The 144,179-nt window shown below is 37.1% G+C and overlaps 3 protein-coding genes across 4 annotated transcripts; 2 read left to right on the forward strand and 1 right to left on the reverse strand.

The window, feature by feature from the left end:
* Window positions 1-2,338: 2,338 nt before the first annotated feature.
* LOC132272482 (uncharacterized) lies at window positions 2,339-5,242 on the forward strand. Its single transcript, XM_059773625.1, has 3 exons — window positions 2,339-2,641; window positions 2,810-4,075; window positions 4,295-5,242. Exons 1-3 carry the CDS (start codon window positions 2,339-2,341, stop codon window positions 5,240-5,242), a joined length of 2,517 nt encoding a protein of 838 aa, XP_059629608.1.
* Window positions 5,243-39,741: 34,499 nt separating this feature from the next.
* Window positions 39,742-41,683, forward strand: LOC132273245 (cytochrome P450 71AU50-like). Its single transcript, XM_059774242.1, has 2 exons — window positions 39,742-40,617; window positions 41,069-41,683. The coding sequence occupies exons 1-2, from the start codon at window positions 39,742-39,744 to the stop codon at window positions 41,681-41,683; spliced, it is 1,491 nt and encodes a 496-aa protein (XP_059630225.1).
* A 7,778-nt stretch (window positions 41,684-49,461) lies between these two features.
* Window positions 49,462-106,605, reverse strand: LOC132273673 (T-complex protein 1 subunit gamma-like). Of its 2 annotated transcripts, none has more exons than XM_059774672.1 (14): window positions 106,504-106,605; window positions 72,084-72,142; window positions 70,471-70,532; window positions 65,949-66,021; window positions 63,517-63,584; window positions 62,961-63,030; window positions 52,594-52,662; window positions 52,432-52,503; window positions 51,941-52,014; window positions 50,841-51,503; window positions 50,642-50,767; window positions 50,334-50,438; window positions 50,039-50,113; window positions 49,462-49,927 (listed from the first exon to the last, which is right to left on the reverse strand). In XM_059774672.1, the coding sequence occupies exons 2-14, from the start codon at window positions 72,112-72,114 to the stop codon at window positions 49,736-49,738; spliced, it is 1,680 nt and encodes a 559-aa protein (XP_059630655.1). In that variant the 5' UTR covers window positions 72,115-72,142; window positions 106,504-106,605; the 3' UTR covers window positions 49,462-49,735. The 2 variants fall into 2 exon arrangements, with proteins under 2 accessions (XP_059630655.1, XP_059630654.1); XM_059774671.1 differs by lacking the exon at window positions 106,504-106,605 and adding an exon at window positions 72,874-73,017.
* Between the last annotated feature and the right edge of the window lie 37,574 nt (window positions 106,606-144,179).

Raw genomic sequence — 144,179 nt, forward strand, 5'->3', positions numbered from 1 at the left:
CTAACTTACTTATTAAAGTTTTAATATTAAATTTTGAATTCTGTGTTCTATAGTATATAGATCATCTTGTTAATATTAGGTACTTGTTGAAGATAGTTGTACATTATTTGTTTATATATAATGATATTATATTTACATACACACTTACAGTTGTTAATTGAGCAATTCAAAGGATCTGTGTTAAATAGTATCATTTGGGTAAGAATTGTATGCTATCCTGATGTAAGTCTTTATTTTGTAAATTGTGTGAATAGTCATTAATGAGTAGATATATATATATATATATATATATATATATATATCTTAATACATATATATAATACACTGTTATATATATATATTTTTTTAGAAACTTAACTGGCATATAAATTTAGTTACATATATATTGATGTATGAATTCCTAATGTAGACTCGTTCATTATTTAGTCTTTTGTATAAATTTCTAATGTGGAATTATGAATTTCTGATGTTGAGTATCAATTAAGTATAGACTAAATGTGTAATTGAATTATCTATATAAATGCAATAAATTAGATATTTACTTACATGATATTACTTATTAAGTCTGTTTATAAGCATAGAAATTATAGTGTTGGGTCTCTGGGCATTCTGTATACGGGTGTATATCTGTAAGTATATATAGTTGATTATCAGTGTTGGACTTTAAGACATCTAAAGTATATAAAGTTGGTTTCATGGTTATCAGTTAAACAATATATCTATATTAAGGAAAAGACACTGGGCTGGGCTTTGATTACATGTGACTATAAAAATTATATTTGATTATTTAACTTTCTCTAGCATTGAAATGACACTACTGTTGGCTGGAAAACGTGACTAAGGTGATGTGGGTTAGTGACCATTAAACCACATGAATAATGTTTTGTATATACATATATAAATACTATTTGACTAGTATCAATAGGTTGTATAAGACATATGAACTGTGGTTGAAGATAATTTTAAGTTACCCGATCACATGATAGTTCAGTGGGAAATTTCCTAAAAGTTTAATTGTTATTCTCATAATTGGGTAATCAAAGGTGCATTTTTATGCATTAATTATTATTAATTAATAATATTTTTTTTTATAATTCACCATAATTAATAATTAATGGATGAGTTGGTTAGTTGGAGGGGTAGTCAAGGACTAACCCTATGGTCAGGGACTTACCTATTTGGGAGTGCACTACCCTTTATTATGGCCATGGGTCTAATAAGCCCTTATTGTGTGGACGTGATCAGGGATCATCTGGGGAGTAGACGTATAATCCAGCCACACGTGTGTTTTCGGTAGTCAGGGGCTATACGATTCACACCACTCTATTGGATAAGAGCCCGGGGCTCTTATAAGTTATGTAGATTTAATAAAAGTAAATAATGTTGTTGAGTTTATAATTAATTGGAGATTATAAAATTCTTTAGTAATACACTTAATTGAGTTGATTTTATATATGGGAATATAAGGTATGGTTAACTTGCTGAACGATGATTGTGTTTAGCATTTCTTGCTGAGCTTGTGAGCTCACCCCATTATCACATTTCAGGTGCTCGTAGAGTAAGAACGTGATGGTGACACACGACGGGGACAGATTATAGCTCGTTGCGCATTGATTTACTTTAGCTTGGTTTTTCTTTATTATGATTATTGTAATAAAGTTAATGTTTTATGAAACTTTATCGAGTTGATTCAGTTGTCATAGATGTTCTGTTATATTAGAGGGAATTTCACCTCTATTTATGGATTTGTATAAGATTTGTCAGACTCTTATGGTTATTAAATTGAATGATGGGATTCATCGTAGTTCTTTTATGAAGGACAAGTAGTTCTTGTGTTAAAATTTGGGGTGTGACAGTTTGGTATCAGAGCCTAGGTTAAGAATTACCTGGCTAAGAGAAGTGATAGTAAGAATAAGAGCATATACTTATACGAATTATTGCTCTCTTACCATACTCCAGTTAAAGTATAAATTACATGTGAGACTTATCATTGACATTCTTTACTGAAAATAGGATGTCAGGAGCTGGAAGAGGCAGAGGATGACCTGCTAGAGGCAGAGGTCAGGGAGGTGCTGGTCGTGGTGGTGTTAACCATGACGATGTTCAGTTGGAGGATGCACTTCATGCTCCGAATCCTATGATTGGATTTATCAGAGATATCCACAAATTGGGGGCTGTTGATTTCGTCAGATCTACCGATCCACTTGATGCCGAGAAGTGGATTGAAGATTTGGAAAGATATTTTGAGATGATGGACTGCACTGAGGTGCAGAAAAGGAAGATTGGTGCATTTTTTTTATCTGGTGAGGGGCGCCAGTGGTGGTAATCAGAGACTAAGATGGTTGTGGACATTACAACTATGACCTGGGATGATTTTAAAACTCGGTTCAATGACAAATACTTTCCAGAATTAGTGGATGAGAAGAAGGCAACTGAGTTCATGCAGCTGGAACAGAATAATGATATGTCAGTCAGTGAGTACGAGAGGAAGTTTACAGAGCTATCCCGATTCGCTCCTCACATTGTTGCGAACGAGTTACACAAAGTCAAAAAGTTTGAGCGGGGGTTGATCTCTCATGTGAAGAAGTTTATGGTGGGTCATCGTTTTGACACTTATGCTAAAGTGGTGGAATGTGCCATGGTAGTAAAGGAGAACAATAACATTGCCTTTCAGAAACAGAAGGAGCGTAGGGCAGAATAGAAAAGTAAGGGGGCTAGCAGCTTTTAACAGAACCAGAGCAACTCTCAACAGAATCAGAGGGGTCAGCAGCAACAGACTCAGAGAAACTGGCAGGGTCAATCTTGGTAGAGGGGTAGACAAGATTGGCAAGCAGAGAAATGGCAGAGAGTGGGTGAAGGTGAACAATCCACAGCTATAGTACCAGCCATACCTAATGATGCACAGCCATATCAGTTTAATGGGCATTGCTATAATTGTCGTGAGCAAGGACACTTGGCTCGTAATTGTCCCAAGCCTCACAAGAATAACCAGCAGAAAGGTCATGCACCACAGCAGCAAGGAGGTGCAAGGGTTTATGCAGTTGTTCCAGATGGGAGACAGGACCGTGCACCACCAGCAGTGGAAGGTACATTTACTATTTATAGCAGTATAGCTAGAATACTATTTGATTCAGGTTCTTCATATTCTTTTATTGCACTATCATTTGTGGACACACTGGGATTAGAACCTGGACATATGAGTAATGCCCTATCTATTACAACTCCACTCGGGAGCACGACGACACTTGATAGAATATGTTGTGCTTGTCCTGTTACAATTGGGGAGTTGGAGTATCCTATTGATTTGATAGTATTACGTATGAGAGACTTTGATGCTATATTGAGTATGGATTGGTTGGCTAGATATCATGCTCAGTTGGACTGTCATGAGAGGATTATTGTATTCTCAGTTCCGGGACAGTTTCCTTCTCGATATAAGTGTGGGGAGTTCGAGGGCACCATGACTATGGGATTTCTTGCACACATTGAGGTGGTTGAGCAATGCGTGACTATAGAGCAGTTACCTATAGTGTCAGAGTATGTAGATGTGTTTCAAGATATTCCGGGTTTGCCTCCTAGGAGGGCAGTGGATTTCTGCATCGACCTCACTCCTGGTATTTCACCTATCTCTATGGCACCTTACAGAATGGCGCCAGTTGAATTGAGTGAGTTGAAGAAGCAAACTCAAGAGTTGCAAGATCGGGGGTTTATTCGACCAAGCACATCACCTTGGGGAGCACCTGTTCTATTTGTTAAGAAGAAGGATAGGTCACTCCGCTTATGTGTTGACTACTGTGCGCTGAATAAGGTTACTATTAAGAACAAGTACCCATTGCCATGCATTGATGATCTGTTTGATCAACTCAGAGGGGCGCAGTTGTTCTCTAAGATTGACTTGAGGACTGGTTACCATCAGTTGAGGATTAGGGAGGAGGATATTCCTAAAACTGCCTTCAGGACTCGTTATGGCCTCTATGAGTTTTTAGTCATGCCTTTTGGGTTAATTAACGCTCCGGCAGCTTTTATGGATTTGATGAACCGAGTGTTTCGACCCTACTTAGATAAGTTTGTTGTGGTATTTGTTGATGACATTCTGATATATTCCAAGACTAAGGAGGAGCATGAGAGACACTTGAGCATTACACTTTAAACTTTGCGTGAGCATTAGCTCTATGCTAAGTTTGAGAAGTGTGACTTTTGGCAGGAGCAGATTCAGTTTTTGGGGCATGTGATCTCTAAGGATGGAGTTTCAGTAGATTCTGCCAAGGTGGAGGCTGTAATGAGTTGGAAATAGCCTACTACTGTCACTGAGATTCGTAGTTTCTTGGGATTGGCAAGATACTACAGGCGCTTCATTGAGGGTTTCTCCAAGATTGCTGCACCTTTGACCCGTTTGACTCGAAAGGATGTGAAGTTTGTTTGGAACCACCGCTGTGAGCAGGCATTTGAGGAGCTGAAGACGAGATTGACTTCGGCACCAATTCTTACCATTCCTATTAGTGGTGAGAGATTTGTGATCTACATAGATGCATCACATCAGGGTCTTGGCTGTGTTTTGATGCAAGATGATAAGGTGGTAGCGTATGCCTCTAGGCAGCTTAAGCCACATGAGCAGAATTACCCTACACATGACTTGGAGTTGGCAGTAGTGGTTCTTGTAGTGAAGGTGTGGAGGCATTATTTGTATGGCAAGGAATTTGAGTTATTCTCTGATCACAAGAGCCTCAAATACCTCTACACTCAGAAAGAGTTGAATATGAGGCAACAGAGGTGGATGGAGAAGATGAAGGATTTTGATATGACCCTTCAGTATCATCCTGGAAAGGCGAATGTGGTAGCAGATGCCTTGAGTTGGAAACCGAGAGGATTAGTTACCTTTATGATGATTCAAGAGTGGATGATGTTAGAGGCATTGGCAGAGTTTTCTATCATGCCGAGTTCTCAGAGTAAAGGGGCTCTTCTTTGTAGTTTGATTATACAACTGACTTTAATCAACCGGATCATTTATGCTCAGAACCAAGATGACAGGTTACAGGCTAAAGCAGTTAAGGCTACCAATGATGAGGGTGATGTGGACTGGACGTGTGGAGTTGATGGTAGTATGAGATTTCGAGGTAGGCTATGTGTTCCAGACTTAGCAGACCTCAAGAAAGAGATTCTAGAGGAGGCACACCACTCTAGGTACACAGTGCACCCAGGTGGCACTAAGATGTATCATGATCTTAAGAGGCAGTTCTGGTAGGAATGCATGAAACGTGATGTGGCAGAGTTTGTATCTAGATGTCTCACTTGTCAGCGAGTGAAGGCTGAGCACCAGAGACCAGCAGGACTATTACAGCCTTTGCCTGTGCCTGAGTGGAAATGGGAGCATGTGACGATGGATTTTGTTGTGGGGTTACCGAGGTCGACACATAACCATGATACAGTATGGGTGATAGTGGACCGATTAACTAAGTCAGCTCATTTTCTACCCATCCGAGCTATTGATACTGTAAAGGAATTGTGTAAGATTTACATCAGAGACATAGTTAAGCTCCATGGAGTGCCAGTGTCTATTGTTTCAGATCATGATCCTCATTTTTCATCTCGGTTTTGAAGTAGTTTTCATGCAGCTTTTGGCACTCCTTTGAGTTTGAGCACTGCTTTTCATCCTCAAACTGATGGTCAGTCCGAGAGGGTCATTCAGGTGTTGGAGGATATGTTTCGTGCTTGTGCACTAGATTTTCGGGGCAGTTGGGAGGATCATATTCCACTGGTTGAGTTCGCTTATAATAATAGCTATCAGGTTAGTATCGGTATGGCACTGTATGAGGCATTTTATGGTAGACCTTGTCGTTCACCTGTATGTTGGGCTGAGGTTGGTGATGGTAGTTTTCTGGGGCCAGAGTTGGTACAATAGACTACGGAAAAGGTTGCCATCATTCGAGATCGACTTCGCATAGCTCAGAGTCGACAGAAGAGCTATGCAGATCGACGCCGTCGTGCTTTGGAGTTTAGTATAGGTGACTTGGTGTTTTTGAAAGTGTCACCAATGAAGGAGGCTGCGAGATTTGGTAGGAAGAAAGGGAAGCTAGCTCCTCGATTTATTGGACCTTTTGAGATTACATAAAGGATTGGGAAAGTGGCATATAGATTGGCCTTACCACCCAAACTATCTGCTGTTCATGATGTTTTCCATGTCTCTATGTTGAGGAGGTGCTTGAGGGATGAAACTCAGGCAGTTGACTGCACAGAAGTTCAGTTGCGTCCTAATGCAACCTATGTTGAGACTCCTGTTCGCATCATTGACAGTATGGTGAAACAGTTAAGGCGGGCAGAAATACCTCTAGTGAAGGTGCAGTGGAATCATCAGGACGAAAGAGAGGCTACCTGGGAGCTAAAGTCAGAAATGAAAGAAAAATAACCACATTTATTCGAATAAGGTACGCAAACTTTGAGGACGAAATTTCTTTCTAGGAGGATAGAATGTAATATCTTTAAAAATAATAATAATAAAATATATATATATATATATATATATATATATAATATATATAAGATATGTACGTATGTTTTTTTTTTTTGGGAACGGATTATGGTTGTGTTATCCTATTATTTTGAAATTTTAAAAAGAGTTTTATTTGACTTAAAACTCTAAAGATAATATCTATATTAGAGTTTGTATTGTTTTAGGTGAGGAAAAACAAAAAGAAAACACCGTCTTTCTCAAAACCTACCTTAAACTCTTATCACGTTAATTCCTAGGTACCGATAACTAAAGCATAGTCAACCTTCTGCAGTGGCTAGAAGGAGAGGTGATTAAAAGTCATATACGTGAAGAAGGAGTAGCGTTATCTTTTTTAGGCAAGTTAATCTTGCCTTATAATTTTATATATACAACTAACTTGCTTATTAAAGTTTTAATATTAAATTTTGAATTCTATGTCCTATAGTATATAGATCATCTTGTTAATATTAGGTACTTGTTGAAGATAGTTGTACATTATTTGTTTATATATAATGATATTATATTTACATACACACTTATAATTGTTAATTGAGCAATTCAAAGGATCTGTGTTAAATAGTATCATTTGGGTAAGAATTGTATGCTATCCTAATGTAAGTCTTTATTTTCTAAATTATGTGAATAGTCATTAATGAGTAGATCTATATATATATATATATATATATATATATATATATATATATATATATCTTCATACATATATATAATACACTGTTATATATATATATTTTTTTAGAAACTTAACTGGCATATAAATTTAGTTACATATATATTGATGTATGAATTCCTAATGTAGACTCGTTCATTATTTAGTCTTTTGTATAAATTTCTAATGTGGAATTATGAATTTCTGATGTTGAGTATCAATTAAGTATAGATTAAATGTGTAATTGAATTATCTATATAAATGCAATAAATTAGATATTTACTTACATGATATTACTTATTAAGTCTGTTTATAAGCATGGAAATTATAGTGTTAGGTCTCTAGGCATTCTGTATACGGGTGTATATCTGTAAGTATATATAGTTGATTATCAGTGTTGGACTTTAAGACATCTAAAGTATATAAAGTTGGTTTCATGGTTATCAGTTAAACAATATATCTATATTAAGGAAAAGACACTGGGCTGGGCTTTGATTACATGTGACTATAAAAATTATATTTAATTATTTAACTTTCTCTAGCATTGAAATGACACTACTGTTGGCTGGAAAACGTGACTAAGGTGATGTGGGTTAGTGACCATTAAACCACATGAATAATGTTTTGTATATACATATATAAATACTATTTGACTAGTATCAGTAGGTTGTATAGGACATATGAACTGTGGTTGAAGATAATTTTAAGTTACCCGATCACATGATAGTTTAGTGGGATTTTCCTAAAAGTTTAATTGTAATTCTCATAATTGGGTAATTAAAGGTGTATTTTTATGCATTAATTATTATTAATTAATAATTTTTTTTTTTTATAATTCACCATAATTAATAATTAATGGATGAGTTGGTTAGTTGGAGGGGTAGTCAAGGACTAACCCTATGATGACTTTTGGGTATGGTCAGGGACTTACCTATTTGGGAGTGCACTACCCTTTATTATGGCCATGGGTCTAATGAGCCCTTATTGTGTGGACGTGATCAGGGATCATCTGGGGAGTAGACGTATAATCCAGCCACACGTGTGTTTTCGGTAGCCAGGGACTATACGATTCACACCACTCTATTGGATGAGAGCCCGGGGCTCATATAAGTTATGTAGATTTAATAAAAGTAAATAATGTTGTTGAGTTTATAATTAATTGGAGATTATAAAATTCTTTAGTAATACACTTAATTGAGTTGATTTTATATCTGGGAATATAAGGTATGGTTAACTTGCTGAATGATGATTGTGTTTAGCATTTCTTTCTGAGCTTGTGAGCTCACCCTATTATCACATTTCAGGTGCTCGTAGAGTAAGAACGTGATGGTGACACGCGACGGGGACGGATTATAGCTCGTTGCGCATTGATTTATTTTAGCTTAGTTTTCCTTTATTATGATTATTGTAATAAAGTTAATGTTTTATGAAACTTTATCGAGTTGATTCAGTGGTCATAGATGTTCTGTTATATTAGAGGGAATTTCACCTCTATTTATGGATTTGTATAAGATTTGTCGGACTCTTATGGTTATTAAATTGAATGATGGGATTCATCGTAGTTCTTTCATGAAGGACAAGTAGTTCTTGTGTTAAAATTTTGGGTGTGACATTACTATTGTTTCCACCTTGGTGTCCGACAGTAATGGCCAATTCAGTATTAGAATAAAATATAAATAAATAATTTTGATATTTTTTTTCGATTTAGTAATCTGAGTGAATTAACTAATTTGTTTGTAAAAAGATTTTTTATTTAATTATTATTATCATTTTGTTAACATTTCAAATGACAAATGACCCACCTCTAATTTTATTCAGTTTTGGCTGGCATTTAAAGATCCAAATTAATGGATTCCATATTAAGCTTTTAATTTTCATTATATTTTATTTATATCACATACGTAGAGTCAACTAGAATTGAGCAATAGAGTCTATAAGTATTGCTAGGCATATTTTGATGTTAAAGAGGGAAAAGCTCAGAGGTACACTAACATTTGCCCATATATTTACGAAAACGGTTGCTCTCTCTCGTACTCAAATCCGCATTGTCATTGTTATCTTGAAATTTTAAAATCACTTGGAGCAATGATTCCTAATAGGAAAATGATTCTTAACAGATTACTTAAAGGTTTGACCTACAAGTTTTGATCGATCATGTATGCAAAATATAAAAAAGTGGGACCCTTCACTTTTTTATTTTTGGTAAAGATATCAAAACTTGTAGGTCAATTCACTTTGCTAGTTCAGCCCAAATATCACTACTCTTTCTAATATATAATTAAAATGTTGAATGGGAGGTTGCCACCTCACATTCTGGAGGTCTACCCCTGACATTGAATGGGAGAGAAATGGATGTGAAAGGCTAAAAGCAATGGTAAGGTTCTTTACTGGTAATTATTCAATGAATGTATGTACAGTGGCGGACACAGAGGGGGGCTTGAGCCCCCCCCCCCCCCCCCCAAAAAAAAAAAAAAAAACAAAAATTTTTAGTATAGTATGTTCATCCCAATTTTTTTTTTTTAAAAAAAAAATTAATAGTAGTATTAGCCCCCCTTTTTAACCCATTCAAAAAAATTTTGCTTATGAATACTAGCTCCCCCCATTGACAATTCCTGGATTCGCCCTTGTGTATGTATGTTCTTTATCAGTAATTATCCGATGAATGTAGGATGGAGGAAATGGAGTGTTCTAAGATGTCTAACATTATCGTCTCGAAAAAAAAAAAAAAAAAAGGACTTGCCATCACAAAACCAAACCACATACTTAATTTTACAATGTGGTGGTCCCAAGGGTACGTACCTAAACCAATTTTAGATGGTTGGGTTTAAGAAGCATTACCACAAAGCTGAGGACATGCAATGGCAATAAATGCAACATCTATACAATTCAAAAAGCATATGTTTCCCTTTTGTTTTTATATTCAACAGAACTTACCAATTAACCGGAAAGTTGAAACCAAACTAGGAGGAAAAGAATAACTAAAGCTAGTTTGTTAAGTGCCGAAAAAGAATGCAGCCGACTTAGTTTTGGTTGATCATCCACGCTAAGTCTAAATCTCTCCGACCCCACCCAACACATAAGTTCTTGCAGTGAGATGTTCCCATCTGAATTCAGAATAGCTGGAGGGAGGATAATAATATGGTAAGAACCCAAACCTTATTTTCAGACCCCACTCTTAACCCTAAATCTCATTTTCGAGAGAAAATCACTATTTGCATCCTCCTCACCCCTCAGACTTCGTTGAGGCTATGGAATCTGATTGCTTCGAGGATTACAATCCGGAGAAGTGCAACCGGTCACACTTTTCTTGGACCGGTCTGTTGAAATATATAAGTTGATGAGCACTGAAAAGTGCGCATTTAAACCCGTTAAGCTTAAGCATTCTAGTACCTTTATCTATCTTACTTTGCCGTTTTAGACTTATTACGTATTATTTATATTTTCAGGCACTAATTCCAAAATTAAGCTAACTCAGCCAAATAAGAGCTTAATTGAAGCAATCCTGAGATAAACCAAAGGAGGGAGCAAAGTGGAGAAAGAAAGGAGCAAAAAGGAATCAAGTTTTGCAGCTGAAAAGTTCGATAGATCCAACTTAGAGTTCGATCGATTGAACATCTATGATCGATCGCAGTACTTCTCGATAGATCCAACCTTAGCCTTTGCTGAAATTCCAAGTTCGATCGATCAAACATCACCTTCGATCGATCGAACCCTATTTTGTCCTATTCAAATGATTGATCTTATCCACAGCTGTACGCCTGCCAACCACTTTTGTCTTTTTACCCATAAATATCTTGAAAATATCCCAGCCTTGTCCTTATCCGGAGGAGTCAGACCACTTCGATCGATCTAAGATGCAGTTCGATCGATCGAACCCATTTTCGATAGATCCAAGTTAAGGTTCGATCGATCGAACTTCCTCCAGCGAGAAAAAGTTAAAGTCCAGCTCATTTATTCCGTCCTTCATCCAATCATTGGAGAATATGCCTTACACGACCACAGCTCATCATGGGGTGTATTTGACCTACCTATATAAGGAATATGATACACTTTTTGAGGGAGTCTCTTGTCACACATTGAAAATCATCTTGGAGGCTATTCTTGAAGAGGAAGAAGGGAGGAAGCTAGAGCAACCTTTGGAGGAGACCTTCATCATCAAGGAGCAGATTTTCACCATGGATTTAGCCCTTGAGGGTTGGAGCTTCATCATCATGAGTGGCTAGACATCCTTTTGGGGCTAGACTTAGCCCCAAGCATGTTTTCTATATTCTAATCTTGTGTAATTTTGAGGGATTTGTGTTGTAATGCATATTTTGACTCTTGAACTTATGAAGATCTTGATTATTCATTGAGTTCTATGGATTAATGCTTCTAATTGATCATTTTCTCTATCTATATGTCTATGTATGCTAGAGTAGATGCTCACCTCTAGATTTAATGTTATTGATGCATGTCTATGTGTATTAATGCCTTTAATCTTGAGATTGTCAAAATATAAAGTTATTAATGTAATGCTCTTGTTATGTCTCTAGATGGTTCATACTTATTCCTTGATGGATTGTGCTTCTCTTTTAAGTAGTGTAGTGTTAGTTGGGGAAACAATTCATGCTTGTTCTTTGATGTTCCATGCTTTTGAATGCAAGAAGCATATGCTCTAATATTGTGGTGTAATGGAATTTTGATCTTAATGAAGGATTAATGACTAGTTATGATATGTTGTATCTTTCACATGTGTCTAGACAATTTATTCCTCTCCCAATAGATATTTTGTACCTCTCACATGATGTTTAGATAATGCATGTTTAACTAAATCATCCTTATGGATTGCTTGGACTATGAGCTTAATGAAAGGTTCAATGACTTGAATTGTTATTTTGTTATCTTCACATGATGTTTAGACAATATATTCCTCTACCAATAGATGTATTGTGGCCTCACACATGTTGATTGAGACAATTTGCACTTGTTGAGTCACCCTTACCAATTGAATGTCTTTTACACACACAACATTGTTGCAACACATTCATTTCCCTTATTAGTCACTTGATTATGGTTTGGAATAGTATTGTTTGGTGGTGATCTCTACACCCTAAGACCTTTCCTTCTTACTTACTATTTATCTTATTGCATTGCTTTATTATAGTTTAGCTCATTTAGTATAATCAACCAACCAAACAATTATGTGATCACTCGACCTACTAACCCTAATTACCATAGTTTCACAATTCGATACACCATCAAATCCCTTGGGACGATCCCTACTCGCCCTATCTATATTTTATATAGAGAAAGGTAGTAGTGGCTTTCTATAAATGTAAAACTTGGCCACCTCCTAAATTCATAACTCTTCAAGCTTGACTTGGTATCGCGACCCTTGTAAAGGACCGGTCAGTTTTTGGCACCGTTGCCGGGGATTTTAAATTGGCAACGTCGAATTGTGAAATTCAATTAGGATTAGTACTCTTTTGATCGTGTCTTTACTTTCTTTTTATTTTCTGTTTTTGATTGCTTATTGAGTTTGTTCTTCATTAACAAGGTGCATTGAGCAAGGAGCTTGCAAGGAGCTTAAAAGCTAAATTTGGAGTTGAAGTGCTAAAGGACCATTGTGAGCAATTCTTGGCACTCTTGTATTTTAATTGTTTCACTTCTTTGTATGCTTGTGATAGCCCTTGTTGAGGCTCATTTTATTGCTAAATTTTTGTCCAAGCATAGGCCCTTGTTGAGGCCAATTTTTTTTATTGCATTTGGGTTTTAATTGTGAATGGAGGAATTGTTTGATCCAAGTTTGGGGGGGAATTACATCCCTTCACCTTATGCTCCTCCATCATGTTTTAATCCTTATGAGATTGAGTCCAATTCATTTCATGCATCATCTTATTATGGACTTGATCACTCATTTAATCCTTCTTGTGACTATTACCCTCCCCCACCATTTTATGATGAATCAATTCCACCACCTTCTAAGTACTCACCCGGATTTAAAAAAAAAGTGTTAGCTTTACTTGATGTGCATATTTCACACACTTCACTTATTAATTCTCATTCTCAAACTTTAGCCAACTTAGAAGCTCAAGTTGAGCAAATTACAAATACTCTTTCTCATCAAGAGGAGGGGGAAGAGGCAAATGAAAAAATGCCAAGAACTTCAATGTATATAGATGAGGATGATGAGAGTGGGGAGAATGAAACAAGTGAGCTAATGCCTAGCACTCTATCTTGTATAGAGGAGGAAGTGGCAAGTGAGTTAGTGGCTAATCCAATAGAACATAACATGATTAAGGAGGACTTTCCTTGTTTTGATTATGATTTTATCTCGGAGATGGTTACTCTAGAGAGTGAGGAGATGTTGACCACACTTGAGGTAGGAGAGAAGGAGGGGGAACTTGTTGAAGAGGGTCTTCCTTCTATTATCTCTAATGACCCTCTTGAGGAGTGTCTTTTGGAAATGTATAAAAATTGTGGTTTTGACTTTAAAAGCTCTAAAAATGAAATAAACTCTCTAATGGACTCCTTAGCTAACTTGGAAGGTGAAGAGATGGTGATTTTTGAGGAGGAGAAGAGGGGTGAAGAGAGGGTGTTTCTTATTAATCCAAATGAGTCTTTGAAAGACAATGCCTCACCAATTATCAATATGGATGATCATTTGAATGTGTTTCAAGAACACAACGAAAAGGCAAGCCTAACCATGATTGATTTTGTTTTCAAGACCGTGGATGAAAGGAACAATATCATCTCTTTTATTTCTTTTCAAGTCATTCTTTTGGAGGATGATTTCACTGTCATAAGTGGGACATTAAATGAGAAAAGTGAAAAGAGGGTCAATAAGGATGTTTCATATCCAGTTTTTGATTCATTTGATTAGTGAGTTGACCTAACGTCTTGCTAGAGACGTTAAACACTAGTATTCGTAGAGTTTCACAACTCTATTCCTCCCTCATTTCTTTTTATTTTTCATTCTTGTGTACATTCTTCCATCTATTTTTCAAATTTTCATTCTTGTTACCATCATTGGGGCTTAGCATAGGATTTTCTGCACTTTCAGTTCAAAATTAGGCATTTGGTGCCAGTTCGATCGATCACAAGAGCACCTTCGATCAATCGAATTGTTCTTCGATCGATCTAACCATGAATTCGATCGATCGAACTCCACTTGAGTCCCAACACTTAGAAAAAATTTTGAGCTTTCATCAATTTTGAAAGTGCATGCTCTCGGGATCTCCAGGATTTTCACTGTTCGATCGATCCAACTACAATTTCGATCGATCAAAGAACATTCGATCGATCCAACTTCACAGTTCGATCGATCTCGAGCTTCAACACTTAGAAAATTTTTGGACCTGTTTCAAATTCTAAAAATGCATCCTCTCGGGATCTCCAAAATTTTACATGTTCGATCGATCGAATTTCATCTCGGATCGATCACAACTATGTTCAATCGATCGAACTTCATCTTCAATCGATCACAGCTTTGCCCCTTTGACCCTTTGACTTTTTGACTTTTTCCTATTTCTATTTTTATTTTATTTTTTTATTTTCTTTTATTTTATTTAGTTACTTCTATCTTGGTACTAAAAATAAAAATATATATATATAAATAAAAATTAAAAAAATAATAATATTTCTTTTCTTTTATTTTATTTCCTTTTATCTTATTTCCAAAAATTCAAAAATATTTTGTTTAACTTTAATTTTTAATTTCGAAAAAAAAAAAAAAAAAAATTGCATTTTTTATTTCCTTACATTTTTACTTCTTGCATTTTTATTTTTATTTTTATTCACTTGTCTTTTTATTTTTGTTTGTGTACATATTTGTTTTGTCTAAAAAAATAATAATAAAAAAAGACGGTTTTTCAAAGAAGCATTCCGTCTTGCTAGAGACGTTAAACTTAGCACCCATTTTGCATATTTCTTACATTTTTCATTTTTCTTTGCATGTTTTCACATATATATATAAAAAATAAAAAAATAAAAATGAAAAACAAAAAGTAAGAAAATTTTGTATATACTTGCATTGTACATATTCCTTTTTCATTTCTTGCATTGTACATATTCTTTCATTGCATTTTGCCTTATTTATTTTTCTTTTTGTATTTTGTTCATGTATTTTATTCTTTGTTTTTCTTACATTTTGTATATACTTGCTTTCATTAAATGAAAAATATAAAAAGATCACCATTGTGCCCTTATGTGTAGTCATGCATACTTTATGATTTATTTTGGGTTTGATCTCATATCTCTTACATCTTGTGTTATATTGCTTTAGAATGCATGATTTGATTATTCCTAACCCATTTGATATTTGATGTGAGTTTGCTAGTGTGGTTATTCAAGGAGGTTGTTGATTCCAAGTTTGGGGGAGACGTCTTTCAAATTGGATCATGACCGGGTTTCATGTCTACACCACCACGGTATACTCTTTCCATCTTTTCCATTGTTCTCATTACACATTGAGGACAATGTGCAGTTTAAGTTTGGGGGTAAGGTGTCTTGTTGCATTCTACTTAAGATTTTAGCTTTAAATGCATGATTGAGATTTGAGATTGATGTTAGCTATGATTTTGATCTTTTGAGGACTATATTGCTTAAAATTTAAAAATTGCTTGATTTGAGAGTCTAATACTCCTTGTATGCCTTGTGAATGCCATTTAGGAGTAAATTTTTTGAAAGATTGATATCTTGCTTGCATTTGTGGTCCACATCATCCTGATTTTGTGATTGTTTTAAAATTCATTTTAGGATTCTACACTAGCACCGGCGCACACTAGTATTCAATTGTGGGGTACATGCTTTGTTGATTATTGAATTGGTTATATCCCAATTGGGCTAGTAGTGCATTGATAGCTTTCATTCCTGATAAAGGTGGATAACAACCCCTTTTCATTGAGTAGCCGGGATTCTTGCCTCATTAAGCAGTGAACTTCTCGCGCCGAAAGGTGGAGGGCCCAAACTCTAGGTTAATAATTGATTAAAAAAAAAAAATTGCAAAAAGCAATAAAAGTAAGGACTTCTCCCAAAAGGTGAGAAGTAGGAAATGATTAGATGGTTGTTGTCTTGATTTGTAGCCTAGTTGATTTGATTTTGTAAGTCCGTTGGGGTGTCTTAACACCTAATGCCCTAAAGCCATCTAGTTTGGGAGTCATTGACCTAAAGCTCGCTACATGAATCTTCTAGAAAGCTTAAGAGATCAACACATTGCACAATATTTCCATCTTTGATCCTCAATAAAAAATAAAAATAAAATAAAAATAAAAAAAAAAGGAAGAAAATGAGTGAAAAGAATAAGCGCACCTAGAACAATAAAGCTTTAATAAAAGGTCCACTCTCTTATCTTGATGATCGGTACTAGATTTGTGTGCTAGTTTGAGGGTAAGGATGTGATTACTTCTCTAGTTGGCTAAGATAGCAACACACTTGATGCCAGACCTCTCACATGGATTCTAGACTTGTTTCGATTTTCATGATCATTTTCTTGATATGTGGAGGACCATACTTGCTTGTTTGATATTGAAATTTTGGGAGATTGCTTAGAAACGGTTGAAAAATTGTATACTTGAGGTAGTTTTCTCCCAATGCTTGTTTGCAATATTAGTGTCTCTTTTGAAAGAATGAGCTTAATGTTTGTGGGTACCATTTCTGGAAACCCTCACGAGACTTTACTCGTCCACTAGGGGTAACCTAGGGGTTTAAAAGGCTTGTTACATATGCTAAATGCAATCGTGTTCCCTACGAAAATGGTGTTATCATTTTACTTACTTTCCAGTTTATACTTGTATAGTTGTTTATTTCATTCCTTTACTTCTTAGTTCATTGCTAGGGACTAGCAATATTTAACTTTGGGGGAGTGATGAGCACTGAAAAGTGCACATTTAAACCCGTTAAGCTTAAGCATTCTAATACCTTTATCTATCTTACTTTTCCGTTTTAGACTTATTACGTGTTATTTATATTTTCAGGCACTAATTCCAAAATTGAGCTAACTCAGCCAAATAAAAGCTTAATTGAAGCAATCCTGAGATAAACCAAAGGAGGGAGCAAAGTGGAGAAAGAAAGGAGCAAAAAGGAATCAAGTTTTACAGGTGAAAAGTTCGATCGATCCAACTTAGAGTTCGATCGATCGAACATCTATGATCGATCACAGTACTTCTCAATAGATCCAACCTTGGCCTTTGCTGAAATTCCAAGTTCGATCGATCGAACATCACCTTCGATCGATCGAACCCTATTTTGTCCTATTCAAATGATTGATCTTATCCACAGCTATATGCCTACCAACCACTTTTGTCTTTTTCCCCATAAATATCTTGAAAATATCCCAGCCTTGTCATTATCCGGAGGAGTCAGACCACTTCGATCGATCCAAGATGCAGTTCGATCGATCGAACCCATTTTCGATCGATCCAAGTTAAGGTTCGATCGATCGAACTTCCTCCAGTGAGAAAAAGTTAAAGTCCAGCTCATTTATTCCGTCCTTCATCCAATCATTGGAGAATATGCCTTGCACGACCACAGCTCATCATGGGGTGTATTTGACCTACCTATATAAGGAATATGATACACTTTTTGAGGGAGTCTCTTGTCACACATTGAAAATCATCTTGGAGGCTATTCTTGGAGAGGAAGAAGGGAGGAAGCTAGAGCAACCTTTGGAGGAGACCTTCATCATCAAGGAGCAGATTTTCACCATGGATTTAGCCCTTGAGGGTTGGAGCTTCATCATCATGAGTGGCTAAACATCCTTTCGAGGCTAGAGTTAGCCCCAAGCATGCTTTCTATACTCTAATCTTGTGTAATTTTGAGGGATTTGTGTTGTAATGCATATTTTGACTCTTGAACTTATGAAGATCTTGATTATTCATTGAGTTCTATGGATTAATGCTTCTAATTGATCATTTTCTCTATCTATATGTCTATGTATGCTAGAGTAGATGCTCACCTCTAGATTTAATGTTATTGATGCATGTCTATGTGTATTAATGCCTTTAATCTTAAGATTGTCAAAATATAAAGTTCTTAATGTAATGCTCTTGTTATGTCTCTAGATGGTTCATACTTATTCCTTGATGGATTGTGCTTCTCTTTTAAGTAGTGTAGTGTTAGTTGGGGAAACAATTCATGCTTGTTCTTTGATGTTCAATGCTTTTGAATGCAAGAAGCATATGCTCTAATATTGTGGTGTAATGGAATTTTGAGCTTAATGAAAGATTAATGACTAGTTATGATATGTTATATCTTTCACATGTGTTTAGACAATTTATTCCTCTCCCAATAGATATTTTGTACCTCTCACATGATGTTTAGATAATGCATGTTTAACTAAATCATCCTTATGGATTGCTTGGACTATGAGCTTAATGAAAGGTTCAATAACTTGAATTGTTAATTTGTTATCTTCACATGATGTTTAGACAATATATTCCTCTACCAATAGATGTATTGTGACCTCACACATGTTGATTGAGACAATTTGCACTTGTTGAGTCACCCTTACCAATTGAATGTCTTTTACACACACAATATTGTTGCAACACATTCATTTCCCTCATTAGTCACTTGATTATGGTTTGGAATAGTATTGTTTGGTGGTGATCTCTACACCCCAAGACCTTTCCTTCTTACTTACTATTTATCTTATTGCATTGCTTTATTATAGTTTAGCTCATTTAGTATAATCAACCAACCAATCAATTGTGTGATCACTCGACCTACTAACCCTAATTACCATAGTTTCACAATTCGATACACCATCAAATCCCTTGGGACGATCCCTACTCACCCTATCTATATTTTATATAGAGAAAGGTAGTAGTGGCTTTCTATAAATGTAAAACTTGGCCACCTCCTAAATTCACAACTCTTCAAGCTTGACTTGGTATCGCGACCCTTGTAAAGGACCGGTCATAAATATTTCTATATAATTGTAGAGCAAAATCCTCCACCAATCATGGTGATCCGGTCAATTTCTTTCCAATTATAAATATTTCTATATAAGATGGAGCAAAATCTTCCACCAATCATGGTGCCTCTTTTGATTATTGTACACCTTCTATATATTCTTATTTTTAGCATGCCTATGTATAGCTCCTTGTACTCAAGCAATATATAGGTCTAAGTAATAGAAATGTAACCATTAGTGGCTCTTTGTCCATGGATGTAGGCCTTAGTGCCGAACCATGTATATGCCTGTGTTTTTTCTCTTCCCTTTTCCTACTTGCATTTCTTATTTCCGCATCCAATTTTAACATGGTATCAAAGGCAAGTTGTTCTTGTAATTCGATCAATAATTTAAGGGGGAGTATTGGAATTATTATCATGGATCATAATCTCTATGTCTTCACATTCTTTTCTAGCATAGTTCCGGCCATTTTCGCGCGTTGTTCCAGCCATTTTCGGGCATTGTTACGGCTTTTTCCAGCATAGTTCCGACCTTTCCAGTCGTTGTTTCGGCCTTTCCCAGCGTTATTCCGGCTTTGTTCCAGACACCTTTTCATCATCTTTCAAGGTGTTTCTTTAGCAAGTTGGGCATTCATGATATTTATGCTCCAACTTAAGGGGGAGTGTTGAAATATATAAATATTTCTATATAATTATGGAGAAAAATCCTCCACCAATCATGGTGCCTCCTTTTATTATTGTACACCTTTTATATATTATTATCTTTACCAAGCCTATATATAGGCTCTTTATATCCAAGCAATATATAGAGCCGAACACTATGCATCCACACCATGCATCCTTATAGTCGCAAGTAATTAACGAAAACTAGAAAATGAACTCATATATATATAATACCATTTATATTTTGATGCTTCTTCTTATACCTATTAACTGATTATGTTTGCATCTTCTTCATATTTTATTTTTAAAAACAAAAAAAATACAAGACCTAGGCCAACTTAGACAGTATAATCCTTCTAATAAACTCAAACAAATAAATGATAGTGGAGACTTCTATATCGTTAATGGTATGCATATCTGGACCAAAATCCTCTCCATTGGAACAGTGCTCCTGTTCTAGCCGGTTTTCACTGTAGCGGCAGTAAAAAAGTAAAAATCTATATTTATGGAAATATAAATTATAAACAGAATATATATGAATTATACGCATAATATATATGTATATCAGAAGAGTGTTGTAGCCAATTTGAAAATTGAAATTTCAAAAGCCCGCCCTTTATTGTATCTTCTTCTCCCAAAGCCCAAAATAGAATCAGATTTTTATTTGTTACCAAAACAAGAGAGAGGTCTCATCTCTTTCCTAAAATTTGTTCTTCTTTCTTTTTTTACTTCCATAGAAAATTGTTTCCAAAGGAACAGAGCAACTGGTACATGCTGTGAATTCTCAGGTACATAAATGGCTGGAAAAGGAAAACTAAAAAAAGGAAGAGAGAGAAGAGAAAGACAGCGAAAGTGTCCGGCGTAAATTATTCGATTTTACAAAGATAAAGACTTACCTATTTTTAATATTGTAAGTTAAAGTCGTTTCCAATATATTAGGTTTTTTTTTTTTTTTTTTTTTAGTTTGCTGATGTATTTATAAGTTTATTCCTGATCTGAACCACCATTAAAGGTTATATATATTGTATGGTATCTGAACCCTAATTAATGTTGAAGACAAATATTGCATTTATTGTTCTTATGATTATTTAGATTCAGATTTTGTAAAAAAAAATATTGGTTCCTTTTTATTTAATTCTGAACCTTAATTAATGTTGGAAATAAATATTGCATTTATCATTGTACTGATTCTTTAGGATTGTATTTTGAAGAAAAATTTTCAGCCCTTTTTAATGTTAGAAACAAAAACCATAATTAATTTTGGAAACAAATATTGCATTTATTGTTCTTATTATTAATTGGGTTCATATTTTGAAGAATAATTCTTAATATATTTTTTTTATGACATGTGAGCCCTAATTAATGTTGGAGAGGAATTTATATTTTTAAGTATCATTATATAGTTGATAATTAATAAATGGATGAGAAATTGTTCAAATTTAATTGCTGATACATACTAGAAAAGAGTTGGGATGTACTTTGTTATATAGAATGGACCATATGTTTTTGTTTGATATTGTTTGTAATGGTAATTGAGAATTATGAGTGGTCGTAATAATTAGTAATAACTTAACATAGTTTTAATATTTAAGCAAATACTAGCTCCAAAAAATATTTAAAGTTTATGTCTTAGTTGGAAAAAGTAAAATAAAAAAAATTAAACTGCCACATTATTGTACAAAATTAAATATATTCATTGACTTTAATTTTTTTTATAGTCTTATCCTAACGTTATAGAAAATGGATTGGCTTTGGTTTGAATTTGGTTTGCAATTAAGAGCATTGGATTCTTGATACATTGTGTTTGTTTAATAATCTTAATAGGTCACAAAACTGTAGTCGTAAATTTACTGAGATGAATGCAATTTATAGTTGCGGTGAAGGCAAAATTGGGGAGCAACAAAAGCACTGACAAAATCCCCAATAGACTCAATTGTAAAGATACATGTAAATGAAAATGTAAGAGGTTGAAACCAACCATGGAGCTAAAGATTCACAATAAAATGAACTCAACGAAAGGAATAGTTTAGGTTGAGGTACTTTTCTCCCCTTACCGTTTTCCATGTAGTTTCATAAGTAATACCATTTGTCTATTAAATTATGCACACGTAATAAATCTCATTATTATGTTGCAGAATTTCACTGAAGCCCTCGTATCCAGAGAGGCAGGTGGTAGTCAAAGTTGAACAATCCCCTACCACCTGTTCGTTACTATCAATATTGTTGCAACTATAAGAATTTTCATATGTGACGCCACCACCACCTGCAATATTAATGGTGGTGAACTCAATACTCCATTAACTGACCAAGCAAATGTGCTATAAAGGTGGAACATGTTGGAAACGGCATTAGAAAACGCAAACTTTGGAAGGATTTTTAAAAAGATTCCGCTAAGAATTTTTTGCGAATCTATTGATGAGCGCGTTCCTCTCTGCGAGGAGATGAACATGGTATATTTATTTTCTCAAATCCGTTTCCGGGTGAATGAGAAATTGGCTCCAAAGTAAGTGATTTATAAAGCCTAAATGGGTGTGAATAAAGTGGGAAATGCTTGTCCCACATCGGAAAAGTAGCAAAGCAACCTTGAGTATATATATGTCTAGTATGGGATTTGGGTTTGGGCCCAAGGGCACCCAAGTTTTTAAGAGGGGGAGGACCTAGGCTAGCCTGGATCCGAACCAACTACCACACGCGCGCGCCGCCCGCCCGGTCCGGTCCGGGCTAGGGCGGGGCGGGGCTTGATTGTGAAATGGGTTTAACTTTTTACCCAAAGTTAGGATGGGCCTGTGTGGTAATTTTATTTTGTTGCTGGACTTATCAAAATGGGCCTGTTTACTGGGCTGAATTAATGGCCGAGTTGGGTTATTTGCTTGCTGGACTGGACGAAATTAAAGGGCTGGGCTGGATCAGAATTAAAAGGATTAGTTTTAAATTTTGAAAACCAAAAGTTGCACCCTTTACAAATTAAAAACCACCAACAGATTTTTAATTCTGATTGGTCAACAATGGTTACACCCATTCGGACTATGGGTGCACCCATTCAGAATAGGCACCAACAAGCCTATAAATACCCATCATTGGGTTCATTTCAATTCACACCAAATTCAGAAATCTTCTTCTCTTCTTCTGAATTTCTTCTTCTAATTCTTCTTTGTTCGGTTCAGCCACTGGTTTGGGTTCAACCTAAACTGGTTTGGATTGGGTTCGAACCTTGGTTTCCAAGTTTAGGTTCAATCTTGGTCTCCGAGTTAGGATTCAATCCTGGTCTCCGAGTCTGAGTTCAACAGAGAGTACTACACCGAGCCGGTTCGCCTTTTCCATTGGTTTGAAGTGCTACTACCAAAGGAAGAAAAGTCGTTGTATCCTGGGAGATAGACGCCGAAGAGTCCGTTAGCACCGTAGCGGGGCGTATCTGTCTTAAGGCTATAGAATTAAATTCTAGCCTCGACTTTATCAGGTTCTTTTATAGTTTTATTTTCTTGATATTATATAGATTATTATAATAAATATTATATTTACAAATAATATTTAAATAAATTATACTATAGTATATGATACATTATTTATTATTTTTGTTTAACAATCTTAAGACAGATACCTTTATACTATAGTAATAATTATTTAATTATTATTCTTCTTATAATTAATTATAATTTGACTCGTGGTCTGTATATCAATATATAACAGACAAATGGCAAGTACGAGTATTACCGTGCCTAATGTTCCCGTCAGTCATGGGGAGAAGCCCGAAAAATTCAACGGGACAGAGTTTAAAAGGTGGCAACAGAAAATGATGTTCTACCTTACAACTCTGAATCTAAGCAAGTATCTGACTGAGACTGCTCCAGTGTTAGATGAGGGTGATACAGACATTACCAAGCTTGGAGCTGTTGATACATGGAAGCATGGAGACTTCCTATGCAAGAACTACATCCTCAATGGATTGGACAACACCTTATATAATGTGTACAGTCCAATAAATACTGCTAAAGAGCTTTGGGAGTCGTTAGACAAAAAGTATAAAACAGAGGATGCTGGATTGAAGAAATTCGTGGTTGGACGATTTCTGGACTTCAAAATGATAGACTCCAAGACAGTCGTGAGCCAAGTGCAGGAGCTCCAGCTAATCCTACATGAGATACATGCTGAGAAGATGACATTGAGTGAATCCTTTCAAGTAGCTTCAATCATTGAAAAGCTGCCACCTACTTGGAAAGATTTCAAAAATTACTTGAAGCATAAGCGCAAGGAAATGGGGCTCGAAGACTTAATTGTCAGGCTGAGAATTGAAGAAGATAACCGTACATCTGAAAAGAGAGTCGGAAATTCTTCAATAGTGTCAAAGGCAAATGTAGTGGAAGCAGGACAGAAAAATAAGAAGAGGAAGCACTCTGGAGAAGGTCCTAGCCAAGGAAACTACAAGAAGTTCACCGGGAAGTGTTTCATATGCGGCAAGCTAGGACACCGAGCTAAAGATTGTCGTAGCCGCAAAACACATCATAACCCCAAGAAGAAGACCACTGAGGTGCACATAGCTGAAGAAGATAAGTTGACAGCTGATGTATCAGAGTTAAATCTTTCAGCTGTGGTTTCTGAAATCAACCTGGTAAGCAACAACAGAGAATGGTGGGTGGACACAGGAGCTACTCGTCATGTTTGCTCTGAAAAGAGGATGTTCACTACCTATGAAACTATAAATAATGAAGAACAACTCTACATGGGGAATTCTTCTACTGCAAAGGTTGAAGGACAAGGAAAGATCAAGCTACTAATGACCTCAGGAAAAGAGCTCACTCTTAATAATGTGCTGCATGTACCAGACATCAGGAAGAACTTGGTCTCTGGGTCACTACTAAGCAAGAATGGGTTCAAGCTGGTCTTTGTATCTGATAAGTTTGTGCTGACTAAGAATGGGGTGTATGTGGGCAAAGGGTATCTAAGTAATGGACTATTTAAGTTCAATGTAATGACTGTTGTACCCAAAGCTATTAATGATAATAATAAAGCTAGTGCTTCTTCTGCTTATATTATTGACTCATCTGATGTATGGCATGGTAGGTTAGGACATGTTAATTATGATACTATTCGTAGATTGATTAACATGGAATCTATACCTAAATTTAATATTGATTTAAATCAAAAATGCCAAACATGTGTAGAAGCAAAATTGACTAGAACCTCATTTCACTCCATAGAACGAAGTACTGAACCTCTAGCATTAATTCACAGTGATATCTGTGACTTTAAATCTGTGCCAACTAGAGGTGGGAAAAAGTATTTCGTTACTTTTATTGATGACTGCACAAGATATTGTTATGTATACTTGTTAAGAAGTAAAGATGAAGCCTTGGAAATGTTTAAACATTACAAGAATGAGGTTGAGAATCAACTTGGAAAAAAGATAAAGATGTTTAGAAGTGATAGAGGTGGTGAATACGAAATACCATTCGCTGACATTTGTTCAGAACATGGTATTATTCACCAAACTACCGCTCCTTATTCACCTCAACAGAACGGTGTTGTTGAACGCAAAAATCGTACCTTAAAAGAAATGATGAATGCTATGTTGATAAGTTCTGGTTTAACCCAGAATTTGTGGGGGGAAGCTTTGCTCTCTGCTAATTATGTTCTCAACAAGGTACCTCAAAAGAAATCAAAGGTGACACCTTATGAATTATGGAAAGGTCAAAAACCTTCTTATAAATTCTTAAAAGTATGGGGGTGTTTAGCTAAGGTTGCGGTTCCTACTCCTAAGAAAGTTAAGATAGGACCAAAAACCTTTGATGGTATTTTCATAGGCTATGCACAGAATAGTAGTGCATATCGTTTTCTTGTGTATAAATCAGACATTCCTGATATTCATGTCAATACAATTATTGAGTCAAAGAATGCTTATTTCTTTGAGGATATATTTCCTTGCAAAAATCCTCTTAAAAGAAATTATGATACTGCTAATAGCAATATACAAGAGAATATAGACCAAGAGTCTATAGATGATGAAAATGAGGAAGAACCTAGACGTAGCAAAAGAGCTAGAACGTCTAAGTCATTCGGTCCTGACTTTCTGACATATATATTGGAGAATGAGCCACAAAGCTACAAGGAAGCTATGTCTTCTCCTGAAGCTAATTTATGGAAAGAAGCCATAAATAGTGAAATTGAATCCATCATGCAAAATCATACTTGGGAGTTGGTGGATCTTCCTCCTGGTACTAAACCTTTAGGGTATAAGTGGATTTTCAAGAGGAAGATGAAGCCTGATGGTTCAATTGAAAAATATAAAGCCCGACTTGTTGCTAAGGGATATAGGCAAAAAGAAGGCCTGGATTATTTTGATACATATTCACCAGTCACAAGAATAACATCCATTAGATTGTTACTAGCTATTGCAGCACTGCAAAACTTAGAAATACATCAAATGGATGTTAAGACTGCCTTTTTAAATGGTGAATTAGAGGAGGAAATCTATATGGAACAACCTGAAGGGTTTATAGTTCCAGGGAAAGAAAAGAAGGTGTGCAAACTTGTAAAATCCTTATATGGATTAAAACAAGCACCTAAACAATGGCATGAAAAATTTGACAAAGTGATGTTGTCAAATGGTTTTAAAATTAATGAGTGTGATAAATGTGTGTATGTGAAAAACACTCAAAATGGATATGTCATTGTGTGCCTATATGTGGATGATATGCTTATAATGGGTAGTAATGATGTTATAATCAAAACTACTAAAAAGATGTTGACCAAAAATTTTGATATGAAAGATTTAGGCATAGCAGATGTCATACTAGGAATTAAGATTTCTAGAACATCAGATGGTCTAGTATTATCTCAATCTCACTATATTGAGAAAATATTAGAAAAGTTTAATAAAGGGGATAGTAGTCTTGTAAAGACTCCTGTTGATGTAAATCTTCATTTATCGAAAAATACTGGTCCTAGCATATCACAACTTGAGTATTCTCGCATTATAGGAAGCTTAATGTATTTGACGAATTGCACACGCCCAGACATAGCATACTCAGTTAATAAATTGAGTAGATATACTAGTAATCCAGGAAAGAACCATTGGACTGCAATAATTAGGGTTCTAAGGTATTTAAAATATACTATAAGTTATGGATTACATTATTCTAGATATCCAGCAGTACTTGAAGGATACAGTGATGCTAATTGGATATCAGATACTAAGGATTCTAAATCCACAAGTGGCTATGTCTTTACTATTGGAGGAGGTGCCATATCTTGGAAATCTTCAAAACAAACTTGTATTGCCAGATCCACTATGGAATCTGAATTTATTGCTTTGGATAAAGCAGGTGAAGAAGCTGAGTGGCTTCGTAATTTCTTAGAAGATATTCCAAATTGGCCTAAACCGGTGCCCGCTATATGTATACATTGTGATAGTCAATCAGCAATTGGAAGGGCACAAAGTAATATGTACAACGGTAAGTCTCGACATATACGTCGACGACATAATACCGTTAGACAATTGCTCTCAAGTGGGATAATCTCAATAGATTATATCAGGTCAAAAGATAATTTAGCGGATCCGTTTACAAAAGGTTTGACAAGAGAGCAAGTATATAGTTCATCGAGGGGAATGGGATTAAAGCCGAAAGCTAACGAGTCATCTTAATGGAAACCCAACCTAATTGACTGGAGATCCCAAGATTTAGGTTCAAAGGGACAACAGAAATTCTGAATGGCTCACCAGAAGCACTGGGAAGATTCAATCTTCTACCCATTTCTATGATGAGACAGTGTTACCTACAGCGATGAATAGGATAAGCTATGCTTTTAATGACTCTTATACCTTGAAAATTCAAGTGGGGTATTGTAAGATACTCTTAATAAGAAGTCACCTATATGAGTGTGAAGTGGGGCCGCTTCTATGAGAACTTCTAAGGCTAAGTTTTCTAGAGCGCTCATGAAATACCAGGCGTTGTTTAGGGCCATATGAACACAACCGTGAGAACCGACTTTGTGTGGGAAGGAATTGTGTGTTTGCTATTGTCTTGGTTTACATCAACGGCTGAACAGTTCAAGACATAATGTTCACTGGTTAGCTAGTAAATCCGATAGTAATACACTAGGGAAGGTTCAAGGCCAAAAGCTACCTATCCCGATGCAGTAACTTTCCAATAGTACTCTCTATAGTGTCTGTATCTTCTCCTTTGTAATCTGCGAAAATTTTCATTCATGTGGGGGATTGTTGGAAACGGCATTAGAAAACGCAAACTTTGGAAGGATTTTTAAAAAGATTCCGCTAAGAATTTTTTGCGAATCTATTGATGAGCGCGTTCCTCTCTGCGAGGAGATGAACATGGTATATTTATTTTCTCAAATCCGTTTCCGGGTGAATGAGAAATTGGCTCCAAAGTAAGTGATTTATAAAGCCTAAATGGGTGTGAATAAAGTGGGAAATGCTTGTCCCACATCGGAAAAGTAGCAAAGCAACCTTGAGTATATATATGTCTAGTATGGGATTTGGGTTTGGGCCCAAGGGCACCCAAGTTTTTAAGAGGGGGAGGACCTAGGCTAGCCTGGATCCGAACCAACTACCACACGCGCGCGCCGCCCGCCCGGTCCGGTCCGGGCTAGGGCGGGGCGGGGCTTGATTGTGAAATGGGTTTAACTTTTTACCCAAAGTTAGGATGGGCCTGTGTGGTAATTTTATTTTGTTGCTGGACTTATCAAAATGGGCCTGTTTACTGGGCTGAATTAATGGCCGAGTTGGGTTATTTGCTTGCTGGACTGGACGAAATTAAAGGGCTGGGCTGGATCAGAATTAAAAGGATTAGTTTTAAATTTTGAAAACCAAAAGTTGCACCCTTTACAAATTAAAAACCACCAACAGATTTTTAATTCTGATTGGTCAACAATGGTTGCACCCATTCGGACTATGGGTGCACCCATTCAGAATAGGCACCAACAAGCCTATAAATACCCATCATTGGGTTCATTTCAATTCACACCAAATTCAGAAATCTTCTTCTCTTCTTCTGAATTTCTTCTTCTAATTCTTCTTTGTTCGGTTCAGCCACTGGTTTGGGTTCAACCTAAACTGGTTTGGATTGGGTTCGAACCTTGGTTTCCAAGTTTAGGTTCAATCTTGGTCTCCGAGTTAGGATTCAATCCTGGTCTCCGAGTCTGAGTTCATCAGAGAGTACTACACCGAGCCGGTTCGCCTTTTCCATTGGTTTGAAGTGCTACTACCAAAGGAAGAAAAGTCGTTGTATCCTGGGAGATAGACGCCGAAGAGTCCGTTAGCACCGTAGCGGGGCGTATCTGTCTTAAGGCTATAGAATTAAATTCTAGCATCGACTTTATCAGGTTCTTTTATAGTTTTATTTTCTTGATATTATATAGATTATTATAATAAATATTATATTTACAAATAATATTTAAATAAATTATACTATAGTATATGATACATTATTTATTATTTTTGTTTAACAGAACATGCATTTAAGAATGAAATGTAAATTGCAAATGTGCTATGAAGGTGGAACATGCATTTAAGAATAACAACAGATGTAAACTGGATTTTATTTTGTCCCATCATCATATTCAAAGATACCAGATGTAAACAATTGCCAATCGACTGGCACGCCAATGTCCCACTTGCCAATTTCGGAGATAGGCTGACCAATTCAACAATAACTCTTTGATTCTTGACGGTCATTCCAATATGTATTTTACTTTAATTTTATGATGTTGTTTATTTATGTCAGCGTACTTATAGCTTTTTGGAATTTGCGCAAGTTATTTTATATGGTATGTACATTTTGGTATATTTGAAAATGTAGTGGTTGACCGACTTTTGATAATTTTGTGTATTATGTATGTATTGAAATTAGATATTTTCTTTCGATGATCAAATGCAAGTGACTAACCTATTTAAAATGAGGCAATGCATTGACGTATTAACACAATACATTTGGCATATAATACTATTTATTGCTCCTAATTTTAATGATTCTTTTTAAGTCAACTCACCAATTCAAGTAAAATTATTTTACAACATAACTTTTTTAACTTATATAGGCTAATACAAATATATTTGTACAAATCATCCAAACCTATAATTTAATAATTGCATGCCTAAGTTATATATAACATCTCAACAAATTCGTACCGAATAGAGTAGTTGCATCCACAATACAAAAATAATTCAAGTGTTTTTCTAAACGTTGTTCCAATTTTTTTGGGACTTATATCCTTTTATAAATATATTTGTACAAATTATCCCAACCTTTACTTAAATAGTTTCATTCATACGTTATAAAGAACATTCCAATATATTCGCACGGAACATAGCAGCTAAATATACTACTTCAAAAATAATTCAAATACATTTGTAAAAGTCATCCTAACATTTATTTAAATAATTTCATTCATAAATTATAAATAACATCCCAATATATTTGTACCAAACATAGCAGTTGCATACACTACTTTAAAATTAATTCAAATAAATTTTTACAAATCATCACAACTTTTATTTAAATAGTTTCATTCATAAGTTATAAATAACATCCCAATATATTTGTACCAAACATAGTAGTTGCATACACTACTTCAAAAATAATTCAAATATATTTATACAAATCATCTCAACCTTTATTTATAGAGTTTCATTCATAAGTTATAAATAATATCCCAATATATTTGTACCAAATATAACAATTGCATATACTACTTCAAAAATAATTCAAATATATTTGTACAAATCATCGTAACCTTTATCTAGATAATTTCATTCATAAGTTATAAAAAATATCCCAATATATTTGTACCAAACATAATAGTTGCATACACTACTTCAAAACTAATTCAAATAACATCCCAATAAATTTGTAAGACAATTTGCAAGGCCAAAGGAATACAATCCAAATACAATTTTCAACTGGTCCATTTATGCAAATACATATGTTCTATATATCCTTATATTTTTATAACTAATGTCGTAAATAATTTATAACAAACATCCCAATAAATTTGTAAGACAATTTCCAAGGGCCAAATGAAAATAATCGAAATACAACTCTCAAGTGATCCATTTATGCAAATAGATATGTTCTGTTTATCCTTATATTTTTATAGTTAATGTCATTAATAGTTTATAGTAAACATCCCAATAAATTTGTAAGATAATTTTTAAGGCCCAAAGGAAAATAATCCAAATATAATTCTCAAGTGATCCATTTATGCAAATACATATGTTTTATTTATCCTTCTGTTTTTATAGCTAATGTCATTAATAGTTTATAGAAAATATCCAAATAAATTTGTAAGACAATTTCCAAGGCCCAAATGAAAAAAATCGAAATACAACTCTCAAGTGATCCATTTATGCAAATAGATATGTTTTATTTATCATTATATTTTTATAACTAATGTCGTTAAAAGTTTATAGAAAACATCCCAATAAATTTGTAAGACAATTTTCAAGGCCCAAAGGAAAATAATCGAAATACAACTCTTAAGTGATCCATTTATACAAATACATATGTTCTATTTATCCTTATATTTTTATAGCTAATGTCGTTAATAGTTTATAGAAAACATCCTAATAAATTTGTAAGATAATTTTCAAAGCCCAAATAAAAATAATCAAAATACAACTCTCAAGTGATTTATTTATGCAAATACATATGTTCTATTTATCCTTATATTTCTATAGCTAATGTCGTTAATAGTTTATAGAAAATATCTTAATAAATTTGTAAGAAAATTTTCAAGGCCCAAAGGAAAATAATCGAAATACAACTCTCAAGTAATACATTTATACAAATACATATGATCTATTTATCCTTATATTTTTATAGCTAATGTCGGTAATAATTTATAGAAAACATCCCAATAAATTTATAAAACAATTTCCAAGGTCCAAAGGAAAATAATCGAAATACAACTCTCAAGTGATCTATTTATGCAAATACATATGTGGTTTAAAGTTTGGTCGTATCATCCCAATAAATTCGTAATCATCCTAATACATTTGTACAAAGTTTCATTCTAAGTTATAGAGAACATCCCAATAAATTCGTAAGTACCAGAGTAATTGCATCCACGCTACTTTATACATAATTCACGTGTTGTCTAAAGTATTTCCAATTTTTACATGACCAAAGTAATACAATCCAAATACACCTTTTAAGTTATACGATTATACAAATACATATATATGTACAAATCATCCCAATATCTACGTATCGTTTCATTCTAAAGTTATAGAGAACATCCCAATAAATTCGTTTATACCTATTGTGGATTGCTTTCAATGTATTTCAATCATAGGATGTTACCTTAGCTCACCCTTGAAATGTAGACGTTAGGAAGCATGATCCATTGAGTACAGTTTATATTATTCATGCAAAGGCATTAAGACTATAGTGTATACGCATATTCATTTTCCACGAGTAACTTGTGTACTCCTCCTAGTTGTTTGAGATATTTTTCAGGTAAGGAGACCTTATTTTGGGATGCATAACATCCCTAGGTTGGCCTAGTTGTATTGACGTCTTTTTATGTAATCGGCGATCGATCGCTAAATTCGAGACTCCGAATCTTCTTATGCAAATACATTTGTACATCCCAAACAATCTCGTATATTTGTTTAGGTTAGCTTGGTTGTATGGACATCCCTGTTCTCACAGTTTTGTTAAGTTTTTTGTAAAATTTCGAGGTTTCATATCTTCTTCATCTAAACTTCGAATCAAGTGATTCTTGAGTCTAACTTTGTTAATTTTTCGGTTTCTTTCCAATGATGTGCACTAAATTCCATGAATAATTGTAACTGAATCACCATTTACTTCTCCTTCAAAAAATCATCTTTGATTTTTTATTTTGAATACATTTAATTATTCATCATGGAAAATATGTATCCATAATATATATATATATATATATATATATATATATATATATATATATATATATATATATAATATGTGTCAAATTATAGTTAATATAATCCCAACGATAACCTAAAATGAATCATCTTTTATTTCACGTCAACACAAGAACATCATAGAGATATATACATCTCAAAATTAAATGTAATATGTGACAATCAAATATCATACAATAAATCCCAACAAAATTGTAGAAAGAATCACCCCTTATTTCACTTGAACACGGTTTACAGTCTTCATCGATAAAACACGTCTCAAATAAAAATCACATTTGATTACATTTTAAGAAAACAAACTAAATCAATCTTAATAGAAAACATACATCCCAAATTAAAACTGAAGTGTGTGAAATTGTAATTATTCATTAAATTCCCGACTTAAACCAAGAATGAATGCTCTTCACTAGAACACATTAATATGGATAGAATACATCCCAAGTTAAATGTAACGTGTTTCAAAATTATTTGTTCTCTATATAGTAACATAATTGTATAATAAAAATTTCAATTATACGTAAAAAATAATAATAATAATAATAATAATAATAATAATAATTAAATATACATGGCATTTATGCCAACTTATAAATGAATAATTTCCTATTGTAGCTCAACTCCATTTGTACACATGAATGCCAACCATCTAGTGTCATAGACAATCCAATCTACCTGCAATTACAACAATTTAATTTGCAGTTTAAATTTAAAAATTATAAATTTTTAGAACTCTTAATATAAGCTTAGAATCTTAACTATCTTAAAAATATATATATTAAATAAGGGAACTTGTTTACCTGTGTGGATAACATATATATACTCTCCAATTCTATATACATGAAGCCACTAATATAACATTTACCGAATAAATTATAATAATGCAAGTAATAGTGATAATAATAATAATAATGCCACCATCAATCTTATTATAAATAAAATAATAAAACCTTAAGCAAAGAAAGTGACAAATTTGTTATCCAGAGTAAAGTAAAAAAATTTGGTGCATAAATTAGTCTTGCTCTAAACGCTTAAAAAAGAAATGATTGAAGAATTGAAACAATATATATACATTCGATACTAGCAGTGTCGGTAGGATATAGGCCGCAAAATTAAATTTTATGTGAATTAGCTCTCAAACTTAAAATCAACTCATTGAACAAAACTAATGCAATGCAACCAATATACAAAAAAAATAAATAATAAAAAATAGAAGGAAGTTGGTAATATAAATACAATCTTAATTGGTTTACAACATATAGTCAAACAAGTCATTCAGTACATATTTTTCTAAAGAAATTAATTCCATGAGTAATTGAATGATAACAATTTTATCCTTCCTTGATGGTTGAGAAAGCTTACCCAAAGAAATGAAATAACAGTACTAACTTGCTGATTTATTTTTCCTTTCACTGAAAAACCAAAGAATTAGGAATTGAAAGAAATTTAGATTTCCTTTTTGTAATCTTTCTACTGGTTTCTCAATAACCAAATGAAGTTGCTAACAAAATATAAGATTGAAAAAGAAAGATAAAAATATAATGTGAAGAAACAAGAAAAGTTTAGCCTTTAAATTGCCTTTAAAGGGCTGGGTTGCAGTCGTCATATCTTACTGCAAACCACTGAACCAAATGATCAAATGATGATATGATTGCAAATGTTGAATGTTACAATATTGAATTTTTAATTATTAAATTAAGGAACAAGACCTAGAGAGCAACTACAACCGGAAGAGGGCTAAACATGGATAAATTTAACCCCATAATCAAAATTGAGGTTCTCTTCAAAAAAGGCTATATATGCCTACCATGTGCCATGATTTTCATGCACCTAAAAATATCTTCGAGCATTCATCGTTGCCATAAGTAAAAATCATGAGTCTCTAATCGACTAGCTAAATTTATTATTGGAATAGTATTCTTAAGGCACTTTCTACCATTATGAAAATTAAACCAGTTTCTTCATTTAAGCAACATAAACAATAAACTAGCACTACTAACCTATGATTTAAATTTATGTGATAGAACTAAAGAATGTTGAAGAGTGATCATTTTTCTACCTTGGAGCTAGATTTAGATTTATTTCCATTGTGACTTGAAACTGATGCCTTTGCTTGTTTCTTCATTGCCCCTGTCATAACTTCAAAAATTGTTGGAAGATCGTTTTATGATACTGAAGAGGCTTTTCCTGCATCAATAACAGCAAAATGTCAATGGAGGGATGAAACCATAAAATACCGCAACCCATGGGAAAAAAGCAGGAAACAATTTGGCCATAGTTGGCAAAACTTCATAAACCCAAGTGCAAGGCTTTTGTGCTTATTTTTTTGACGCCTCAATTTTAGTCATTTAAAACCCTAAAACACCACAACAAACTTCTGCGATATACACCAAATTTAACCAAAAAAGTGGAGTCAAGGTAACCAAACAGGCAAGGCTTTCAATAGAGGAAGAAGATTGTTGTGTATTTAAACACAAAATTCGAGTGCTTTAATATGTACCAACCACCTCTACAGCAATAAACCAAGAATAATTCATATGAACAACCAAAATGATCACCAAATTATCTGGAAATAAACTACAAGAATTGAAAGCAAAGAACATAAAATTAAAAATTGAAACAATTTATGCGACCAGACCTCTAATATGCACCAACAACCTCTGCATTAATTATGAACACAATTTTAAGTATAAACAACAAAAAACGAACAAAAAATTAACTGGAAATAAACTACAACAAGCGAAATAATATCAGATAAGAAGAAGAAGGAGACCAATTTTATCTAATTTTGGGGAGTGACGATCCGACCAGATGAACACCCAAATAAAGACCAAGTTGATTTGATCAACTTAAAATTTCCAGTATAAACACCCAATCAAACGAATGAAGACTAAGTTCACAAGTAACTACCAAAGATTCAGTTCTTTTCTCTTCTGATTCTCCTACCTTCCCCACTTCCGTGTCCAGATTTTTTACCTGCCTTCCTCACTTCCACTTCCACTTTCACGACTTAAAAAATTTGGGAAGGAAAATGATAAGGGCATTTTAGACTTTTTGAAATATAAAATAAGGATATTTTGGTAAAATTCTTTATTCGGATAATTATGAAGAATTTCAGAAAATACATGAAATATATATATACACTATTCTCTCATACGCGGTTAAACTTTTGTTACTATGTTTTTTTTAATTGACGTGGCCCAATCTGAGCCACACATCGAAGCCAGGGGAAACATGCACCGGAGATGATTTCTTCCCATGCATATCTCACTATGTCTATAAAATATTTCATTTTTATTGGATGCCAAAGTCAGCAATGATTATGTATAACGGGAAAGAAAAAAAAAAGTCAGAAATGATGTAGAGCAACAGAGATCATTTAGTACCCTCTTGTTTCTTTCAAGACTTCCTGATCTCTACCTTTACTTTTGGTTTATGGAGAACTCATTGTGATTGTCATGGCAAAAGTTCACCTTTTCATATTTCATAATCTTAGCCCTGCCTGAAAAATGGTACTCCAATGAGTTTCCACTGTTTCAGAAAAGTATACATAATAATTTATTTTAAAATTACAACATGCAATCACTGACAAACACTCGGAGAACAAAAAACTAAATAGAACTTTTTAGCTATTTTACTACAACAAATCATAAGACATTTGAAAAAGTACTAAATGCAATTGTTTAACCGATGAATAACGAAAGAAACTGGACTCATAAGACCCTGTTGTATGTAGAAACGGAGTCAGGATTTTAATTCAGGGTGTTATAGTGGGATTTTTTTATTTTTTAAAAAATAAGAAGAAAAAGAGAAAGGAATATGAATTTTGAAAAAAATAAATTAGAGCATGATTAAAAAAGGGGAATTTAACCTTTTTAAAAAGGTAATTAAAGAAATTTAAAGAGTAAAAGATAAAAAATAGAAAAAGTTTAAAAAAATTTTGAAAACTAATAATTTTAGGAGCGGCATAATATACAAATTTATATAAAATGAAAAATAAAAATAAAAAACATATATATACGTGGGGTGGGGTGGGGGCGGAGCCAGGCTGGCTCCGCCCCTGGCTGTATGCGCAGTTCCACTACTTTGACAGCAACTGGATATGGTAAAGCATCCTTGCCTGCCTGAGATGCCAAAATGAAATAGCTCCAAATTATATAATAACCTCAAAACAAGCTATTTCGATATGGTTGAGAATTTCTATACAGCTACAACTAAAGTATCATATTTCTGATCCAAATAAAAAAATAAAAATAAAAACCAAATTATTATTTTTTTGATTTAGATATCCAAAATAAATATAATTCGTCACAATTAACTCTGATTCCGTAAAATGCATGAGATGTCAAACATGAAGCTGCAACGAAAAAGTGATAATCAAAGACATGAAAAAATAACTCAGCAGAACTTCTATATTGTGCATCAGTAAAGGAAATTTTGCATATACATGAAAACAGTTTTGGATTTTCCATATAAGTCTGAAATGAATAGGGTAAAAAAAAATTAAATTAAAAAGAGAATGGTAGGTAGAGGACCAGTCAATTAGTGTAGCACTAAAGCTTGAACCTGACTTTTTTTTGAAAAGTAGGGACTGATACCACTAGGCCACTAATTATTGGTTGCATAAACTTCCATGTAAGGGACATTTTTTATTTTGTAGTGATCTGCCCTCCATCTACCACTGAAAGTCTTTCAACAAATGGTCTTCGCATCCCACTGCAACAAATAGTCTTGGTATCCCACTGATCCAAAATTCCGGAGGCTGTACCGTTTTGGGATTTGGATCAAGTATCCTGGAGATTATAGCTTCTTCTAACTTTCTGTAAACCACACTGAAATTCAGTATTCTGCATTGGATATCTTTGCAATTGCGCACACACAGTTATCAGATATCTTCAACGTCATTAGTGATGTCTTCAATCTCTAGAACAAAATTCTGCTCAGCAAGTCCTTCTCTATGCTTTGCTTCGACATCCTTTAAAAACCACTTCATTCTCCTCAATTCTCCCTGAATGGATTCAACCTCGGAGTGTACTCTAGTTAAGAGTTTCGTTTCTTCAATTAACCAACTACCAATTTTTCCACAACCAAAGAGGCAGCTGGGATTTCACATCAAAAACAGCAGTGGATATTGAGTGTTTGGAATGAACAAATACTCTAGTAGTATGGCAAATAAGTGTAGAAATTATCAAAATAACTCTCAAAAATTCTGGTATAGGGCAATCCCCCGAACCCCCACATTCTGGCGGAGGGACTTTGCCCTCCAGCAACCCTCGCCAACTTGCCGCGAAGTTGGGCTACCCATCACATTGAGATATAAAATTTATTCTACATTAACAACGGTTTTAATAAAACAGATTTTAGAAAACTATCGGTCAATTGAATCTTGGTATCATTTTATTGAGAAAAATAAAAAGGTTGGAAAGAAAGAAAGAAATTAGTGTTTCGTAATCTCACGATTTTTTTCTTCTTGTTTCTTTCCTTCTAACTTTTTCTTTTTTTCACAAAACACACTAATTTCTTATAAGCCAATCAAAAATCAGTATTAAATCTCAAAACTGTTCTTAAAGAAAATTCAATCAAGCAGATTTTTGTATAGTATTAAAAATCAAAAAATTATTTTCAGGAATTTTCATAATGTAAAAAATCATATATAACATATAGCCTGTTTTCTAATTTCGACTAGGGTAGCTCGGTAGAAAACAAGTTGGGAGTAGTTATGGGATTTAAAAAAAAAAAAAAAGGCACTATTAACCTTAACGTTATTTATTGGACTGTTTGTTGACTAAAAAAATTGTTTAAAAGTATGATCAATTCTTAATATTTTTTATAAAATAGACCAATGTCAAAACCTATACAGAATGGTGAGACTCAAGAATAAAAGACCTACTAAGAATGGTTAGAGTCAAGTAAAAACAAAACCCTTTAAAATTTTCACTCATTGCTATATTGTTTTGGTCAAAATTTCACAAATGAATTTCTTATCAAATTTATGGAAAATTTTAAGCGAAATTAATATATATATATATATGCATATATATATTCATATTTAGAATCCCAATTTTTAGTAGGGAATAAATCAAAATATTTAAAGGTTTGGCGTCAATACACATGATGGTGGTGCATTTGTAGAATAGAAGATGATTGATGTTAGTTATACAGATTTTTGGGCTGAGCCCGTGTAGAAACACAAATTTCTAGCACAGTCCTTCCCTTCCAAAAATGATTGTCATGCCAATGAGCCGAACCCAAGTGGTGGGCCGAATACACAAAGTCCATTCATCGGTCCCACTTCAGGCCTCAATTGCCATTATTTATTCGGCCTAATACTGTAGGTTATTAGTTCTAACACAGTCCTCTCTTTGTTAAGTAAGACCATGTAAATAAAAACACGTTTTTGGAAAGAAAAATAAATAAATAAATCTTTTCAAATTTTATTTTCCCTCCATTTGACCGTTCCGGACTTATAAGTGCCATGTTATAAATAAAAACTGTATTTGAGTTTTGCACCCTCTTTTCACATTTAACCACTAACATAATTGTCTTCAAAAAAAACATATGGTTTGGTACTTCGGTCTTCTTGGCGCATGCATGTCAAGCTTTTACTACACTCCTATTGGTCTGTCTTAGGGGCATTTAAAAGGGGTGCAACATGAGGACTTCCAAAGTTCCCGCATTCTAATACTTCTTGCCCAAGTAGACTTAATAGCACAATTCTGTTGGAATACCGTGCATTAGTGCTGGTATAATCTTACCCGTGCCGATGAGTTATATTTTCATTAGCAGGAGCAGCACTTTTTTGTTTTTCTCTTTAGTTTCTTCCTGAATGGAGATGCCAAAAAGGGGAAGGCATGAAGACAAAAAGGATATATTGTTCTCCTTGTGATATCAGTTGCATGGAGATTCTCATCTTCTCTGAATGGAACTATCGAAACAATTAAAATACCCTAAGCACTCTCATTTTTTTGTCCGAAATTCTTATAATATAAATTGTGATTGTGACCTTGCTCATATTATAAGTAAAGAGTTAGATCACTCTGAGCCTTTTAGACTACATCCACCATATTTGAGCACCAGAGAGGCCTAGTTTGAGATACCATACCAAACATGTCTGCCATGGTTTCGACTTGGACAACAATTGCAGTACTGGTTGCACTTGCTTATGTTGTGCAAGCATGGTTAAGGAGTAGCAATAATAAGACAATACCTCCTGGTCCAAAAGCACTCCCAATTTTGGGACACATTCATTTGTTAGGAAAGCTTCCGCACCGTGATCTGCAACACCTAGCCAAAGAATATGGTCCTATCATGTACATGCGCTTTGGCTTCGTCCCCAACATCATCGTCTCATCATCAGAAGCAGCTGAGCAGTTTCTTAAGACACATGACCTTGCTTTTGCTACTAGGCCACCTCTAGAGTCTGCCAAGTATATGTCTTATGAGCAGAGGAACTTGTCCATGGCCGAATATGGGCCATATTGGCGCAATATACGCAAGTTGTGCACTGTAGAATTGCTTAGCAGCAATAAAATAAATTCTTTCAAGTGTATGAGATCCGAAGAGCTTGGCCTTTTGGTCGAATTCATTAAACAAGCAGCCCATGATCGTGTTGCCGTTGATCTTAGTGCCAAAGTCTTGTCCATGAATGCAGATATGACTTGTCGGATGGTGTTTGGGAAGAAGTACACGGACAAGGAATTCGATGAGAGGGGTTTCCAAGCTGTGTTTCATGATGGCAAGAACTTGGCGGCCACTCCAAACATTGGCGACTACTTTCCCTTTGTCCGGGCACTTGACCTTCAAGGACTGACTCGGCGCATGAAGGCTGTTAGCAAGGTGTTTGATGAGTTCCTTGAGAAGGTAATTGATGACCATGTTCAAGCTAGGGACAAAGGCCAAACCAAGGATTTTATTGATATCATGCTGGCCTTCATGGAATCTGAAGAAGTTGAGTTCCGTATTGATCGTTCTCATATCAAAGCCAATTTGCTGGTAATTTTATTGAATCTACATCAGTAATTAATTTTACTAGGATATATCGATGCCTATACTAATATGTCATTAGTTTTGAAGTGAAAAAACTATTAGTTTATTGGGTATCCACGACTTTGTCTCCACTAATCTCCTGCATACCGTGCAAGGTGCCCTCTCCACACAGGTCGGGTAAAGATTAGGGTTTTATCTGCAGGGGTGACCCAAAGAAATTATTTGCATTCAAGGAGAATCCTTAAACCGGATGCATGCTTCATGTGGCATTAGGCCCAACTGACTTACCATTATAGCCAACCACTGGTTAACCATATTACACACTATAAATTCAACAAGTTTAGCATAGATGTTATATAGATATCATGGATGAATGACTCAGATTCTTTAAATTTTGTAGTCACTTGTAATCAAGTTTGCAAATCTATTTATTCATATCCACCAATCTCCTTTACAGGACATGCTTGCAGCTGCATCTGACACTTCATCAACAACAATTGAGTGGGTGCTCTCAGAACTCTTAATGCATCCACGAGTGATGAAAAAAGTCCAGAAAGAGTTGGAAGAAGTGGTGGGCATGGACAGGATTGTGGAAGAATCGGACCTGGAAGGATTGGATTACTTGTACATGGTTCTAAAGGAAACCTTCAGGCTCCATCCGGTTGCACCATTACTGGTCCCACACCAGGCCATCGAAGACTGCACCGTTAACGGTTTTCATATACCGAAAAAGTCTTTAGTAACCATAAACGTTTGGGCAATCGGGCGAGACCCAAAGGTGTGGACTGATCCTGAAAAGTTCATTCCAGAGAGATTTGTTGGGAGTACTATTGATGTTCGAGGACGCGACTTCCAACTCATCCCATTTGGCTCTGGCCGAAGAGGCTGCCCTGGGATGCAATTGGGTCTCACGGTGGTTCGATTAGCAGTGGCGCAATTGGTGCATTGCTTTGATTGGGAGCTTCCAAACGGCGTGTTGCCAACTGACCTCGACATGACTGAGGAGTTTGGTATTGTAATAAATAGAGCTAAGCATATAGTGGCCATTCCTACTTATCGCCTTCACAAATGAGGAATTGCTTACACAATGTTTGGGAGTTTCTTTTAAGATATATGGAATTTGAATAACAAAAGGACTAAATTTTTTGTTTATGTAGTTATGTCATGTTAAAGCTTTCTTTTTTCTAGTAGCAATTAGTTGAAAATGATTTTTATGCTAAGGTAGTGATTAGTACCATAATCTATAGAGCACATCAAGTACATGTTTTGGTGTAAATCGGGTATCCATAGAAAAATGAAAGTTGTCTCTATTGGAAATAGTGACGTAGATACAAAACACTATAATATTTGAAAGAAAATAAAATGAAGGAAAATACTTTTATTTCAATTGATTAAAAATGAGTAACATATATGAGATTCTATAGGCTTCAAAACATATATGTAACAATGAAAATTAACGCTCCACTAACGTAATATTTAGCAGGCATAAGTCCCACTAACATGACTATTATTAGTTGTAACTCTCATACCTCCCACTAACTCTAGTAAAAACTCCCATAAACATAAAATTAAACACCAAATAAAAAACACAATTGACCTTCAAAGACTTTAAAAATTATAATCAAGTTTAATTTCTAACACCCCCCTTAAACTTGATTTTTTTTCAACTACAAGCAAACTCCTTAACTTGTAAAATTCCGCAAGCTCGAGGGGCTTGGTGAAAATATCCGTAACTTGATCTTGTGACTTGATGAATTTGAGCTCCATCTCTTTCTTGGTAATGCATTCTCTAATGAAATGAAATCTTGTATCAACATGCTAGCTTCGTTCATGAAATACCGGATTCTTGGCCAAAGTAATTCCTAATTTGTTATCCACAAAAATCTCCGTTGACTCTTCTTGTAGCATGTGTAATTCCTTCAACAAATTCCTCAGGCAAACACATGAAGTGAACATATTCTGCTTCACAAGTTGAGAGGGTGACAATGGCTTGCTTCTTTGAACACCATATAAAAGCAATATTTCTCATGAAAAAACAATAGCCATAAGTACTTTTTCTATCATCCAAATCTCCGGCCAATCACTATCACAATAACCCACAAGTTTGAAATCATTAGAAAATGAATATAATAACCCAAAATCAAGTGTACCTTTAATGTAAAGAAGGATTAGCCGCCTTAAAATAAGTTATGTCCGGCCTTGTGCATATTAAGTATCTCAAGCTTCCAACAAGACTTTTGAAAAATGTTGGATCCACTATCTCTCCATCTTCATCTCTTGACAATTTAATTCCAACCTCAATAGGCGTGTTCACCAATTTACAATCTTCCATCTTAAATTTTTTAGAATTTCTTTAGCATAGCCTTCTTAATGAATGAAAATTCCATCCTTCATTTTCTTGACTTCAATGCCAAGATAATAAGCCATGATGCCAATCTCCATCATCTCGAACTCTCGAGCCATAACCATCTTGAAATCTTCAAACATTTTTGGATTGCTACCTGTGAAGATTAAATCATTCACATACAAGCAAACAAAAAATATATCTCCATTCTCACTTACTTTGGTGAAAAGAGCATGTTCATATGGGCACTTTGAAAAATTATTGTCTTGAAAATATTTGTCAATTCGCTTATTCCACGCCCTTGGTGCTTGTTTCAAGCTATATAAAGTCTTATTCAATTTCAAGGCATTATATTCTTGCCCCTTTACAATATAGCCCATGGGTTGTTGAACATACACCTCTTCTTCAAGAAACCCATTCAAGAAAGCCGATTTCACATCCATTTGGTGAATTCTCCAATTGTTTTGGGCTGCCAAAGAAATTAACAATATATTTGTTTCCAAATGAGCTACGGGTGCAAATACCTCATCATAATCAATTCCGGGCTTTTAGTTATTGTTACGCCCCGAACCCGGAGGTCCGATTCGTTAGCCGGGTCCTTACTCGAACCTGAGGTTATCTACGTTAAACACATTATTTCTAGCGTCAAAACGTCACCCTTAGGATCAACACTAGGCTTTCACAAAAGCTCAAACATGCCCCAAAGGTCGAGAGAAGGGTACATTGAAGAAGAGAAGAAAAATGAACAAGCAGGTGCACTTCGGTCTGCCGAAGCAAACCTTCCAGAACCGGTCGACTGAACCCTAGCTTCGGTCGACCGAAAGACAAAATCCTGAGGGCTTGAGGATGGTTCGGTCGACCGAACTCTATTTCGGTCAACCGAAATAGGAGATCCCAAGAGCTGCAAAGTGAATCGGTCGACCGATGCACCATTTCGGTTGACCGAAATGGCAATGCCGAGCCTGAGAACCTAATGCTGGGGAACTGCAGTTGTGGTGCTAAAGAAGAACTGGAATGAGGGCTTAGAAGTATTCCGAATCTGAACTAAACCGTTAAAAAGATGAGTTGTTCAACAATTCAAAGATGAAAACTCTAATACATGATCACGATAAAATAACATTGGATTCGATTTCATGAAGCTTTTACATAATCCTTATAAATGTTTTAATTTACAACAAAACGGTTAAAGCTTCTAATTACATCATCATTTACAAGCCAAATGAACTTAACTTATTTGGTGACATGTGCTTTACAAAAACGAGTTAAAGTTCTACGAAATATATCCAAAATGTCCTTCAAATACCCTCAAGCCTGTGGTGGATTATCATTCGCTAATTCTTTTCCGTGACCTGAATAATATTAAATAATTGGGGTGAACAATATGCTCAGTAGGTGACACCTGAGACACATTTCTTGTGTCCCCGTGAATCCAAATAAAGAATAGGACAATAGGAGCCGGGGTCATACTGTGACAGGAAAGCACAACATAATAACCAATCTCAATTTCGAATAATGGAATGCGATGCATGCTAATGTCGCTCCCCATTTTTATCACATTTAAAACTATCACTTTTGAAACTGTTAATGTAACCTCCTTTGGTACCCCCTCAGCGCCGAGAGAAGGATTGGTTGCTATCCCTTACCGTTGGTACCTTAGCAGCGTCATTATGAGGCCCAGATAACTCAACCACGCTAGGGCAATCTCCCTAATTCTCTCTAGGTTACATTAACCTACCGGCCCTTTGGTGACTCCGCGGCGACCGGGTTTTTCTAAAACAATCTCTTTAATCAAAACTTCTTCCCCAAAATTCCCCTTTTCATATCAAAACAATTTTCTTTCCCATTTTGATGCCCAATGACATGCATGATCATCACATACTTTCTCAATACCATGATCAATGAAAGATTCATACACTACGCAATTTAACATGCTCCTATCCAACAATTACTAATAAATTACTAACACCATAGGCATAAGGAATTTACACATAAACATGCTTCTCACATAACAAATTCTAACAAGTTAGCAAACACACAAGTATATAAAATCAACATTTAAGCATATTGGTCTTATAAATCCACATATACACATAAACATGAGTTTCATTTACAAAACCAAATCTTTTTAGAGGTAATTAACACAATTAAGCATGTTAAGCATCAATTAACAAAGATTGATTCACTAAGGAGCAAGAAATTCGTGGATTAGAAGCTCCTACCTCAAATTTTGAGCAAAACCCTCCAAAATGGGTCTAGATTTCGAAATTCCTAAGGAGCACCAAATCTGAAATTGTTGGTACTCACGTGTAGAGCTCGCCGTGCTCTCCGTTTTGCCACAAACGATACTCAAAATTTCCAAGTATTGAAGATAGGATCTAGAATTGAAGTTTGAAGTCTCAAAATAAAAAGAAAAACTCAAGAAAGAGAGGGAGGAAGAAGAACCAGCGGGAGAAAGAGGATAGAGGCCAAATGTGGTCTCAAAGTCTTTAAGTTAGTGGTGGTGGGTCCCACCAATTTTCTTTTCTTTTCTCTTTTTCTTTTTGGCTCCATTTTACACCACACACACATATAAATGTACATTTAATTTACAATTACCTAAAACACAATAAATAAAAATAAACATGATACAAATGGGCCCAATCAAAATACTCATATACAACAATTCCGGTAGCGGGTCCCACACGGGACCGTTAGGTCCGAAAAATTGAAAAATGCAAAAACAACCAACCTTGCATTTCAAAGAGTGCCGAGCTCAATAAAATGCTTTCAACGATTATTCGACACACCCGGCACACCCCACGGTATTCGGTACACAAAACGTGAAAAGATAAAAATGCCCATGCTGCGCCAAAATTTCCGAAAAATAAATAAATAAATAAATAATACAAATTATTTATCTATGCTTTGCTTAGACATCTTTTAAAAACCACTTCATTCTCCTCAATTCTCCCTGAATGGATTCAAACTTGGAGTGTACTCTAGTTAAGAGTTTCGCTTCTTCAATTAACCAATTAACAATTTTTCCACAACCAAAGAGGAGATTTCAGTATGATGATAAAAACACATAGATAGAATTTAGAATGAATGAATACCCTTGTATTAGGGTAAATAACCCGCCAACTGACCGCGAAGTTGAGTCTTGGTATACAATATTTATCAAGCTCCACTCTACCCATCACATTGAGATATAAAATTTATTCTACATCAACAACATTTTAATAAAACAGATTTTAGAAAACTACCAGCTAATTGAATCTTAGTATCATTTTTTTGAGAAAAATAAAAAAATTGAAAAGAAATAAAGAAATTAGTGTTTCGTAATCTGAGATTTTTTTTCTTGTTCTTTCTTTCCGTCTAACTTTTTCTTTTTTCACAGAACACACTAATTTCTTATAAGCCAAACAAAAATCAGTATTAAATCTCAAAACTGTTCTTAGAGAAAAAATCATATATAACATATGACCTGTTTTCTAATTTTGACTAGGGTAGCTCGGTAGAAAACAAGTTGGGAGTAGTTATGGATTTTAAAAAAGGCACTGTCAACCATAACGTTATTCGACTATTTGTTGACTAAAAAAATTGTTTAAAAGTATGATCAATTCCTAGTATTTTTTTAAAAATAGACCAATGTCAAAACCTATACAGAATGGTGGGACTCAAGTAGAAAAGACCTATACAGAATGAGTGGCCTCATACCCCTCACTTTTGCATGACAAGTGTACCCTCTAAAGTCTTCCAGGGTGGGGTGGACGATTCTAAGACTAAGAGTGCGTAGATAAGTAGAGAAGTAGATAGAATTGTAGATATTTTAGAAGTAAATTCTAGATAGTGAATTTTAGCCTTCAATTGAAATCCATTATAGTCCTCCATTAAAGATGTCTATAAATAGGGGAATTGGTGGTGTTTCATTTCTAACCTAGTGATATAGTGTGTATTGAGAGCTACCTTATAGGATGTGGGTGTACGAGTGTCTTAATAGTTATGGAGAGAAACTTCAAAATATTATATAAATGGGTAAAAAAGTTAAATAGGCGGAACATCTAGCTACAAAAATAAGAGAGGTCGAGCACAAAGTCAAATAAACCCAACATAAAGAATCTGATACAATTGGTGATACCATCAGTAACGGTTATTCATTAGTATCGAGTTTCTTACTGTGTGGTTCAATTTAATTGAGTTAATATAATATATTATAAACTCGTAATTATGTACTAAGCCTATGGTAACTTGTCTAAAGTTGGTAAGTAAATTTTAATTTTACATCCATTCTATTTCATTAAAACCACCGTTCTAGTCCATCCTTCATTTTAATTCAAGTGATGGATGAAATGAAAAATGCTAAAACTCAATTTAGTTGTACAAGTGAATAAATTAATTAGTTTATAAAAGATTTTTTTGTACATTACAAATGATAAATGGAACTGCACCTCTGATTTCATAATTCCATTCAGTTTTAGTTTAATGTGCGCAACTAAATCAGGTTTATATGTATATTATAGGTAGAGTGGCCAATTAATCAGGAAAAATAGATGATAGTTGTTATCAAGCTGATCAAATATGCAATCCTCTGTCAGGGTGTTCGAAACATAATCTGACCAAGTTCATGTCAAAATTACCTTTTAAGACCTTGAAGTGGGTCAATTAGAAAGTGTGATATAGTACACATTAATACTCCTTTTTATTAGAGAGAGTAAAAAATGGATTGAAAGGAGAGGAGAAGTGGTGAATGAAGCATCTCAGAGAAGAGTAAGTGTCTACCTCACTTTTGGTTTAATTTGATAGAATGGATAGCAGAAAAGATAAATGGGGTGACTTCTTTTTTTCTCTTCTCCTCAATTTTGGGCGGATAGAAAAATGTAAAGCAAAGAGGGATATTTCATCCTTCCTTGCTTCCTTCTTCTTTTTTCTTCCAAACATAAATAATATAAAATAAAAAATAAAAAATAAAAAAATAAAAGTATTTTTATCTCTTCACTCATCCATCCCTTTTAAATCCTTTCCCAAACATAGCATGAGGTTAATACGAAAAGAAGAGAAGACAAAAATTAACTTGAGTAGAGTTAATAAGAGATGATATATTGCCAGTATTAAGCAAGCACTCCAGGTAGTTGGGAAAAGATTTGTTGTCACCATTGTTTTTACTTATTATTTTTATCCATAAAATAAAAATGTTGCACGGTCCCATATTAGTTAAAAAAAAATCTCATATTGGCTTGTGCTCATCCAATGGGTCATCAGACCTGGCAACACCATCCAGTACCAAATTCAAACCACAATATCACATCACCAATTAACCAAAGAGTTGAAAACAAACTAGAAAGGAAAAGAATGACCGGAGCTGGTTTGTTAAGTGTGGAAAAAGAATGCAGGCGTCTTAGTTTTGGTTGATCAACCACGAGGTTTAAATCTCTCCGGCACCACCTTACACAGATGTTCCCAATTGAATTTAGAATAGCTGGAGGATAATAATATGGCAAGAACCCAAACCTTATTTGCACACCCCTATTAACCCTAATCTCATTTCCGAGTGAAAATTCTCTTGATCAATGAATTTATCAATCAGACTGGAAGCACATGAAAGAAGATCTACCTTTTCAATGCCTTCCATATATGAACTCTTTTGTTTCAACGTAGCGGACACAGTTAACTTTGTAGCACCACCACCGGGAAGAAGTTGTGGATTCTTAATCATGTTTCTAGATGAAAAAATTTGTTGGAATTTTTTCAAATGCCAAAAAACTTGCAATAAGACAAAGATAGTGCAGTCCAAGAAGCTCAACACTGCTGAAGCAAACTAGAGAGAGAGAGAGAGAGAGTTCTTTGTACTTTACAGCTCAACTTTCTCTTTCCTTTTCTTTCCTTTCCTTTCTTCTTTTCCATTGTTTACTTGTGACGAACAATACTGTCACTTATTCATATGTCTCGGAGTTTTTCTTATTTGGGAAGGTAGTTTGAATGAGCGTGTTTTCGTGCCTCGTCCATTCCCGACTACAAAAATTGATGGATCCTAGATCATTAATTTCGTGCAGGTTTATCATTGGAATATATAAGTAAAAAAATAAAAATAAAAATAAAATAAAATAATTCAACACGAGTAGAAAAACAAAAATTAAAATGAATTAAATCTAATGAGGAATGCAGGTCAAAATAAGGAGTGGTTGAGAAAATTGAAAATAACACTGAAAAGAGTTTTTTTTTTTACACGTCTCTTCGGAGACTTGAACCCTAACCTTTCTTTGGGACATAAGAGGCCGATACCACTAGGCTACTGACCCGTTGGTGAAAAGAGTTCAAAGTGAATTAATTTGAAATTAGAATTGTAAAAGGAATTACATTATAATTAAAATGGAATACTATTTAAATGTTCCTAACAAACTCGAATTTGTAAAACAGAATTTGAAAGGATATATATATATATATATAATAGTTCAAAAATTCGCTTATTTTATAGATAACTAAACTGATCCGATCCAATACAAACATAACAACATTATAACAGCATCATATTTCAAAAATCGTTCGCCCAAAAATATTAAATTATGCTAAACACAATATCATCAACAAATTCAGTACAAACATTAAACCTGATAGAAGAGTTGTAGCAATCAAATCACACAATAATGAGGTGCCACTAGGCATGAAAAGAAAACAAAAATCTCAAAGAAACTGCACCAAAACGTGAAACTCATTAAATCTTACAAGGTACCAGTTCTAGCAAATACTTTGGTCAGCTCTTTGAATACAGCTTAACATGCCTCCAGCTTAACGGTCGTGATATACTCAGTCGGGGAGTATTTGCTCATTGTCAGCATCCTCTCCTGTTTCGATTGTAGGCTTAGATGGAGCTTGGCTAGCTCCCGGAGCTTGTTTCTTCTTGATTCCGCTTACGATATCATCGATCCTAAGAAGCATGCAAGCAGCCTCAATGGCTGTCTTAAAGGTTTGTGCCTTCACATTATAAGCATCCCAGATCTAAAAAGATATGAATACATCCACACACTTAGTAGTATGCAACATACAGCTTCCATATATACATAAATAATACCAGCAAGTGAATAAGAAAATAAAAGCAAATGATAATACCTGTCGCTCTTGCATGTCCGTAATTGCACCGGTATTCCCATCTATTCCAACCCATGCATTTTCTCCATTTGCATGCTGCACAAGAATAAAAATATATAATCTTACATATATAAAAATGCTCTTAGAACATCCAATTTCGGGATGGAAGGCTCGGATGTCATTAAATTTTTTTTTTTTTTTTTTAATCATTTTTTTAACTAAAACTAATGGCATTCAAGAGCATACTTTTATCACCATGTTAAAGTAAAACATGCTAAAATATATAAGAAAATAATAATAATAATGGGTATCTTGCCTTCCCTTGCAGGGCAGTCATAGTCCTAATTACGTTGACCCCACAATTCTGTGCTAAAGTTCGCGGAATAGCCTCAAAGGCTACTGCAGCAGCTTCATAAGGCCACTGTTTCACAGCAAATAAAAGCTTACACAAAATAAACAAATAAACAAATAAATAAATAACAAATGAATGGTAAGGAAACCACACCCCGGTTACTAAATATCTACATATAATTTTTTTTTTTTTTCCGAGTTATCTACAGATAAATTTTATATCAATGAATTTATTAACCTCGATCAGACTTTTGCACATGAAACAAAATCTACCTTTTCAATGCCTTCAATAGATGAACTTTTTTGTTTCAGCGTAGCGGACACAGTTAGCTCTGTAGCACCACCACCAGGAACAAGTTTTGGATTCTTAATGATGTTTCTCGCCACAGACATAGCATCCTACAAAAAACAGAGAAGCTTAAGCAAATACAAATTCAGGAGGAATTTTCGAGTATCATATAAAATATCATACCTGCAAGTTTCTTTCCACTTCATTCAGAAGATCCTTACTAGCACCCCGTAACAGAACGGTGCATGCTTTTGGGTCTTTGCACTCAACAATGAATGCAAAGAATTCATCTCCAATTTTTTTAACCTCAAAAAGTCCAGCCCCAGTTCCTATGTCTGATTCTTGAAGTTCATCTGGTCTATTTACAATGACAGCACCACATGCTTTCGCGATTCTGTTGTTGTCTGTTTTCCTCAATCTCCTGATTGCACTTACTCCAGCTTTACTAAAGTAATGGCAAGCCAGATCGCTAAGCCCTTTTTCTGTTATGACCAAGTCAGGTTTGAATTTCAGTATTTGAGTGCAAAGATTCTCAATGTATTCCTCCTCCATTTTTAGAAGGACTCCCCAGTCTTCTTCTCTGATCAGCTCTGCATTTGTTTGATTCTCCCCTTTTTTATACTCAAGAGGGCAATCCAGTAACATTATACGGGGGTTGACAATTTTCCTTCTCATTTTTCCAGGTGCAACAACATCTTTGTTAAACATAACACCTTTAAGTACCTTAGAATCTTCCAACTGACCGCCAGGAATTTTCTCAACTTTTATGTACTTCTTAATGTCCACTTCTCGCAGTCCTTGACCAAAGTCCACACCAACTGTTGTTGTAGCATCAAGCGCTAAATCCTGAATTGACCAAAGTGACCCAATAAGAGATCAAAGGCACCTTATGATTAGAGATCAATTTAATATCTATATATACAGGGGCCATTGCTTCACACACTGCTAGAATACAAGGTTCAGTGTCTGGTCTTTCAATCCCCAGCACCCAGGAAGGCAGTACCAGCACTAAGTAATAGTTTCTTATAACAACAGAACGTAAGGTCCGAGAACAAGAAAACATATCACAAAATCAAACAATCTACGCACAAATTTGAACAGATTTCAACCACTTAAACACATTTACCAACACCACAAAGCGCCATTTAAGATACTTGTTAAATACAGAGACGTCAATAAAAATGGGCTTGCTGTTTAAATATTTGTAGTAAACAAAGGATGTTTAACCTTCATGAGAATAACATATAAGGACCTCAGAATCAACATTTAAAGAGAATACTTACAGCAATTAGATCCCCAAATTGACTAGTAAATTTTGTGCCAATACAACTCTTCACTAAACCCATCATTGTTACCCCTGTCAAAGGAAGCAGGACATTATTTCCACAACAATTTAAAAAATAAGGAGAAAAAAATACAAGAACAATTGAACTTTCATTTGATTACAGTGAGTTCTACATCTGTAGAATAGATTGATATTAACATTTCAATTTTCAGTATTTCTGATAGTTCCATTAATCAGATCATATCAAACATACCTTCCCATTATCATGCTTTACAATCCAATGACTTACAAGATCTATTATTGAGTGAAACATAGAATCATATTTTAGCATCAAAATTAATCATCTCTAACAACCTAAAGTACAGATCAGTGTGAATGCTACAAGGAACAACAATTCCTAAGAGATTAATCCATGGAAAAATATAACCAAGTCAGATGTATCAAGGAATCAAATATCAAACAACAAGGACTTAATACTGTGTAACTTACTGTCATTCACATCAATAGGCATGGCAATCTTGTCAAGAACTGCAATAGCATCCTCAAGAGCTTTATTGTAAGCTGCAGTCAAACAAATTAATATTATATTCATCGAAAAAAGAAAAAAAAAAAACACACCAAGAAGCACGTTCCAGAGAACTGAAGCATTACCTCGGCAAATGACTGTAGGATGATACTTCTTGTCAATGAAAGCTTCAGCAACGTGAAGCATCTCACCAGCTAGAACAAATTTTCAAGTTAACAATTAGTGAATAAGAATGATACATCTTTAAAACTTCAAACTTATGGTTCATGCCTTCCCCTTGTTTAAAAAGGATATGGTCAAAAGAGACTATTTTTTATGCAATGGTAAAAGCTTGGGCAGATAACAATGAAAAATGCTAGTTTGAGTGTTGTGTGTGGTGTTGGGGGGGGGGGGGGGGAGATGGGGGGGTGAAAAATGCTAGTTTGAGTGTTGTGTGTGGTGTTGGGGGGGGTGGGTGTGTGGTTGTGGGGTGTGAATATCAAGTAGGGTGAATATGAAGTAGGGAGAAAAATATGCTAGTTTGAGTACCATATCAGCCACTCTTTACAACTACTGTGAGACAAGATAAATCAGTAAATCACTCCAACAACACGAAAAGCCAAGACCCATATCAGGTCAAATACAGTAGAGAACGTGCAGAAAGGACCTTACAAAGTAGGCAGCAGCAAGTAAATTGTCTGTCATGAGCCAAACAGGATGCTCCATAAAATGGCATTTTATAAACAGAATCAAGAATATATATCTATGGTACATTCAACCATCAAATACATCTCAAAAGTAAAACATCAAATCAGTCTCAAGGTGCTCCTAACAATCTTAAAATAGCATCATCATCCTTGCCTTCTTCCCAAATGAATGGGGGGATTCTCTCTCCCCGTTTCATGTTCTAAAATCATTTTTAATTACTTCATTCCATGTTAATTTTGGCCGCCCTAGTTTTCTCTTACCGTCTATGCAAATCACTTTTCCCTTTTTAACGGGTGCATCAACAAAGCTACACTTTATGTGTCCATACCACCTAAGTCTACTCTCTCTTCTCTGTCACTAATAGATGCTATATTGCTATGCCTAGAGTCTCCCTCACATTTTGATTAGTAGCTCTATTTTTTCTAGTCATTCCTATCATCCACCTCAACATCCTCATTTCAATCATGTGAATGTGTTGTTCTTGTTTCTTTTTAAATGCCCAACACTCCGCCCCATATAATATAGCTGGCCTAATGACCGTCCTATAAAATTTTCCTTTTAACCTGTTTAGTATGTTTTTATCACATAAGATACCACTAGCTTGTCTCCACTTAGTCCACCCTATTCCAATCCTACTAGTAGTATCAACATTTATTTCCCCTTTTTGTTGTATTATTGATCCCAATTATCGGAAATGATGATCTTGGATTGCTAACATTATATCACGACTTTCTGATTCTTTATTAAATTTACATTCCATATATTCTGTTTTAGATTTACTAATTTTTAAACATTTTGTTTCTAGTGCATTTTGCCAAGCCTCTAATTGGATACTTGTCTTCGTAGACATATCCACCAACACTATGTCATCCGCAAACAAAATGCACCATGGGATGTCTTTTTGTACATCTTTCGTCATCCATCTAAGACTAGTGTAAAGAAATGTGGGCTAAGTACTGATCGTTGGTGTAAACCCACTTTTATAGAGAAATAGTTAGTTTCACCACAAACGGTTCAGACAACCCCTAGTCTTGGTATCATCATACATATCCTTAATAATGTTAATAAGATTTGGGGTGGAGAGGTATAGGTTGTGGAGGAGGGTGGTTGAGAGTAGACTTGGTGAGGGGAGGGGAGGGGAGGGGAGAGTTCTCTAGAGGTGTGTATTCCAGGGGGTGTTGGGGCTTGGAAGTTCATTCGGAAGGGGTGGATGAGTGTTCTAAACACATTAGATTTCGGCTCAGGGATGGTAGAAGGATCAGTTTTTGGGAGGACGTTTGGTGTGAGGATCGCTCTCTTGGTCTCTTTTTCCCCCGGCTCTTTAGGATAGCCACGAATAGACAGACCATGGCGGTCAACTGTTATCAGCCTGATAGAGTGAGATTGTCTTGAGATGTTCGTTTCATGAGGTACTTTCAGGATTGGGAGATTGAGGGCGCCATTTGTTTTCTTGAGTTGCTTCTCAGGGTAGTTTTGATGTCCGTTCCTTCTATAGGTGTCTTGCGGAGGAGCTAGGGGCTCCTTTCCCATGGAAGGTTGTTTGGCCCTCTAAGGCCCCACTCAAGGTGGCTTTCTTTGCTTGGACGTCTGTTTTAGGGAAGATCTTGACCAAAAATATTCTCAAAGGAGAAGATCATAGTTTCAATATATCTTAGAAGATAAATATGATGTATTAACCATGTTTGACTTTTCTCTCTTCTCTCTCTTCTCTTTTTTCTCTTTTTGACATCAGAGTCTTTCACTCCGGCGTCAGCTGTTTACGCTCAAGATTGTGCTACTGGTTCTCCGTTCTGTTGGTAAGGAATTGTGTTATGCATCGTTCCTATCTCAATGTTGCGACTTTACCACGTCTCAATCTTCATGGAGAAATCAAAAGCTGCTCTATAGGCAACGATCTGGTTTTTAGGGTTGATCATCAAAGCATCAAGGAGCGAGAATCTGCCTTGCGATCTTGCTTGGTAGGTCGCTTTGATAGAGATGTGGGGAGTATTGAAGGGATTGAGGCTTGGGCGTCGAAAACTTGGAAGGTATCAAGCAGGGTGAAAGTTTCTCCCTTGCCCGACGATTTGCTTTTATTTAGGTTTCCATCGGAAGCTGAGGCCTTAAGGGTGTTAGATGAAGGGAGGAAGAGATGAGGCGAAGCTTTGTTATCCATGGACATTTGGTATTTTGCGGCTGGATGCTCTGCTGTAAAAGAGAGAATAATACGAAGGGTGATCGTGTATGGTTTGCCTCTCCATCTCTGGTGTAACAAGCTATTTGAAGCAATTGGGAATTTATGTGGTGGATTTCGAGGTGTTGAGGCAGACGTCTCGGTGAATGGACAAAGAATCCTCCTCTATGTTTCCGTCGGAAAGGCGATACCTGAATATGTCTTTGTTGAGGACCAATGTGTGGCCTTCCGGGTTAATTTGATAGAGGAAATCACACCTCGTATCCTTCCGAAATCCTACCACAGTCTTAGAGAAAGCCCTCATATCCTGATTGTTGCAACAACAGGTAGTCGCCAGAAACCACAGCACCACCAAGGCGTCGTAGGAAAGAGACAACTGCCTCTTCACGCGCCAGAAGCGCGTAGACGAGATAGATCCGAGACCTGTATCAATCAATCCCTCAGTCAGCGCCTTTTGTTCCCTCGTAAAATCCGCGCTAAAGGATACCAACCACGTGGCCATAATAGCGGCTTTGAAGATGATCGTTATGTTGCGGATTCAGCTGGGCCAAAACGTGGATCTACAAAGGTCTATAGGCCAACAAGTGGGCCGCTAGTAAATCATGGTCTACAGGAGGTTAAGAGGGCTGTTCATCGTGGGCCTATTTCTTATCAAAACAAGCCTAGCCCACATTCTTTAAGCAATATGAAGAGAAAGGTCTTACGGGGGCCCAATAATAAAATCTTAGTTTCTCTTATTAACTCCAAGCCCAGCCCACTTACCTCCACTGAAATAAGCCATTCACAGAGCCATCATTCTAATGAAACCTCTGCAACTTTCTGGAATTCACCGGAGAAGAAGAGATGGAGGGATTTATCTGTCGCCGTGGCTGGTGGAGATCCTGCGAGGAAGGGATCGCGTCACTCTTAGTGCTATGCAGGTATCTCATCTTCAACCCTCTCTGATTCTACACAGACAAAGGGACGGATTCTCAGATCTTCATCTCAGGACCTTCACAGTGGCGTTAGATGGTCCCGAAAAGAAAAGCAGAAGTGGACTTCTTCTCCAGCTGGTATGCCTTCAGCTTCACATTCTCAAAGTTTTAATATTCCATCCTCTTCTTCTACCCCTTCTAGTGAGGTGTTGATAAGTGTCGGCGTTGTGACTGAAGTGGGAAAGAGGTGTGGGCTATCGGTAATGGATGGTGGAAATGGCCTTATGCATGGGCCGAATATAGAGGGAAAAGAAGATAGTGTTTCTGGTGTCTCTAGGCAGCTGGAAATTCCTGATTGTGCAATCAAGAAATTTTATGAAGGGGTTACAGTATGTGTGGGCAGAGATTTGCATTTTCAGTTATCCAATGATGAGGCTGTAGCTCTGTTCAATGAGCTTCGATTAAATGCAGCTTTGAAAGGCCTTAACTGCAAGCCTTCTGCAGCAGTTGAGGGGGATGATTTTGCAACTGATTCTGATTCTTTTTATGAGAATGACAGAGAGTTTACAAAGGAGGCGGTTGATGATTCTGGTCTTCTCCAACAGGTTAGTTCTAAAGAGCTAGCACCCTGGTTGGAGAATGGTTCCGAAATTTTAGAGGAGGAACCAATGGCCATGGTGCGACCAGATGAAGAGGTTGCTGATTTGGGAAAAGACTGGGTTGTTGACAATATAGGAGTCACTAGTGAGCTGTTGGGAGTCTCTTCAGAAGGTAATGAAGATCAGACGTTATCTATCCTTCAAGCGATTGTGGAAGGGAGAGAGGTCGCAGTGACCAATGAAGTTATGAACACGAGGCCTTTATCGTCTTGGAAAGGGGCAAGAGAGATAAAGAGTCTTATTTCTAAAGTCAACTATGAAGGGATAAGAGGAGTGGTGAAGGAAAGGGGGAAGGACCAGGAGTAGGAGTCTTAAGAAGGGTGGAGGGGAGATAATTTTATCAGGTTCTTAATGAAGCTACGAATTATTACATGGAATGTTCGAGGTCTCAACGATTCGAACAAGAGAAGGGTGGTGAAGGTAGCTTTAAGGAAGCTACGAATTATTACATGGAATGTTCGAGGTCTCAACGATCCGAACAAGAGAAGGGTGGTGAAGGTAGCTTTAAGGAAGTGGGGTGCCCAGGTTGTTTGTTTACAAGAAACCAAGCTGGCATCCATTTCTGACAAGGTGGTTCGGAGCTTGTGGGGAGGTAGGTTTGTGGAATGGGAGGCCTTGAATGCCATGGGTACTTCGGGTGGGATTTTAATTATGTGGGATAGCAGATGGTTATCTAGAATGGACGTATGGATGGGGAGATTTTCTGTGTCTTGTCTGTTTAATACGGAAGAGGACAATTTCAGATGGGTTTTTACTGGAGTCTATGGACCGATTATTGATGATGAGCGACCCATCTTTTGGGAGGAGCTTAGTCTTGTTCAAGGATTGTGGTCTCTCCCTTGGTGCTTGGGAGGAGATTTCAACTCTGTCAGGTCCCATCAGAGAGGTCTACAGGGGGAAGAAGATCACTGGAAATGGATCAATTTTTTGATTTTATTGATGATCATCTTCTTGTTGATTTACCAATGGAAGGTGCAGCATATACTTGGTCGAATGGTAGGGATCCAATCACTCTTTCAAGACCGGATAGATTTCTAATTTCTGGGGCGTGGGAAAAGAAATTCCCGGATGTCATTCAGGCGGTGTTAGCAAGGGTTATCTCTGATCATGTTCCTTTCGTCTTGGATTGTGGGGGCTTGAGTACTCGAAGAACCCCGTTTAGATTTGAGAATATGTGGCTACGGGCAGAGGATTTCCAAGAGCAAGTCAGATCTTGGTGGGAGGGAGTCATTGTTTCAGGATCGCCTAGTTTCATAATCACAAAGAAGTTAAGAGCTCTCAAATTCGCTCTTAAGCAGTGGAACAAGGATGTGTTCAGGAATCTGGAATGGAGGAAGAACAGTGTCCTTACTGATTTTTCTGAGATTGACCGTCTTAAGGAGGCGGGCGGGGATGTGGAGTCTTTACGTTCTAGGAGTCTCTCTTGTCAGGCGGTTCTTGCTGAGATTGCTTGTATGGAGGAGATCTCGTGGAGACAAAAATCTCGAGCTCTTTGGCTAAAAGAAGGGGATAGGAACACAAAATTCATCCATAGATTAGCTAACGCTCATAGGAGTAATCATATTGGAAGAATTCGGGTGGAAGGTGTGGAGCTGTGAAGAGAGGAGGAGGTGCATAACGGGATTGCTTCTTTTTATCAGCAACTTTATACCGAGCCTTTAGCTTGGAGACCTAAACTTGATGGTCTTCATTTTGAGGTTTTATCTGAGCTGGATAGAGATAGGATTGAGAATCCTTTTATTGGAAAAGAAGTTCTAAATGCTTTATCAAGTTGTAACGGGGACAAAGCTCCGGGGCTTGATGGTTTTACAATGCGTTTTTTGTTGGAAAGCTGGGCGATAGTAAAAAATGAGGCTATGGGTACTTTTCAAGAATTTCATTCTTCTAGCGTCTTTGAGAAGTCGCTTAATGCTTCATTTATTGCCTTTATCCCTAAGAAGGGAGGCTTGTCTGACATTAAGGATTTTCGTCCAATTAGTTTGGTGGGTTGTATTTACAAACTTATTGCTAAGGTGCTTACTCTAAGAATGAGGGAAGTAATGGATGGGATTATCTCGGACTCCCAGAACGCATTTGTTGGAGGACGACAAATTCTTGATTCAATTCTTATTGCTGGCGAATGTGTGGATTCCAGATTGCGAAGCGGTATTCCTGGAGTTTTATGCAAACTTGATTTTGAGAAAGCATACGATCATGTGAATTGGAATTTCCTTCTCTATTTGTTACAAAGAATGGGGTTTGGAAGCAAATGGAGGAAGTGGATCGAGACCTGTCTTTCATCTGTCAAGTTTTCTATTCTTGTGAATGGCACTCCTGCTGGTTTCTTTGGTTGCACCCGGGGCATAAGACAAGGCGATCCTTTGTCATCTTTCCTCTTTCTTGTTGTTATGAAGGGATTAAGCAAACTTATGCGCAGGGCAGAGGACCTTGGCTTTATTAAAGGTTTCAAAGTGGGTAGAGACTTAGCCCATCAGATGGAGATTTCTCATTTACTTTTCGCAGACGATACTCTGGTTTTCTGTAATGCTGATATGTCTCAACTTCGTTACTTGAGATGCATCCTAACTTGTTTTCAGGCGGTCTCCGGGCTAAAGGTCAATGTGGCGAAGAGTGTGCTTGTCCCAGTAGGGAATGTTCAGGATATCTCCTCCTTAGCTGCAGTTCTTGGATGCAAGGTGGGTTCTTTTCCTATTCCTTATTTGGAATTGCCCTTAGGGGTCTCTTCAAGGATAGTGGGGAGTTGGGATTCAGTGATTGACAGGTATGCGAAGAGACTAGCAGAATAGAAAAAGCAATATCTGTCCAAGGGGGGTAAAGTTACTCTTATTAAGAGTACGTTATTGAGTCTTCCCACTTATTTTCTTTCTATGTTCCAAATCCCATGTTCCATTGCGGATAGGATTGAAAAAATTCAACGGGATTTTCTATGGGGAGGAAGGGGAGATGAGTTCAAGTATCACCTTGTCAGATGGGAACAAGTTTGCAAGCCTGTGAAATTGGGTGGTCTTGGCATAAGGCGAATAGTTCCTTTCAGTCAAGCCCTCCTAGGTAAATGGTTTTGGAGATATGGAAGGGAAAGACACCGTCCTTGGCGCAGGTTAGTTTCCTGTCGGTTTGGGGAAGAAGATGGAGGCTGGTCTACACGTCCGGTTACTCTTGTGGGAGGAGTAGGGATGTGGAAGTCTATTCGGAAGGGTTAGGATGCCTTTTCTACTCATATCAGATTCAAAGTTGGTGATGGACGTCGTGTTCGGTTTTGGGAAGATCTTTGGTGTGGTGATCAACCACTATCTCGTTCATTTACTAGATTATTTAGTATTGCAGTTGATAAACACGCCTATGTAACTGATTGTTATCGTCTTGATAACAGTGGGATTACGTGGGATGTGCACTTTCGGCGCTCTTTTCAGGATTGGGAGATAGATGAGGTATGTGTATTTTTAGATCTTCTGTATCGGTAGGAGGGTGTTGGCAGAGGAAATGATGATTTGATTTGGGCTCCTCCTTTCCACGGTCGTTTCGAAATAAGATCCCTATTCTTATGTCTGTCTCATTTTGTTAATTATATTTTCCCGTGGAAAACTATTTGGCGATTCATGGCTCCAACTAGGGTGGCTTTCTTTGTTTGGACCGCTGTTTGGGGAAAAATTTTGACAATTGATAATTTAAGGATCAGGGTCAACTGTATTGTTAATCAGTGTTGTCTATGCAAGAAAGATGGGGAGTCACCACCTCCTTATGCATTGCCCTGTGGCGAATGACTGCTGGAATCTTATTTTTGGGTTGTTTGGCATGTGTTGGGTAATGCCACGATCTACTAAGGATTTGATTCATGTATGGAGAGGTTGTCGCGTGAGAAGGGATGTACGCGATTTCTGGAGAGTTATCCCATATTGTGTCTGGTGGTGCATTTGGAAGGAGAGAAATAGTAGAATGTTTGAAGATAAAGAGTGGTCAACAGCAATGGTGAAACATCACATTCTTTGTTCTCTATTCTCTTATGTGAAGAGGAGTTCTTGCTCTTCTTCTGATGATTTAATAATTTTTTTGGATTCCTTGGGTCTTAGTCCCAGTTCTATTTCTGTAAAAGGGACGCATTCCCCTTTTGAACGCCTTTTTATGTTATTATTACTTATCAAAAATATATATATATATATATATATATATATATATATATATATATATATTCTGAAGAGAAGGAATGAGTTTGTGGTCAATTGTTGCTACATGTGCCTTCGCAATGAGGAGAAGGTGCATCACCTTCTTTTGCATTACATCATGGCCAGGGATTATTGGGATTTGATGCTTGGTTTGTTTGGGGTTCAGTGGGTCATGCCCAGATCCTTCAGAGGGTTAATTGAGGCTTGGAGAGGTTGTACAGTGAGGACCCAAGTCCGGGATGTTTAGAGGGTTACGCCATTGTGTATCTGGTGGTGTCTTTGGCTTGAGAGGAATAGGAGATCCTTCGAAGGAAAGGAGAATCCTATTTCCATACTAAAGTTCTCTATTATCTCCACTCTTTTTTGTTGGGTTGTAGGGAGAAATTATAGATCTTTAGAGGAGATTGCAGATTTTTTGGACTCTTTGAAAGTTTAGGGCCCTATTTGGCCTTGTGTAGTTCTCTTGGGATGCACTCCCCTTTTGAGGGCTTTTATATAATTTTGCTTATCAACAAAAATAAAAGGGACTTGCTTTCTATGCAAGGCCCACCAAATTATATCCCTTGGAACTCTATCATATGCCTTCTCTAAGTCTATAAAAACCATGTGTAAAATTTGTTTGCTTACTTCTACATTCTTCTATCTATTGCCTAAGTAAATGGCCTTCATAGTAGAACTCCCTGGCATAAATCCAAATTTTTTTTGGGTCACTATGGTTTCATTTCTTAATCTTTGTTCTATAATCATTTCCCATAATTTCATTGTATGACTCATTAATTTTATTCCAAGATAGTTACTACAGTTTTGTATATCACCTTTATTATAATATATTGGGACAATTGTACTTTTTCTCCAATCATTTGGTATTGTTCCTTCATTTAAGACTTTATTGGTTAAATTTGTGAGCCATTTAATTTCAACGTGTTCTACAGTTCCCCAAATATCTATTGGTATGTTGTCAGGTCCCACGACTTTGTTATTACCCATCTTTTTAAGCGCATCCACTTTTTCTGTCTTATTGATCCTATTTATCATTCCAATATTAAGTTCATCGCATGCAATTTCTTCTCTAGAATGTTCCTCATTCAAAAGTAATTAAAAATCTTTCCATCTATTTAATATCTCTTTAACTAATATATTTTGATCTATATCCTTGATGCATCTAATTTGATCCATATCCCTAGTCAACCAATCTCTACTTTATAAATATCTTTTCACCTTCCCGACACACTAGTTAGTGCATTCTCTTTAGCTTTGTTTACCAGCTTTGCTTCACTTTTAAATCTCTTGTTTTTTTAGTTTTTTGCCATTCTTTAAAGCTCTTTCTTATATTTCGAACAATTTGTTGTACCTCCTCACTCCATATTTCCTTTTCGATAGATTTCTTACCTTTAGTCTCTCCTAGAGTCTCCTTAGCCACCTTCTGAATTTGATTCACAATTTTGGACCATACCATATTTATATTTTCATTCTAATTCCATTGCTTTCCTTATACAAGTTTCTCTTAAAATGCCGTCTTTTCATCCCCTTTCAACTCTTACCACTTCATGATTATTTTTTTATTTTTTTTTTTTGATAAGTAACTCTTTCCACTTCATGATTTGTTGGCCCTTTATTGCTTTTCGACTTGTAAGTCCCTTAATTGACAAATCTAATATCAATTGCCTATGTTGGTTTGTTAAACTCTCACCGGGAATTACTTTACAATCTTTACATGCATTCCAATCCCCTCTTCTATATAAACAATAATCAATTTGTGTTTTGTTTAAACCACTTTGGAAAGTTATTAAAATATAAAGCGAGATTTAATCTGTTGCCACATCAACAGGTGGTACAACAACCGAATTCAAGACACTCGTCAAAAAAATAAAAATAACCGAGTTCAAGACAAGGGCTTACCAAGAACAATGACTGAAGTCGTCCCATCACCTACTTCTTCGTCCTGTGTGCGACTTAATTCAATCATGGACTGCATCTCATATAGAGAGGCAACAGTTAGAAAACAATGAAGTTTTATAAAAAATAAAAAAATCACCAACGGGTTAAATACAAAAATAATAATAATAATAATAATAATAATAATAATAATAGATAAATAAATAAAGAGAAGACAATATATTTTTTTTTTTTGGTTAGGTAAATACTCGCGCACACATACCCATAAATGCCCACCATGGGCTTGAACTCCCCACCTCCCCTTTGAGGGAGGAGAGGTTATACCAGCTGGGCTATGGCCCATTGGTGGGAAGGCAAGAATGTTAAGCTGAATAAAATGTACCAAAGCCATAATGGCAGGAATAAAATTTCAAAAGGCATAAAAAATATAAAAATAAAATGCAAAAGGTGAAAGACAATAATGGAAAGAGAACAAAATGAGAATGGACCGACACATTCAAACAATAAAGAAGTCATATCTTCATTAACAATGCGCATAAAAGTATCATATATTGCTTACCTTAGCAGCTGGGTGAGCAATATCTAACTCTCGCAGAATGGCATTCCCATCATTTGTTACAACAATTCCTGTCAACAACCCAATATATATCACGATCACGTAAAAACGAAATAAGAGCAAAAAAATAAAGCAAAATTATATATCAAAATACTTAATACTTGTACATGTAATGGGTTACAAACAAACTATAAACATACATACAAGCAACATATTTATAACCACCTTTCAATAAAAAATAAAAAAAAACATATTTATAACCAGCAATTAGCCTGTTTACTATGCCAAAACAAACTTTTGGAAGATTATTTCCTCTAAAACTCATTCTCCTTTATGGAAGGAAATCCTTTCTGCTACGGAGGTGCTACTTCAACAAATTTCCTTTCATCTTGGTTCTGGTAATCTTTTCATCCTGTTTAATGATCGTTGGCTAGATGGAATGTCTCTCATTGACAGATTTGGACATAGAATTGTGAGGGAGTTTGGCTAGAGGAAAGATTCATCTTTACATGAAATTATTCATCATGGTTGTTGGATTAAATCCGTCTATTGTTGAATATGTCTGGGGTCTTCTCTGCAGTCAATATTTCTAATGGTGAAGATACTATAGTGTGGAAGAAAAGGAAGTGTTTTTAATTTTATTCTGTTTGGGATCATATTAGAATAAAGCAGCCTATAGTCCCATGGCATAAGATTGTTTTGAACAGGGGGAGACCAAGGGCAGCAGTTACAACCACTTTGGTGATTTTGGACGAAGTTTGTACTCTTGTTAAGGCTCCGGCATTTCGGGATTTGGGAGGGTTAGATGTACGTAGCTTTACCTCCATATGTAGAGAGGCTGTTTCCTTGTTTCAAAACCGTGACCTCCAAGTCACAAAGGAGCAACCTTACCGTTGCGCCAAGGCTCACCCTCCAATTAGCACCAATCTGCCATAACTGCATGCCTAATCAAAACTCAGTTGATCATATGTTTTGGGACTGTTCACTTGCCCAGGAAGTGTGGAAGTGGATCTTTGTTTTTGCAGGGTGAATTATTTGTTCTCTTTATTCCTTAGATCAGTTGTTGCATTGTGCACTACTTCTTTCAGCTTGGCTTTAACGAGAAATTCTATCTACAGAATGTCTTCACTATCGTTGTTTGGGGGATTTAAAGAGCTAGGAATCAGAGATTGCGTCAAGGAATTCTTCTTTCTCCTTCAGTTGCCAAGGATTGTATTTGGGAAGTTTTTGCTTCTGCTGACTTTACATTAGAGGACTGGTTTGAGTTGTAACATAGTTGTTTTTCCTTGGTTGTTAACTTTGAATTTTTGCTCTTATTGGAAATGGTTTTATTCCATTTCAAAGTTGTACAGTGAGGGGATGCCCTCAGTTTAATTTTTGTACTTTAATACAAATTTCAATTTGGAATTTTTTTTTATTTCCTTATAGAGAAAATAGAAATCAACTCGTACTTCAACTACTCTGTCCTTGAAGGAATTACTTCTGAAACAAGATTTTTGACAATTGTTGTGCAGGACAAAATCTAAACAATTCAATAATCTCCAAACCTATTGCTCATTCAACTTGGATACCTACAATTTCTTGATCTAGGCGGTGTTTGAATGCTTTTACCTTTAATAATGAAGTCCTTCCAGGTTGTAATGAAGGATAGAGAAAACTGGCAAATGTTAACCGAGAATAACTCCAATTCTACTTGCTTTGCAATATTTGGAAAGGGGTATAGTTAGATATTTGAAAAAATGAACTCTTTAGACAGGACCACAAAGAGAGTCAATCTTCTGACATGAAGGGTCCATGCAGGGCCTCTCTCAATTTTAATATAGCCTTATACTGCATTCCCTACCAGTTTGCTCTTTCGAGTTTTTGAAATCTAAACTAAAGTAACTTTCCTCTCAACTATTTGGTATCAGTATCATCTACATGAATCCTTATATTGTGTGAGGATATGGTGCTTTTCCTTTGTGCAGATGTTCCTCGGATGCGCTCCCCTTTGAGGGTTTGTTAATGAAATTTTAGTTATTAAAAATATATATATACATCTCAACATCCATATTTTAGCCAAACTCATTATGAACATATTTCTTAACCATCCAACAATTTATCCTGTAAAATAGATTGGTTTAAAAACTATTGTATAAAACCGCCTATCAATTTTAGAGCTATACAATGATTACACAATATACCGAAATACTCTCTGATTAAAACAGCTATTTGATACAAAGACATCATAGCATGTAATGCACACAGTAGTCTGTGCTTTATGGACGAGTTAGTATGAGATGTCAAGTTTGGTTGAGTCGATCTGAGTTCTTATTTTGCTACCAATCAAACATTGTCCACTAACATACGCAATGAAAGAAGTTTAGTTTCAGGAATGTCGTAAACAATTAACCATGTCATATAAAAATAAAATAAAATAAAATAAAATAAAAAACCTCCTGAAGCGTCAAGTAACATCTTTAACATGGACCGTGGACCCAAGGTAGTGCGAATTATGTCAGCTACAGCCTGCAAAGAAATTAAAAGAACGTGTCAATTGATTGTGCAGTGCAGTTCAGGTAAGTATACCCAGACTTGACAATTGCACAACTAATCAATATAATATTGAGCAAGTATTCACCAAATGCAGTGTATGCAATGTTCTCATCATAATAGAATTATCAGAACGATATTATCAAGTACTACAATGAGAGCTGAGTTGATTAAACAAAGTATGTGTCAAATATCAATATTATTAACCATATAAGTCTATACTGATTATTGCACATAATATTTAAGTTACATACAGCAAAATGAGAAAAATCACAAAAGAAAATGAACAAATGGATCTAAAACATATGCTTTATTTTTTCTTTCCTCTCTATCAGTCTTGAGACCTTGACCTATGTTTTGGAAATCAAGACCCAAAGCCACCAAGACAAAGGTAGATTGGTAAATCAAACGCTTTTAACTGAAGAAATGCCCCTGACGGACCTGAAAAAGTTCAACAGAACCCAAAAGCTGACTAGGACAGTTATGGTAAGAAAATATACTTGCTAATTTCTGTCATACAAACACACACAAATTACACTTTAGCTAGCATGTAAATAGACCTCACTAAAGGCCATTTGCCCCAATGGCATAATCTCTCTTCTCCTAAAGGAAAGGTTGAGTGTTTGAGCCCTGCTAGGGCAATATTGTGAGTCTGTGCGTTTGCTTAAATTTTCAAGTGCCGGTTTGGGGGGGGACCTCTGGTATCAATAGCAATCGAAATGCAACATTATTCAAGATTAGATGATAATGTTTTCACAAATCGTAATCTACTTTTCTTGGATGTGCCAAAATCCATGCTCCATTTTTAGCAATACAAATGACGGTCTCAACATTCTTTTTGCTAGGTCAATTATGTATACTATATCATGTATTACCCAATAATATTAGTATTATTATTATTATTAACCCAAAAAGCGATTATATGGTTTATTACAAATTGTCTTATTCATACTTTTTTTGTCCACTAACTTTCGTTTTTTTTTTCTTTTTTTTTTTTTATTTACAGGGAACGCATCCCATAAAACTACACAAGGCCAAAAAAGCCACTAAACTCTCAAAGAGATTTGTCCACTAAGTTTTTCTATTGAACACTTGTTTTTGCTGTCAAACACAAATGTCCAAACTAATGGAAAGATGGAAATATTTTTCAATATTGTTGATATATTAAGAGATGAAAAGTTAAGAGAAATACTCTTAGATTTAGAGAGAGATATATATATATATATAAACTATTCATAATATTACAAAATTGAGTTCTGTATTTGGCTCATTTGAATAGCAATACGCCTAAGAGATAAATGTAGTTCCCCGAAAATGGGCTTGTCGACAACTAGAATAAGCCAAAGTTCATGGCAGGCCATCTCCTGCCACAAACTGGCTTCCGGGAGTTATGGTATCTTAAGGAAGGATAACATCAAGCTGGGAACCAATCGCAAAAATATTCTCACATCCAGCGAATCAATAGATCTCTAAAGCCAATGCAGGTAATTCCAATTGAGGCATTGGTAACACACATTGACTATATTAAAAAAAATTGAATGTAAGAGGTAAAATGCATGCATCATCGTTGTGCAGATGCCGAGAGAGAGGTGATTGATGCCGAGGGGTCCTCGGGGGGTATTGTGATTCTTTGGGATAAGAGGGGGGTTTCAAAGGTTGACGTTTGGAAAGGGAGGTTATCTATCTCTTTTTTATTCTCTTTGGAGGAAGATGGTTCTCTTTGGGTGTTTTCAGGTGTTTATGGGCCGGTTGGTGATGTGGAGAGGAGGGGGCTATGGGAGGAGTTGTTGTCTGCTAGGAGAAGGTGGTCGGCCCTGTGGTGTGTGGGTTTAACGTTGTGTGGATGCTGAGTGAGAGATCTACAGGAGGGAGATGGACTCCGGCAATGACAGAGTGTTCGTATTTTATTGATGCTCATCATCTCATTGACGTCCCGATGGAGTGCGGTCAATTCACATGGTTGAGTGGCCGGGAGACCCCCACCTTGTCCCGATTGGATAGGTTTTTTATTCCTGGCAAGTTTGAGGAGAAGTTTCCAAATGTGTCTCAAGTGGCAATTTCTCTAGGGCTATGTTTGGTGTGAGTGAATGGAATCAAATGAAGGTGGAATGGAATGCATTTGTTTCCATTCTCTTGTTTGGTGTGTAACATTAAAAGTGGAATGACCATTCCTAGGGAATGCCCATTCCATCAAAAAGGTGGAATGCCCATTCCACTTCTTGAGAGGTGGAATGACCATTCCATTCCCACTAAGAATTAATAAAGTAATAAAATAATTTAAAGAGATAATTCACGCATACACACTATATAAAATATATAATATGTATCTATATGCTGTTTGTTCCCCCTCTCTCTATCTCGCTTATTTTTCTCTCTCTATTATCTCTTTTCCTTTTATTTTTGCAAATTAATTTTTTTAGTCAATTTTTTTTTACTAAAAATAAAATGTAATTTAAAGAAACAATATAAATTCATTCTATTCCAACTTTCTTACCAAACATAGGAATGAGAATGAGATTTCATTTTTACACATTCCATGTTTACAACCAAACGGTGGAATGAGAATCATTATTCTCATTCCATTCCATTCTCATTCCATTCCCACCTCCATTCTCATTCCATTCCCACCTCCATTCTCATTCCATTCCAATTCATTCCACCACACCAAACATGCCCTAGCGGTCTCAGATCATATTCCTATTCTCCTGGATTGCAGAGGAGTGAGGAGAGGGAGAACCCCATTCCAGTTCAAGAATATGTGGCTTCGAGTGGAGGACTTCAAAATCAATGGTTCAGCATTGGTGTTCTAGCTATGAGGTTAGGGGCAGCCCCAGTTTCATTTTAGCATCAAAACTTAGGTTGCTGAGAGGTAATATCAAAATCTGGAACAAGGAAGTGTTTGGCAACCTTGGATGGTGCAAAAATAAAATCCTTCTTGAAATTCCAGATTTGAACAAGGAGGGAGAGGGTGGCCTCAGTGATTTGGAGGCAAGTAGGAGAGATGAATGCAAGGCAGGGTTTGGTGAGATTGTATTGATGGAGTAGATCTCATGTAGCAGAAGTCTAGAGTGCCAAGTGCTGTGGTTGAAAGAGGGCAATCGGAATAGAATGTTTTTTCGTCGCCTGGCAAATGCTCATAAAAGAGGTATCCTATTGGGAGGATTCACTTTGATGGGATTTTGGTGACAAGGTACGAGGATGTTCTGAACGGTGACAAGAGCTTGATTAAAAGGAATCAATCGTCTAATACCGAGACCCCCCAGTTTTATAGGCTTACAGACTTGTTCCCATCTAACAAGGTGATACTTGAACTCTTCTCCCCTTCCTCCCCAAAGGGATGGGATGAGTTTTACAAACATATTCGGTTCAGATTTCAGAGTGTGAACCACATCATGTTTTGGGAGGATCTCTGGTGTGGGGACATTGGTCTGGCTCATAGGTTCCCTCGATTGTTCAGTATTTCTTCAAGTATACACGCTTTGGTTGCCAACTCGGGAGGATGACTTGGGATTTGCATTTTCGTAGAGTGTTTCATGATTGAGAGCTTACGGAGGTTGCTGAGTTCTTAGCTTTGCTCTACAGCCAGGTGGAGGGGATGGACGAGATTCTGTGTGTGGGTTTGCCGAGAGGGGTGTTTGAGGTTAGGGCTTATTATATCCTAGTGTTGTGGAGATTCCAGGTCACACTTTCCCATGCAAGGCGAACATCCCCCGCGCGCGAAGGTGGTATTTTTGCGTGGTGTGCTGCTCATGGAAGCATTCTCACTTCCAACAATCTCAGGAAGAGAAAGCGGATTGCGGTTAATTGATGTTGCATGTGCAAGACGACAAAGGAAACTATGAACCACCTTCCTCTTCACTGCCAAGTGGAGAGGGATGTTTGGGCTATGTTTTTGGTTGCGCTTGGTTTGTCTTGGGTGTTCCCAAGATCCACAGTGGATGTGATTGAGGCTTGGAGAGGGTGTCTAGTGGAGAGCTGAGCCGGGGATGTTTGGAGAGCCATTCCCCTTTGTTTATGGTGGGGTTTGTGATGTTAGAGGAATAGGAGATCCTTTGATGGAGAGAAGACTCCTATTTGGACTCTCAAATATAGTATTCTTCATACTTTATTCTTTTAGGTTAATGGGTGTAATTGTAAATCTTTGGGGCATCTTTTGGATTTTGTGAATAGTTTGAAGCTTTAATAGTCACCTTTGGCGTCTTATGTTCCTTGGGAGCGCTCCCCTCTTGAGTGCCTTTTTTTAATGAAATCTTACTTTAAAAAAAAAAAAGGTGTTATGTCAAAGACTTTATTTATGCTTTTCTTGTCTGAATTTCTATCAGACAAAGACTACAATATGATATATCAAGAAACAACGTGATACTTCAAAATGAACATATTTAACTCTAAAAAAACAAATGAGCACCTCAGTGAAGCTAAACTCACCTTTGAAGCTTGTATATTAGCATGGTGCACCTTGCTTCCAGATTCACGAGTCAGAGAATTCCCTACAAGAATTTCAATTAATATATGTCAATCCGCAAAATCAACATCTAACTTGCAAATAAATTAGGAGCCAAAATTAACGGCGTGAAAGCTTGAGCGCGTAATATCTTTTTATAAATTTATAAAAATAAAAATAAAAAAACTAATACATATTTATATGAATTTCCACGAAAAGTTTTTATAGGATCAAAACCATAAAACTATGACGTCCCAACATATATGCGAGTGTGTATTCTATGAACAAGTAGGAGATAAGAATAAATAAACACACACACACAACCAACTAGACATGGGCTTTGAGATTTGAAATCACATTGAACATCTTTCAGGACTGGACAAGGAACATTGTTGGGTTCCAAATGCCAAGAAAAAAACATTTTTAAAGCCCATTGTAATATGGCCAGAGCTACAAGATTTGAATTTGATGGAAGCATGACACATTAGCTAGGATGGAACCCCAAAAGAATTCAAAGATCATCAACTAAATAAAGATATCCCAGCACACAAGCTGGGATTTTCCAACGAACGAACATATAACAACCTAAGAATCTTCTTTGCGTTTAGTTTAATACAAAACTTTAAAAAATATTGTTTGCCATTAAATGAAAATTTGTTTCAGCAATGCAATAGTGGAGTTTATGGCACCGCTCTCATTTAGGAACAAAAAACACGTGACAAACCTTAACCAAATCAAAAGTTCTTTTATATTTTATTTTATTATTATTATTTATTATTATCATTATTTTTTTGGGAAATTTTGTTGATGCTCAAGACTGGTTTTCCTAATTCATAGAAGTTAAGAGTAACATTCAACAACAACACACAAAATAGTACTTCAGCACAATCTGCAAGGTATGATGGATAGTAGAAGGCTTCGAATTGCATATTATAGATATGGGTGGGTATGTGTATTTTTATAGCTAAAACTTTGTATTGGACCTTTGTGAGTCATACCACATGTAAAACAAACTCTATGTTTGTGTTCATATACACATCCTAAATGATTGTTATTAGTTGTATAAGAATTTTTCTTTTTTCTGTTTTCTTATTGTAAAACCCACCAAATTCGCTATCATATATTTTCCTAGGTCTATAAAAATCATATGTAGAAATTTTACTTGCTCCTACATTCATTAACTAATTGTCTTATTAGTTAATTGCTTCCATTGTTCATCTCCGTCATAAATCCAAATTGGTAATCAAATACTGTGGATTCCTTCAATCTCTGCCCTACCACCCTTTCCTATGATTTCATTGTACGAACAATTAATTAATTCATCTATAATTGTCACAATTACTACATAGGATTAGAGAATATTATACCCGAAAAGCACCTTTCTTTTCTTTTCTTCTTCTTTTTTTCTTTCTTTATTCAACTTATCAAAGAAAAAGAAAAGAAAGGTGTGCTGATCTCCAGATAGAAAATAAATACACTCATGATTAGAGATAATTTGGAACAAATACTCTCAGTAGGGAAAAAAATAAAAATTAAAAAAAATTAAAAAAATAAAAAAGAAGAAAGAAAGAAAAAAAGGAAGACATGACAAACTTACCACTATCATTCCCGATTGTGAACCAAGACATGATTGCAAATATGTATCAAATATGTATTCTGCAACGAGGAAATAAGCTCATTAACATGTACAATTAACGAAATTTTGCAGAAACTAAATTATGCAAATCTTGAATGTTTCATAAACTCATGCAATGAACACTCATATCAATAGTCATCCACTTAGACAAAAAACCACTCCATTGTCAGTAGGGACTGTAGAAGATGTAATCATGCAAATGTAGCTCAAAATGTACACTACAGACATATATACATATACACACACATACATTTCAACATACACACATAGTTCCGATTATAAACCTCTACAAACAGTTTCGTATTGAGATTCAAGATTCAAAAGCCAATTAAAAAATTTAGGGGTGCCAACGACTCAGATTGAACCAGTTTGGGAGTATTTTGGAACTAAACCGATCCTAATGGTACCACAAAAATTGAAACCGAACCAAACTGTGAGAACAAGTGTTCAGTTCGGTTCCTCGGTTCACTGCACAGAGAAGGGTAAAGAGAGAAAAGAAGGATTTGTAGTTGAAGAGAGAGAATATAAATAAACTACGATTAAATCATAATCAATAGAATGTATTAGCCAAAATTCAACAAAAATCCCCAATTTTTTCAAAGATTCGTATTCCTGAAATCCCAAATGTTCGAATTTCCACCGCCAACATGAAAATTGATAACCATTTTTCATTAAACTTGACAACAAATTAAGCAAAAAAAAGTGCAAAGAGAAATAAAAATAATAAATATCATAAGAGAAAGAGAGATACATGAAATGGGATCAGTCAAGCTTCAACGTGTCGTCTGAACCTTCAACGGTGGCTTCGCCTGTTAGGGTTTTGGTAGTGAAGAGAGACTGTGAGAATAGAGAAGACACGAGAGTAGCCTAAACCCTTAACAGTGTTTTTTTTCCCCGTAGAAGAAGAAAAGGGCATATCCCATTAGGAAAATAAGAAGATACTGGCCCATTTTCCTAGCCCATCTCAAATCTTAATAAAAGCCCAATGACCTAACCCAAAGGATAGCCCAAAGGCCCAAGATGAAACAGAATCTGATCCTGTTGACGAAGAAAAACTATTTGTAGTTATTGTATTTAGTTAGGAAATTAAAAAGATTTTCTAAGTTCTGATAGGAAAAAATTCGTTTACTAATCAAACTTGATCTTATTTATTCTAAACAAAATAGCGTGCTAATTAAATGGATTCTCTTAAAATTAATCCTTAATCCAATTGTTTATGCTTTTCTTTAGAACCTGAAAACATATAGTATAGTTCACTAATAATATATTTTTTACCTTCTTCGCAAGAAATATTTGGCTGTGTGAATATTTTTTTTGTCAATAAATAAATAAATAAATATGTGTAAATGATTTTCGCAGAATCTATTTTTGTTTCTATAAAATGCGAAAAAGAGATGGTTTTTTTTTTTTTTAACCTAGCAAACAGCAACAACAACAGCAGCTAGAAAGACAAATAATCCTGAACTGCTAATATAAGAATATCAGTAGGAATATGCGCAAGAGCCAAATCTTGAGGAATATGACATCTGGAGAGCTTCGCAATAGCATGGGCAACTTCATTGCCACTTCTATGGACATGGCTAAGGCGAGAATGAGCAATTCTCTGAAGCGCCACTTGAATATCATAAACAACTGGTTGAATTGTAGTCGGTCCATGATTAACACCCAACACAGCCTGAACCACAATCTTAGAATCACATTCAAACCAAACTGGCGATGCTGAATATGAAAGAGCCCAAAGAACCGCTTTACGAAGACACATGGCCTCAGCAACGGTTGCATTAAGAAGGAGAAAAAACAACAGCCTGCAAAATTGGGCTCGATGAATCATGAAAAACCGCGCCACCACCCCCAACCTGAGTTGAAGCTAAAAAAAGACTCGTCTACATTGCATTTGACCATACCATCTCCTGGAGGTAGCCATCTTAAACTAGGTGAATGAGAAGGTAAAGAGAGACGAGGAGCCGAAATACCGGAAAACAAACTAAAGATAGGAGATAAGGATGCATCCTTGTATTCCCAAAACTGAGAACAAGTCATCGAAACAACTTATGGCATCCCATTTAACCCCCTCGAAAACTAATTTATTGCGGGCCTTCCAAATACCCCAACAACAGCAAGCCGCTAAACCCAACATATCCATTCCTCCAACCATAGCTTTCCACGTCCCTACCAAATCCTTCCACCACGCAAAAAAGGAAGAAGGAGTAACAGTCGAAAAATCCAATCTAAGGGGTGAACGCTTCCAAATTGGGATAGAATGAGAACATAGGAAAAGCAAATGCTCAATGGATTCCGCTTCCAATCCACACCTAGGACACACCACCTCCGCCTTCAGACCATGATCTATAAGAAGCTGCCTAACTGGGAGAGCCTTCTGACAACATTTCCATAAGAAATGCTTAATTTTGGGCTGGATTTTTCATGTCCAAATGCTATTCCAAAACAACTGATTAGGGAAAGATAAAAGATAATCGTCATGGCCTTGACCACAATCAGGCTGCAAACGCTGATAAGCCAGGCAATAGGCTGATCGCACTAAAAACTCGTTATGTGGCTCAAGATCCCAAACCAATCTGTCTTCGCTGGAAAACAAACTGAAAGAATAGTGACAAATTGTAGCCACAATGGACGGCTGGAATAAAGATGAAAGCAAAGCCACATTCCAACCAGAACTAAGAGGATCAATCAACTTCGCGACAAGATTAGGACTGGACAAACGGGGAGGCCTAGACAACTTTCTGGGGACACCAGGAACCAACAATCCCGCCAAATATTAATAGATTGACCATTCCCCACAATCCACCTAGATCCCTCGACAATGAGATGTTGCGTAGACCAAATACTCCGCCAGGCCCACGAAGGATTAGATCCCAACTACGCTTCCAAAAAGGAATAACGGCGGAAATATTTAGCTTTAAACAACTTATAAGCTAAGCCTTGTTGAGAAACCACAAAATTCCAGCCATGTTTAGCCAGTAAGGCCTTATTATAAGTCTCCAAATTACGAAAACCAAGACCTCCTTCGGCTTTAGATGCATATAAGACATCCCATTTAACCCAGCGAATATTTAGAAACTCCCCCGTTTTACCCCACCAAAATCGACGAACATGTCGCAGTATAACATTACACAATTTACGGGGCAACTTAAAACAAGACATTACATATGTAGGTAATGCGCTCAAAACTGATTTAATTAAAATTTCCTTACCAGCTGGGGACAATAACAGGGATTTCCAAGTTGCTAAACGAGTCGCCACCCTTTCGGAAATAAACTGAAAAACATCCCACTTTGATCGTCCTATAATCGCCGGCATCCCCAAATATTTAGCATTCAACCCTTCCTCTTGAATTTCCAACAACTGACATAAGGAATTCCAGACCTCCTGACTAGTATTTTTAGAGAAGAAAATAGCAGATTTAAAGAAATTAATTTGCTGTCCAGAAGCCCTCTCATACCTCTTTAGGAGAGATTTAAGAAAAGAAACTTCAGATTGAGAAGCCTGACAGAAAATGATCGAGTCGTTCGCAAAAAATAAATGTGAGATAGCTAGCGCCTGGGGACAAATTCGAATACCGGAGAGAACTTTATGCTGAATAGCAAGCTGCATAGAGAGAGATAAAGCCTCTGCACACAAAATAAACAAATATAGAGATAGAGGATCCCCTTGTCTAAGCCCCCGCGTAGGTTTAAACAAACCTACAGGGCGCCCATTGATCACCACAGAATAAGAAACAGTAGTAATACAAGCTTTGATGATGTTAATCCAATGAGAGTGAAATCCCAATTTTTCAAGCATTGTTAACAAAAAAGACCATTCAATACAATCATATGTTTTACTCATATCAAGCTTCAAAGCAAGAAATGTCTTGTTACCTTTACGTTTATTTTTAAGATAATGAAGTAGTTCATGAGAAATCAAAATATTATCAGTAATATGACACCCAGTGACAAAAGCGCTTTGGGATTCACTAACAATGGAAGGAATAATGTCTCAGAGCTGATTGGAAAGTAACTTAGCAACGATCCAATAAGAGACATTGCATAAAGAAATGGGACAATAATGGGCAACTTGAGTTGGGGAGGCAATTTTAGGGATTAAAACTAGATTAGTATGATTCATACTAGTAAGAAGATGCCCCGAATATAAAAAAAACTACGTACCGCATCAATTATCTCCTTCTTTAGGATAGGCCAGTAATGCTGATAAAACAAAGGCGTCATCCCATCCAGTCCCGGAGTTTTGCATGGTTGTATATCAAAAATAGCTCTGTGGATTTCCTCCTCTAAAGGCTCTTTGAGCAAACTCCGATTCATTTCAGAAGAAACCCGTGGAGAAACATGTCGAAGAAATGGATCAATACCCTCAGGAAGATGAGTGTGGAACAAATCTTGGAAATAATTGAGGAAAATCGTTTGAATTTGTGAGTCATCCTCAATCCATCGGCCATTGAGATCCTCAACCCCAGAAATATGATTGCGACGTTGTCTGCAGATAGTAGATGAATGGAAAAATTTAGAATTCCTATCCCCCAACTGCAACCACTGAAGTCGAGCCTTTTGAAATACATTGATAACCTACTCATGATCATAATCATCCAAATTCTCCTTCAATTGCTGCAATCGGACCTCCACGTTGGCAATATTCTGTCTAGTATTAGTAGTAGTATTCCGAACCCATTGGACCAATGCTTTTTTACATTTTTTTAGTTTTTCAGACCAACGATACTACCAAGAGCCAAAAACCAGCCTTCCCCACGCCTCCCGAATAATGTCACCACACTTAGGATCGAACACCCACCGAGCATCAAAATGGAATTCATCGATGAAGATTTCGATGCAGGTGAGGTAAAGGAAGGGGTGGCGATGATAGCAAAGTTGATGGTGGACGAGGTGGTTCGATGGTCATGAGGAAAGTGGGGTCTGAACTTGAACGCCAAAATGGTAGACCAAAATCGAGCTAGAAAGCCTGTCCGCTTATATATACTCCTAGTGGAATCTTTTCTATACAACATCGCTTCGATCTAATCACACCCATGTGCGTGTATATTGTATATATATATATATATATATATATATATATATATATATATATATGGATTCAAAGAGAGTACATATGTTATTGGTTTGATTTGTGGTTAAGCTGGCTTAAAGCTGAGCTACGTAGAGCCAAGCATATGTTCCTATTTTGGGCGGTAGACTTTGCTTGACTTGGGCGAATGTGGAGAGTAGAAAGGAGCATTACGCTGGTAATTGTCACTTCGGCCCTAAAAGGGCTGTGCTCACTTGATAAAAACACTTTTTGTATTTTTATGTTTATAAGAGAGATCTTATAACAGTTCAAAGAAAAAGTAACTTTTTCGTCATTGATCAGAAGAAGATTGGTTATAAAACTCCGTCGTTTAGAGGACTGTAGTCCTAAGTACACTCAACCATTAAACCAACTGAAAGTAAATGATGAGTCTGTAACTATAACTTGAAATTAAAGGTTTAACACTGCAACATTAATGAAAAAAGACAATAAATGCTATTCTAAGATAGAAATGAATGTTTTGTTAAAAATTGAAAACATTAAAACCACAGAGGTGACCATATGAAATGTAAGTGTGTTGGTGCATGACTTTTTCTCATGCATAAATGAGTTCTATGCAAGAGTTGCGCTATGCGGAATGGAAGTGCAATTAGGGCTGCAACTTGGGCGATTTGAACGAGTATAAGGTATAATTTGAGCCCAACCCATCATATGAAATGCTAAACTTAAGCCCAACCCTAACCTTATCATCAACATTAACTACTCAACCCAAGCCTAACCTATGCTTCTATTTTTAAATTCGAGCTTGCAACTCGGATTAGATTCCGGGTAAAAATTTTGGGTTACTCATATGGCTAATCTTTACCCCGAAAATTTAATATAATCTTGAATTAGTTTTAGATTAAATTACTCTTAAATAAGAAAAAGTTTGAAGATTTTTTTTGTAGATTTTTAATAAATTGCAAACAAATTTTTAGAAAATAAATTCTCATAGATGTCAACATACAATTAGTTAAGATTTAATAAAAGAAGTTGAAAAGAAAAAAAGTAATCATAATTTAAATATTATATATAATGTATTTAAAAGTAAAAATATATATGAAAATAATATTAGAATTTTTCTTCGGGTTGGCTGGGGTTGCTAGCACTTCAACCCAAGCCCAACCCTAATTAAATCCAGGTTGAGATTTTTTAACCCAAGCCAAACCTTAATTATAAAAATGATTGTCCAAACCCGGGAAAAATCGAGAAGTTGCACCCCTAAGTGTAATTTTGATATAAAAATAACCTAGAAGAGGGTGAATAGGTTTTACGTATTCCTTTATCTAATTTTTAGATTATTTTAATTTTACTGAAATAAAACTAAAATCAAACCCCCAAAGTAAAAATAAAGAGCAAGCAAAGTAAATCAAGTTTGGGAGATGACACTAGAGTTTTTGTGCGTGAAACCCTTGTTGGAAGAAATCCGACCAACCCATGAAAACCGCGGAGACTTTCACAATTTAAAGTGAAACGATCCACTATTGTTGAATATCTCTCTAGCTTTGTGACTCCCTGGTAGATCACGAATACTCCGCAAATACTCTGACCCATTCATAGTGTGATTCATTCTTCCTTTCTTCTGAGTTGGTGAAGACGAAATAGAAACTCTAATTTTATTAAATGGAATCAACTATATCTTCAATGCGTTTAAAATCTGATTAGATAGAGAACAACACCTTAATTCACTCTCGTGTATAAGTGTGTGATATCAAAAAATAATAATAATAATAATAAAATAAAATAAAAATCAAGGATAAAATAAAAAAATCAAGGATGATTTTCTATCAAAAATACTCTAAAAAAAAAAACTCTCTTATTTGCAAAAATATATATTTTTTTTCTCAAAACCTTAATTAATCAAAAAAAAAAGAGAGTTCATGCATACACTAGTGACTCCTCAAAATATATGGTAAGATGTTTTAAAATTGTACAAGAACTTCTCTAGGAGCTTTGGCAAAAATAAGAAACTAAAAATGTAAAAAACACTCAAATCTCGCACATTCACAAAAAGTGCAACCGGTTCTGTTTTGACCGAGAGCTATAATTTGGCCTGCATGAAGTGCAACTGATTCTGTTTGAAAATGTAACTGGTTGTACTTTTGCTAAAGACTAAAAATAGGCATGTTTTGACTCAAAAAAGTTCAACGCTCTCACAACCAACTCAAAACATATAAATGCAATGTGTCCTCACTCACATACCTATTCTAAATTATGTTCCCATTGGATCGAAGTATGCAAGTACTTATTGTTCCAAACCTATATATAAAAAAAAATACTATTTATTTTTCCAAACTACTCTTAATATTTCCATATATAACATTTTTGTTTGGAGCATAAATGTACCATAAAATAATTTTTTTAATTATAATAATAAATAAAAATGATCACTTTTGAAATTTCCTTTTCATAAACGTTGTGCTTGAAAAAAAAAAAAAAAAAAAAAAGGAAATACATTTTTATTAACAAACACATGCCGGTCAAAAGCTACCCCTAGCATTTTCAAAACATGTCGTTGGATAACTATATTCAACGTTTAATTATTAAAAAATTTAAATATTTTAGTAATATATTAAATGATATTTTCATTAAAATTTTAACTAAAGAGGCTTGACTAATAATTAAATATATATTTAAAATTCAAATAAATATTAAAAAAAGTTATATTTATAGTTAGCAAGAACATTTATTTATGTAAATTGTAAACTAAGTTCATCAACATTTTACTTGTCAGCCTTGGATGCCCCTCCATACAAGAACAAAATGCGGATATATACCATATCATTCCCAGTGCCACTTATATCATTTCCCTATCTCATAGTATCATATTGATGAAAGTTGGTAGTTGAAGGAATAATGATAGGTTTTTGAATTGGCCTCTGGGGATGTGTGTTATAGTGTATCATAGTGAGAGGTGAGTTACAGTGCATCAAGATTAATTGGAGTCTATTGTGTGTATGGAAAAATGACGTGTGAGTGGGTTGTCTTTGTGAGTGGGTTGTGCTTGTACTAGAAGTGGGGTGGTAAGTATCAATGGGTTATGCTATAATATGCCCAAGTGTATGTGGTGTGAGTGTGTTGGAGGTAGTATTTGAGTGTTTGTGTGGCGAAGAGTGACGTACGGATGGGTTGCTAGTGTAATGGCCCAATGGGATACGGTAGGGTGTAGCTGAGTGTATGTGATCTTAGGTAAACTAAAAATGTGCAAATAATAAATATCATGTGTACTAGCTGAACATAAACAACTCTCAAGTTATATATACACTTGCCTATTTTCATTTCTAAACCAAATCAACAACTCTCGATGGATGGATCTACAAAATTTGCTCTGTCATAATCATTTTCCACAACCAAGAAGAAGAGAGGAGGCTATGTGTGTGTACTAAAGAAGAAAGGGCAAGTACTGATCTATAATCCTATGAAGTTTATCAGACGTAAAATCACAAATACTTACCCTTTCCTCTTCGGTACATGCACACAACCTCTCTTCTTCTTGGTTATAATCCCCAGTGCAAAAACTATGCAAAAACTGTAAACACCAATTCTCAACTAAACCAGATCTGCAGGCGCACCATGAAGAATATCACTGACTATTAGTGTTCTTGGTCATTTTTTTTTTCTTTTGATTTTCGGTTTCTTTATTTTCTTGCTCTATTCTTTTGTTTTCTGGTTTTTCAATTTATTGTTTAGTATTATCATAGTTCGGTATCGTCATGTGATTTCTTGTTTGTTTTATTTCAGTATTAAGGTTTTAATTTCTTATTAGGATTTTGTTTTCTCGTTTTAATTTTTTCCCAACCAAACCAGATCTACAGGTGCACCGTGAAGAAAATCATTGACTGTTACTGTTCTTGGTCGTTTTTTCTTTTTTTGCTTTTAATTTTATGTTTCTTTATTTTCTTGTTCTATTCTTTTGTTTTCTCATTTTTTAATTTCTTATTAGGTATCAGCATAGTTCGGAATTATCATGGGATTTCTTGTTTATTTTATTTATGTATTAAGGTTTCAATTTCTGAGTAGGGTTTTGTTTTTTCGTTATATATATATTTTTTTGTTTTTGGTTTGTTTGAGATTTTTTCTTGGTGTCAAGATTTGCTATAGTCTGTATTAACTGGTAATTTAGCAACACTGAAGATAGTATGTTATTTGATTAAACAACACGCAATCGGCACACGTTTCAAATGAAACGAGAGTTCATATATACACTAGTGACTCCTCAAAATATATAGAAAGATGTTTTAAAATTATATAAGAACTTCTTTAGGAGCTTCGGTAAAAATAGGAAACTAAAAATGTAAAAAACACTCAAATCTCGCACATTCACAGAAAGTGCAACTGGTACTGTTTTGGCCGAGAGCTATAATTTGCCCTATATGAAGTGCAACCGATTCTGTTTGAAAGTGTAACCAGTTGTACTTTTGCTAAGGACTAAAAATAAGCATGTTTTGACTCTAAAAAGTTCAATGCTCTCACTGTTGGGAAACGTGCAAGTTTTAAAAACTTTTTGAGGGATTTTGATTCATAGATCTTGATTCATCACATAGAGACAAGTTTTATACAAAAATAAAATATGATGTATCATTCAATTAATAGATTGAATACTTACATCAAAGGTCTGAGTAAACCTTTAAATCTTTCCTCTAAAGTGAATGTTCTCACTTATTGTAGATCCTTTAGCAAGATGCATTCTCCTTGGATCTCCATCTTCGTGGTAATTGTTTTGCCTTTAGGAATCACTCATAAACCTCCATGAATGACCTTGGAAAACTAGGCATGTGGGAGCCTTCATTAAATGAGAACACTAACCCTAATTTTCTAAAGAGAGAAAATATATTCTTTTTTTTTTCTTCCAAAAAAATCACCCCTAAAATATACATAGACCATGTATATATATAGGCAACAAAAAGATGAAGAAAAAGAAACAATAAATCCTTCTCAATCTCTAATTCACATGTCTCAAATCTAATAGGATTCCAATATCAAGTTGGGCTATGAGTGAGAATCCTTTGAGCTTATTATTTTATTGGTTACAATGAATTAATAATTGGCCTAATCCATGGACCCAATTCAATTAATTCATAAATTAATTTTTACTCCACTAAAAGAAATTAATTAAACTCCAATTAAATAATAAATAACCTCTAAGTCAATGTTGCACTTTGACCCTTCTGTGCACAATTAGTTATCGGATAAATAAAGCCATCAATCCGACTACTTAATTAATATATGTATTTTGGTACCTTTGATTATTTCTGGCTCGATCACAATAAAACATTTGTTTGAAAAAAATAATAATTTAGATAAATAAATATATAATAAATCATTTTGTCTAAAAACACACGAAGGCGTTCGAATATACTTGTGATCAACCATAATCAATACAAAATAAATACAAGTAGTAATGATGCAAATATTGAAAATATAACTCTCTAACTATTAATTACATAACTACTCAAAATGTTAGTCTAAGGATCCCGAAGTATCCGCCGAACAAATCAAAGTAATTATTAATTAATAAAAGAATCTATATTTTTCTCATGCTTAAGAGTCAAATGCCATGACAGTGATATGAAGTAATTGCATACGACGGCTCTCATAATATATCTCAACCTAACGTGGATCCAGTTCAAGTCTTAATTAATTATGAGTCCATCCATAATTACCGACTATGAACCATTTATGATTACTATTTATATATCATGCATTGATTGCCATCACATACATATATATAAATATCTCTTGTAATCAAATGGATACTATCAATTCCATAGTGAATCGAAACATAATACATTGAATTAATCATTTATATAAATCATAAATATTTCAGATATGTCAGGAACATATGCCACTATAATCCAAATAGGAATTTGCTATGACAGGGCATATAAATCCCAACACTCACAACTAACTCAAAACATATAAATGAAATGTATCCTCGATTACTCACATACCTGTTTTAAATTATGTTCCCATCGGACCAAAGTATGCAAGTACTTATTGTTCCAAACCTATATAACAAAAATACTATTTATTTTCCCAAATTACTCTTACTATTTTCATATTTAACATTTTTGTTTGGAGCATAAATGTACCATAAAATAAATTTTTTTTTTTTAATTCTAACAATAAACAAAAACAATCACTTTTGAATTTTCCTTTTCATAAACGTTGTGCTTGAAAAAAAAAAATACATCTTTATTAACAAAACATGTTGGTCAAAAGTTATCCCTAGTATTTTCAAAATATGTCGTTGGATAACTATATTCAACGTTTATTTGTTTAAAAAATCTAAATATTTTAGTAATATATCAAATGACATTTTCATTAAAATTTTAAATAAAGAGGCTTGACTAATAATTAAATATATATTTAAAATTCAAATAAATATTAAAAAAAATTATATTTATTGTTAGCAAGAACATTATTTTATGTGAATTGTAAACTAAGTTCATCAACATTTTATTTGCCACCTGCCCCTCTATACAAGGACAAAATGCGGATATATACCATATCATTCCCGGTGTCACTTATCTCATTTCCCTATCTCATAGTATCATAATGAACAAAGTTGGTAGTTGAAGGAATAATGATGGGTTTTTAATTTGGCCTCTGGCGATGTGTGTCACAGTGTATCATAGTGAGAGGTGAGTTATAGTGCATTAAGATTAATTGGAGTCTATTGTGTGTATGTATGCGTATAGAAAAATGATGTGTGAGTGGGTTGTGCTTGTACTAAAAGTGGGGTGGTAAGTATCAATGGGTTATGTTATGGTGTGCCCAAGTATACGTGGTGTAATGGTGTGAGTGTGTGAGAGGTAATATTTGAGTGTTTGTGTGGTGAAGAGTGACTTGCTGATGGGTTGCAAGTATAATGGCCCAATGGGATACGGTAGGGTGTGGCTGAGTGTATGTGATCTTAGGTAAACTAACAATGTGCAAATAATAAATATCATGTATACTAGCTGAATATCAACAACTCTCGAGTTACATATACGCTTGCCTATTTTCATTTCTGAATCGAATCAACAACTCTCGATGGATGAGATCTACAAAATTTTCTCTGTCATGATCCTTTTCCACAACCAAGAAGAAGAGAGAAGGCTGTGTGCGTGTATTGAAGAAGAAAGGGTAAGTACTGATCTGTAATCCCATAAAGTTTACCAGACGTAAAATCACAAATACTTACCCTTTCCTCTTCGGTACACGCACACAGTCTCTCTTCTTCTTAGTTATAATCCCCAAAAACTATGCAAAAACTATAAATTCCGATTCCCAACTAAACCAGATCTGCAGGCGCACCGTGAAGAATATCACTGACTGTTAGTGTTCTTGGTCTTTTTTTTTTTTTTTTTTTGGTTTTTTTAGTTTCTTGCTCTATTCTTTTGTTTTCTCGTTTTTCAATTTGTTGTTCAGTATTATCATAGTTCGGTATCATCGTGGGATTTCGTGTTTGTTTTATTTCGGTATTAAGGTTTAATTTCTTATTAGGGTTTTGTTTTATCGTTTTAATTTTTTCTCAACCAAACTAGATCTGCAGGCACACCGTGAAGAAAATCATTAACTGTTAGTGTTCTTGGTCGTTTTTTCTTTTTTTGCTTTTAATTTTTTGTTTCTTTATTTTCTTGTTCTTTTCTTTTGTTTTCTTATTTTTCAATTTCTTGTTAGTTATCATCATAGTTTGGAATTATCATGTGATTTCTTGTTTATTTTATTTATGTATTAAGATTTCAATTTCTTAGTAGGGTTTTGGTTTTTCGTTAGCGGCAGATATGCACGGATCTTCATACATGTATATACTCTTGAGCATGATTGTTAAGCCATCTCAATCCAGGAGTAGTCGAAACCTACAATGTGGTATAAACGTTTAGCTTTAACGGTAAAGATTTCGAATCTTGGTCTAGGAGGACCGACACGAAAAAAGTAGATACACTGAGAAAGTAAAAATCCATCCAGTGTCAAGATTTTGGTTGCACCAGAAAATATATAAAAAATAAATATATTTTATATTCTCTCCGTCCCAAAAACGACACTTAATTTGGAACGCAGATAGTATATATAAAGTATCGATGGTGAAAGAAAGCTTACAGTGATAAAGATGGGTGCTTTAGGAGGTAAAGTGGAAGAAAGCGTCAGAGAAGAAAAATTAATAGCGGCAGATATGCAAGGATCTTCATACATGTATATACTCTTAAACATGATTGTTAAGTCATCTCATCCAAGAGCAATCCACACTTGCAATGTAGTATAGACGTTTAGCTTCAACGGTACAGATTTCGAATCTTGGTCTAAGAGGATCGACATGAAAAAAGTAGATACATTGAGAAAGTAAAAATCCATCCAATATCAAGATTTTGGTTGCACCAAAAAATATATAAAAAAATAAATATATTATATATTCTCTCCGTCCCAAAAACGACACCTAATTTGGAATGCAGAGAGTAAATATAAAGTATCGATGGTGATAGAAAGCTTACAGTGATAAAGATGGGTGCTTTAGGAGCAAAATGGAAGAAAGCGTCAGAGAAGAAAAATTAATAGTGGTAGATATGCAAGGATCTTCTTACATGTATATACTCTTGAGCATGATTTTTAAGTCATCTCAATCCAGGAGTAGTCCACACCTGCAATGTGGTTTAGACATATAGCTTCAACAATAAAGATTTCAAATCTTTGTCTAGGAGGACCGACATAAAAAAGTAGATACATTGAGAAAGTAAAAATCCATCCGCTGTCAAGATTTTGGTTGCACCAGAAAATATAAAAAAATAAATATATTATATATTCTCTCCGTCCCAAAAACGGCACTTAATTTGGAACGTAGAGAGTATATATAAAGTATCGATGGTGATAGAAAGCTTACAGTGATAACGATGGGTGCTTTAGGAGCAAAGTAGAAGAAAGCATCAGAGAAGAAAAATTAATAACGGCAGATATGCAAGGATCTTCATACATGTATATACTAGCAATACTGAAAATAGTATGTTATTTGATTAAACAACACGCAATCTGCACAATTTCAAGTGAAACAAGAGTTCATATATAAACTAGTGACTCCTCAAAATATATGGAAAGATGTTTTAAAATTGTACAACAACTTCTTTGGGAGCTTCGGTAAAAATAGGAAACTAAAAATGTAAAAAACATTCAAATCTCGCACATTCACAGAAAGTGCAACCGGTTTTGTTTGGCCAAGAGCTATAATTTGGCCTACATGAAGTGCAACCGATTCTGTTTGAATGTGTAACCTGTTGCATTTTTGCTAAGGACTAAAAATATGCATGTTTTGACTCTAAAAAGTTCAATGCTCTCACAACCAACTTAAAACATATAAAAGCAATGTGTCCTCACTCACATACCTGCTCTAAATTATGTTCCCATTGGATCGAAGTATGAAATTATTTATTATTCCAAACCTATATAAAAAAAAATACTTTTTATTTTTCCAAACTACTCTTACTATTTTCATATATAATATTTTTGTTTGGTTCATAAATGTACCATAAAATATATATTTTTAATTATAATAATAAACGAAAAGATCACTTTTTAATTTTCCTTTTCATAAATGTTGTGCTTGAAAAATAAAATAAAATAAAAGAAATACATCTTTATTAACAAAACATATCAATCAAAATCTACCCCTGGCATTTTCAAAACATGTCATTGGATAAATATATTCAACGTTTAATTATTAATATATTAAATAACATTTTCATTAAATTTTTAAATAAAGTGGCTTGACAAATAATTAAATATATATTTAAAATTCAAATAAATATTAAAAAAATATATATATTTATAGTTAGCAAGAACATTTATTTATGTGAATTGTAAACTAAGTTCATCAACATTTTATTTGCCACCCTTGGATGCCCCTCCATACAAGGACAAAATGCGGATATATACCAAATCATTCCAGTGTCACTTATATCATTTCCTTATCTTATAGTATCATAATGAAGAAAGGTGGTAGTTGAAGGAATAATGATGTTTTTTATTTGGCCTCTAGGGATGTGTGTCACAGTGAATCATAGTGAGAGGTGAGTTATAGTGCATTAAGATTAATTGGAGTCTATTGTATGTATGTATGTGTATTGAAAAATGACGTGTGAGTGGGTTGTGCTTGTACTAGAAGTGGGGTGGTAAGTATCAATGGGTTATGCTATGTTGTGCCCAAGTGTACGTGGTGTAATGGTGTGAGTGTGTGGGAGGTAATATTTGAGTGTTTGTGTGGCGAAGAGTGACGTGCTGATGGGTTGCTAGTGTAATGGCTTAATGGGATATGGTAGGGTATGGCTGAGTGTATGTGATCTTAGGTAAACTAACAATGTGTAAATAATAAATATCATGTGTATTAGCTAAACATCAACAACTCTCGAGTTATATATACGCTTGCCTATTTTCAGTTCTGAACCGAATCAACAACTCTCGATGGATGAGATCTGCACTTTTCCACAACCAAGAAGAAGAGAGGAGGTTGTGTATGTGTACTGAAGATGAAACGGTAAGTACTGATCTATAATTTCGTGAAGTTTATCAGACGTAAAATCACAAATACTTACCCTTTCCTCTTCGGTACACGCACACAACCTTTCTTATTCTTGGTTATAATCCCAAATGCAAAAACTGTGCAAAAACTGTAAATTTCGATTCCTAACTAAACCAAATCTGCAGGCACACCGTAAAGAATATCACTGACTATATTCTTGGTCTTTTTTTTTTTTTTTTTTTTTGCTTTTTCTTTTCGTTTTCATTATTTTCTTGCTCTATTCTTTTGTTTTCTCGTTTTTCAATTAGTTGTTGAGTATCATCATAGTTCGGTATTTTCATGGCATTTCTTGTTTGTTTTATTTCGGTATTAAGGTTTCAATTTCTTATTAGGGTTTTGCTTTTTCGTTTTAATTTTTTCCTAACCAAACCAGATATGCAGGCCCACTGTGAAGAATACCATTGATTGTTAGTGTTCTTGGCCATTTTTTCTTTTTTTGCTTTTAATTTTCTGTTTCTTTATTTTCTTATTCTATTATTTTGTTTTCTCATTTTTCAATTTCTTGTTAGGTATTATCATAGTTCGGTATTATCATGGAATTTCTTGTTTGTTTTATTTCTATATTAAGGTTTCAATTTCTTCGATGGGTTTTATTTTTTCGTTATAATTTTTTTTTTTTGGGTATGTTTGAGATATTTTCTTGGTGTCAAGATTTGCCATAATCTGTATTTATTGCTAATTTAGCAACACTGAAGATAGTATGTTGTTTGATTAAATAGCACATAGTCTGCACAGTTTAAAGTGAAACGAGAGTTCAAATATACACTGGTGAGTCTTCAGAATATATGAAAAAACGTTAAAAAATTGTACAAGAACTTCTCTAAGAGCTTCGGTAAAAATAAGAAACTAAAAATTTTAAAAAACACTCAAATCTCGCACATTCACATAAAGTGCAACCGGTTCTGTTTTGGCCGAGAGTTATAATTTGGCCTGCATGAAGTGCAACCGATTTCTGTTTGAAAGTGTAACCGGTTGTACTTTTGCTAAGGACTAAAAATAGGCATGTTTTGACTCTAAAATGTTCAATGCTCTCACAACCAACTCAAAACATATAAGTGCAATGTGTCCTCACTCACATACCTGTTCTAAATTATATTCCCATCGGATCAAAATATTCAAGTACTTATTGTTCCAAACCTATATAAAAAAATACTATTTATTTTTCGAAACTACTCTTACTATTTTCATATATAACATTTTTGTTTGGTGCATAAATGTACCGTAAAATAATTTTTTTAATTATAATAATAAATAAAAACGATCACTTTTGAATTTTCCTTTTAATAAATGTTGTGCTTGAAAAAAAAAAAATACATCTTTATTAACAAAACATGTCGGTCAAAAGCTACCCCTAACATTTTCAAAGCATGTCGTTGGATAACTATATTCAACATTTAATTATTAAAAAATTTAAATATTTTAGTAAAATATTAAATAACATTTTCAGTAAAATTTTAAATAAAGAGGCTTAACTAATAATTAAATATATATTTAAAATTCAAATAAATATTTAAAAAAATTATATTTATAGTCAGCAAGAACATTTATTTATGTGAATTGTAAACTAAGTTCATCAACATTTTATTTGTCACCCTTGGATGCCCCTCTATACAAGGTCAAAATGCGGATATATGAACTATCATTCCTAGTGTCACCTATATCATTTCCCTATCTCATAGTATCATAATGAAGAAAGTTGGTAGTTGAAGGAATAATGATGAGTTTTTGACTTGGCCTCCGGGGATGTGTCACAGTGTGTCATAGTGAGATGTGAGTTACATTGCACCAAGATTAATTGGAGTCTATTGTGTGTATGTATGTGTATGGAAAAATGTCGTGTGAGTGGGTTATATTTGTGAGTGGGTTATCCTTGTGAGTAGGTTGTGCTTGTACTAGAAGTGGGGTGGTAAGTATCAATGTGTTATGCTATGGTGTGCCCAAGTGTACATGGTAATGGTATGAGTGAGTGGGAGGTAATATTTGAGTGTTTATGTGGTGATGATTGACATGCTGATGGGTTGCTAGTGTAATGGCCCAGTGGGATTCGGTAGGTTGTGGCTGAGTGTATCTGATCTTAAGAAAACTAACAATGTGTAAATAATAAATATCATGTATACTAGTTAAACATCAACAACTCTCGAGTTATATATATGCTTGCCTATTTTCATTTCTTATCCGAATCAACAACTCTCGATGGATGAGATCTGTAAAATTTGCTCTGTCATGATCCTTTTAGACAACCAAGAAGAACAGGGGAGGCTGTGTGCGTGTACTGAAGAAGAAAGGATAAGTACTGATCTATAAACCTATGAAGTTTATCAGACATAAAATAACAAATACTTACACTTTCTTCTTCGGTACACACACACTACCTCTCTTCTTCTTGGTTATAATCCTCAGTGCAAAAACTGTAAACTTTGATTCCCAACAAAACCAGATCTGCAGGCGCACCCTGAAGAATGTCATTGACTGTTAGTGTTCTTGGTCATTTTTTTTTTTTTCGGTTTCTTTATTTTCTTCCTCTATTATTTTGTTTTCTCTTTTTTCAATTTGTTATTCAGTATCATCATATTTCAATATCATCATAGGATTTCTTGTTTGTTTGATTTCGGTATTAAGGTTTCAATTTCTTATTAGGGTTTTGTTTTCTCGTTTTAATTTTTTCCCAACCAAACCAGATCTTCAAGCGCACCGTGAAGAATATAATTGACTGTTAGTGTTCTTAGTTGTTTTTTCTTTTTTTGCTTTTAATTTTCTGTTTCTTTATTTTCTTGTTCTATTATTTTGTTTTTTCATTTTTCAATTTCTTGTTAGGTATCATCATAGTTCGGTATTATTATGGGATTTCTTGTTTGGTTTATTTCTGTATTAAGGTTTCAATTTATTAGTTGGGTTTTGTTTTTTCGTTATAATTTTTTTTTTGGTTTGTTTGAGATTTTTTTCTGGTGTCAAGATTTGTCATAGTCTGTATTAACTGCTAATTTAGCAACACTGATGATAGTATGTTGTTTGATTAAATAACACATTTATTTTGTGATTTTTAAATTAAATTCATCAACATTTTATTTGCCACCCTTGGATGCCCCCCATACATGGACAAAATACGGATATATATATACCATATCATTCCAAGTGTCACCTATATCATTTCCCTATCTCATAGTATCATAATGAAAAAAGTTGGTAGTTGAAGGAATAAAAGTGGGATGGTAAGTATCAATGGGTTATGCTATGGCGTGCCCTAGTGTACGTGGTGTAATGGTGTGAGTGTGTGGGAGGTAATATTTGAGTGTTTGTGTGGCGAAGAGTGACGTGCTGACGGGTTACTTGTGTAATAGCTCAATGGGATATGGTAGGGTGTGGCTGAGTGTATGTGATCTTAGGTAAACTAATAATGTGTAAATAATAAATATCACGTGTACTAGCTGAACATCAACAACTCTCGAGTCATATATTTGCTTGCCTATTTTCATTCTTGAACCGAATTGACAACTCTCGATGGATGAGATCTGCAAAATTTGCTTTGTCATGATCCTTTTCCACAACCAAAAAGGAGAGAAGGCTATGTGCGTGTACTGAAGAGGAAATGGTAAGTACTGATCTATAATCCCATAAATTTTATCAAACGTAAAATCACAAATACTTACCCTTTCCTCTTTGGTATACTCACACAACCTCTTTTCTTCTTAGTTATAATCCTAGTGCAAAAACTGTAAACTCTAATTCCCATCTAAGCCAGATTTGCAGGCGCACCGTGAAGAATATCATTTATTGTTTGTGTTCTTGGTAGTTTTTTTTTTTTTTTTTTTTTTTTTTTTTTTTTTTTTTTTTTTTTTTCTTTCAATTTATTATATAGTATCATCATAGTTTGGTATCATTATGGGATTTCTTGTCTGTTTTATTTTGGTATTAAGGTTTCAATTTCTTATTAGGGTTTAAATTTCTCGTTTTAATTTTTTCTCAACTAAACCAGATCTGCAGGCGCACCGTGAAGAATATCATTGACGGTTAGTGTTCTTGGTCGTTTTTTCTTTTTTTGCTTTTGATTTTATGTTTATTTATTTTCTTGTTCTATTATTTTGTTTTCTCATTTTTCAATTTCTTGTTAGGTATCATCATAGTTCAGTATTATCATGGGATTTCTTGTTTGTTTTATTTCTGTGTTAAAGTTTCAATTTCTTAGTAAGGTTTTGTTTTCTCGTTTTAATTTTTTTTTTGGTTTGTTTTGAGATTTTTTCTTGGTGTCAAGATTTGCCATAGTATGTGTTAACTGGTAATTTTGCAACATTGAAGATAGTATGTTGTTTGATTAAGCAGCACGCAATCTGCATAGTTCACTGAAGACGTGGAAAGGCTTGCTTCGTCACCATCCATGGTTGGGCCTGGCTTGGAAGATAATATTGTTCTTGGTGTTAGTAATGAATGTTTATGACATGATGATAAAAGTTATGCATTTACTAGTACTTTAACCTTAAAAAATTGTGTTTTTTTTATTTTTATTTTTATTTTTTATGGCTGGCAGTGGTGCAAAGCTTATTTTCATGGTGAAGAACCCATTATTACCTAATGAAGAATTGCCAATTTAGGTAGAAATATGATTTATGTTTCAATATTCCAATTTGAGTTTGGTTTTGGTGAGTTAATGCATATTAGAAGGTTGACATATCCTCTACAGTGAATTGTTTATTCTTCCTGTCAAATTTCTTTTCATATATGTAAGAAAAAAAGTACTTGGAGGTGTAGTTTGGCCCTCCTATACCCAGAAAAAAAGTACTTGGAGGTGTAGTTTGGCCCTCCTATACCCTAAATTTTTAACTTCCTGATGTGTTATATGATATGAAAATGTGTTGTATGAGATTATATGGACAATGGAACTTGGAATATTGAAAAATGTGTTGTATGAGATTATATGGACAATATTCCAGTGTCACTTATATCAACTTGGAATAAGCTGGAACTTGAAGGAGGGGCAATGTACAATGTAACATGGATTATATGGACACAGTTTGAAGGAATAAGCTGGAACTTGAAGGAATAAGTTCCAGTTTATTCCTCTTCCCAGTGAAGCTGTAAGATGCACCGGTTAGAATAAGAGGAGCTGTAGGCTCTACAAGAGCTGCTGACTCTGTAAGTTCAACTTTCACAAAAAGAAGGATTTAATTTGATTTCTTTTATTTCTGTATACATATGATAAGTCCATACCTTTTTTATAATATTGTCTGATGAAATATTGTAAGATATCCAATAAAACTTTTCATGGTGCATGTGTTTGCTGTGACATTGTTTATGTGAGTCGTACGCAGCGGAATGTATCTAGGAAAGTTTTAGGTTTTGTAAAATAGATCTGTGTCATTACCAACTTTACTTATTTTAACAATTAAACAGTTAATCACATGCAGATAAAATAAAACAAAGTATAAAGTTAGAGATGACACCAGGATTTTAGCGAAGAAACCCCAGTTGATAAAATACGTCAACTGTAATGGGAAAAACCTCGTGGACTTGTGCAGTCCAAAGTAAACCAATCCACTATGCTTGGAACAAAGTATATCGAACTTTGACTCTGGCTCACACCCTATCGTTCTACACCACACCAACGGCTGACGATCCTCTGGCTTTGCGACTCCCCGTCCAACAGCAACTTGATCTTAGGCTTACACTTGATATTTGTAGAAGAGTAGCAGGTAGATCAGACAGCACTCTACGAATGCTCCAACCCTTCCAAAGTGTGAGTACGTTTACTTCTATTCTTCAATTGTCTAAATGATGTAGAAGAAGATCTGCTTTGTCTGATCGATGTTAATACAACTGTATGATCACGATCAGGATTCGAACTCCACAACTCTAACCTAACTAGGTGAATATGTGTATGTTCTAGGAAGACAACAGAAAAATCAACTTTGATTTTCTAAGAGAAATAAACTTCCTAAGGCTTTGAATAATATCTGAATTATAATATAAAAGCTGTAAATAAACCAATGTATATGACAAGGTTTATATAGAGTATAGAATGACCTAATCTCTCTGAAAATAAGGAAAATTCGTGCAAAGGATTTGGTACAATTCTAGACCAATTGGGAATTAATTCAGAATAAGGAAACTAGAATTGTATTGCAAACAGGACATCTTGAACCGGTTCAAGTTTGGCAGTGACTTAAACTTGAGCATCTTGAATCGGTTCAAGGAAGCTAAACCGGTTCAAGGTTGGCAGACCTGAATATTTGAATTATTTCAGCCTTATTTTATTCTACGGGAATTTCAGACCAACATGGTAAGTGTAGAATGTCCAACCTTGTTCATATTCCTTCCTAAAGTGATGTCCTTCCTCTTTTCTTCACAAACTCTTCAAGTATGGTAAGTTTGAACTCCTTCCTAGTTCTATAATCCCCGTTGAACTTGATGACATATAGAACAAGTAATTTAAATTACAACTCAACTTGGACTTGTTATACCTACGATGATTGCCAAAAATAATTAATATCTCACAGTTTATTAGATACTTGCAAGAAAGTATTATCTACAAAGTTAGAAACATAGAGAAAGATTTCAAAAACAAAAGGCCTAAAAATTAGTAAATTTAAAATAAATATAGCAAATTTGAAAAGTAGTCATCCTTTACTTGGATCAACCCATTGCTCCAGCCCGGGGTCCGGTCACAATTCCAAGCATAATTCAATGGGAGGTGATATCTCAGGCCAATTAGTTTGGCAGCCCAGCAGGGGTAGCCCTGAGTATTCTCCAATTCCAAGTCCCAAAATGACTAACCCTGCCCCAGCTCCAGAATTCATAGTGGTGTTGTCATACCACTTCATCCACTAGCTGGAGGGACAACCACTGAATCACATACTAGCTCGCCTAATGATGGGAAACAACAAAGTCATTGGTTTGTCATTCTTTTTTCTTTTTTCTTTTTTCACTCTAATTCAGCAGCTACATTTCCCTCTATACCACGGAGTCTAGGGAGGGTAGAGAATACAACAAGCCCGAGCTCTTGCTGGAAAAGGGGGAAGTTACTAGGTCGAGGCTCATTTGGACACGTTTATATTGGATTTAACAAGTATGCCCAAATGATTGATGCTCAAATTCCTTTGCAGTTTTCTTTTTCTGTTCTTTCATAGCCTAAGGACTTGTTTATAAATTTTTATATTTCAAAAAGAATGTTTTTCTTTTTTGCTTATGTATTTCTATTATGTAGGGTATCACTGCATGAATTTGCCTTTAGTTTTACTTGAAACATAGAGGAGTTGCTAAGACTAAGATTGATCATATTCTTAATTATCATGTGCAAGGCCATCTTCTTTGGACATCTAATTTGTTTGATTACAGGTGTATGTGTATATTTTTGGACTTCATTATTTCTCAAATGTTAGCATTTGTTGAATTTTGGCATATTTGATCTTATATTCACTGGTTTTAGTGACAGTTGCAAAATGTGTGCAATGAAGGAGGTAACATTATTCTCGGATGATGCAAAGTCAAAGGAAAGTGCAAAGTAGTTGGTACAAGTAAGTTTATTAGTGAATAGATTTATTGATAGTTGGATTGATGAATCAGTTACCATTAAGGATACATTATTTTTCATCCTTTTGCTCCTTTAATGCTCCTTTTGGTATGGGTTGGAAGTTAGAACGGAAGATAGGAAGGATGGAGAAGTTATTGCTCAGTAAAGTAGGATGAATTCCATCCTTTTATTTGGTTGAGCAAGATGGTATTAACAACGTAAGGAATAGCTATTTTGTTTTTTTACTATTATATCCTACATTCTAAAGGAATTGGAATAAGAATGTAAAAAAAGTGAGGGATTTTGTTCACTCCTTACCTTTCATTTTTTGGGAGGAAAGTAATAGTGTGTGTCGGGAGGAATAAGCTTCAAACTTCAATCTTCTCTTTCCGTCCCTTCTAGTTTTACCTCCATCAGTTAATGGAAAGCCTATCTATCCCTTCCCCTTTCCTTTCCCTCCTTCCTTTCTCCCCCTCTTGCCCCCTACTAAATGAATTATTAGTGTAGCTTCTACAGGAAAGTTCTTACATTTTAATTATTTTTTACAGGAGATCTCTTTATTGAGTCGCTTAAGGCATCCAAATATTGTGCAGTATTATAGGTATAAAGTAGTAAGTGTTTTTTTTAGCTAGCATTTCAATTTTATGTTTTATTTTTGAGAAATGATACATTTGCCGACCTAATCCTCCGATTTATCCTCCGAATCCTAGGTGGCCAGGCCACGTTAGACAAAAAAAATCGCAGCTCTTTCTCTCTCCACGATTCCCCTCTCAAGCGGCGGGATGGTTTGGCGGCTGATGAGACAGATCCGGCTTTGGCAACTGCGGCTTGTACACGCCTAGGTGGAGATGGTCTGGCTGTGACGGTTTTGAACTCGGAAGAACCAAGTTGAAGAATGCGTGAGATCGGTGAGAGCTCTTCGCCGGAAAAACCAGTTTGGGGCTGATCGTCGGCGAGTGGGTCAGTTTCTGGGGGTAAGCCGCCACGCTCGAGGAGGGGTGGCTTGGCTGTGGAGCGGCGAGCTTACGGCGGCTCAGATGGACAGCTTGGATGGTGGTGAGGATGGGCTCGCAGTGGGTGATAGGCTGGTTCGGCCCGGCGACGGTAGCGAATAGCCGGCGGTGGCGATGGTAGTGAGCAGACGGTAGAGGAACTTGATCGGGCCATCATCAGTCTCCATCGACTTCTTCTAGAGGGAGCTCTGATCTGGCAACAACTTGGACCGTGAAGTAGATGACAAAGGAAAAGGAGATCACTTGGGACCGACGTTGTGGTCTTGGGGTTTAAAGATTCGGATCAGGCAAAACTGGGTCAGATTTGTTGTGCGGTGTCGTCGTCAGGAACGGTTATTTGATGCGGCGAAGTTTCTGGCGGCGCCTCCAAGCAACTCAGAGATAAGATTCTTGGTTGGATGATGATTGGAATTTGATCTCTTTCTCATGCTCTATCTCCTTGTACCGGTGGAGAAAGCCAGCGATGGTAGAAACAGAGGGGGAATCGTGGAGAGGGAATGAGAGAGAGAGAGAAAGAGCGAGTAGTGTTTTTGTTGCTTACTTGGCCTGGCCACCTAGGATTCGGAGGATAACTCGGAGGATTAAGTCTGCAAATGTATCATTTCTCTTTATTTTTTGCTCATAACTTTTCAAAACTAGACTGGTGTTGTCTTGATGTTAACAATTGATTTTTTAAAGTGATATTGTCTCTTAAGGATTTTTTGTTCTTATAACATTCAGTAGACCTTCAGGCATTTATGGAAATTATTTAGTTTCTTGATTTGTCCATAAGCTTAGCAGTAGCACTGTGAACTGATATACAATAATGTTGCATCACATTGAGTATTATATTTTCATTTGACACTACCGTTAATTCTTTAATCCAACTCTACTTCTGAATTTATGTTTCTTGAGCAGGTAGGTGATAAACTTTATATATATTTGGGGTATGTATCCGATGGTTCCATCTATAAGCTTCTCCAAGAACATAGACAGCTCGGTGAATTATCAATTTGGAGTTATACTAAACAAATCTTGTCAGGGGTTGCATATTTACATGCAAAAAATATTGTCCATAGGTGATCCAATTAGCCATTTCTTATTTTGTTAGCAATTCTTTGACATTTTTCAGGAGAGTTAATATTCCAAATTACTTTTTGACAGTTGGCTTTCTGAGTAGGAAAAGGATATGCTCCTCTTGGCAAAGTAGTAGCAAACCTAGTGATTAGAGTAATGAATGGTTATGATGCACAGTTATCAATGTTTATGATGTACAACTATGCATTTACTAGTAGTTTAACCCTGTGCGGAAATGGTGCAATACGAATTTTTGTTGTGAAGAACCCATGATTGCAATGTGGTTGTTGAATTCAAAATTTGTCAGCCAATGAAGAATTGTTAATTTAATTAGAAAGATTATTCATGTTTCAACATTCCAATTTGAGTTTGGTTTTGGTGAGATAAATGAAATGCATATTAAAAGGTTGACATATCCTCCTCTACAGTGATTTGCTTATGCTTCTTGTCAAATTTCTTTTTAGATATGTAATGAAAGAGTACTTGGAGTTGTAGTTTGGCCACTAAATTTTAAACCCTAAAAACTATTGTCTTTAGTTAATCATCGCCTGATGTGTTTGTATAAGATAAATATGTGTTGTAAAAGATTATATAGACATTGTAACATGGGCATTTTAAGTTGTAAACTGTTGTGTCTGTCTTAGTGCCTTTGAATATATACAATAACATTAATATGAAATTAAGAGTATACATCGTCACTTTTCAACACAAAGGAATGGAACCTTTATTTGATCCTTTGACCTATAAAAAATTATTACATAGTTCCGGTCCAAAGTGAGTAGGCTCCTCTTTCAAGTTCCAGCTTATTCCTCTTTCCCGCGAAGCTATAGAACTCCTGCTCCAAACTGTGTGCATCACTTCTGAATGTGCTTCTTCCTTCTTCCTTAGCTTTTAACCATTCCATTGGAATTCTATTGACCTATTCATCCCCAAAATGTCAACAGGTCAAATCAAACAAAAAGATTCATATGATCTCATTGTTGTCTGTACTATGTCAAGTTTCATATCATATAAGCACTAGTAAGTAAATCCTTGGAAAGGGTACTACCAAGGAAGAATAAATACTGCAACCCAAAACAACTAAACACTCAATTAACCACATAATTGTGCCATAAAACAAGAGATGCAACTTTAAACAGTTAAGAAAGTCCACAGAAGTAAACCATAAAGAAATTACCTCAAGTTGATGTCTCTTCGATGTTAATGAGATGAAGCAAATCCTAGCATTCCAAGTAGTAGAGATTCATCTTTAGCTTAATTCTCTACCACCTTACAGACAATGCCATCAGTAGTAGAGATTCTTTTTTAGCTTGATTCTCCACCACCTTACATATAATGCCATCATTGTGTTTCGATGAACAAAAGGAAATAGTTCCCATTTTTATGCCTCCACATGGGGGATAAATAGATGATGACTCTGCTAGCTACAAAAGTTGAGGTGCAGTCTAAACAATGATCCACTAACCCATCAAAAGATACAATAAAAAATAAAAGCCCACGCTCCCTAAATAAAGTTTCTCCAACAGTTCTCTACAAGTATTTTCTCTGTTTTAACTCAAAGAGTTGGATGTCGATAGAAATACACAAAATAGTTGGGAGATGTTGCATCATGAATTACATAGTGGCAATAACAGGTGCAAAGAGACAAGCTATAAATTTTGGTTATGCCTTCAACTAGTCTGCATTGCTTCTATATGATATTTCTCCAAATTAGAATCAAGATCTTCTACAAATACCTTCTCACCAAGGCCCTTTAATAAATCCAGAGCTTGGATTGCCACCGCCATGACTCCTTTTCTTCTTTGACCACTATCCCATAACCATATTACAAAGGAATTGATCTAGAATACTGCATTATTATTTTATAGTTACCGATATGAAACATCCATTTTAATTCAAAAGGATTGTTACGTTTGACCTCAAAAAATTCTGAAAGTACAGAATGCCAAATTAACAAATGAAAATGAAACAAAGCATAGACTACAGAATGCTCCACTACCATGTATAGAAATATACAATTTTACAACAATAAGCATCATGCGAGTTCAAACTGTTGGGGTTTGGTAGGCAAGTGAACACAAATAGGATACACTCACATATATTCAACTGAATTAGTAAACACACAATTTAGAAACACTCACTTCTATAGAACTGAATTCTTATATCTTGTATTGCTCAATAGTTTGTGTTTTTCATACACTTACATAATTCACCTATTTATACTACTCCAAGGGTACTTCTAGTACATGAATTTAATATATACAATGAACCAAAATGTCTCATATGAACCAAAATGTTTCATGTACTAGCAATTATTATGAGGTTCTTTCTACCTTCCCAAGTATCACTTAGTCTTCTTAGATGAATCTAGACAAGTCTAAATTAATCTTCCAACATCCCCCTTTAAGCTAGACTTGCGCAACTCCAAGTTTCTCCTTCAATTTGATAAAACTTTTTAACTTACAATGCTTTTGTAAAAATGTCTATAATCTGATCTTCGATTTTGCAATGTTTGATGACAATTTCTCCATGTTTAACCAAATCTCTAATAAAATGATACTTGATTCTAATATGCTTGCTTCTGCCTTGAGAAACTATATTCTTGCTAAGTGTAATTGCTAAATTATTATCACAAAACATGACAGTATCTTTCACCTAAAAATACTTCAAATCTTTTAATACCCATTTTAACCATAGTGTTTGGCAACCAACTGTGGATAGAGAAATAAATTGAGCTTCTGTAGTTAAAAGTGCTATTATAGGTTGCTTCTTCGATGCCCAAGGTACCGCACCTGAACCAATGTTAAAAATATAACCAGAAGTACTTTTGTGATCATTTCCACTACCTCCCCAATCACTATCACTATATCCGATCAGAGTTGAATTTTGACCCTTATTGTAATGAATTCCATGATCAATTGTACCTCAAACATATCTCAGAATTATCTTTCCAGCATCCCAACGACTTTGCTTTGGTGCTGCCATGAACCTGCTTAGCATTCTAACTGAAAACATTAAATCTGGTCTTGTTGTGGTTTCTTCAAAATTTATTGCATCAGCAAACATTACAAAATTTATCAAGTCATCTCCATTAATTCTTCTTGTTGCTTTATAAATTTGTTGGATGCTTCTTGTTTTTGGAAGAGGCGATTATTCATCACTTGATGATGATGAACTCGAGCTTGGAGAATATGGTATGTTTTCAACATGCTGAACATCTTGATCTTCTTCTCCACTTTCCATATCCACAACAATTGAATTCTTTTCTTGAGTGGTAATTTCCCATTTCCATGCTTCTCTTTTGTTGAACTTCACATCTCGGCTGATGATTATCTTCTTTGAGGTAGGATTGTTCAGCCTATATGCCTTCGAGCTTTCACTGTAGCTAGCAAAAACACAATTTTCAGATTTTTCATCCAATTTACCTTTCTTCTCATCTGGAATATGAGAGTAAGCAATAGTGCCAAAAATTCTTAGATGATTAACACTTGGCTTTAAACTGCTCCAAGCTTCATAAGGAGTCATTCATTGAACAACTTTTGTTGTAACTCGATTTAGTAAATATACCACACATGATACTGTTTCACCCCAAAAAATCTTTGGCATCCCTTTTGTTGTCAACATACTTGGAGCCAACTCCATGATGGTTCTATTTTTCCTTTCGGCAACTCCATTTTGTTGTGGAGTCCCTCGGACAGTTTTTGGATGTCGAATTCCATGCTTGATCAAAAACTTCTTATAACTGATGTACTCCCCACCTCGATCAGATCGTATAATTTTAATCTTGTGGCCACTTTCATTTTCGACAAGGGGTTTGAATGCTTTAAATCGTTCAAATGTTTCACTCTTTTCTTTCAGCAAATAAATCCATGTTTTCCTGCTATAATTATCTATAAACGTCATAAAGTAATGATTACCTCCCATTGATATGGTTCGCATTGGTCCACACAAATCTATATGTACCAACTCAAGTGGCTTTGAAGCTCTCTACGCTTTTCCAATCTGAAAAGGCTCTCGATGATGCTTTCCCAAAATGCAGCTTCACAAACTCCATCTTCTCTATTGATTCTTGGCAAACCTTTCACCATGTTCTTTGGACACATGTGGGATAATAAGTTGAAACTCACATGCCCATATCTGTGATGCAATAGCCACGATTCTTCATTCATCACGGCACTAAAACTGTCCATCTTCTCATACATAAGCTTCAATGAAAATATTATGTTTTGTGTCATTTGTACCTTTGTAATTAGCCGACCATTTTTGTCTTTGACCACACAAATATCATTATTGAAACGTACATCATTTCCCTTTTGTAGAATCTGTCCAACACTCAAAAGATTGTATTGAAGACCTAGAGCATAATATACATCAGTAATCTTCTGCACTCCCTTCTTGCTTTTAACAAGAATGTCGCATTTTCCTCTAATGTAATGTCTTTTATTATCACCAGTGTTAACTTCACTTTTGATAGATTTATCCAAGGTTGCAAAGGCATTTTTATCTCCAGTAATGTGATTGCTGCTGCCCCCTTTTTCCTTTTCTTCCTCCTTGTGTATGAATGTCGAACTGTTGCTTACTTCATTATCATTCTTTTTGAACCAGCAATCTGCTTGAAAATGCCCCAATTTTCCACAATTGAAACACTAGAGATAAAATGAGTCACTGCAACCTCTAACTTGTCCTCTGCCTCGGCCTCGACCTTGGCCTCGGCCTCGACCTCGATCTCTATTCATTCCTCTTCCTTTATTAGGAGGAAAATTAGCATTTTCCTTAGACTCAATTTTTTTTTTTTCATTATTTCTTCTTCTTCTTCCTCAGCCACCTCGATCACTTCTTGTTCCTCTCGAACCTTCTCTAAAAGAAGTTTGAGCATGAAATGCTTATTATAGAGACGTTGAATCAAAATTCTTTAACCGGAGCTCATGAGATTAGAGTGATCCCATCAAGCTATTTACTGACAAAGTCAACAAATCCTTTGACTTTTCAATTGTTACAACGATGTGTTTGAATTTTCTTGGCATACTTCGGAGGATTTTTTCAACAATTCTTTGATCTTGAATATCTTCTCCATTCACCTTCAATTGGTTAGTGATCGAAAGAATAGGGCTGCTACAAAATCGTTTTCAACAATTTCCCATAAATCTTGGGATCAATACAACACCTTCATTTGTATACTCCACTGATTGTAATTCTTCCCACTAAATTTGGAAAGTTGGGGCTACAACATGTTCTTAGATGCTATTTTTCTTTACCGATCTTGTAATAAGGCTCTTATACCACTTTGTTGGAGTTTGGTGGGCAAGTGAACACAAATGGGATACACTCACATATATTCAACTGAATTAATAAACACATAACTCAAAAACACTCACTTCTATAGAACTGAATTCTTATATCTTGTATTGCTCAATTGTTTGTGTGTTTTTCATACACTTACATGACTCACCTATTTATACTACTCCAAGGGTACTTCTAGTATATGAATTTAATACATACAATGAACCAAAATGTTTCATATGTACCAAAATGTTTCATGTACTAGCAATTATTATGAAATTCTTTCTACCTTCCCAAGTATCACTTGGTATTCTTAGATGAATTTAGATAAGTCTAGATTAATCTTCCAACACAAACAATGGAACGTTTCAGGAAGAATATCGCACAAAACACTTAAATCGAAGGTATGCCTGTGATAGGCTCAGAAATGAGCATCATGCCTTGTCTAAATCAGATAGGATAGATATCTCTCTCTTTTTCTTTTTCTTGTTTTTTTCTTTTGGGATGGGTGGGGGGAAGACATGTGGTTGTGAACTTGTGGTGGTTAGGTTTCTCGTATAAATGCATTATATATTAAATGACAAAGTAACATGTTGTACTTGACAAAGCTTAAACTCCAAATCTCATCTTTAAACTACATATACTATTCACCTCCCAAACCTCTAATTTTAGTAAAAGACTACCTTGAAGAAGGAAGTCAATGACATCAACCATTTTCAGCATCTTCTCTTTCATTTTCGTGCGGATATTGGTTGGATCATAGTATATCATATGTAAGGATGGTGATTTGACAATAGAACAGGTATCGTGCCTGCCTCTATTGGGATTTGTTGTATGAGTTCTTTCCAATATGCTTATGTTCAAAGCTTAAAAGTCTCTCATACTTTGTTGTCATCATTTCTCTCTCCATCACAAACTATACCACAAACATTATCTCTTTATCCACCACGTTTTATCATCATCAACACAGCCTGGTCATTTTTTTTGTGGGGTAACGAAGAATTAATCCACCCGATACTCACTTTGGACTCTTAAATAATTTGCAAACTCCGGATTCATGCAATCGCCCGCAAATCACATGCATTATGTAAGGGGAGTCCCCCAAAGGTCTTACCAGTTGATAATTTGAGTCCATAGCCTAGTCATGTTGCAGAAGTTTGCCTCTATGATTTCTCTTCGTGTAGGTAATTTGATTTGTTAGTGTTAATTTTGAAATTAGTTTGGGTCTTTTCACCGATTAGTTTCATGCATTGAAAGGATCCTGACTAGTTGGATTTGAAAAGAATATTCAGGAATAGTTATGGTACCCGAGGTGCAAGCCTATGATAGGGTATAGGACAAGGAAATAGGTAGATTTTATCCGGCATGATGGGTAGGGGTTAGGATCCAGTGCCATATCAATATCAGACCCTTTAACATCTGATGTGTGTGTAGATCAATTAGCATATGATTTTATCTACAATCTGGTAATTTTCAACAGTAATTGAACCATATGAATGGAAAACTTGTCAGGCATAACCACATACCAAATATGGTTGACAACAATTAAAAAATGTTTCAAGGTTTCAGTTGAATATTTAATTAATTATAAGGAAAGATTACAAATATAAAATGTTATAAGTCATCAATAGATGAAATATATCAATTTTTATTTTTATTTTTATTTTTTATTTTTTATTTGCAAATATTGACTAGTCATCAATAGGGTGTGAGGCCCTCTTAATATTTTCATGACCTAAACAATACAAGTAATTTTATCAATAGACAAGTGGCCTAGTAGTACCAGACTCCTACTTCTAAAGGGAGATTAAGGGGTTCGAGTCTCAGTGGAATTAAGAAAAAAAAAAATTACAAGTAATTTTTATTTTTATTTTTTATTTTTTATTTTTTATTTTTTTGCAACATAATAAATTTAAATAAAATTCAATAGAGCAATACAAGAATACAACGTTGGACCAAATGGGAATTTTGAACTTAGACTATGATTTTGTAAAATATAAGCACACTAAGACATTGAAATGACCACAATCCATACCATCTGGAAATACCATTTGAATTTCCGAAAGTACCATCTCCCGTTGGAAGGACAGCAAGAGTCACAATATTTGCTTCCACAATTTCTGTTTTCATTGGCTTCCCATCAAGCTGAACATTGTTGTACCTCTTGACAGCTGATAAAGCATATTGTCGACGTCAGAAGACACCTTCCGTCGTTCCCTAAAGTAAAGATTATATCTAAATTACAGCAAGACACAATGAATTCTTGAGAAGACCGCAATAGACCTTTGACCTCCCGCTATTACCATAATGTATTGAATATTGTTTCAGGTCCCCTAACTCTGCGAAGAGTTACTGCATAATACTTCATTCTATATAGGAAATCCAACCAACAAAATATCGTAATTCTGGACACCCAACAATATTAGGAAAATATATATATACAGTGAAAACAATTCAGAGAAAATTACTGCAAGCAAAAACTACAAATATCACTTTAAAAATACAAGTCACAAATAGTGGTGGCGAAATGGGTCACAACTCATTAACCCGCCCATATCTGCCCTCTTTTTAATGGTTTTGGATGAACCATATAAAAAATGGGTCAAAAATGGGCTGGGTAATTATTAACCACTTAATTTGAGAGTCAAGATGGGTTGAATATAGATACTCATATTTAACCCATATATCACCCATCATAAAATAAACACACAACACACATTTATTCTCTATTGCGCTCAACTCATTTTTCTTTCTCCAAAATTCTCTCTCTAGAAATTTTTTTAAAATTTGTCTCTCATCAATCACCTCTTTCTAAGTTTCTCTCTCTAAATTTTTTCTCTTTCCTTCACTTCTCTCTCTCTAAAATGAGTTGATAAATATTGCTGAGTTTGAGATTGTTTTTTTTTTTATTTGTTATTAAATAAAATTTTAAAACTTCCGAAAAATTTAAAAAATTAAATTTTTTTAAAATTAAAAAATTAATAATTAAAAAAATAGTTAAAAAATAATAATTAATGGGTCCACGGGTTATAACAGGTTGACCCCCTCATTTTTAACTTGTTTTGAACGGATTGAATATGAGTCTTGACCCATGTTTGACCTCGTCCATTTTTAACCCAGTTCAAATTTGGCCCAACTCGTCCATTTGTCACCCTTAATCACAAAGCAGGTGCAGGAGTCAGTGCCAAAGAGAGTGGAAGCAGAAGAGCATAACTTTAAACTTCAGTAGCATCTTTAGAATGCATACTATGATGAACTTATGTTTTTAGTATAACATATGTACAAACACGTTGATGTATATAAATGTACTGATAAGAAATTAGTATAATCAAAAATTTGATCCACAGTGGGGGGTTTAAAGTGGAATTGTGAATATATTTTGGTTATAGGAGTATGTTATATAATGAAAACTATGTAGATTAATTCAAAATAACGCCTCGTCAAATCTAAAAGTGGGTTTTCTTCAAAGCCACCAGTATGCGTTAAAACTTATTGCACGAGGTATCATTATCGATTCACTAAAATGAGGTCTGTCACATATGACAAATTCCGTAGGTTGAATATTTACTGGAGAGATCATATTTTTAAGTAACCTATTCCATCACCAAAACTACTCTCAAGTAACCGAGCACAAACCGACCCCTTGTATCTTTTACAAATCTTCAGTTCCATATTTTAGCCAAAACCCACTGCTGCCCCCTACATAGATTTTGGTAGGGAAAGCTTGTAAGATGTTCCTCATTAGACCATTCATTTAAATATACACCTTCACAAAGAAGACAATGGTATACATCATTAGACTGCCCTATATATATGAAAATTGACAACCATTTTTCATTAAACTTGACCACAAATTAAGCAAAAAAAAAATAAAGTGCAAAGAGAAAAAAAAAAAAAAAAAAGAGATACTTGAAATGGGATCAGTCAAGCTTCAACGGGTCGTCTGAACCTTCAAGGGTGGCTTCGCCTGTTAGGGTTTTGGTAGTGAAAAGAGAGACTGTGAGAAGAGAGTGAGTAGCCTAAACCCTTAGCACTAAATTTTTTTTTTTTTTTTTCCCGTAGAAGAAGAAAAGGGCATATCCATAAGAAAAAGAAGAAGACACTGGCCCATTTTCCTAGCCCATCTCAAAATCTTAATAAAAGCCCAATGACTAAATCCAAAGGATAGCCCAAAGCCCAAAGATGAAACAGAATCTGATCCTGTTGTTGGACAAAGAAAAACTATTTGTAGTAATTGTATTTAGTTGGGAAATTAAAAAGATTTTCTAAATCCGATAGGAAAAAATTCGTTTACTAATCAAACTTGATCTTTTTTATTTCAAACAAAATAGCATGCTAATTAAATGGATTCTCTTAAAATTAATCCTTAATCCAATTGTTTATGCTTTTCTTTAGAACCTAAAAACGTATGTAATCTAGTAATATTGTTTCTATCTTCTATAATAGAGGTGAGAGTTTCGGTCCCGTAAGGAACATACTGCTGTGTGAGTGTTTTTTTGTCCATAAATAAATAAATATGTGTAACTGATTTTGGCAGAATCTATTTTTGTTTCTTTACAATACGAAAAAGAGATGGTTTAGGATGGCAAATTTGTGAGAAGAATTCATCGATGAGGATTCTGATGCAGGTGAGGCGAAGGAAGGGGTGGCGATGATAGCGACGATGATGGTGGACGAGGTGGTCCAATGGTGACAACGAATGGAGGGTCTGACCTTGAACGCCAAGACTGCGAGACCGAGCTAGAAAGCCGATCCGCTTATACTCCTAGTGGAATCTTTTACGTATGTGGGTGTCACTTATTAGAAACTGATGTGACATGTTGAAAAGTCAATACAATCCTAGCCAAATCCTCCGTGGCAATTTGAAAAGTCAAAAGTCTCGAATGATCAAACTTTGAGCATCCTAAGCCCTGGTGTCACTCCAGGCCCATTAAGCCTCGAAAGATCAAATTTCGAGCACTCTAAGTCCTGGCATCGCTCCAGGCCCATCAAGCTTCGAAAGATCAAATTTCGAGCACTCTAAGCCCTGGCATCGCTCCAGGCCCATCAAGCCTCGAGAGATCAAATTTTGGCCCATCAAGCCTCGAGAGACCAACTCTCGAATACCTCGAATCTTGGTGTTATGCCAGACAATACTGCTTTGAAAGGCTGGAGCTCTAGAGGGCTCGCCATCAAGAGATTGCGTATAGCACGGGACGAAGGTAGGATCTTCATGCTATAGGAATCTATGTTTGGGAAACTTAGAAGGATCTTGGATTGGTGGATGAGAAGTCAAGAGGTGCCTTCGCTCTCGGCAAGGCTTAATTAACAAGATGATGGGATTATACATGTCATGACAGCAAACCTTAAAATCACAATTAATGCTATGTCAGGCTTGACCAACCGATGGCCAAGCAACATTTAATGCCCCTGATTAAGGGAGAAGTGACATGGCAACATAGGACAAGGCTTGAGGAAAGGATTAAACCCTTCAGACTCCTAAATCTCCAGGATTACTCATGTAATCCAGATTGGGGGTAATGCATGCGAGGGACCATGCATAAAAGGAACCATTGGATAATAACCAATGGAATCCAGATCTATAAATGGCATTGTCCTATGAAGGAATAACCAACCCCAGAGGAGGAAAGTTGTCATAAGATATTGTATACTCACCCTACCACCATCTTTATCTTGATATTTGGTTTTTATCTCCTCCTCCTACACTGAGTATCTCCTCAGTTTTCCTTCGTATTTATATTCCTGATTTCACTATTATATTGCTGTTTTATTATCTAGTAGAAAAGAACCCCTACATTTTTGGCGACTTCACTGGGGATATCAGTACAAGCAGATGGAATCACAGGATATGCCAACTCACCATTCAGAGCCCTCTATTGGAGGAGGTGGTGACTTTCCTTTTCAGTCCCAGGCACCGTCACGTGCTTCCAATGTTCACGCACCACATATCACAATGCCGGAAAGCTCAGCAGCCCCTTCCATTCACGAGGAGTTGTTGCAGTCCAATCGCGATCTTAACGACCACGTTGACAAGTTGGAAGCCTTGATTATGCAAAATGCACAAGCCAGAACTGCTTCTCCCACTAGGGTGGCTCTACCTAAGCATGATCAGCCAGGCAGTTCATCCACTCATGTGCCACCACTGTGGTATCCGCCAACGCAAGCCCAGGCAGTCCACCCCAATTTAAGCGGTTCCACTGGTAAACCCTTCCCCTGAATATGTCACTGAATCCATACTACGTGATTTCTTCATGAAGCATGCCCTGTCCACTGCACAGTTGTAATACCCCTAATTTTAAAAGGGACAATCCTGAAATTTAATAAATTGTTTAAATAGTATTTTTATTTAATTAATTGTTTAAATTGTATTTTTCTTTAAATTAAATTAATTGTTATTTCATGAGTTATTTGATTAATTGCGTTTTATATTAATTGGTTAATTATTGTATTAAATGGTAATTATTTAATTGTTTATAATTGAGTTATCGTAACGTAGGGTTTAGGTTTTATCATAGCCGCCGTCTGTTTCAACTTAGGTAGTTTCATGGGCCGATTAAGGTTGGAATTAGGGCTTAGTCTATAATTTTTACACGGATTAGGGTTATTGTTTTGGGCCTATAAATATATCATAATGTGGGTTTAGGGTTTTGGGAAGTACGTACAACTCTGTTCACGTACCTAGACACAGAGAGTGAGAGACAGAGAAACAGAGAAAACTTGAGTGATCTATAGAGAAGTTCAAGAAGAAGGGAACAAGGGTTTTCTTCTGGGTTTAACCAAGAGTAGCAGAGGAGTAGAATGACAATTTAGAGGGTGGTCGGAAAACCTCAGAGACGGTGGTTTAGAGTTTCAAAGTCTAAAACTCAAAGGCAAGTTTCTGTTCTTCTCCTTCCCTTTAATTCGTGTTCTGTGCATGCCTAGTTAGATTCCAGGAATTTAAACTAAAGATTAAAAATGGATTAAATGCAAAATATATCAAGTCTTGTATGCATGTATAAACTATACTGTCTCGTTGAAACGAGTGTTTGCAATAAGTCTTGAGGTTTCTGTTATATGTTTCTTCTCGGTGTTTTGTGACGTTATTGATTAAATTGAGACCATGATTATGTAATTGATGATTAAAATCTAAATCAAGTGTTAAAAGCAGTAGTTATTATCATTGAATAAATCTGTTTAGAGTCTCTTAAATTTTCTAACTGAAATTCTGTAGCTGTTGCTTTAAGAGGTGGTGTTTCAATACATCTTAGGATTGGATATCAGTGGTTTAACATTTATCTAGGACTAAGTTTGAACATAGAACGAGGATGTAAAAACACCATAGAGGCTCTGTTAATCACCGGAGTTGGAGAAGAAGACGCATAAACGAACTACGGCATCTAAGGAACGAAGAGCAGGCTCCAAAAGAGGAAGAGCCGCCTCTCCTCCCTTAGAGCCGGCTCCCAAAGGTGTGGAGCCGGCTCTACCTGGCTAGGAGCCGGCTCCTAGGGTATTGGAGCCGGCTCTTGTTGAAGAAGAGCAGGCTCTGCATTTTGGAAGAGCCTGCTCTCACCCTGAAGGCTACGGTTTGGGTGTTTGGGAATGGTTAGGGCTGTACAGTGTTTCTAGAAGCTGTTTAAAGGCTACTGTAAGGTGTAATTAAATGTTAAGGACTTATATAAATATTGTAAACACTTAATATGATAATGGATTAAAGAAGGGAGCCATGAACAGCTCAAGGAAAATCTATGTGTTGCACTGTTTTGCTAAGAATTTTAATTACCGAAGCTTAGCAAGTTGTTGGTATATGAATTAATTATGTTTAATCATATTTTTTTTTTACCATGTTATGAACGTAGTGAATTATTTGTAAATTCAACTATGACTGGTTTGGAGTAGATTGGCACTTAATAACTGTTAAATGGTATCAGTTTATGGACTGTATGTGGAATTTAAATGCTATAACTGACTTTAGCCATTTAAATTATTGGAGCATGATATTTTTGGTTCCGTAGTGAATACCTAATACTGTTATATATGTATGAATTTATATTTATGCATATTTTGGAGGATGTGAATGCTTGAATATATTGTAGCAGTTTATATTGTTGGATTTAGATTTTTGGTTCCGTAGTGAATGCCTGATATTTATGTATGAGGATTAATTTAACTTGTGTATATTCTGGAGTATGGTTGATTAGTATCTTTCATTGTGTTGTCAACTATAGTAACTGGAGGATTGTATGTATTGGTATGGGACGGTGACATACTAGGTATGGATTAGTTCAAGCACTAAAACCTACCTAATTTGGAAGGAGTTGGATTAACCATACAAAGGTTAAGTCCTACTTAAATGGATGTATATGAACCGGTATGGGACGGTGTCATATTGGGAATGGATTAGCTCAAAACACTAAGTCCTACCCAAATTGGATTAAGGTATGGATTAATCATAAAGGTTAAGTCCATCACCTACTTATGTCATGTCAATCAAATAAATTGAATGACCTACCATGGTTTCAGGATGGATTTGTTATACATATATCAGACCACTATACAGATGGATGATATTTTGTATTAGGAGTACGGACTTTATATATTTATTATATGGGCCATGGTATGAGCTTGAGTCTCAAGACCATGGTTAGGGCGCGTATATCGCCTAAGATGGATAACTGGACATAGGTGTTGTTCCCTGGTAGGTCTAGGTATTCATGCCCACCTTAGGGTGCGTATTTGCATGATGCCTTCTATTCAGGCTGAGACAGACCTATTGGACTAGCGAGCGTCCTATTAGTGTGTACTATATAGATATGGACTACTCTAGATATTGTTGAGTCTTCATAGGATGTATCTGCGTATCGGATTACTGTTTGGATTGTAGTAGATCAGGACTTGCATGTGAGCCTGACCCACTCTTTTATTTTTCAGGTGTTCATCAGTTCCAGGGTTAGAGCTTAGACGTGTAGAGCCGATACAGCTACTCATTCCTCCCACTACGTAGGGATCTACTTTATGTTAGCTTTAGTTTTATTTCTGTTATTTCAGTTTCGGATTGAGAAGTTTAATAAGGGGTCCAATTGATGGATTCCCAAGTTGTAAACTTATGGAGATTTGGATTATCAGTTTTGGATATTTATTTTAAGGATATTATTTTAGTTCCTTTCAGCTTCTATTATTTTTATTTCTTAAATCAATTTTGTATTCCGTGTTCGATTTAAAATACTTTAATTGTTTGATATCCCTCGGACTCGGGTCGGACTTGATCAACCCGTGTCTCGGATCCGAGGGGTATCACAGAGTATTGCGTACGGAGCCTCCGTACCAGAAAAGCCTGGCTCAGACGCCGTATCCACAGGGGTACATCATCCCAAAATTTCCTAAGTATGATGGTGTCAAAGGGAATGCCGATGAGCACTTGCAAAGATTCGTGGAATCTCTAGGCCAGCATAGCCATGACGAGATCCTGCGCCTTAGAGAGTTCTCCAAGTCTCTCACAAGGCTCACGTACAGATGGTTTCGCAGCCTCGAGCCAGACTCGATCACCACTTGGAAACAGCTCTCCCAGAAGTTCTATAACAAGTTTGGCCAAGCCATCGAGAGGGTCACCACCCTCTCCCTCACTAAAGAAACACAAGAACCTCACGAGGAACCCCTCAAGTTCATCTCTCGCTTCCAAGCTCGTGCGAGGGAATGCTTTGAGGGTAGTAGTGAAAGGGATCTGGTTGATATTTGCACATAGGGCATGACTAAACTTACAAGATACACTTGGTCAATTTGGGGCTCAACAGCTTCAGTGATCTCACCACAGCTATACGGAACATTTGTAAGGATCTTGTACCTCCCAAAGTAGAGGTTGCTAGACAGGTAACTCGCAAAGACACGTCGGTTGCTCCTCGCAATGATAGAGCAAAGAAGCGTCGCGAGGCAGATACTAGGGCCAAGGGATCTTGAGCTGAACGAGCAAATGATCCTCCCCCATTCCCAGTATGTATGGAAGAAGTCGCCAGTACCCTCAAACAGTGGGTCAAGCATGGCATAGTCGTGCCACCTGTTCCTTATAAAGAGCCAACCGCGCAGGATCGTGCAAGCCCAAATTTTTGCATCTTCCATCAAGCCACTACACATCCAACAAGTGCCTGCAAGACTCTGAGGAAAATTTTTCAACAACGGCTCGAGGGTGGTGATCTAGAGTTGACCGCGCCAAAGGATGTACGGCGCAATCCATACCCTCGTTATTGCGGTGTGGCTGTGGTCACGTATTATGATGAATTGGAAGAAACCAACCCCATGCAATCAAAGGTTCAAGCACAACACAGTGAAGAAGAGTGCTACGCAGCCGCTCCGTCAAGTCAACCCACCTCTTACCAGGCTCCTTTGACCATTTCCTTCTCCGAATCTGACAAGAGGGTCTCTACTCCTCAGAATCGTCCTCTCTATGTCACTATGCAACTCAATGGTAGGGAGTTCCAACGTGCTTTTCTAGATAACGGATCTTCCATTAACATCATGCCATGGGCCACTTTTCAGAAAGCTGGTTTGCCCCAAGATCCTCTTGTCAAGGAGGCCATTGAAGTTTATGATTTTGGTAATGAATCCCACCAGACTCTCGGTTACGTAAATGTAGATCTAATAGTTGGTAGATTTCGAGCTCCCACCAAGTTCCATGTCATCAAGGCTGATACCTCCTACCATGTGCTCCTTGGGCGGGCGTGGATGCACCGTTTCAGCATAGTGGCCTCGACCTACCACCAATGTTTTTGAAGGCATTTTGGGCAACAAAGTCGTCACAGTTCCATGCTCCGATAAGCCCTTTGCCAAGCACGAGGCACACTTTACTGAGGCCCTCTTCTTTGATAAATTAGATGATGAGGATGAAGAAGGAGATGTGTAATACCCCTAATTTTAAAAGGATAGTCTCGTCATTTATTTATTATTTTTATTGTATTTTTGCGTGATTTTTTGGTTTAACGTGATTATTTGGTTTAATTATTTTATTTAATTGTTTACCTATGTGACATGTATTTAATTGGCATTTATTGTTTAAGTGTTTTAATTATTTAACTGGCATTTATTGTTTAATTATGAATTTTATTTTTTGTTAATTATTTCTTGTTTTCTGTATTTGGATTGGTTTGGTCTTTCTAATGTGTAATTGGTTTGTTTAAATATTTTAATTAGATTAAATTATAGACTAAATTAGTATCAGTTACTGTATTAAATCGAGTATCTTATAACCTAGATAGCTTTATGAGCCGACAGTGAGTATAACCTAGGTTTTTATGGGCCGAGTTATACATGGATTAGGGTTTAATCACTAAGCCTATAAGTATGTGTGTCACGGTGGTTTAGGGTTTTAGAATAATTAAACGTAATTTCTGTAACAAAAAAAAAAAAACAGAGACCGTGGGATACAGAGGGAGAATAGAGAGAGATAGGAGAGGAAGGATAGGTGGGAGCAAGATAGAAGGAACGTGGGTTTGTCGAACAGCAGTGGGGAATTGAACGGGCAACACATAAACTGGGAATTTAGAGTTTCAAGTCTGAAACTCAAAGGCAAGTTCTTATCTTCTTCCTTCCCTTGGCTCGTGTTCTGTGCACTTAGATTATCTCTAGGGATGAACTAATTAATAATTAAAACTTACGTGTTTATTATATGCTCTGTTGATGATCTGGTTGCTTGAAAATCAAATATGTTTACAGGTTGTGCATGTTTGTTTCAGTTCTATTCAGTAAAGCATGTTAAACTTTGTTGTAGTTTTAATTATCATACTTGTTTTTATCTTCTGTAAATGGATCATGGAGATGTTATTAGGATGATATAAGACTCCTAGGTGCAAGGGTGAAGAAAAACAGATGGGTTGGATCATAACTGATATTACAAATTGTTTACAGTGTTGCTCTTCAAGCATGCTAGTTCAATGGTTTAGTTTAAACTCTGTAACTGTTTCCAATATTGCAAACAAATCTTGGAGATGATTCTAGGCTTAATTAAGGCTTCTTGATTTGTTTTAAAAACCCACAGAGTGATAGGAGTAACCCAGTGACGAAGCAGGGAAGCTGAAACGAAGAACAGACGGACGGTAGGCTCTCAAAGAGGAAAGAGCCGGCTCCACAATGGAAGGAGCCGGCTCCCCTATCTAAAAGAGCCGGCTCTATGATGTTTAGAGCCGGCTCCAAGGCTCTTTGAGCCGGCTCCAAGAAGCATGGAGCCGGCTCCATGCTCTAAAAAGAGCCTGCTCCAAAGTTTTAGAGCAAGCTCTTCCATTTTGATGCGTACAGGGTCGTTTTTGGAATACTGTTTGGACTATGGGGGTTTTAACTTGTTCTGAACTGAGTTAAGATATACTGGATTACTTAATTCAAGTGGTAAGTGTTAATTAAGCTTTTGTTTAGATGGTTTATGTCACCATGTTAAAGGATACAACAGTGGGAAGCATAAAATTGTGCATACTGTTTATATGTTGTAAAGAATCTAATTGCTTAGCTTAACTTTAGGCAACATAATGGAGTATAATAAGATTTTAATTCTTATTTTGAATGCATGATAGATCATTTTATGTTTAAACTCAAACTATGCATGCACTGGAGGTGAATTGGTAGAATGTTAAATTCTTTATTGCAATTACATGGATTAATACTGTATTTTAATTGCTAGATTGTAATCTTCTTTTTGCAATTATTTGGATATTAGTTTTGGTTTATAAATTGCTACATTGTTATATATGTGTTGTAATTTACATGGATATGGAGGATTGTATGCACCGGTATGGGACAGTGACATACTAGGGACGGTTTAGCTCAAAACGCATAAACCTAACCTAATGGATTAATGGAATGGATTGAAAGATATCGAATCCTAATTGTGACTAAGTCAGATCAGCTGTAACCAAGTTGGATGACTTCCTGGATTAACGGATGGTAGTTAAGTCATATCAACTGAATAAGTTGAGTGACTAACTAGTTGGTTTATTGTATGTCAGTTTAATAAATAGTTGAACTACATACCCTGGATTTGGACGGACTTTATATATATGTTTATGATACCACGAGTTGAGCTTGAGTCTCAGACTCGTTGGTTAGGGTGCGTATATGCAGTGGATGCGTAGCTGGTTATAATAGGTTTAGGTGTACCCTGTTAGGTCTAGGTACTCATGCCCACCTTTGGGTGCGTATTCGCATGTTGCCTTCTATTCAGGTTGAGACCCCTATTATAGACTAGTGAATGTCCCTTAGTGTGGGTATATTTATACGTATAGACTAGATAGATATTGTGAGGTGTCTACGGTGTATCTGCGTATCGGGTCACTGTATGGATTGCAGTTAGATTAGAACTTGCTCGTGGGTCTGACCCACTCCTTCATTATTCTTTTCAGGTACAAGACGGTTCCAGCCTTAGAGCTTGATCGTGCTTGTCGAGGACAGTCTCACCTTCATCTGATTACGTAGGACTTTTCTCGATGTTTCTAGCATTATTTATTTTCAGTTTTTAGTTTCAGTTGAACTTTTGGTTAGGGGTCCACCAGTGGATTCCTAAGTTGTAACCTTGAAGTTTTAGAGGATTGGAGTTTCAATTTTCAGTTATACATGGAGGGTTTTATTATTATTATTTTCTTTCAGCTTTATTCTATCCTTATTGTTCCTTTTTGTCATCTGTGTTCGTATTAAAATATTTTAATTGTTTGATATTTCCCTCGGGTTTGGGCCTGGGCCTGATCAATCCGTGTCTCGGATCCGAGGGGTATCGCAGTTGGTATCAGAGCACTCCGGGTTCAAGTGTCTCCAGGACGTTTCGTATTAAGACTTCCGCGTAGCGTTTTTTTTTTTTTATATATAGAGCTCATGTTTAGGATTCGTTGAATTCTTTTACGGTTCGTTTAAACTCGTACTGATGTTTGTCTTTCTATGTTAACAGCATGGTTAACATTAGAAGAGGACAGAACATGAACAGTCGACAGAGGAGAGCGGCACGTAGACAGCAGGAACGTCTACAACGTCGGCAAATGGAAGAAGAGCAGCAAATGCCAGGGTTTCAGGAAGAGCAGGAGGAAGTTCAACATACTCAGGGTCGGGTCAGAGATCCAGAGATTCCTCCACACCTCAATGACCTTGTTGCTCAGGCTATAGAGGCTGGGGTAACAGCTGCACTCCGGAACCAACCACAGGTTCAGCAGGCACCAGTACCAGCACCAGTGGTTCAGACGGATTCTTGGGGAAAGGCTAGGAGCTCTTTCACAAAGGGGAGTCCACCTGTGTTCTTAGGCTCAACCGATGTGAGAGCAGCTCACCAGTGGAAATAGGACACTGAGCGTCATCTTCGTGTAATACCCCTAATTTTAAAAAGGATATTCCTGGTATTTAATGGTATTTAATTTATTACTTAAGTGCATTTTATTTGATTATGTGTCATTATTTTTTTTGTTAGGTGCTTAATTTTTTTCTTTTGTGGTGATTTAATTTATTTCTTTTGTGATGATTTAATTTATTTAAATGATATTTATTTTTAGTTATTTGATTGGAATTACTTATTAGTGTTTTAATTATTTAATTGGCATTAATGGTTTAAGTGTAATTGGTTTAATTATTCTATGTGTGTCTTATTTTATGTGTGTCTTATTTGGTTTAATTGGGTTTACTAATTATTATTTTGTTCAATTAGATTATTTGTTAAGTATTTAATGGTGAATAGGGTAATTAGGTAAATACATCTAACTAGGGTTTTAATTACAGTATAAATTAGGGTTTTATATTATAGCCGTCATAGGTTTCTACGTTAATTGGATGGGTCGGTTAGGATTGTGAGTTGGACTTAAATGAACCTAGGGTTTAGGAAAACTCTATAAGTAAAAGGTAGACGTCTGTGTAGGGTTTTTTTTAAACAAAGCACACGTTTTGTGGAAGTGGAGAAGGAAAAACGCAGTTTTTCACATTCTGCCAAGGTTTGATCAAAGCTCCGATGCCACTTCGTCCATGGTCCGATCGAGCTGAATTTTGGAGGAGAGGTTCATGACTCAGTGATGCATAATCTGAATGGTGGAGATCAGAGTTTGACCACGGGAACAGTGATTCATACTCGTGAACAGTAACTGGGTCGCACAGGTTTTTTCCATTCTGCCCAGATTTCATCAAACATCCGATCCCGCTTCGTCCGTGGTCCGATCGAGCTGAAATTTGGAGGATAGGTTTATGAATCAGTGTCTCATAATCTGAACGGTGGAGATTAGATGTTGAGTTCAGGAATAGTGTTTCGTACCCGTGAATAGTAACCAAGTTTTGGAACTCGCCGGGATTTTTTTAAAAAAACGACGTTGAAACTTTGAACAAAAGTTTCTGAGGCAAGATTCTATCCTTACTCTTTCCCTTAGGTTTCATACTCTTTGCACTCTTAAATGATTTCAGGATTAATGAAGATTAAATCAAACTAAAATGATATCTGTTTTGCTATGAAACTGGTAGTTACAGTAGTGTTGTATGCTTGTTCAACCTAGACTAAGCCTGTTTGTGGATGCATTGTGGTTATGTGGTTCACATTTTTCCTTACCACTGCTAGTATAAATTATTGGAAGGATGGGTCTAGATGATAGCTATCTTAACTTCTGTAATAGCAACTGTTGGAACTTAAATATTAGGAGGATTTGAGTTTAACACTAGATCGGTTTTGTGGAACACTATAATTTGAGCATGTCTACATAAATACTGTGAATATTGTTTTGATGCTTACATTATCACAGTTAGTATCAACTGTGGAGGTTAGGATTTTGTGATACATACCCTACATATCTGTATGTCATTTGTAAGGTGTTAAATGGAAGTTTTAATTAATTCTGTCTTTATATCAGACTAAAGGGAACAACTTAAATTGGGCATGTATATGTTGTTGTTGTGACCCTGTTTATCAATGCTTATTTTATCACTGCTAACATTGAATGTTGGATGTTGGAATTTAGTTGATATATACTTGATTTATTGGTATTATTGACTACTGGAGGATTGGAAAGTAGGTACCGGTATGGGACGGTGGCATACTAAGGATGGTTTTGGTTTTTAAAACAATACCATTACCCACCTACTTGGAATAAGGATGGGATTAACTAAAAGTTAAGTCCCGTGGATTTGTATTGTCATGGCAACTACTTGTTGAGCGGCAATACCAGGGATTTTGGATGGATTTTATATATGTACTGTTATGGTGCCTCGGTATGAGCTTGAGCCTCAGGACCGATGGCTAGGGAGCGTATATGCATCGGGATGTGTAGCTGGCTACGATGGTTGGAGGTATACCCTGTTTAGGTATAGGTACATATGCCCACTTCGTGTGCGTTTTAGCATGTTACCTCTATTCAGGTTGTGACCGGCCTGTAGTCCAGTGAGAGTCCTTTAGTGTGACTATATATATATTTACGGACTATTAGCTATTGTTGAATTGTTTAGGATGTACATGCGTATCAGGCCTCTGTTTGGATTGTAGTAGTATAGAACTTGCGCGTGGGCTTGACCCACTTCTATTTTTCAGGTACACGACAGTTCCAGGCTTAAACGTATTCGTGCTAAGCAGAGGTCTCTATTCACTCTTCCGACGATGTAGGGCTCTCTCTATAGTTTTATTTCTGGACGTTTATTAGAGTTGTTCTATCTTCCCTTTGGATGTTTAATAGGGGTCCACTAGAGATGGATTCCCAAGTTGTAAACTGATGGAGTTTTGGAGTTTGGGTTTGATGGATTTTAATAATTATAATATTTTACGGATTCTATTTTTAGTTCCTTCCAGCTTTAATTTCATTTCTTAATTTATTTTGTATTCCGTGTTCATTATAAAATATTAATTGTTTGATATTCCCTCGGGTTTGGGCCTGGGCCTGATCAACCCGTGTCTTGGATCCGAGGGGTATCTTAGTTGGTATCAGAGCACTCCAGGTTCAAGTGTCTCTAGGATGTTTTCGTATTAAGTCTTCCGCGTAGCGTTTTCTCTTGAATAGAGCTTAAGTTAGGATTCATTGTATTCCTTATGGTTCGTATAGAAAGGGTACTGACGTCTGTCTTTTCGTGTTAACAGATGGTTAACGCTAGAAATGGACAGAACATGCAAGGAACTAGGAAGGAAAAGAGAACGGCACGTAGGCAACAATATCTCCTACGGCGTCAGCAAATGGAGGAAGAGCAGCAAAGGCTTGGGTTTCAAGATGACATGGATCAGTTTCAGGAGGAACAGGAGAATGTTCAACAGACTCTAGACCAGGTCAGAGATCCAGAGATTCCTCCTCACCTCAATGACCTCGTTGATCGGGCTATAGAGGTTGGGGTAACAGCTGCACTTCGGAATCAGCCTCAGGTACAGTCGGCACCTGTACCAACACCAGTGGTTCAGACGGATTCTTGGGGAAAGGCTAGGAGCTCTTTCACAAAGGGGAGTCCACCTGTGTTTTCAGGCTCAACCGATCCTAGAGCAGCTCACCAGTGGAAACAGGACATTGAGCGTCATCTTCGTTTGGTTCAGTGCAAAGAGGTTCAGAAGCAGATGCTTGCTACTTTCAAGCTAGTTGGGGATGCACTACAGTGGTGGGAGTCAGTTACCACCTCAGATGAGAGGATGACATTGTCTTATGATGAGTTCAGTGCTCACTTTGATGAGAAATATTTTCCCTATGCAGTCAGGGAAGCTATGAAGACCGAGTTTCTAAGTCTACAGCAGGGAAACATGACAGTGGCGGAGTATGAGCAGCAGTTCACACGCTTGTCTCTCTTTGCACCGGAAGAGGTGGATACAGAGGAGAAGAAGCGCAACAGTTTTGTCAAGGGACTGATGTGGTCTATCAAGAGAGCTATTACAGGTAGTCCAGCCTATACTACCTATGCTCAGGTGGTAGACGCCGCTCTACAACAGTATCAGTTGACTGTGGACATCAGACAGGCTCATGGTGAGAAGTGGGGAGATAAAGACTCTACTACTCAGTCAGCTGAAAAGGGGAATGGCAATGGTCACCGGCAGAATGACAAAGGCAAGTTCCAAGGAAAACAGCCTTGGAAGAAGCACAAAGGTGGTTCAGATGCTCACCGGAATGGGGCACCTATTCAAAGGCAACAGAATGGGGGACCACAGGCAGGACAGGGTCAGCCACAGGCTAACCGACAGAGGAGGCCATTTGGTACTTTCCAGGGTAGTTGTTACACTTGTGGAGAGTATGGTCATACCACCAGGCAGTGTCCTAAAGCAGGACAAGGACAGGGACAGAGACAGTATGTGCAGCAGGGACAGAGGGCGCCAGTGCCTCTACCAGCTCCACATGTTCCACGGATTCAGGGACAGACACATCTGGCTTTACCGGCACCGCTGCAGACTCAGGGACAGACACCACAGCAATTGCACTATGGTAGGGTGTATAACCCCATGCCACAGGATGTTCAGGCACCTCAGACTATTGAGGGTAAGTTTCTTATTCATGGTTTGCATTGACGTGTTTTATTTTATACGGGTGCTACACATTTAGTTGTAGCTAGGACTTTTGTTGCTTTGTCTGGGATGAGGACCAGGGTATGCACTAGACCTCAGGGTATTTCTACACCATTGGGTGATACAACTATTATACATGAGAGTGATGGGCCTGTGACACTAGATATTGGCAAACTCAGATTTCTAGCCAATCTATTGGTCCTGGACATGTACACTTATGATGTGATACTTGGGATGGATTGGTTGTCTCACTACCATGCCCAAGTTGTTTGTTTTGATAGCTCTATTATTTTTACCATACCTGGTCAGGATATGTATGTAGTAGCTATGCCACGTTCTAAAGGGGGCGGTAGCACCTATTGTTCCATATGGAGGAGGAAAATGAGGAGGGGATTACTGTGTCATTGGATAACATACCGATTGTACAGGATTTCCCGGATGTATTTCAGGAGATTCCAGGGTTGCCACCTAGTCGCGAAATCGATTTTGTGATAGACATAGCTCCAGGCACTGCGCATATTGCTAGGGCACCCTATAGGATGGCACCGGTAGAGATGAGAGAGCTGAGGGAATAGATTCAGCAGTTACTCAGCCAGGGTTTTATTCGTAGGAATACATCACCTTGGGGAGCACCAGTTCTGTTTGTAAAGAAGAAGGATGGTTCGCTTCGTCTGTGTATAGATTACAGGGAGTTGAACAAGGTTATGATTCGTAACAAGTATCCTTTGCCCAGGATTGATGACTTGTTTGATCAGTTAAGGGGAGCCACATATTTCTCCAAGATTGATCTGCGTTCTGGGTATCATCAGCTGAGGGTCAGGGAGCAAGATGTTCCTAAGACAGCATTTCTCACGCGATATGGTTCTTATGAGTTTCGAGTTATGCCGTTTGGGATGACTAATGCACCTGCAGTATTCATGGACTTAATGAATAGAGTCTTCCGGGCTTATTTGGATCAGTTTGTTATTGTCTTTATTGATGACATCTTGATCTATTCTCGGTTGGAGGACGATCATGCTAGACATCTTTGCATAATCTTGCAGACGCTTCGTGAGCACCAGTTATATGCCAAGTTCGAGAAGTGTGAATTTTGGCAGCGGGAGGTGAAATTTCTGGGTCACGTGGTGTCAGAAAAGGGGATAGCAGAGGATTCGGCCAAGGTTTCAGCGGTGGTTGAGTGGGGACAGCCTACATCACCTACTGAGATTCGGAGTTTTCTCGGTCTGGCAGGATATTACAGGAGATTCATCCAGGGGTTCTCCAAGATAGTAAGACCACTCACTCATCTGACCAAGAAGGGTGTACAGTTCGTGTGGGATGAACACTGTCAGCGAGCTTTTGATGAGCTGAAAAGGGAAGCTGACTTCTGCATCGGTTCTGGCTACTCCGCAGAGCGGAATAGATTATCTTGTTTACACGGATGCTTCATTGCAGGGTCTTGGATGTGTATTGATGCAGGAGGAGCGACCGATTTCTTATGGATCTCGGAAACTTTCGCCTCATGAGCTTAATTATCCAACACATGATTTGGAGTTGGCAGCAGTGGTCTTTGCCTTGCGTATTTGGAGGCATTATCTGTTGGGTGAGTCCTTCAGATTATTCAGTGATCACAAGAGTCTGCAGTACTTGTTCACTCAGCGGGAGCTAAATATGAGACAGCGCAGGTGGTTGGAGTTTGTAAAAGACTATCATTTTTCTATACAGTACCATCCAGGGAAAGCGAATGTAGTGGCGGATGCACTCAGTCGCCGACCTGTTGGTAGTCTTTCTGTTCTATTCACTACTGAGTGGAATGCTCTGAAGAGTGTGGATGAGTTATCGGATGCTTTTATGGCTTGCATGGTGGTTACACCTTCCATCATTCGCAAGGTTTTACAAGCACAACTCACGGATCAGCAGTGTGTCGACAAGGTCGCAGAGATAGCTTCAGGAGAGGTTCCATTCTACTATGTTGGGGCTGATGGAGGTTTTAGGTACAAGGGACGGTTAGTGGTACCTTCTGCTGATAATTTGAGGAAGGATGTGATGACTGAGACTCATCACTCTGAGTTCTCTGTTCATCCAGGAGGCGATAAGATGTATCAAAATATGAAGCGGCAGTTTTGGTGGGCAGGTATGAAGAGGAACATTGCTCTTTTTGTTTCTCAATGTAGTACTTGTCAGATGGTTAAGATTGATCATCAGAGGCCGCCAGGAGCTCTACAACCACTACCAATTTCAGAGTGGAAATGGGAGAGCATATCTATGGATTTTGTGGAAGGGTTGCCAAATTCTTTCAAGGGGCATAATTCCATATGGGTCATTATGGATAGGTTGACCAAGTCAGCTCATTTCTTGCCTATTTGTACTGACTACATTTCGGAGCAGTTGGCGAGGCTTTACATTTCAGAGATTGTGAAGCTACATGGCATTCCATTGTCTATTATATCGGACAGGGATTCGAGCTTTGTATCTGGATTTTGGAAGAGTTTTCAGCAGGCTTTAGGTACGAAGTTACACCTTAGTACTGCTTATCATCCTCAGACTGACGGACAGACTGAGAGGGTGAATCAGATTATGGAAGATATGCTTCGGTCGTGTGTTCTGGATTTCAAGGGCCACTGGGAGGAATATTTGCCACTTGTGGAGTTTGCTTATAACAATAGTTTCCAGAAGACTATTGGTATGGCACCATTTGAGGCATTGTACGGTCGACCGTGTCGGTCACCTGTTTGTTGGATGGAGGTTGGAGAGAATCGATTCTTAGGTCCTGAGTTCATCAAGGATACCTCTGAAAAGATTGCTCTTATTCAAGATCGCATGCATACTGCCCAAAGTAGGCAGAAGAGCTATGCTGATTGTCGTACTCGGGCTTTGGAGTTTCAGGTTGGGGATCAGGTTCTACTCAAAGTGTCTCCTATGAAGGGTGTTATGCGCTTTGGGAAGAAAGGGAAGTTGTCACCGTGATTTGTTGGTCCATTCATGATTACGGATCGCATTGGAGCTGTTGCTTATCGGTTGGCACTTCCGGATACTTTGGATCGCGTCCACAACGTGTTTCATGTTTCCATGTTGCGGAAATTTCTTCGAGATGAGGATCGGTATCAGCATCTCGATGTTGGGGAGATTGCGTTGCAGCCGAATGCAACTTATTTAGAGCTACCGTGTCGTATTGTCGACCGACGAGATCAGATTCTTCGTAATAAGGTTATTCCTTTGGTTCGTGTTCAGTGGAGTCATCACAATGAGTCTGAGTCCACTTGGGAACGAGAGGATGTCATTCGCTCACGGTTTCCTAAAATATTGGAAGAAGGTACGAGTGAATTCCGAGGACGGAATTCCTTTTGTTAGGGGGGAAGAATGTAATACCCCTAATTTTAAAAAGGATATTCCTGGTATTTAATGGTATTTAATTTATTATTTAAGTGCATTTTATTTTATTATGTGTCATTATTTTTTTTGTTAGGTGCTTAATTGTTTTCTTTTGTGGTGATTTAATTTATTTCTTTTGTGGTGATTTAATTTATTTAAATGATATTTATTTTTAGTTATTTGATTGGAATTACTTGTTAGTGTTTTAATTATTTAATTGGCATTAATGGTTTAAGTATAATTGGTTTAATTATTCTATGTGTGTCTTATTTTATGTGTGTCTTATTTGGTTTAATTGGGTTTACTAATTATTATTTTGTTCAATTAGATTATTTGTTAAGTATTTAATGGTGAATAGGGTAATTAGGTAAATACATCTAACTAGGGTTTTAATTACAGTATAAATTAGGGTTTTATATTATAGCCGTCGTAGGTTTCTACGTCAATTGGATGGGCCGGTTAGGATTGTGAGTTGGACTTAAATGAACTTAGGGTTTAGGAAAACTCTGTAAGTAAAAGGTAGACGTCTGTGTAGGGTTTTTTTAAACAAAGCACACGTTTTGTGGAAGTGGAGAAGGAAAAACGCAATTTTTCACATTCTGCCAAGGTTTGATCAAAGCTCCGATGCCACTTCGTCCGTGGTCCGATCGAGCTGAATTTTGGAGGAGAGGTTCACGACTCAGTGACGCACAATCTGAATGGTGGAGATCAGAGTTTGACCTCGGGAACAGTGATTCGTACTCGTGAACAGTAACTGGGTGGCACAGGTTTTTTCCATTCTGCCTAGATTTCATCAAACATCCGATCCCGCTTCGTCCGTGGTCCGATCGAGCTAAAATTTGGAGGATAGGTTCATGACTCTGTGTCGCACAATCTAAATGGTGGAGATCAGATTTTGAGTTCAGGAATAGTGTTTCGTACCCGTGAACAGTAACCGAGTTTTGGAACTCGCCGGGATTTTTTTAAGAAGACGACGTTGAAACTTTGAACAAAAGTTTCTGAGGCAAGATTCTATCCTTACTCTTTCCCTTAGGCTTCATACTCTTTGCACTCTTAAATGATTTCAGGATTAATGAAGATTAAATCAAACTAAAATGATATCTGTTTTGCTATGAAACTGGTAGTTACAGTAGTGTTGTATGCTTGTTCAACCTAGACTAAGCCTGTTTGTGGATGCATTGTGGTTATGTGGTTCACGTTTTTCCTTACCACTGCTAGTATAAACTATTGGAATGATGGGTCTAGATGATAGCTATCTTAACTTCTGTAATAACAACTGTTGGAACTTAAATATTGGGAGGATTTGAGTTTAACACTAGATCGGTTTTGTGGAACACTATAATTCGAGCATGTCTACATACATACTGTGAATATTGTTTTGATGCTTACATTATCATACTTAGTATCAACTGTGGAGGTTAGGATTTTGTGATACATACCCTACATATCTGTATGTCATTTGTAGGTGTTAAATGGAAGTTTTAATTAATTCTGTCTTTATATCAGACTAAAGGGAACAACTTAAATTGGGCATGTATATGTTGTTGTTGTGACCCTATTTATCAATGCTTATTTTATCACTGCTAACATTGAATGTTGGATGTTGGAATTTAGTTGATATATACTTGATTTATTGGTATTATTGACTACTGGAGGATTGGAAAGTAGGCACCGGTATGGGACGGTGGCATACTAAGGATGATTTTGGTTTTTAAAACAATACCATTACCCACCTACTTGGAATAAGGATGGGATTAGCTAAAAGTTAAGTCCCGTGGATTTATATTGTCATGGCAACTACTTGTTGAGCGGCAATACCAGGGATTTTGGATGGATTTTATATATGTACTATTATGGTGCCTCGGTATGAGCTTGAGCCTCGGGACCGATGGCTAGGGAGCATATATGCATCGGGATGTGTAGCTGGTTACGATGGTTGGAGGTGTACCCTGTTTAGGTATAGGTACATATGCCCACTTCGTGTGCGTTTTAGCATGTTACCTCTATTCAGGTTGAGGCCGGCCTGTAGTCCAGTGAGAGTCCTTTAGTGTGACTATATATATATTTACGGACTATTAGCTATTGTTGAATTGTTTAGGATGTACATGCGTATCGGGCCTCTGTTTGGATTGTAGTAGTATAGAACTTGCGCGTGGGCCTGACCCACTTCTATTTTTCAGGTACACGACATTTCCAGGCTTAGACGTGTTCGTGCTAAGCAAAGGTCTCTATTCACTCTTCCGACGATGTAGGGCTCTCTCTATAGTTTTATTTCTGGACGTTTATTACAGTTGTTCTATCTTCCGTTTGGATGTTTAATTGGGGTCCACTAGAGATGGATTCCCAAGTTGTAAACTGATGGAGTTTTGGAGTTTGGGTTTGATGGATTTTAATAATTATAATATTTTGCGGATTCTATTTTTAGTTCCTTCTAGCTTTAATTTCATTTCTTAATTTATTTTGTATTCCGTGTTCATTATAAAATATTAATTGTTTGATATTCCCTCGGGTTTGGGCCTGGGCCTGATCAACCCATGTCTCGGATCCGAGGGGTATCTCACTTCGTTTGGTTCAGTGCATAGAGGTTCAGAAGCAAATGCTTGCTACTTTCAAGTTAGTTGGGGATGCACTACAGTGGTGGGAGTCAGTTACCACCTCAGAGGAGAGGATGACATTGTCTTATGATGAGTTCAGTGCTCGCTTTGATGAGAAATATTTTCCCTATGCAGTCAGGGCAGCTATGAAGACCGAATTTCTAAATCTACAGCAGGAAAACATGACAGTGGCGGAGTATGAGCAGCAATTCACACGCTTGTCTCTCTTTGCACCGGAGGAGGTGGATACAGAGGAGAAGAAGTGTAACAGTTTCGTCAAGGGACTGATGTGGTCTATCAAGAGAGCTATTACAGGTAGTCCTGCCTATACTACCTATGCTCAGGTGGTAGACGCCGCTCTACAACAGTATCAGTTGACTGTGGACATCAGACAGGCTCGTGGTGAGAAGCGGGGTGATAAAGACTCTACTAATCAGTCAGCTGAAAAGGGGAATGGCAATGGTCACCGGCAGAATGACAAAGGCAAGTTCCAGGGACAACAGCCTTGGAAGAAGCACAAGGGTGGTTCAGGTCCTCACCGGAATGGGGCACCTATTCAAAGGCAACAGAATGGGGGACCACAGGCAGGACAAGGTCAGCCACAGGCTAACCGACAGAGGAGGCCATTTGGTACTTTCCAGGGTAGTTGTTACACTTGTGGAGAGTTTGGTCATACCACCAAGCAGTGTCCTAAAGCAGGACAAAGACAGGGACAGGGACAGGGACAGTATATGCAGCAGGGACAGAGGGTGCCAATGCCTCTACCAGCTCCACAGGTTCCACGGATTCAGGGACAGACACATCTGGCTTTACCGGCACCGCTGCAGACTCAGAGACAGGCACCACAACAGTTGCACTATGGCAGGGTGTATAACCCCATGCCACAGGATGTTCAGGCACCTCAGACTATTGAGGGTATGTTTCCTATTCATGGTTTGCATGGACGTGTTTTATTTGATACAGGTGCTACACACTCATTTGTAGCTAGGACTTTTGTTGCTTTATCTGGGATAAGGACGAGGGTATGCATTAGACCTCAGGGTATTTCTACACCATTGGGTGATACATCTATTGTACATGAGAGTGATGGGCCTGTGACACTAGATATTGGCATACTCAGATTTCTAGCCAATCTATTGGTTCTGGACTTGCACACTTATGATGTAATACTTGGGATGGATTGGTTGTCTCACTACCATGCCCAAGTTGATTATTTTGATAGATCTATTATTTTTACCATACTTGGTCAGGATATTTATGTAGTAGCTATGCCACGTTCTAAAGGGGGCGGTAGCACCTATTTGTTCCATGTGGAGGGGGAAAATGAGGAGGGGATTACTGTGCCATTGGATAACATACCGATTGTACAGGATTTCCCGGATGTATTTCAGGAGATTCCAGGGTTGCAACCTAGTCGAGAGATTGATTTTGTGATAGACTTAGCTCCAGGCCCTGCGCCTATTGCTAGGGCACCCTATAGGATGGCACCGGTGGAGATGAGAGAATTGAGGGATCAGATTCAGCAGTTACTCAGCCAGGGTTTTATTCGTAGGAGTACATCACCTTGGGGAGCACCGGTTCTGTTTGTAAAGAAAAAGGATGGTTCGCTTAGTCTGTGTATAGATTACAGGGAGTTGAACAAGGTTACGATTCGTAACAAGTATCCTTTTGCCCAGGATAGATGACTTGTTTGATCAGTTAAGGGGAGCCACATACTTCTCCAAGATTGATCTGCGTTCTGGGTATCATCAGCTGAGGGTTAGGGAGCAGAATGTTCCTAAGACAGCATTTCTCACGAGATATGGTTCTTATGAGTTTCGTGTTATGCCGTTTGGGACGACTAATGCACCTGCAGTATTCATGGACTTAATGAATAGAGTCTTCCGGGCTTATTTGGATCAGTTTGTTATTGTCTTTATTGATGACATCTTGATCTATTCTCGGTCGGAGGATGATCATGCTAGACATCTTTGCATAGTCTTACAGACGCTTCGTGAGCACCAGTTATATGCCAAGTTCGAGAAGTGTGAATTTTGGCAGCGGGAGGTGAAATTTCTGGGTCACGTGGTGTCAAAAAAGGGGATAGCAGTGGATCCGGCCAAGGTTTCAGCGGTGGTTGAGTGGGGACAGCCTACATCACCTACCGAGATTCGGAGTTTTCTCGGTCTGGCAGGATATTACAGGAGATTCATCCAAGGGTTCTCCAAGATAGCAGGACCACTCACTCATCTGACCAAGAAAGGTGTACAGTTCGTGTGGGATGAACACTGTCAGCGAGCTTTTGATGAGCTGAAAAGGAAGCTGACTTCTGCACCAGTTCTGGCTACTCCGCAGAGCGGGATAGAGTATCTTGTTTACACGGATGCTTCATTGCAGGGTCTTGGATGTGTATTGATGCAGGAGGAGCGACCGGTTTCTTATGGATCTCGGAAACTTAAGCCTCATGAGCTTAATTATCCAACACATGATTTGGAGTTGGCAGCAGTGGTCTTTGCCTTGCGTATTTGGAGGCATTATCTGTTGGGTGAGTCCTTCAGATTATTCAGTGATCACAAGAGTCTGCAGTACTTGTTCACTCAGCGGGAGCTGAATATGAGACAGCGCAGATGGTTGGAGTTTCTAAAAGACTATCATTTTTCTATACAGTACCATCCAGGGAAAGCGAATGTAGTGGCGGATGCACTCAGTCGCCGACCTGTTGGTAGTCTTTCTGCTCTATTCACTACTGAGTGGAATGCTCTGAAGAGTGTTTGTGAGTTATCGGATGTTTTTATGGCTTGCATAGTGGTTACACCTTCCATCATTCGCAAGGTTTTATAGGCACAACTCACGGATAAGCAGTGTGTCGACAAGGTCGCAGAGATAGCTTCAGGAGAGGTTCCATTCTACTATGTTGGGACTGATGGAGGTTTAAGGTACAAGGGACGGTTAGTGGTACCTTCTGCTGATAATTTGAGGAAGGATGTGATGACTGAGACTCACCACTCTGAATTCTCTGTTTATCCAGGAGGCGATAAGATGTATCAAGATATGAAGCAGCAGTTTTGGTGGGCAGGTATGAGGAGGGACATTGCTCCTTTTGTTTCTCAGTGTAGTACTTGTCAGATGGTTAAGATTGATCATCAGAGGCCAGCAGGAGCTCTACTGTCACTACCAATTCCGGAGTGGAAATGGGACAGCATATCTATGGATTTTGTGGAAGGGTTGCCAAATTCTTTCAAGGGGCATAATTCCATATGGGTCGTTGTGGATAGGTTGACCAAGTCAGCTCATTTCTTGCCTATTTACACTGACTACACTTTCGGAGCAGTTGGCGAGGCTTTACATTTCAGAGATTGTGAAGCTACATGGCATTCCATTGTCTATTATATCGGACAGGGATTCGAGTTTTGTATCTAGATTTTGGAAGAGTTTTCAGCAGGCTTTTGGTACGGAGTTACACCTTAGTACTGCTTATCATCCTCAGACTGAAGGACAGACTGAGAGGGTGAATCAGATTATGGAAGATATGCTTCGGTCATGTGTTCTGGATTTCAAGGGCCACTGGGAGGAATATTTGCCACTTGTGGAGTTTGCTTATAACAATAGTTTCCAGAAGACTATTGGGATGGCACCTTTTAAGGCGTTATACGGTCGACCGTGTCGATCACCTGTTTGTTGGATAGAGGTTGGAGAGAATCGATTCTTAGGTCCTGAGTTCATCAAGGAAACCTCTGAAAAGATTGCTCTTATTCGAGATCGCATGCGTACTGCCCAAAGTAGGCAGAAGAGCTATGCAGATCGTTGCACTCGTGCTTTGGAGTTTCGGGTTGGGGATCAGGTTCTTCTCAAAGTATCTCCTATGAAGGGTGTTATGCGCTTTGGGAAGAAAGGGAAGTTGTCTCCGCAGTTTTTCGGTCCATTCATGATTACGGATCGAGTGGGAGCTGTGGCTTATCGGTTGGCACTTCTTGATAACTTGGATCACGTTCACAACGTGTTTCATGTTTCCATGTTGCGAAAATTTCTGCGCGATGAGGATCGGTATCAGCATATCGATGTTGGGGAGATTGAGTTGCAGGCGAATGCAACTTATTTGGAGCCACCATGTCGTATTGTTGACCGTCGGGATCAAATCCTTCGCAATAAGGTTATCCCTTTGGTTCGTGTGCAGTTGAGTCATCACAATGAGGCTGAGTCCACTTGGGAACGGGAGGATGTCATTCGCTCACAGTTTCCTGAAATATTGGAAAAAGGTAAGGGCAAATTCCGAGGACAGAATTCCTTTTGTTAGGGGGGAAGAATGTAATACCCCTAATTCTAAAAGGATAGTCTCGGCATTTATTTATTATTTTTATTGTATTTTTGCGTGATTTTTTGGTTTAACGTGATTATTTGGTTTAATTATTTTATTTAATTGTTTACCTATGTGACATGTATTTAATTGGCATTTATTGTTCAAGTGTTTTAATTGTTTAACTGGCATTTATTGTTTAATTATGAATTTTATTTTTTGTTAATTATTTTTTGTTTTCTGTATTTGGATTGGTTTGGTCTTTCTAATGTGTAATTGGTTTGTTTAAATATTTTAATTAGATTAAATTATAGACTAAATTAGTATCAATTACTGTATTAAATTGAGTATTTTATAACCTAGATAGCTTTATGAGCCGACAGTGAGTATAACCTAGGTTTTTATGGGGCGAGTTATACATGGATTAGGGTTTAATCACTAAGCCTATAAGTATGTGTGTCACGGTGGTTTAGGGTTTTAGAATAATTAAACGTACTTTCTGTAACAAAAAAAAAAAAAAAACAGAGACCGTGGGATACAGAGGGAGAATAGAGAGAGATATGAGAGGAAGGATAGGTGGGAGCAAGGTAGAAGGAACGTGGGTTTGTGGAACAGCAGTGGGGAATTGAACGGGCAACACAGAAACTGGGAATTTAGAGTTTCAAGTCTGAAACTCAAAGGCAAGTTCTTATCTTCCTCCTTCCCTTGGCTCGTGTTCTGTGCACTTAGATTATCTCCAGGGATGAACTAATTAATAATTGAAACTTACGTGTTTATTATATGCTCTGTTGATGATCTGGTTGCTTGAAAATCAAATATGTTTACAGGTTGTGCATGTTTGTTTCAGTTATATTCAGTAAAGCATGTTAAACTCTGTTGTAGTTTTAATTATCATACTTGTTTTTATCTTCTGTAAATGGATCATGGAGATGTTATTGGGATGATATAAGACTCCTAGGTGCAGGGGTGAAGAAAAACAGATGGGTTGGATCATAACTGATATTGCAAATTGTTTACAGTGTTGCTCTTCAAGCATGCTAGTTCAATGGTTTAGTTTAAACTCTGTAACTGTTTCCAATATTGTAAACAAATCTTGGAGATGATTCTAGGCTTAATTAAGGCTTCTTGATTTGTTCTAAAAACCCACAGAGTGATAGGAGTAACCCAGTGACGAAGCAGGGAAGCTGAAACGAAGAACAGACGGACGGTAGGCTCTCAAAGAGGAGAGAGCCGGCTCTACAATGGAAGGAGCCGCCTCCCCCATCTAAAAGAGCCGGCTCTATGATGTTTAGAGCCGGCTCCAAGGCTCTTTGAGCCGGCTCCAAGAAGCATGGAGCCGGCTCCATGCTCTAAAAAGAGCATGCTCCAAGTTTTAGAGCAAGCTCTTCCATTTTGATGCGTACAGGGTCGTTTTTGGAATGCTGTTTGGACTATGGGGGTTTTAACTTGTTCTAAACTGAGTTGAGATATACTGGATTACTTAATTCAAGTGGTAAGTGTTAATTAAGCTTCTGTTTAGATGGTTTATGTCACCATGTTAAAGGATACAACAGTGGGAAGCATAAAATTGTGCATACTGTTTATATGTTGTAAAGAATCCAATTGCTTAGCTTAACTTTAGGCAACATAATGGAGTATAATAAGATTTTAATTCTTATTTTAAATGCATGATAGATCATTTTATGTTTAAATTCAAACTATGCATGCACTGGAGGTGAATTGGTAGAATGTTAAATTCTTTATTGCAATTACATGGATTAATACTGTATTTTAATTGCTAGATTGCAATCTTCTTTCTGCAATTATTTGGATATTAGTTTTGGTTTATAAATTGCTACATTGTTATATATGTGTTGTAATTTACATGGATATGGAGGATTGTATGCAACGGTATGGGACGGTGACATACTAGGGACGGTTTAGCTCAAAACGCATAAACCTAACCTAATGGATTAATGGAATGGATTGAAAGATATCGAATCCTAATTGTGACTAAGTCAGATCAGCTGTAACCAAGTTGGATGACTTCCTGGATTAACGGATGGTAATTAAGTCATATCAACTGAATAAGTTGAGTGACTAACTAGTTGGTTTATTGTATGTCAGTTTAATAAATAGTTGAACTGCATACCCTGGATTTGGACGGACTTTATATATATGTTTATGGTACCACGAGTTGAGCTTGAGTCTCAGACTCGTTAGTTAGGGTGCGTATATGCAGTGGATGCGTAGCTGGTTATAATAGGTTGAGGTGTATCCTGTTAGGTCTAGGTACTCATGCCCACCTTTGGGTGCGTATTCGCATGTTGCCTTCTATTCAGGTTGAGACCCCTATTATAGACTAGTGAATGTCCCTTAGTGTGGGTATATTTATACGTATGGACTAGATAGATATTGTGAGGTGTCTACGGTGTATCTGCGTATCGGGTCACTGTATGGATTGCAGTTAGATTAGAACTTGCTCGTGGGTCTGACCCACTCCTTCATTATTCTTTTTAGGTACAGGATGGTTCCAGCCTTAGAGCTTGATCGTGCTTGTCGAGGACAGTCTCACCTTCATCTGATTACGTAGGACTTCTCTCGATGTTTCTAGCATTATCTATTTTCAGTTTTTAGTTTCAGTTGAACTTTTGGTTAGGGGTCCACCAGTGGATTCCCAAGTTGTAACCTTGAAGTTTTAGAGGATTGGAGTTTCAATTTTCAGTTATACATGGAGGGTTTTATTATTATTATTTTCTTTCATCTTTATTCTATCTTTATTGTTCCTTTTTGTCATCTGTAGTCGTATTAAAATACTTTAATTGTTTGATATTTCCCTCGGGTTTGGGCCTGGGCTTGATCAACCCATGTCTTGGATCCGAGGGGTATCGCAAGATGCGCATATAATTCGTACTCCGTTACCCAAGTGGGACGAGGTACAGCAGGGCATCTTTTACTCTCCATAACCATATGTTCCTCGTCGCAGCGCAGAAGTCGCTACCCTGCGGGAGTGTAAACGAGTCAGGTTGCCGAATGGGCGATATGTCTACCACTTATGATGGTGTGCGGGCTCAGCTTTGGCGAGCCCAGTTGTCAAGCTTACGTGTATAGAGGAGGAGTCACTATAACCGCCAGATCTCGAGGAAGTCAATCTCGCCCCCGTTAGACGAGAGCCACGGACGACTTTCATCTCCTCGCAATTGGGCCCATCATTGTGAGATAGCCTCATTTGCCTCTTGAAAGAATTTTCAGACATCTTTGCATGGACTTATAGCGAGATACCAGGTCTAGACCCCCAGCTCGTGACACATCATCTCAGTACCATCCCAGGTTCGCGCCCTATCAAGCAAGCACCTCGAGTCTATCGTCCTGAGCTCGAGCTTCAGTTTAAAACGGAAGTCGAAAACTTGCTTCTCGCAGGTTTCATTAGACCAATCTTACATCCAACTTGGCTGGCAAACATTGTTCCTGTGAAGAAGAAGAATGGGAAAATCCGGATCTGCGTCGATTTTCACGATCTCAACAAGGCATGCCCAAAAGATGATTTCCCTCTTCCTATCATAGACACACGGGTTGATCCAACGGCCGGGCATTCACTTTTTTCCTTCATAGATAGATATAGCGGCTACAATCAGATACGGATGGCTAAAGGGGATTCCCACAAAACTGCATTCCGAACACCACTTGGCCATTTTCATTAAACTATCATGCCCTTCGGGTTAAAGAATACTGGAACCATATATCAAAGAGCCATGACTGCCATCTTTCACGATATGCTGCATCATATGGTGGAAGACTATGTCGATGACTTTGTGGTGAAGTCCAAAGAGCGAGAAGATCATCTCCATGATTTACGTTAAGTATTTGAACGGTGCCGCATGTATAATCTACGCATGAATCCCCTTAAGTGCGCGTTAGGGGTAAGTCGCGACAACTTTTTAGGCTTCTCAGTGCATTGCTAAGGGATCGACCTCGACCCCACTAAAGCTCGCGCAAATATAGATATGCCTCGCCCCTGCTCCTTCAAACAGCTTAAAAGTTTTTTAGGCAAAGTTTCGTATTTGCGTAGGTTCATACCAGCTCTTGCAGAAGTCTCTCACCCTTTTAGCACATTGATTAAAGGCAATGCCAAATTTCTTTGGATAGCAGCTTATCAAGCAGCCTTTGAGAAGATTAAGGCTATTCTTACCTCCTCGACCACCATGCACCCACCTGTCAGGGAGCAGCCTTTACTTCTCTATCTCACCTCGACTGACAAGTCTATTGGGGCTCTCCTCGCGTAAACAGTCGAAGGGCAAGAGCGACCAGTCTATTATCTCAGTCGCTTTGTACGCGAGGCTGAGGCACGCTACTCAGCCATCGAGCGTCATTGCCTCGCACTTGTGTTTGCTGCACAGAAATTTAGACATTACTTCATGGCCCATCGCGTCCATTGATCACAAAGTGCGACCCGTATAGACACCTCTTCTCTAAGCCAATAATTTTAGGAAAAGCGTCGCGATGGATTTTAGCTCTCTAAGAGTTCGATATTACATGTTTTGCACCGCAGGGTATTAAGAGCCAAGCTTTAGCAGATTTGCTCGAATAGTTCCCCGAGCAGAGGCACGAGCCCCTCGATAACACATTATCTCTTGACGAACTCCAGGTTTCTGCCATCCAAGATAGTTACAGTGAGTGGCAACTCACTTTTGATGGGTCTTCCATTAGTAAAGTAGGAGGGGCAGGTATTGTCCTCACCTCACCATCTCAACATATCACCGCGGCCTTCAAACTGGCTTTTCACTGTTCCAACGACGAAGCCGAGTATGAAACACTCATTCTTGGCCTCCTCGTAGCCCTTGACAAGGGCATCTCGAGATTATGCATATGCAGGGACTCCAAGCTAGTTGTTAAACAAGTAACGGGCGAGTATGCCATACGCGAGCCTTCGCTTGCATCTTATCGTACCATTATTCAAAGGCTCCTCGCTAGGTTCTCCTCCGTTCCGTTCTTGCATGTACCTCATTCCAATAATACGTACCCAGATGCACTTGCAACGTTAGCCTCTAAACTAACAATTGCAGATGACATGACTCAGATCCGCATCACCAAGCGCATTGGTCCATTTTCCATCACTGAGCTTTTCCAAGCCCAAACTGTTCCGGACAATGACTGGCGAGCCCCAATCATTAGTCAACTCAAGCAGCAGACAGGACCACTACCTCTCATGTAATTGAAATCATTTCAGCTCTTACAGGGTCTGCTATACTTTCGCCTACCATGTGGAACGTTAGCTAGGTGTTTGGGCCCTCGCGATGCCAAAGCAGCTCTCACAGCAACTCACGAGCAGCACTGTGCTACACCTCTGGCGTTATATCGATGACTCCAGCGTCAGGGTTATTATTGGCCAGATATAGCAGTTCATGCCAATACCCTGCAGCGCACTTGCCCGCGATGTCAGGCCATAATGGATGAGACAGAGTCTTGTATTCTCAAGATGGTTGATTGGCGTCGTCCGTTCATTGATTTCCTTTCGCATGGCACCCTTCCAGATAATAAACAAACTACTGCAAAGATAAAAAGGAAGTCCGCATGATTCAAGCTTCGGGAGGCTGAACTCTTTCATCGTACCCTTAGTGGTACGTATCTGCGATGCTTGTCTCGTAACAACGCCATGGAAGCTCTCAAAGAGGCTCACCAATTGGAGCATCAAGGCTCACGCAAGCTTTTTGCGCACTTGTTAAAAAAGGGAATTTATTAGCCTACTATGGAGCGCGATGCCAAGTCACATGTACAAAAGTGCAGGCCTTGCCAACATCACTATCATCAAATCCAAACGCTGGTTACACCCCTCCACCCTATTGAAGTCCCTTGGCCATTTCACACATGAGGACTAGATCTTATTGGGCCAATCCATCCACCGGTGCGAGGTCATATGTGGATCCTCGTTGCAACAGAATACTTCACTAAATGGATTGAGGCGGTCCCCTTCAAGCGTGCCACCGGTGGGGCTGTCGTGGCTTTCATACAAGAGAATATCATCTGTCGCTTTGGAATCCCTCAGTGTCTTCTCACTGACAATGGTACTCCTGTCATTAATCATAAAGTCAAGCGATTGCTCATGCAGTACAATGTTCAGCATAAGCGTTCCTCGCCATACTACCCGTAAGGTAATGGCCAGGCAAAGGCCTCGAATAAGAATCTTATCCGAATCTTAAGTCGAACCCTCAAACAAAACCCTACCACATGGGTGGATCAATTGCCTCTAGCATTCTAGGCTTATCGCACTTCCACCAAACGTTCTACTGGTCAAACTCTGTTCTCCCTTATCTATGGAATTGAGGCTATCTTGCCCATCGATGTTGCAATCCCTGCAGCGCAGCTCGCCTCGCGAAGCAGGGTTCCCATGTCTTGAGATAATGAGTTGGAAGCCCTCGATGAGTGACGAGAGGCAGCCCTGCAGCATCTCCAGCAATACCAACACAGTATAGCGCGGGCATACAACAAGCATGTCCAACCTCGATAGTTCAAACCAGGCGAGCTCATTCTTAAAGCTGCTCCATACATTATGCGAGGTCTCTCAACCCACAAGTTCTCACCTAATTGGGAGGGCCCCTATATTGTCAAGACATCTAATGATAGTGGTTATTGCACACTTGAGGGCTCTGATCATAGCCTTATTAATAATGTCTGGCTGAAGCCCTACTTTTGTTAAGCTTGGCTATCCCAAATGAAAATTAGTTTTCTTATTCAGTTTGGTACATGCCTTGAGTTCTTGCAAAAAATTAAATCATGACAAGGGAAAGAGAGAGAACAAACAAAAAAGAAAGACAATCACAAATTTTCTCATTCAATATTGTTTGATTACAATTGTGGAGTCCTCGACTCATATCTACATCAATAACAAAAAAATAACTTATGAGTCTAATCCGCGTATGAAGACAGCAGCGAGTAATCATCATCAAGCTCCCGCGAGTACGCCACCATAACTGCCAAGCTTTCTCGCTTTGTATGAGCTCCCCCTCCAATTTTTCAATCCGAGCTAGTGTTTCCTTAAGGCGTGGTGCGAGAAGTCACTATAGCAGACATTTCTTAGCCACATATAGTCATTTTCGTAGCCACGAAACAGGAACCTCGAGCATCTGAACATCATCTAATAGGAGTGTAGCCTCCTTGACAAGGTCTTCATCAGTCGCGTCTTATTCGATTTCTACAAAAATCTCCAAAATTTTGCCAAGGCATAAGTACATGGATTGTCATACATATGCATGGCGCAAAGATAGAAATTGTGAAACCTCAGGATGATGTGCAAGGGCTATCTCGAGGAGTCGTACATAGGCACAAAGGAATGGCATGCCCATCCCCTCCACCTCCACACCGAAAGCTTATATTCCCGGGCCATTAACAGTAATTTGCTCATTCCCCAAAGTTAGCTCGCCAAGTAGGCGAGGGGTCCGTTCTGTTAGAGCAATAAATTGTTCATCCATGGAGCTTGTTGTAGTTTACTCAACAGTGGGAACTGTGGACTGCCTCAATGGGGTCGCAATGGCATTCACCACAGCGTTCTCAGTTTGCGACGCAGGGACTGGTGAAGGGTGCAACTCTGTCAAAGGAAAAGATTGAACCCTCTCCTCTTGTAAAATCTCCTCGTGCACGAGGGAAACCTGCTTTATCGCCTGTGTTTCTAAGGGTGAGGCTTGGTGTTCTCGATTGGAGGCCCTATCCCTCTCGGAGGAGGCTTGCTTTGCCATATGTTTATCCCCAGGTTGCGAGGGCTCTCGCACTTCCATAGGAGAGCTCGAGGCTATGTCTGTATTTTTTCGCAGGGGCACCTCTACATTTTCGCCCCTGGGTGACCCACCTGTAGGTTCGCCCGAACGAATTGTCTCCTCAGGGGTTGGGGATTTTGACCAATTCTCAGCCCTCGCTTGGGCATCATCTTGAGACATATCTTCCCCCTCTCGGGGAAGTACTGTGGCCTCGGCAATGTCAACACTCGCTCGAGGTGGCGTTGTAGCACTCACATACTCTCGCATCATCTCTGCCACCTCAGTGCACATGGGTACGCACAGGCACGTCTCGAACGGTGATGAGAGGCGAGACATCCAACGCCAGCTCTTCCATTTCTTCTTCTCTTGCCTTTGCTGAGGTGTCCTCCTGACCATAACAATATAGGGCACTCTCACTTAAGGCTCTCATAAAGTTAAAAGTAGGTAAATTTGGAAATTCATTGTCAGAAGCTAGTATATCGCCTGAGCTTATATCGTGGACAGTGGTGCCAATCGCACCTGGTGAAACCTGCGTGAACCAACTTGCCCCGGCCCAAAGGCTGCAGCCATCAAGCCATGTTCTCCAACGAGAGGTTGTTCTTCATCATCTTCAGAAGTGTTAGTATCCTCACTCTCAGTTAGCTCATCCACGAGTGGGATTCTGTTTGAGGAGGCCATGGGGAGAGATGTGTTTGGCGCTGGAGGCCTTACACTCTCCTCCTTTGTGGTAGCAATGGTTGGCTCTGCAACGCTTACAGCTGCTCATTTTCTGGGGGGGGGGGGGGGAAGGTTTGCACGTGAAGTGGCCCTTGTCTTGCACCTGCGGACAGGCGCTGGGACTGCCTCGACCACAGGGACAGCGGTCGCCACGACAGGTTGCGAGGATTCCCCTTACTGCATATTGGCTGGTACAGGATCAGGGGCAAAGCTACATAGGGCCTCCCTGTCAAATTCTATAAGAGGCATCAGCGAGTGGTCCCCCGCATAGATTACCAACGCCTTTGTGCGTTGGGCAGGACTCTGACAGAAATCTTTCTAACTCGTTAACTCTATAGCCCAGAGTGAGCGAGCTGTCTCTGTGCACCTCGGGATCCTGCCCCTCCCTGGCAGGAAGACAACGCCAATTCCTTCACGAAGTAGCCCAATGTGATCTGCTACAAATCTCGTGAAGCTGCTCTCATAGGAGTCCTTACCCTCAACAAAGATGTATTGCGAGGGTACCCCTCTAACATAGCCAAATTGCAGAAGGATTCTGCGAGGATTGTATGTCTTCAATATTTGGCCACCTTCCCATATCGCGAGCAAATAACCAGGGGTGGTCATTAATAGAAACACCAGCACCTCGCTCACGTTTGAGCGATGAGTACCTGCTGGAATGTGCTCATCATCATCAAAATACATGGGCAGAGTTAAGGCCCCAGGCAGGATCACAGCATGAGGGCGACTAACAAATTGGAAGCTTTGGTCCAAGGCATATCCCAGCCGTCCTCGCGGCGACCGACCGTGCCACCTCATGCCTCGCACTAGCTCCTCGTCCACAGCTAAGTCTGCTAGGATGGAAGCATAAGATTGAAATCTTTCGTACAGAAACATTTGTAGGAAGATGGTAGACGCGTAGGAGTAATGGACATAGCGCCCCCACAGACCGTGCTATGTCTTCCCACACAATATCGAGGCGATGGTACAATGTTCCTAAAAAGAGAGGTGCGAGGGCCACTTTCACACCACTCGCCAGTTTTACCGCGAGATCTACAAGTCGCGGCTACGGAGTATCTTCCGGAGTCCCCTCAAAAAGGTATCTCGATAGCCAACATACTAAGTAGGCCACGAGACTGGAAGAATGGTCAATCCAGGGACCTGAAATCCCTTTTATTCCCTCCTCTGAGAGATTTTTCTTTGTCATTGGAAAATCCCTAAAGTAGTACCGCACCAAAGCCCCAAGAGTGGCTTTGCGCGTATCCTTGCCTCGAGCAGCATGGCGAACACCCTGTGCGCCCCACAACGTCTTGAAGTTTCTCCAAGGCTACCTTGAGACCCTGCGCCAAAGTCTCTTCAGCTTGCATGAATTCCCAAGAGCCAGGATTCTCTACCCCTTGAAATGGTAGCCCAAGCAACTTGCTCATATCCTCAATAGTGGGAGTAAACTCTCCCCACGCAGTGACGAAAGTGTGCGAGCTTGAGCTCCATCGCGAAGTTAGTTCCCATAAACCAACAATGTCGCGAGGAATGTGTATTTGGCGAAACAGCTTAATACACGGTGTCAAGCTTGTTGCATCCAAAATTGCCTCGTACACTGGGTTTGCAAGGATCGCGTCCATCCATTTTTCCCAACTATGGGCAGGACTTATGTGATTATTGAAATTTACATAAGACCATGGATATTGCCTTTGCTCGACCCTAAATGGCAGAATCGTATCAGCAGGGATGCGAGGAGCTAGGCTAATTTCAACCTCCTCCTCCATCAACTCAACCACTTCAAGTGGTTCGCCGACAACCACAGACTTGCTCGCCCGATGCCAAGACAAGTCACTCTTTCTAAAGAATGGTGCCCGTCGCCATTCTGAATCTGCTGGCACCTTTGGAGGAGGGCAATCCTTCTTGCATAACTCTTGTTTCTTACTAACCATGATGGCAGTCCCCTTAACTAAGAACAAAAACGAACAAAAGAACTTTAAATTTTCGCAAGACCTCTTCGCCGGCGATGATGGAAGTGAAGGCAATCACAGTAATTTTTAAGTTCTCTTTTCATAAACAACCCTTCACACCGTCACTATTCCCTTTTAATAGCCTTCTCGCCTTGGGAACCCCCAAAAATCAAAGCGGTAACAGACGGCACATTAATGATTAGAGGCGACCTTTCACGTTCGCGTCTCTTCAACCTACTCGAAACAATAAATGACCTAGAAACCTAGTCTTGCACGTGCAATAATTCATTCTGAATCGTCGCATGTGCAGTGGGGCAAAATATGGGGGTCACTTATTAGAAGCTGATGTGGCATGTTGACAAGTCAATACAACCCTAGCCAAATCCTCCTTGGTAATTTGAAATTTCAAAAGCCTCGAAGGATCAAACTTCGAGCACCCTAAGCCCTGGCGTCGCTCCAGGCCCATCAAGCCTCGAAAGATCAAATTTCGAGCACTCTAAGCCCTGGCATCGCTCCAGGCCCATCAAGCCTCGAAAGATCAAATTTCGAGCACTCTAAGCCATGGCATCGCTCCAGGCCCATCAAGTCTCAAAAGATCAAATTTCGAGCACTCTAAGTCCTGGCATCGCTCCAAGCCCATCAAGTCTCGAAAGACCAAACTTCGAGCACTCTAAGCCCTGGCATTGCTCCAGGCCTATCAAGCCTCGAAAGATCAAACTTCGAGCATATAAAGCCCTGGAATGGCTCCAGGCCTAATAAGCCTTGAGGAGCCAATCCTCGAGTATCCCAAGCCCTGGCACCACACCAGGCCCATTAAGCCCCGAGAGACCAACTCTCGAATACCTCAAATCTTGGTGTTATGCTAGACAATACTGCTTTGAAAGGCTGGAGCTCTAGAGGGCTTGCCATCAAGAGATTGCGTATAGCACGGGACGAAGGTAGGATCTTCATGCTATAGGAATCTTTGTTTGAGAAACTTAGGAGGATCTTGGATTGGTGGATAAGATGTCAAGAGGTGCTTTCGCTCTCGGCAAGGCCTAATTAACAAGATGATGGGATTATACATATCATGACAGCAAACCTTAAAATCACAATTAATGCTATGTCAGGCTTGACCAACTGACGGCCAAGCAACATTTAACGCCCCTGATTAAGGAAGAAGTGACGTGGCAACATAGGACAAGGCTCGAGGAAAGGATTAGACCCTTCGAACTCCTATATCTCCAGGATTACTCACGTAATCCAGATTGGGCGTAATGCATGCGAGGGACCATGCATAGAAGGAACCATTGGATAATAACCAATGGAATCCAGATCTATAAATGGCACTGTCCTATGAAGGAATAACTAACCCCAGAGGATGAAAGCTGTCATAAAATATTGTATACTCGCCCTACCACCATCTTTATCTTGATAATTGGCCTTCTTCTCCTCCTCTTACACTGAGCACCTCCTCTATTTTCCTTCGTATTTGTATTCCTAATATCACTATTATATTGCTGTTTTATTATCTAATAGAAAAGAACCCTATAACGTACAACATTGCTTCAATCTAATCACACCAATATGTGTGTCTACTGTATATATATATATATATATATATATATATATATATATAGATTCAAAAGAAAGTACATATGTTATTGGTTTGATTTGCGGCTAAGTAAAGCTGAGCTACGTCGAGCCAAGCAAATGTTCCAATTTTGGGCGGTAGACTTTGCAAGCCTTGGGTGAATGTGGGGAGTAGAAAGGAGCATGTCACTGGTTCTTGTCACTTCGGCCCTAAAAGGGCTCTGCTCACTTGATAAAAACTCTTTTTGTATTTTTATGTTTATGAGAGAGAGACCTTACAACAGTTCAAAGAAAAAGTAACTTTTTCGTCATTGATCAGAAGAGGATTTGTTACAAAACTCCGTCGTTTAGAGCACTTTAGTCCTAAGTACACTCAACCATTAAACCAACTGAAAGTAAATGATGAGTCTGGAAATTAAAGGTTTAATGCTGCAACATTAATGAAAAAAAACAATAATTGTTATCCAGAGATAGAAATGAATGTTATGCTAAAACTGAAAACATTAAGACCACAGAGGTGACAGTATGAAATGTCAAGTGTGTTGGTGCATGACCTTTTCTCATGCATAAATGAGTTCTATGGCGCAAGAGTTGCGCTATGCGGAATAGAAGTGTAATTTTGATTTAAAAATAACTTAGATGAGGGTGAATAAGTTTTACATGTTCCTTTATCTGATTTTTAGATTATTTTAATTTTACCGAAATAAAACTAAAATCAAACCCACAAAGCAAAAATAAAGTGCAAGTAACTCAAGTTTAAGAGATGACATTGAGGATTTTGTGCGTGAAACCCTTGTTGGAAGAAATCCGACCAAGTGTGATGAAAACCACATAGACTTTCACAGTTTCAAGCAAAACGATCCACTATTGTTGAATGTCTCTCTAGCTTTGTGACTCCCTTATCCAAATGCTCCAAACTTTAGGCTTACTCCCTTGATCCCTATAAAAGGATTGCTGGTAGATCACGAATTAATACTCCGCGAATGCTCTAACACCTTC

Source organism: Cornus florida, unplaced genomic scaffold (assembly GCF_030987335.1).
Source record: "Cornus florida cultivar Cherokee Brave unplaced genomic scaffold, ASM3098733v1 CherokeeBrave_3.0.0_Hap2_Chr09, whole genome shotgun sequence".
Classification (NCBI taxonomy): domain Eukaryota; kingdom Viridiplantae; phylum Streptophyta; class Magnoliopsida; order Cornales; family Cornaceae; genus Cornus; species Cornus florida.

Bases quoted from the DNA above. Each gene is read 5' to 3' on its own strand.
- LOC132273673 (XM_059774672.1), bottom strand. From the start codon at position 72,114: ATGTCTTGGTTCACAATCGGGAATGATAGTG. The intron at 51,504-51,940 runs GTAAGTATTCTC...TGGTCAATTCAG, and splicing joins AATTTGGGGATCTAATTGCT to GATTTAGCGCTTGATGCTAC. The intron at 50,439-50,641 runs GTAGATTTTGTT...GCTGTGAAACAG, and splicing joins CTATTGAAGGCATTGAAAAG to TGGCCTTATGAAGCTGCTGC.
- LOC132272482 (XM_059773625.1), top strand. From the start codon at position 2,339: ATGGTTGTGGACATTACAACTATGACCTGGGATGATTTTAAAACTCGG. The intron at 2,642-2,809 runs GTAGTAAAGGAG...CAATCTTGGTAG, and splicing joins AAGTGGTGGAATGTGCCATG to AGGGGTAGACAAGATTGGCA. The intron at 4,076-4,294 runs GTATTTGTTGAT...AGTTGGAAATAG, and splicing joins ACTTAGATAAGTTTGTTGTG to CCTACTACTGTCACTGAGAT.
- LOC132273245 (XM_059774242.1), top strand. From the start codon at position 39,742: ATGGTTTCGACTTGGACAACAATTGCAGTACTGGTTGCACTTGCTTAT. The intron at 40,618-41,068 runs GTAATTTTATTG...TCTCCTTTACAG, and splicing joins ATATCAAAGCCAATTTGCTG to GACATGCTTGCAGCTGCATC.